Below are 121,896 nucleotides of genomic sequence, written 5' to 3'. Positions count from 1 at the left end.
GTTTCCCAATCACAGAATTGGGGAACTGGCATGAGGCTGGATAGGGGGTAGGAAGAAAGGCCATGTTTCCTGGCTGAGCTCTAGACCTCAAGGGTCCTTGGGCTACAGAGCTGGCCCCAGCCTCTGTCATTGGACTTGGTAATGGAGCCACATCTTTGGGACTGAGGTGCCACATCACTGCTGGGCATTTACTCAGTTCAACATCCAAAACTAAGTCTGTCTTATATACCAAGTGCACTGTGGGCCATGGGGCCAAATGAGTTGTGGTTCCTGCTATGAAGAACCCAGAGTTGAGTGGGGGCAATGGACATGCAAAGAGAAGGAAAGAAATGCAACACAGTGGGACAAAATGCCCAAGAGCTCTCCATGCGTGAAAGGGAGTGATTAATGAGAGCTGAAAGGATGTGCAAGACTTCCTGGAGGAGGTGCCTTTGAGCTGACCATTTGGGGTAGAAATGACAGGAAAAAAGCCAGTGGAGGAAAAGGGTGGACAAAGGCACCAAGGTTAAGGCAGTGTGGGAGCAGAGATGAGGGGTAAAGTAACAGGTAGGGTTGGTGCTCACAGGGCATGGAAGAGGCCCAACTCTAGACCGAAGATGACACAGCTCTTGCACAGGTCCGTGTTCCAGGACAGAGCACTGAACGAGGCTAGTCTGGTTCAAATCCTGGCCCTTCACATACTTACCTGTGACCTTGTTCTGTGTCTCAATTTTCTCATCTGTAAATGAGGATTCTAATACCTAACCTTCAGAGCTGTTGAGAACATTAAGTGAGATTACACCATGAGATTGCATTAAGTGAGATTACACCATGAGATTGCATTAAGTGAGATTACATGAGATTAGCACAGAGTAGGCAGTCTGGGAAATGGGGTTTCCTATCTCTCTTTGGCTTTTTGTTAATATGCAGATACTCCTGAGAAAAGCTATAGCGGGCATGTGTTAACCATTTATATAATTAGGGTGAATGAGATTATCAGAAAGTTTACTGAAAAAGTTATGAGAGGACAGGGAGGCAATGGAGGGAGAAATGCATGCCTTTAGGGACAGGAAAGGCAAGAGAGGAAACAAACTAGGGAGCCTGGGGCAAAAGATAAACTTCATCAACCTCTAAGTTTTGCCAGAAGACTGCCTTAAATTCAGTTTGTTTGTTTAAGGAAGGAGAAGAAAGAAATGGGTTCCCATCCTAGGGATGGTCATGGGTCACAGTCTTGGGCATAAGAGGGATAGGGGTGGGTGGGGGATAGAAGTGGACAGGGGTGCGTGTGGCCTGCTGTGGAGTCACCTCCTGGCCTCTGCTGCAATGGTGGTGAGAGGAGAAGGAGGGTGAGAGAGAATGTCACCATTCAAAGTGGTGAACCATGGTGACCCATGAGGTAGAATTCAGGAGCCTTAGGGTGGCCTCCCTGCCATATTTCACAGGTACCCGGAATGCCACCGTTAGTGTTGAAGCATTGTCCAAGTGGATATCAGAGTGACTCGTGTAACAAGTGACACACAAACCTTTAACATATAAACACTGAATACTTTAGTGTTGATCAGTTTATTAGTATTTTTCCAAACCTGAAGAATGGTGAAAGTTTGTGGTACAGTGTGGGGAAAACAGTAAGTGTGGCTTTGGGCAAGCCACTTCCCTTCTATGGCTCTCAGTTTTCCCATCTGCACAATGAGGGGGTTGGAGTGTGTGGTCTCTAAGGCACTGAATTTCAGTCTGTTCTCCATCCATCAGTGGATATGTGAGATGCAATGCAGGGGTGCTGGCCTGTCCCTGGTAATGAGTGAGGATATGAGCAAAGCAGTGAGTACAGCCTGGAATTCCAGCTACTCAGGAGGCTGAGGTACGAGAATCACTTGAACTTGGGAGGCTGAGGTTTCAGTGAGCTGAGATCTGGCCACTGCACTCCAGCCTGGGCGACAGAGTGAGACTCTGTCTCAAAAAAAGGATTCTACGACTATGATTCCAAGAGTGTAAAATTCCAAGATGTTCTTTAAAATTAGTAGAATGGTCAAGACTGGGGGCAGGGCCGGGTGCAGTGGCTCACACCTGTAATCCTAGCACTTTGGGAGGCTGAGGCGGGTGGATCAGTTGAGGTCAGGAGTTTGAGACCATCCTGACCAACATGGTGAAACCCTGTCTCTACTAAAAATACAAAATTAGCCAGGCCTGATGGCGCACGCCTGTAATCCCAGCTACTTGGAAGGCTGAGGCTGGAAGATCGCTTGAACCCAGGAGATGGAGGTTGCAGTGGGCCAAGATCGTGCCATTGCACTCCAGCATGGGCAACAAGAGCGAAACTCCCTCTCAAAAAAAAAAAAAAAAGGGGGGCAGGTGGCACCTCCTAATGGGTGGCGCCCTTAGTTTCCCCCAAGAAGAGGGAAATCAAGTGAAGGTTCTATTGATGAGCTCTAATTCAGAGCATTTGGGAGGCCTTTTGGGCCAAGCTGACCAAGAAGGAGGCCTACTAGAAAAGTAGCAGAGAGGCAGGAATGAGCCCTGAGCACAAGGCTTAGGCTAGGGCCCTGTCTCGTAACTCACTCGCGGTGCCACCTTGCCCTCTGCTTTAGCCAGGGCTTTTCTGGCTGCAGGAGCTGAGACCACACTCCAGTCAACTAAAGTAAACGGGGCTTTCTCATAAGGATAGAGTGTGGCCTACGGGAGTCCAAAGACAGGCACTCAGGCCTGAGGGATTGAGCGCCCGGACTAGAAAACTGCCACACTGAGGTAGCTGTCTTCTGTTTCTCTCAGAAGCCTCACAACCATCTTATTTTACCTGTATGTCTAGAAAATTCTGTCCCTTAATTGGCAGCTTCCCAGTGTTTTCTCACCTCTGCTCCCAGCCTCTTCTGCTCTCGGGAATCAGGCCTTCCAGTCTGGGTGGGCGTTTCAAACCGCCCGGGCGTCGCAACATCCCGATTCACAATTCCCGACCAAGAATCGAACTGGCTCCGCTCCCAGGTCAGCCTAAGGCAGGGAGTCCATCCGGACCTGGTCCCATCAGCTGGGCGGGGCCTGGGCGGGGTCCCAGGGAGCCTCCGGCCTGGGCACCTGAGCCCTAGAATGAGACAGCCCGGCGGTCCCGCGGCGCGCTGGCGCCCTCGCCCTCGCGCTCCATGGTCTCGAAGAGCAGCCGCACCAGCGCCGGCCGTCCCTGGGCCACCAGGGCCCGGGCCAGCCCCAACACCTCGTCCGTGTGCCCGCGCCACACGCGCTGCAGCTCCTGGCGCAGGCGCGCCGCGGGGTACTTGTCCTGGGCGCGGCGCAGCCAGGCGTCCACCTCGCGGCCCAGCTCCCCGTCGCTCAGCTGTGCCTGGCTCCACTGCGCCAGCAGCGCCTCGAGCAGGCAGCCGAAGCCGTCGGTGTGGCTGGAGCCCGCGTCGTCCAGCTCCACCGCGCGCTTGAAGCAGGCGGCCGCGTTGGCGTCCTCGCCCTTGATGCGCAGGCACTTGCCGCGCAGCAGCTGTAGCTCGGGCAGCGTGGCACCCAGCTCCGACTCGCCCGCCTTGGCCAGGAACACCAGCGCCTGGTTCAGCGCCGCCTCGTCCACCGCCAGCAGCTCCTGCACCGCGTCCACGCCCATATAGTAGTAGACCTGGGGTGGGGGACGCGGGGTGAGCCCTTCACCGCAGGCGCGGCTCCACGCTCATTCCCGCCCCACGCTTGCTTTAAAAAAAATTCCACTCCTTCACTCATTCCCACCCTCTCTCCATCGACAATTATTAATCACACGTTTTATTCCTGCTCCTCTAGAAAAGGAGTACCCCGATTCCAGTTCCAGCCCCTTCACACCTAGCTATATAACCTTGAGTGAGTCAATCTCTGGATCTCGGTTTTCTTGTACCTAAAATTATGATATTGTCACTTCTTGGTAAACATTCCCTGAACACAGATAAAGAATAGGTATCTTCTAGATAAAGAATAATGCCCACACTTCCTGAGTGCTTAGGAAGAGCCAGGCCTTATTCTAAATACTGTACACACGTCTTATTCAGTCCTCAACCATGGCTGGAGGAGATGGGTACTGTTATCAGGGAGTGCAACTTTTTCCTCTGCATCTTGGCCTAGCCCTTGGTCTAGCCTGGCAAGGAGTAAACAGATTCTTACTCAGCTATTGGCTAAGCCAAGAGACTGCCTTACCTGGCCGATGTCCAGGTACGCCTTGAAGCCTGGGCACACCCTGACCACTTCCTCGAGGTCAGCCTTGGCACAGGCCAGGTGGTTCCTGTCAGGCATGCCCCCAAGACCCATCTTGGCCCGCTCGAGGTCATGCAGGTAGGCTCTGATGTGGATCTGCCAACAGAGAGCCAGCTTAGGAAAGATGATCCAGGCAAGGGCCTCTGCCTTCCTCTCTGCTCTAAATGAACCCAGTCTTTTTTTCAACAGCAACCAGGGAGGTTATGTGTTGCAGTAGAAAGACCCTGAGGCCAGGACCCAGGAGTCCTAGGTCCTAGCCTTGGACCAACTTGGGTTAGCCATACCCTCTTTCTGGTCCTTAGTTTCCCTGTCTGTGCAATGAGTGAGTAGGATGAAGTAAGAGTCCGTTACTCATTCAGCAGATATGTATTGAGTGCCCACCATGTGCCAGTTCCTATGCTGGGTACAGGAGGTACCGTGGTAACAAGATAGATGAGGTCCCTGCTCTGGCAGAACTTAACATTCCAGTAGGGGAGGCAGTCAATAGTAAACAGTTCTATTTCAAGTGGTAAGTGCTATGACAAAATAAATATGGCAATGGGATAGAGGTGATTGGGGAGGATTATTTTAGGTAGGATGGCAGCACCGATTTTGTGAGAGTCTATGTCAACAAGCAGTTTGGGAAGAATGGCAGGTGGCCCCAGCTGACAAGCATCACATTACAAATGATCTCAGACCCTTGCTTTCCTGAATTCCTCCATTTTCCCCACACTTAGAGGATTTACAAAGTTTGGAGGTTTAGGAGGGGTGGGTTTGGGTTGGGTAGAAGGAAGCGAGGGAAAAGGGGTTATTGTTGTTGAAGGTATTAATGCTTTATAGTCATCAGAAGGGATTTGCTTATAAGACAGCATCATGGAGGCAGGGGGAGATGAATCTCTGGCTTTCGGGTCAGTTGGACTAGGGTTTGAATTCCAGTCCTTCCCTTAACCCCTAGCTATTAGCCATGTCATCTGGAGGGAGTTCCACAACTCAATGAACCTGAACCTCATTTCTATATCTGAAAACTTAGTACATGAATATCTTCCTTGGGGAATTACCATGATGTCTGAAAGAACATATTCTAGTCAGGAGCTAGCATATGGTAGGTGCTCAGTTCATTCATTCATTCAGCAAATATTCATTAAGAGCCTCCTCTGTGCCAGACACTGTTCCAGGCACTGAGAATACAGTAGACAACAAAACCACAAAAATCCCTGCCATTAAGTAGCTTATATGTTTTGGGGGAGAGAGAAAATAAACATGATACATATGTAAATAGTGTGTAAGGGAGTGATTAGTGCTAAGAAGAAAACTAAACCAGGAAAGGAAAACATAAAATGTTGGTGGAGGCTAGGTGTGGTGGCTCACACCTATAATCCTAGCACTTTGGGAGGCTGCAGCTGGAGGATTGCTTGAGCCCAGGAATTTGAAACCAGCCTGGGCAACATAGGCAGAACCCTGTATCTACAACAAATAATTTTTAAAAAATTAGCTGGGCGGGTGTTGTGGTGCACACCTGTGGTCCCAGCTACTTGGGAGGCTGAGGTGGGAGGATCACTTGATCCCAGGAGTTCAAGGCTGCAGTGGGCCATGATCATGCCACTCCACTCCAGCCTGGGTGACAGAGTGAGACCCTATCTCTAAAAGAATTTTAAAAATAAATTAATTAACAAATTAAATGTTGGCATGGCTTTGAGATTTTCAATTAGATGGCCACTAGAAGACCTGTAGGAAGTGTGGGAGGAAGCCAATCAGATATCTGGGAGAAGAGCATTCCAGGCAGAGGCCCAGGCCAGTAGGGTTGGAAGACTGAGAGAGGCATGAGCAGAGGGAGGTGGGGTAGACAGGTCATGAGGCCAGGGCCACGCTTATGGGCCGCAGCATGGACTGAGGCTTTTACACAGATAATGTGAGTTCCCTCCTCCTCCCATCTCTTCTCCACCATCCTGTGCTCCTCCAGTCATCTGAGTAGTAAGTGTGACCTTTGGCACCACAGAGAGGCCAGGATCATAAGACACCAGACGGTGATGGAGGGAGGAGAGTAAAGTTGGAGTTTCTGATTATTGAATGCAGTTCCTTGGGGAAGTTCCCTGCCTCCCTGGTTCTATGTGGCCTCATTTGTAGGATGGCACATGTCTGGCCTCTCTCAGAGGATTCTTGTGAGCATTAAATCAGACCACGAACTTGCAAGTGCTTGATGAAATGCAGAATTTTATAGAAATATTTTATTATTTACTATTATGGTTAATGTCATTATTATCTAGAATAATAACCACATCCACGACAGTGAAGGAATTTCACTCCTGCCTCGTACCTGCTGGCAAACTAATTAAACCACTGAGACCAAGACTGGGAGTAGATTTGCCACTAGGTCATGTGGATAGTAGTGGAGAAGATGAGGGGATGGGAGGACTCTTCGGCTTGCAGTGAAGTAAACTGGGAGCTCCGAGTCGGCTTCCTCAAGCACATGGGCTCTGTGTGGGCTCTAGGAGGCAGGTCTGGGACCAGTGCGGGAAGCTAGCAGGAGGCAGAACTCACCTAAGTGTGTAACTTGCAGAGCTGAATGACTATGCAGTGGTCTGCATCAAGAGACAGTGAGATAATTCAAAAATATGCCTAATATGAAATTAGTAGCAGTCAGTCTCTTATGAAATCTTACTGTGTGCTTGATGCTGAGTTTTACATACAAAATCTAATGTAATTCTCATAACAACTCCAGTCTACAGATAAAGAAATTGAGGCTCAGAATCTGGGCAAGAGTATTTTGCCAAAGGTCCCGTAGCACGTGGTGTTGTGGGATTTGAACCAAGGCTGTCTGTGTTCAGAGCCAGAGCTCTGATCCACTATATTAAATGACCTCTACTGGCTTTCAGAAAAGCACCCCCTATGTCCAAGGCACTGTGCTTTAGATGCTACCTCACTGTGTCTGTTGACAACATTTTAAGGAAAGTGTTGTTATTTATATCTTACAGATTTGGGAACTGAAGTTTGTGGGGGTAAGTGGCTTGCTGCAAGTTCCACAAGGCGGAGAAGCCAGATTTCAACTCTGGTCAGTCTGATTCCACCCGTGCCAATCCAGAAGAGGCTGGGGGCTCACTGACCAGGAATTGTAGAAGGGATTCCTGCAGTGAGTGGAGGCTCCTGCATTCTTTCACTCAAAAACCTTACAGGGCTGGGTGTAGTGGCTCACACCTGGAATTCCAGCACTTTGGGAGGTCGAGGTGGGAGGACTGCTTGAGCCCAGGAGTTTGAGACGAGTCTGGGCAACATAGTGAGACCTCGTCTCTACAAAACAAAACAAAAATTAGCCGGGTGTGGTGGTGTGCACCTGTAGTCCCAGCTATTTGGGAGGCTGAGGCGGGAGGATTGCTTGAGCTTAGGAGGTCTAGGCTGCAGTGAGCCATGGTGGCACCACCATACTCCAGTTGGGTGACAGAGCGAGACACTGTCTCAAAACAAACAAAAAACTTCATAGACCCCAACTGTGTTTTTTGATGGCTCCTAAGCTCCCTTCCACCAGGAGGACTCCCTGACCCTTGGGCCCTGGCAACAGGGTCTTGGCCTCTGGCCCTTGTTCTCTGATTCCCAATGGCAGGGTGTGGTGGGGCAGGAAGTTGACCCACCTTGGCCCTTGTGCAGTACGCCTGCCAGTTGAGCTCTGGATCTCGTAGGACATCCAGGGCCATGTTGCAGGTTCCAATGGCCATATCCTGCTTTCCCAGGAAGTAGAAGATTTTTGCCAGGCGATTCAGGATGGGAGGTTGGTTCTTGGCAATCTCAATGGCCTAGGTAAGGGAGGAGTACAAAAACAAACCACTTGCTTGGTCATTAGCCAGAGCTGGCTAAATAGTGCTGAACCACAGGAACCCGATCTTTGGATACAGCCGTATCAACACGGTGCCCTTTACCCATATCCACCCTTATCCACCTGCCAGTAAGTTGTCATATCACGAAGCCCCAACACCTTGGGGCACAACCTATTGGCACTCAACTCCTGAGAGCCTGGCCCACAACCACATCACCGGTCACATCCAGTAAAGCCTTCCAGAGCCCAGTCAGACCCCTCCTTCCCAGTGTATGCTCTCCCATCTTCCTAGGGCAGGTGAGAGGAAGGGCCAGAGGCAACCCCCATCCCCCAACCTTACAAAGTACAGGGTTTCTACCTGGGTAATAACACTTACCCCCACTATTGTCATTGACTGCTTCCTGTTGTAAGTTACTTGCCTTAGGGTCACACAGCCTATGGGCAGGGCTGGCAAGGAGACACCAGCTAAACCCATCTTTCTATTGTGCCATTGGGGGTGGAGAGGTAGGGAACTCCTGGCAGAGGGAATACTGTGAATGAAGGCCTCAAGGGAAAAAGTCTAAGGGTCTATTTCAAGGCTGGAGAAATGGACTGGGGCCAGACTGGGTATGGGGAGGGTCTCTTTTGTTTTGAATGAAGAGAGGATGGAGAGCAAGGTCTGGAGTAAGTGTACTTCCTGGGTGGGTCACGCGGTGGGGGTTGATACCTAGAGAAGCCTGGGTTCTGGGTGGAGAGGCTGGGGTGCCAGGCTCCTTCTCAGTTTAGAGGGTGGGTGTGGCTGGGGGCACGTACCTTGCCGAAGCAGTCTAGAGGGTCGGTCCCTGAGTACCCGCAGTCATGGACGCCCATGGGGGTCGTGGAGAAGGTGTCCTTCCGCTCCAGCAGCATCCCGAGGTAGCACCAGGCCAGGGCTGGGGGTGAAGGGTGGGAGAGGGTCTCTAGGAAGCAGCAGGGTGGAGAGAGGGAAGGGGCCATCCCCATCCTAGGTGTCACTCATGAAGACAAAGCAAGGGATAGTAGAGTGAGATCACTAAGGGCAACCCAGGGACAGAGAGAAGCAAGGGTGGAGAGAGGGGCCGTGTGAGGGGTTAGTGAACCCATTTTAGTGCTTATTCTGTGCTCAATGTGTCATCGGGGGACCTCATTTCAGGTACGTAGGTCTCTTCTGACTTCAGTTCTCACCAGCTCTGGTGGTTCTAGTCCCTGCTCTTGCTGTCTGGCCCTGCAAAAAAATGACTCGACTCCTCTCCAACAGAGGCTTCAATCTTCTGACCATAAATAGGTGGAAATAGGGGAAACTACCTCTCACCCTCCAGGTCATGAGCTGCAGACGGGCAAGCCTGCAGTCGCAGTGACTTGTAGTTGGCATGTTCACTTGGGCAAGGTATGTGGGCTCCCTGAGGTGCACAGATGAGTGTAGGGAACAGAGCGAAGGAGGAAGAAACAGGAGCCAAGAAGGGGAGGTAATGCCAGAGGTGGATGCAATGCCAGCAGGCTGTTGGCAGGGGGCAGAGGCTGCTGTCCCACCCATCCCCCGGGTCCCCACCTCGGTGGCGGGGGTCCTCAGACTTCAGCACTTGCCGGAGTAGGGCCAACGTGCGGTTGAAGGCAGGCAGTCTCTTCTGCTCCTCACTGCCCAGCTCCAGGAAGATGCCATCTAGCCTGTGGCCGAGAAGGAGATGTGGTTGGGTGGCACCCCTCCTGGCTGTCCTGTGTGCTGCCAGCCCTGCCCAGGCCCGTGGTGGTGGGGGGTGGCGGTTTGGGGAGCCCTTTCCAGTAGGAAGGGCCCAGCCACCTCTGCCCTTACCCTGCTGGCTGGGTGCCAGGCCACACCTCTCCCTCCTCCATCCCGTACCCCCACCACCCTCTTGCCTGACCTGATGTAGAGTGTTGCCATGGTGAAATACCAGCCCCTTTTCTCCTCCATCGGGATCTAGGGAAACAGAGAACAGCCCACACTGCCATTACTGAGGTACTCTGGCCATTGTTCATAAACTCCCACACTCACTGAACCCCAAGAGGCAACAGGCACAGTGGGAAGGGCTTTGACCTTAAACACCTTTGATTACAGTCCTGGTTCTGCCCCTGACTGGCTGGGTGGCCTTGGGCAAGTCACTTCACTTCTCTGACTACAGAGACTTTGTGAGGCCCCCCAGTGAGGTGCCTATCCTAGAGCAGGCATGGCGAGCATTTCCTCCCCGCCCCCCGCCACAGGCCCCCCAACCCCAGGGCGCACACCCCACTGCCCACCCTCTCCTCCACGCCCACCGGCCTCCCCGTTTGGTGCCATCCCTGCAGTCTTCACCTTCCTGAGAAAGCCCCTTTGGGCATGTTAAGTGAGCCCAGCTCAGCTGAAGCCCAAGAACCCCCCTGAACTGTTTTGCCATTATTATTCCTGCCAACCTTGCTGTGCGACTTGGGCACCAGATAAAATATTTATGCTGTTATTTATGGTAGTAGCTGCTCTAGCTTCGGGAAGGAATTTTAATGAAAACCAATAAAACCCCCAGTGCATATCAGCAGCTCTCCCTCAGGCTCCAGCCCCTCCCTCCACATTCATCTCCCATCCCTGATCTGGAGGCTTCACTCTGTACTCGCCACCCCGACTGTGGCCTCCTCAGCTGTGAGGGAGGGGGACCCATCATCTCTCTACCCCCGTCCCCAGCAGCTGGGGTGAATGCATTTGTGAGCACCTATGGCATAAGGCCCTGTGCTGGGTGCTCTGGGAATGTGGCACTGAATGGGACCTGCACCCTGACCCAAACGCACTCACAACCTGGCAGGGGAAGCAGATCCAGGCTTCAGTAATAGGATGCTACTCAGTGCCTGCATGTGCCAGGATCCTGACACCCATTTTCTCCATCTCACAACAAACCTATCAAGTAGCTGTTATCCACATTTTATAGAGGAACATATTGAAGCTCAGAGAGATAAAGTGACTTGCCTGAGGTCACACAGCTTTTGAGGGTCAGAGCTGGGATCTGGTCCCCGTTTGTCAGCCTCCAAAGCCCATGCTTGCTTCCCCACACTGGGTTGCCAATAGCTGTGGTATGAAGCCAGGCCTGATAGAGGCCATGAGAGTGGTACAGAGGAAGTGTGGGGGATGGGCAGGCCACTCCCAGCTGGGGGATGTGGGCTTAAGGAGGGTCTTGGGTCATATTGGCACTTCAAAGGGTGGGCTCCAGATGGAGGGCTCCCGTGAGCAGAGGCCTGGAGACGTTGGGGATGGGCATCTGATGGGTGTGCAGCACACAGTGTGTGAATGGGGATCTGGGGGAGCCAATGCTAGCAGGTTAGGTGTGGCTGCTCCGGGGACACCTTGGATGAATTTGAAGGGAGGGGTCCTTGTGAGTCAGATCCCACCAACTGGTGTGACCACCCATCAGGACAGGGTCTGGAACCCAGGTCCAAGTCAGACCACCCAAAAGGGGCCCCACTAACTGCATTTCTCAGTCAGTATTCCCTGAGTATCTTCTCTGTGTGGCTCTCGGCTGGGCAATAAGGACAGGAGAGAAAAGGCAGGTCCCACATTTAGGGGCTCTGGGTCCTGCAAGAAAACCAGACCCAAAGACACAATAGAGTAGAAGGAACATGGGGGCAATGGGAGCCCAAGGAGGTATCCTATACAATCCAGGAACATCCCCATGGCTATCCAGAGGAGGAAGTACTAGGGCAGGGTCCTCAAGGACGAGTAGGAATCACCCAGGTGGATACGGTGAGAAAAGGCAATCTAGGAGCATGGGACATCAAGTGCAAAAGCTCAGAGAAGAGCAAGCAAGGCATGCTGGGGTCTGCATGCAGCCGGAGGGCTGGAACCCTGATGGTAAGGAGTGGAGGGAAGAGCCAGCAGGCGCATAATCAGGAGGGGCCCCTGAGTGCCAGGGTCAGGACTTGGAGCTCATCTGCAAGGTAGTGGGGAGCTATAGAAGGAGATAGAGCTGGAGGGTTGGGCGCAGTAGCTTATGCCTGTACTCCCAGCACTTTGGGAAGGTGAGGCAGGAGAATCTCTGAAGCCCAGCAGCAGTCCAAGACCAGCCTGTGCAACATAATGAGACCCTGTCTACTCAAAAATCAAAATCAAAATAGCCAGGCACAGTGGTGCAAGTCCATAGTCACAGCTGCTCTAAAGCCTGAGATGGGAGAATTGATTGAGCCCAGGAGTTTAAGGCTCCAGTGAACTATGATAGCACCACTGCCCTCCAGCCAGGGCAACAAAGTGAGACCGTGTTTCTTAAAAAAAAAGAGGCTAGAGCTCAGGAATGCCAAGATCTGACTGATGTGTGCTTTTACATTTGTATCACCTTGAAAGGTAATCCTGTTACTTAGGTGGGAATATGTATATTGGGACTTTAGCTGGGAATAGGACTGTCTGGAGGGGAGAAGGGATGGCCTCAAGGCTTAAAGGGCATCCCTGAGAAGTGGGGAACACTTCCCAAAGCAAAAGGCAGGGATAGGACTCTGGATACCCTTATCTGCTTTACTTACACTGGACCTGGGAAGGAAAAAGGAGACTGGGATTCATGGAGCACCTAGTGTGGGCCAAACTGGCAAGATGTGTCAAAGCCTGACCATGTAAAGGATCAGGGGCACATGGGGTGCCTCAGGCTTCCTGGCTGCTGCTGCTGCTGCTGCTTCTTCTTTCTTCTTCTTCTTCTTCCTTCTTCTCCTTCTTCTTTTTCCTTCTTCTTCCTTCTTCTCCGTCCTCCTCCTCCTCCTTCTTCTTCTTCCTCTTTTTTTGAGATGGAGTCTTGCTCTGTCACCTAGGCTGGAGTGCAGTGATGTGATCTCAGCTCACTGCAACATCTGCCTCCTGAGTTCGAGCTATTCTGCCTCAGCCTCCTGAGTAGCTGGGATTACAGGTGTCTGCCACCACACCCGACTAGTTTTTGTATTTTTAGTAGAGATGGGGTTTTGCTATGTTGGCCAGGCTGGTCTTGAATTCCTGACCTCAAGTGATCTGCCCACCTTGGCCTCCCAAAGTGCTGGGATTGCAGGTGTGAGCCACCGCGTCCGGCCCCCTGGCTGCTTCTATGTGAGTGATCCCATGACCTCTGGTCCCTCACCTGCTTTGAGGTTGGCTCAACTGAGTCATGGTGGGGAGAAAGAGAACCCACTCTGCCTTCCTTGCTCCTGGCAAGGGAGCCTAGCGTCCAGCAAGAACAGGTGTAGTAGACTTGAGGGGTGGGAAAGCGAAGAGCTGAGGCTCGTGTGCCTGGCAGGCCTGGCCATATGAGATGGGCGACCTTGGGGGATGTTACCCCTGGCAGGTTATGTCCTTATCTGCAAAGGAGGATAATCATATGGGCCTCTCAGGAGTTGTGAGGGCAGTGCCTGGCCCAGAATAGATGTCTGTTCCCTTTCTCCTGGTCTGGGTAGAGCTGAGTAGGGTTAGTGTTCCCTAGGAGGTTACTTTGTCCGCTGTGGCGTGTTTCAGTGCCCGATGAGGCAACATGGTCTTTGGCCCTGGAATCTGGAGCCATCCTGTGGCACCCTGCTGTCCTCTCCCCACTATGCTCCCAGGACCTCAGGACCTCCAGTCCCCTGTTGGGTCCCAGGCACCTTTCTTGCCTCCACAGGTCCCCAGTGTTGGAGACTAATGTGTTGTCCTCAGGGCTCTCCCAGCCACTCTCTTGTTTGGTATTCAAGTGGCAAGAAGTTAAATTATGTGTCCAAACCACAGTACATGATAGAGCTGGGGCTTAGATTCATGCCTCCATGATCCTATTCCCAAGCCTTGTCCACAACACTCAGTTATCCTGATCAATCTCCTTACTAGATATCCGAGGACACCGAGACAAGAGAGGCGAAGTGGCTTACCTAAGGTTCCACACTAGTTAGCATCAGAGCTTACAGTCCAGTGGTTTCACCACCACTCTGCGCACTGTTGACTATTACTGATTAATTCAAGAGCCTGGTTAAGGTTTTCACTAAGCAAGCAATACCACCACCTGGTGGCAGTATGCCTGAATTGCAGGGGCAACTCCTAAGCGTCAACTCTCCTCCCCTTCAACTTGATGACTAAAATTGATTTTCAAAAAAGTAGCTAATTGGGTGACATCTGTGTGACAAATCCCTAAAGCAGTCCCTCATCAGATCCCGCTTGAGAGCAGCATTTGCAGGAGGGCTTGTGGGGTTGCAGATGGGGTCAGTGGAAATGGAACAGAATTAATGGGATACACAGATCTAGTCAGAAGCCTCATTGTGCCTGGGCTTTATTCCTCTATCCCTGTGGTGAAGCTGGTGTTGGCTGTTCACTCTGTGGTGCAATTCTGGCTCCAAAATAGACTGTCTCTCTCTCTCTTTTTTTTTTTTAGACGGAGTTTCGCTCGTTGCCCAGACTGGAGTGCAATGGCGCGATCTTGGCTCAACGCAACCTCCGCCTCCGGGTTTAAGCAATTCTCCTGCCTCAGCCTCCCGAGTAGCTGGGATTACAGGCATGTGCCACCACGCGCAGCTAATTTTGTATTTTTAGTACAGACGGGGTTTCTCCATGTTGGTCAGGCCAGTCTCGAACTTCCGACCTCGGATGATCTGCCCGCCTCGGCCTCCCAAAGTGCTGGGATTACAGGCTTGAGCCACTGTGTTTGGCTCTGGACTGTCTCTTTAAAAATCCTTCTGGTTGTAACTGAAGCAGTAACTGAAGCAGCCGCTGAAGCTGTTACCAGGGGCAACCTGGCAAGCCATAGTGTGTTAAATTAAATTAAACAGGCTTGTGACTGCCCCCTCCCCTCCTGGAGAAGGGAGGGGGTATTCCCCCTCTATCCTGGAGAATAAAGTTGCTGTGAAACCTCTTATGGCTGCAAGGAATTCAGTTACAGAGTTTACGACTCCCAGAGGCAAGATGTTTGGAGGCAGCCTGGGAGGAGGCTCACAGGACTTCTGCCAGAAGAGGAGTATTTACAGTGAACCTGCCTGGGGTGGGTGGCCTCCGGTCAGGACACCCCCACCTTTTTCTCATTCGATCCTTATCACAATCCCGTGGGCTGGGGATTCCATAGTCTATGAGAGAGGCTGGCCAGCATGTGAGTCCAGGTTTATGCTAGAGGAGCTTACATTAGGCTGCTGTTCTGTGGCAGATTCATGGGAGGGAACTAGGCGAGGCCCATGTTGACCCTAAAATGAAATTTGTAGACCCTGGTACGAGCTGAAGGTGAGAATGAGAGACAGACCTCAGGTGAGGTGTTCTCAGCACACCTCCCAGCTCTTCTGAGGCCCTTGCTATTACTTTCCTCATATTAGGGATGGGGAAACTGAGGCTGACAGAAGCAGAGGCTTGCCTACTTAACCTGGTACTTCAGGCCAGGTCTCTCTGACTTCAGTGCTCTTCCCACAAGATCTAGCTGCAAGGAGCTAGTGTTTGTACAGTGTTTACCATTTACAAAGGGCTTTCACACAGATTCCATGTGATCCTCAGAACAGCCTCATGGAATGTAAATGGAGTATCATTACCCTCTTTGTACAGATGGGAAGACTGAGGCAAGATGCTATCTTCACAGTCACATGTCCAGTGTAACAGTCTCGACTGAAACCTGGAGATAATGCTCTTTTGCTATACTAATAATAGCAACTTTTGAACACTTACTATGCACCAGGCACTTCATTTACATGCGTTACCCCATTAGACTTTCTCAAGGGTTACCTATGGGGTAGGGATTGTTATTCTCCCAAGTTTACAGATGAGGCAACTGTGGCACAGAGTGGTTAGGGCATGCGCCCAGAGTGACACAGCTAGCAGGTAGTAGGGCTGAGAACTCTGCGAGTTAGCTCCAGAGTCTTTGCCTCCAACTACCCTAGACAAGCGGTTTTCAAAGTGTGGCCCCCAGACCAGCAAGATCAGCAGCAGCACCTGGGAATTTGATAGAAATGCAAATTCTTGACCCACTGAATCTAAAACTCTGGGGTGGGAGCCCAGCAACCTGTGTTTTAACAGGCCCCCTACTGCATGCTGAAGTTTGAGAACCATTGCACGAGGCTCTCACTGTACTACCCTAAGGTGGAGGAAAAATGGGCTAGAAGATTTGTCTCTTTTTTAGTGAGTAAAAGGATCAGAAATTGTGATCCTCAGGGAAGCCTGAAGATCGAAGCTCCTGTGGGCTGGGTGAGTAAGCAAAAAAGGTTAGTGACCTGACAGAAACTGCAGGAAATGGTAGGATTAGGATAAGCCATTACCAGAGTAGGTATGTCTTAACTCGGGTGGGGTACAAGGTTGGATCTCAGCATCCCATTTACTTCAAAAGATGGCCCCAAAAGAAGGAAATGTTGGGGAGCTTGGCTATTTTAAGTTATTCCAATAGAAGATCTTTCACTACACCAATGACTTACAATATATATGCATTTGAATAGGCTATACAGACACCTTGCTGGTTCTTAAGGAAAATATTTGCCTTGTATTTTGAACTTTGCCCCTGATGACAGGCTGTCCTCTAGATTCAGAGTCAGTTCCTGAAAGCTGACTAATTTTCTCTCTAGGGAGGAGGAATGACAAACAGGAAAGAGAATGAACATTTCTCCAGTGTCACTGGGCTCCTCAGTGCATCATGGCACTGGGTTCTCACAGCAGCCTCAGAAGGTATAATGCATCTTCCTCCTTTTACAGATCAGGAAACAGAGACTACAGAAAAAGCCACCGGCCCAGCCCCATAGCCCAGGGCAGAAGTGCCAGGATTCAAGTTCAGATCTGCCTCCCTCCAATGCCCCTGTTGTTTCCACCTCATCATGCTGACTCTGTGAAGGCTGACACTGCAGAAATAAAAGTCACAAGGTGGCAGGCCTGTGGATATGTCCTTCCTGCACAACTGGAATGTCCTCTGTGATGACACAGAGCAGCCTTTCTGCTCCTGCACACCGAGCCCCGCCCTACCTGGCCCCAGCCTGCCGCCTGTGGGCCATAGTACAAGACAGGCAGGGAAGGGGGTTGCTCTTCCCCACACCCAGCTGCGGGTGGTGATGCTCTTGTGCTCCTGCCTTGTCAGGTGTGGGGAGGAAACAGAAGATGAGATTGGAATCCCACCCCTGCCTCTCACTCCTCTAGGGGTCCTGGAGAGCCCACTGGCGTGGCTCAGCTTCTACATCTGCAAACAGGGGTGACCCCACGTGGCCTGCCTGCATCATAGGCATGTTGGCTGAGGTGGTATGCACACAGGTGGAGGGAATTTGGGACTTGGGTGTTAGGCCATGGAAACAAATATTTGGCCCTGTCTTGGGCTCCCCGGACAGTTCCCTGCAGATTTTAAGCTTTGAGCAGCTCCCTGCTGCCACCTCCTTTCTGGTCCTAGGTCTGTCGTGCAAACACAGGCCTTGTGAGTCAGCTTTGCTCTGTGCTGGGTCCCAGACTTGCTGGCCTGTGTTGAGCCACTTCTCTGTTTCATTGTCCCTAGTGAGAGGGCCATTCCCTGTCTGGTCCAGCGTCCAAATCCAACTCTAGCACCGGTAGTAGCTGAGTGGGTCTGCAGAAGTCTCTTACCCTCTGCAGTAACAACAGTGATGCCTGAATTTTCTCAGCTCCTCCCGTGGGTCTGTGCTGTGCTGCACTCTCACATACATCATCTTTTCTCCTGTAAAAGAGGTGGTTGGGCCGGATGATGCTAAAATCAGCTTTCTCTCTGGGCTTCTGTATCTATGAGGAGGAGGGTACCCAGCTCTCAAACTTTCCAGCTAAGTGGGGAGAGAAGCCAGTAGCAAACTTAGAGGCACTGATATGCAAAGGTGAGCACCCCAAGACCACATAAGGCTGGAGCCAGACCCTTAGGAAAGCTGTTTCTCCTCCTGGGCTTTGATGTCCCATAGACCTGAGTTCAGTTCCTGTCAGCCACACGTGCCCTTGGGCAAGACACAACGCCTCTCTGCGCCTTAGTTTGCTGTCTATAGAATGGGGTTAATGGATTTGCCAGCATTTCTGTGATGATCAAATGAGATAATCGATGAAAAGCACTTGTGTGCACAGTGCCTGGGATATCATCCAGCTTCATCTACCTCCTCTTGGAGCTGAACCAAATCAAACCACTCAGAATTGTGGAGTCGTGTGTGTGTGTGCGCGCGTGTGTGTGTGTCTGTGCGCGTGCGCACGTGTGGACACGCATGCATGCATACCAGGGATCCTGGGCTTGCTGACCTATGACACTCTCTTGGGCTTTCCTGCCAGGTCCCCATCCCGCTGGGCGCAGTGATGGATTGGAATGCCCACACCTTTGTTTGTGAGGCTGGCCACCTCCCTCCCCAGCCACCTCAGCTGGCTGGTGAAGTATGGACAGCCCCGTGTGCACTGGGCCTACCTGGGCAAGTCCCTTCCCCTCCCTGAGTCTGTTATGCCCGGGGGGCAAGGGGGAATCACAATACCTGGCGGTGTGTCTGTGAGGTTTGAATAAAAATTAAATGCGCGAAGGCAGGTAAGATCCTGAGCTCAGTGCCCGGTGCACAGACACCATTGTGGGTGTGGTTCCTGTCATTACTCAGGGCCTGCCCTGGTGTGTATGTGACTGCATGTGTGTGTTAAAGCACCAGTGTTTTGGGAAAAGGGGAAGAAAATAACATAACTGAGTTGGCTTGGGACAGGGATTTTTTTTTAATCTTAGACAATAAATAGGGATTTTATTTTTAAAAATAGGGATTTTTAAATTTTATTTTAAAAAATAGGGATTTTAAAGACAAAATCCAGTTATTCGACTAAATTAAACAATGGTTGCAAACTCCTCTTGGGTGTTCAGCTCTACATCAGACATTGAGGAAGGTGGATGGGGAAGAGAGAGAAAAGCCCAAGACAGAGTGCGCACACTCTAGGGGCAAGAAAGAAACCATGTGGGGGTAAGCCAGAGGTTGGGAAGGCTCTATTGAAGAGCAGTGGTGAAGTGCTGTGGGCCAGGGCAGGCAGGGAGAAGCCCCAGGCAGGACCTCATGTGACCTTGCCTGGTGCTTTTCATGTTTTCTCAATCCTCACAGGAATCATGTGAGGTTCATGTTAGAATCCCATTTTACAGAGGAGGAAACTGAGGCTCAGAGGAATAAAGACTTGCCTGTAGCCAGCTAGTGATGGAGGCAGAATTCTCACCTGGTCTAACTCCAAAGCTTATGCTCTTAATAGCTACTTAATCTAGAGATTTGCTACCAAGGGTCCATCTGTGAGTGTATATGTGTGTAAGAGATGGCGTGTGTATACACATGTGTGTATATTTAGAGGGTTGATGGGAGGAGGAGGGGAGTGATCAAAGCGATCTGCCTCCTCATATTTTTTGTAATTTAAGAAAGAGAAATGTGGCTGGGCGCAGTGGCTCAGCACTTTGGGAGGCCGAGGCAGGCGGATCACCTGAGGTCAGGAGTTCAAGACCAGCCTGGCCAACATGGTGAAACCCAGTCTCTACAAAAATACAAAAATTAGCCAGGCACGATGACAGGTGCCTGTAATCCCAGCTACTTGGGAGGCTGAAGTGAGAGAATTGCTTGAACCCGGGAGGCAGAGGTTGCAGTGAGCCGAGATCGTGCCTCAAAGAAAGAAAGAAAGAAAGAAAGAAAGAAATGGTAGGGAATGAAGAGCAAAGAAAGGAAGTTACAGAGACACACCCCCTCCCATACAAACACTGATTATATTTGGATTACGGGCTGAATGATTAACTTTTATAATGTTTTCTTTTATAATTTATTATTATTGTTATTATTTTGTAGTTTAAGTTAGCAGATGAGCAGCTGTTCACAGTTCTTCAGCAGCTCTTTGTCCTTTGAGCTCCAGAGGCTCTTCCCCACCTGGGAGAGTCCCAGCCCCACAAGGATGGAAAATCTCTCGCTGCAGGGGGTCCCTCCTCCTCCTCCTTTCCTGGCCTGACTCTGACTTCACCTTCTACCTCATCCTCCCCAGTCTCTGGACACATGGAAACCCACCCACCTCCTCTCTCTCCATACTCCTCTGCCTTAGATTTCCAGGAGTACGCCTGCGAGGGGTTTCCCCTCACCATTCTGCTCGCCATCTGCATTATACCCCATTTCTCTGAACTCTCCAGAAAGAGCAAAGGCTGTGCAGTCAACCAGGGTGGCATGGATTTAGCTGCCATTTACTAGCTCTGTGATCCTGGGCAAGCCTCATTCCTTGCCCCAGTTCAGCTGGCACTCAAGCCCCCGTGCTCTGCAGGCCCCACCATGGGGCCTTTGCACGCACCATGCCCCTGCTGGGTGTGTCCCCCCTCATTCCTGCCTGGGAACTCCTGCTGAAGGGGAGTGTTCCCTCTCTGACTCAGTCACTCCCACTTTATCCACAGGGCCCGGACTTTCCAGGTCACTGTTGATACCAACCTTTGGTCCCCATATCCCCAGAGTGTACTTTCATTGTCAGCCCCTGGGGCCCTGTTTTTGGTTCAGAAAGTGTGACCTCTGGGTGTACAGTACTTAGAGATGATTGCCAATGACACAGGCCTGTGATGAATGCCTGTGTCCTCAGCCAGTGGTAGACACGTCTCTGATTTGTCCCTTTGGCCCATTCCCAGAAGAGGGGCTCAGGTAAGCATAGTTAATGAAGAAGCAAATGTTTGCTTCTCCTTTTGTTCAAGGGCTTCTTGGAGGCAGGGACTTCTTAAAAACAGAGCCTGGCACAGAGTAGGTGTTCAATAAATGTTAAAATGCTCAGTAAATGCCTCTCAGACATGCCCAGAATTTTCCAGTTTATGGGCATTTTTACTCTCATCATTTGTTGCATAATCCCAATAAACCTGGAGCTGATCAATGTTTATGAAGCAGAAACTCAGGCAAGTCACAAGAGATGACAAGTGACTCGTCCACAGCCACACAGCAAAATAATAACAGAACTAGGTGCTCAGAACCAAACCTCTGACTCTAAAAGTGATGCAACCATCATTATTGTCATCCTGCCTGCAACTATTTCTTGAGCACCTACTTTGCCAGGTGCTTTAGAAGCATGATGTCATCTAATCCTCAGATGATAAATAGGGTCTCCAAATCCCAAACTCTCTCTGGAGGTTTGTGTAGGGGGCTGACCACAGCTGCTCTGTGCAGAACTGTGGAGCAGCTGCTGGGCCACGCCCCAGGACACAGCACAGGGTTGGCAGCCACACCCCCATGAAGCAATCGGCTCCCTCCCTGGAGTGCTGGGCACCCTGCTTAGCACTCTCTCATCTGGATGTTCACTCACTGGGGAATCCCCACTGTGGCCGTGTTCCCAGAGAGGGAAGAGCCAGCCTCTGATAGCTACCCCTGAATCACTGCTTTCCTGCTCACCTCCTCCAGGAAGGCTTCCCCCAGTGAACGGCCTCCTAAGAGCAGGAAAGTGCCTCAGAGACCATGTAGCCCCTGCTTCCTGCACCCCTTTCACAGATGAAGAAACCACAGCCCGGGGAGAAGAAGGCCCCACTGTGGGTAGTGTTGCAGCTTAGACAAGAACCTAGGCCTCCTGGCTCCTAGCCCAGGGCTCTTCAGGCCCCTCTCTGCTGCCATGACCTGCTGTCATGACCGCACTCAACACATCAATCTTGGTTGTGCCTTCCACTGAAGGTAGCCTGGCATTCAGGGCCACAGGCTCAGGACTGAAACAAGAGACCTGGGTTCTTGTTGACCTCATGCAATCAGTGGTCATGTCTACACCCAGCTTAGGAGCAGAGGAAGCTCTCCCAGCCGGGGAGAGGGAGGGGTCATCTGTGACCCTGCTCATCCCTGTGCAGGCTCTTTCTAGGTGCTTTACAAATATTAACTGTTAATTATGACATCAACCAAGTGAGGGATGTCCCTGTTTTACAGATGACAAAGCCTATGACATATGTAACATTACTATCTCCATCTTACAGGGAGGGGAAAGGAGCTTGGTGGTGCTAAGCACTGATTTGAAGTGAGTGAGCACGGGGGAGCTGGAATTTGGATCCAGACCATCTAACCCAGGGTCAGCTCTCTTAACCCCTACCCTGCATGCTGTCCTTAAGTCAGGTCCATGCCCTACTTTCAAGACCTGTACTTTCTGAGGTCTTGACTCTCACATCTTCTCTTACTGAAGCCATGAACATTCATGGAAAAGGCACTGAGGGGAGTGTGCGGAGCCTTTGTGAAGGGAGCTGTGCTTCCCTGTGCTCCCTTCACATGGAGGTGAGGGGGAGAGAAGAGGTGGGAATGTGCCTAAGTTTCTGGCAGGATGCCTGACTGTGCCTTTTACTTAGGTGGGTGTGCACAGGCGCAGGAACAGGCACTTGCTGGGAGGAGCAAGGTAAGAAGCATGAATTGTCCAGGTTGGGCTTGTGCTGTTTCCAAAAGAGAGGCTTGGGCAGGCAGTCCCACTAGGAAGCGGTTCCACTCCCAGGAGAGAGCTACAGGCCTGGCTGGGGCAGGCGGGGGATGCACATTGGAAAGGCATTTGGGAGGCCAAAAGACCATGGTTGAGGGAGAGTCAGGGGTACCGGGGCATCTCTGCAGACAGAAGGGACCATGGGAGGACCACAGTCCTCCCAGCGGGAGGTAGGGAGACCGGGGTCACCTACCTGCTGCCCGTAGCCTAGCGCCTTGTCGTAGAGCGCGATGCCTGCCGCCAGCCCCCGCGCACGCTCCTCTGGGCTGGCGCAGCCCACGTCGAAGCCATGCGCGTAGCCCTGCTCGGCCAGGCAGCGAGCGGCGCGGAGCTGGGGGTCCCCGGCGGCCTCGGGCTCCTCTGCCAGGTCCATGAGGTCGGCCAGCCGTGCGGCGCACGCCTCCTCCTCTTCTTCCTGGCCCAGCCGCCCGTACACGTGTGCCAGATTGGCCCAGGCGTTGAGGTTGCCCGGGTGCTCGTGGGCCACCTCGAGGAAGCACTCGCGGGCCTCGTCCAGCTCCTCCAGGTAGAATGCGAAAGCGCCCAGGAGGTGACGCACAGCGGGGCGCTGCGGGGCGGCCGCCAGCTGGAGCTCCTGCCGCAGACCCTCCCGCTGCAGCTTCAGGTCCCGGGCGCGCTGTGGGGCCGGCGAGCGCGGCTCGAAGTTCAACTGCATCTCCAGGTGAAAGTGGCCCGGGAGGTAGTCCAGGTCGTCGATGAGGGCGTCTAGATCGTCGGCCACAGCCTCCAGCTCCGCCATGACTGCTCCCTCTGCTCCCCTGGCCTCACCCTCGTCCCTGAGGCTGTGGAGGGCAGTGGATGGGGGCGTTCCCCGAGCGAGCTCCGTGCGGGAGGCGAGGGGCAGCCGGCAGAGGCCCCAGGCGCTGCGGCCTGTCGGTCTCAGGGCGCCTCCCGCAGGTGGGTGGGCCCGAGGAGTGCCCTGTAGGTGTTTCCGCTTTCGCTGCTCAGCGGCTTCTAGACGCTGACATTGCACAACCAGGTGTGCCAGAAAAACAGGCACATTGTCAAATACGGGGCGCGCAAACCTCGGTGCAAGGCAAAAGGCGTGTTTTTACGCTGCTAAGCAGAGGAGGAAACTGAGGCTCAGAGGAGGAAGAGAACTTGCCCAGGTCACAGAACTGGGGCGTACCCAAGTAGGTGGACCTGGAACCCCAGGTTGCTGAAGGCCGGGCCCTTCCTGCAGGGGCGCTGCTCCGCCCTGTCTGCTTGAGCTGAGTCAGGACTGGCCGTTCTAGCTGGGGCAGCCACCCTTACTCCTGCCGCTGTCCCATCCTCTCTGCAGGTCCTCAGTGCTTTTCCTCTGAATGGAGCCTGCCACCTCCCTCCTCTCTTTTTTGGCCATTATTTATGAGACTTCCTTCCTGGGATTTCTCTGCGCCCTCTCTGCTCAGCAGTGAGCTCCTGTGCAAAGACTATGGGCTGCATGTGCTGGTTCTAATCCTGCTTCTCCAACCCTAATAAAGTATGACCTGCCACACTTTCATCACCTGTGACATGAGGATGACAATCCTTCCGCATTTATCAGGTAAGCCTGATAAATGGCCACTCTGGATAAATGTCAGCTCCCACTCCTCCAGCTTGGTTCCCATCCCATCTTGCACTCCACCTGTGGTCCCAGTTTTCTTGCTTTGGCAAGTGTCCCTCCCAGGTCTAGAGTGGTCCCCTAACCTCTATCCTGGAGGCTGGGTGGCAGTGCTCCCTGCTGCAGGGGCCAGTTCCTCCCTCTCTTCTTTCCACCTGGGCCTGGCTCCTGCCATCCCTGTTGTTTCATCTTGACAGACAGATGAAATATATATCTAGATGAAATCTAGATAGAGTATCTATGAAGATATAGATGTAAATATTTATATTTCATATAGATGAAATAGCTATGTATTTCAAGATGAAGCAACACAGACCAGCATTTCAAAAGAGGAAATAAAGCCAATTAGTAAACTTGAAAAAATATTTGACATTAGCCAAAAAAAAAAAATAGTTAAATTAAAACAACATCTTGGTGCCATGTTTCACCTGTCAATTTTTAAATATAAAATTAATTTTAATAATTTTTAATTGAAAATTTTGCTATAAATTGCTGGTGATCCTGTGATAAAACTCGTTCTCTCACCTGCTTGAGAGTATCAGGGGTGGATTCACAGAGGGTTTGGCTTTGAAAAAAAAATTGCGGGCCAGGAGCGGTGGCTCACACCTGTAATCCCAGCACTTTGGGAGGTCGAGGTGGGAGGATCACCTGAGGTCAGGAATTTGAGACCAGCTTGACCAACATGGAGAAACCCCGTCTCTACTAAAAATACAAAATTTGCTGGGCATGGTGGCGTATGCCTGTAATCCCAGCTACTCGAGAGGCTGAGGCAGGAGAATCGCTTGAACCCGGGAGGCGGAGGTTGCGGTGAGCCGAGATCGTGCCACTGCACTCCAGCCTGGGCAACAAGAGCAAAAAACTCCATCTCAAAGAAAAAAAAATTGCAACAACGTATACTTAACAAAAAATTTACAGTGTTAACCATTTTCAAGTGTACAGTTCAGTGGCATTAAGTGCATGAATGCTCCTCTGGCCTCGTCCTTGTCCCTGAGGGCACTGCTGTACCACTGTTCCCACCTTCCATCTCCAGAACTTCATCTTCCCAAATGGAAGCTCCATACCCATTAAACAATAACTCCTCATTCTCTCCCCACCCAGCACCTGGTACCCACCATTCTATTTCTGTTTCAGTGAATTCAACTATTCTAGTTACCTTACATAAGTGGAATCATATAATATTTGTTCTTTTGCGACTGGCTTATTTCCCTTAGCATAATGTCTTCAAGATTCATCCATGTGGTAGCACGTGTTAGAATTTCCTTCCTTTTAAAGGCTGAATAATATTCCATTGTATGAATATATCACATTTTGTTTATCCATGTATCTGTCCATGCACACTTGTGTTGCTTCTACCTTTTGATTATTGTGAACAATGCTGCTATGAACGTGGGCACACAAATACATGTTTGAGTTCCTGCCTTTAATTCTTCTGGGTATATGCCCAGCAGTGAAATTGCTGGATCATATGGTAATTCTATGTTTAATTCTTTGAAAAACTGCCAGACTGTTTTCCACAGCAGCTGGACTATTTTACTTTCCCACCAGCAATGGCCAAAGTTTCCAATTTCTCTACAACCTCACCAACATATGTTATTTTCTTTTTTTTTTTTTTTTAAGATAATAGCCATCCTAATGGGTGGGTTTGGCTTTTGATTTGACTCTGAAAAAGATGAGTAAGAGAGTTGGGTGGGAAGGGTAGGTTGGTGGGGAGCGCATATCATCAGCAGCAAAGGTATGAAAAAGCTAGAGGTTCTCCAGGGGAAGGTGTGTCCTAGGGACAGAGCAGCCTTGTGGCTGGAGGTTACAGAGCATGGGGCAGAGATGGCAGGAGATGAGGACTGAAGGCAGGGGCCACAGCCCTATCACAGAGGCCCAAGTCCTGACTGAGAAGCTTGACTTGACTCCACTGACATAACAGTGGCTCTGGAGTCTGGACGGGTTAAACAGTCTTGCAGCCAGGGAGCTCTCCAATGTCCTTATGAGTCCCATATTCATGGTGTGACCCTATGCCTCACGAGATGTGACTGGGGCAAGTTATTCTCCCCATCTGAGCCTTAGTTTCCTCTTGTGTACAATGAGGGTGCAATGGTGCCTATAAAAGAAAATGGGTGAGATGCTAGACAAGGAAGCTGCTGTGATGGGAAACTTTGGGCTGACCAGGGCAGGCGGCCTTGCTGCAGAGCTGACTCATTTGGCCTGTTCTGGCTTTCCTGGCAGCCAGGACTCCCAGCCCAGTGGACCTTGGCTTATAGCCTTTGGTCACTCCTCCATGAGTCCTAGAGCCATGGGGCTCAGGCCAGAAGAGAAGCAGCAATATAGCTGCAGGCATGTCTGGGCCACCCTGAGAATACCCGAGCAGACCCAGGGCTGGCTGAAGTGCACAGGACTGGAGAGTGTGCACACCCACACCTTGTTGACACCTCAAAACAGCCTTTCCAGGAAGCCACAGCCATAGGTCCATGTCACAGAAGAGGAAATCAAAGTTGGCAAGGGTAACTTGCCCAAGGTCAGCACCCAGGAAGTGGCAGAGCCAGATTTAAATGTGTCTTTGAGGATTTATGTGTTATTGGGTAGTTTGACCAGATGCATGTATTCATTCCCTTGTCATTCAACAAATATTTCCTGAACATTTACTATGTGCTAGATGCTGCACCAGGAGGAAATGAGACAAGTGTCTGTCCTCAGGCCTCTGTAAAGGTCTCTAACCAAGGGCTGGGAATGACCTCCAATTGAGCTCCTGCTGTGTGCCAAGAGTATTACCTAAATCAGGTCATTTCATCCTCACAGCAGCCTGGGAGATAGAGATGATTACTTTCATTTTATAGAATGAAACTGATAATGCTGTGACTCAGAGAAAGAAGTGACTTGCTCAAGATCCCACGGCTGGGAAGGGCAGAGTCTGCTTAGATGACCCAGGCTTTCCGTTCTGTGCATGTTCCTGAGGCCTGCCACCTCTGACCGTCAGCTCAGTGGTGCAGTGCAGACGCGCTGCCAGCAGTGGCCCGCCAGACCTGGAGCCTAAGAGTCCAGCTCTCAGCTGTGCTGGGGAGCCACACTTCTTATCTAACTACTAGCTTGGGATGTCAGAAGGGCATTGGGTGGGTCGTGGCAGAAGACCCACTGTGCCTCTGGTCCAGCTTCACCATGGGCTGGAAGCAGGGCCTCTGGTACAACCTACACCTCTCTGGCTTCAATCCTGTCACCATGGAATGGGGTATGGATCTCTGCCCCACCTTTGCCTAAGACCCTTGGGAAGATCACAAGCCATCGTGAGAGAAATTAGACAATCTCAGAGCATGGCTGTGGAGCACTGGTTGGGGGGTAAAGAAGGAGGGAAGAGAGAGCAGACTATGCCCTGTGTGGGGTACATACCCTCAATTCCTTTCTTTACTTGGAAAGTCATCCGTATGCTTCAATGTTGAGTTTGGAATTCTCCTCCTCCAAGAAGTCTTCCCTGACCTACCTACCCACAGGCTGGGTCAGAGGCCTCCCTCTCTCATAGACCTGACCATAGTATGTGGTCATTGCTTCCCCCATTATTTTCAGGGCAGGGACCACATCTGGGTCCCAGGCATTCTGCACTGTGTCTGCCCAGAGTGGGTGCCAGGGACGTCTAGGGGTCGGTTGAGTCCTGACTACCCCTGCAGCTTTGCCCAGCCCTCCACCCTCTGGCTCTCCTTGCCCTTTCCCCCTTACTTCTGCTCCCCTGACTCCCAAAGTGGAGAAGGAGCTGGGATGTCATTTGCCCAAGGCGGCCCTCTCTGTGGGCCTCAGTTTCCCATCAGCACAAGGTGAACTTTAAAAGGTTCTTTCTGAGCCTAGGCAGGCTCCATGCAGGGCTCTGGGATAAAGCCAGAAATCAGAAACACTTCCTCAACAAATGACTGTAGGACCCCACCCAATGGCATCCATATTAAATACAAGAAGGGCCATTATATCTGCAGGGGCTAGGGAAGGACCCTGAAAATGTGCACGGACAAGTTAAAAATCAGCGGGCTACGTGCGCACGCCGGTGGGGGCGCCACGTGGGCGAGGGCGAGGCCCACAGCTCCGGGGCGCATCACAAGGCCCGGGTTGCCGTGGCAGCAGCGGAGGCGCGCAGGCCTGCCATGAGGGAAAGCCAGGATGCCGCCGGAGCTCATGGCTGGAACCGCGTCGGCTCCATGGCCACCAAGTGGTTCACCGGGGCGCCCTTCGGGGTGCAGAGCCACAGGTGGGGCCCGTTTGCGTCCTGGGCTCACACCCACAGTCCAAGGCAGCTGCTGCCCACCCCGAAGCCACGCTTGGCCTGGGGAGAGAGGGTGTCCACCTACACACAGGGCTGAGCCTGGCGGGGAGGGGAACCAGAGGAGTGGGGGCCGGCAGTGAGGAGGGGCTGGGCTTTCTCTCCCCCTCTTGCTTAGTGCTCTTCCCTGCCCAGGGTTCTTTCACCATCTAAGTGAGTTCTTTAAAACCATTTCAAGAGCACTTACTATGTGCCAGGTTTAGAGAGGTCACGTGGCCTGGTCCATAGTAGGCCACTCAGCTCAAAAGTAGTGGGTGGGATTTCAGCCCAGGTGTCTGTCTTCCATTCACTCATATTCCACTCTGTCTCTTTCTCTCTCTCACCTACTGTGTTCCAGGCACAGTTCTAGGATCTGGGGCTACAGCAGTGAACACAACAGCAAACCCCTGTACTCATGGAGTTTGCTCTCTTCTGTGGGGGGTGGGGGTGGGTAATAAACAAAAGTATGTACATCTGTAAAACGTTGGGTATTGGTAAGGACTGTGGAGAAAAATGAAGCTGGGAGGAGGAGCTGGCGGGTGGGGTGGGGTGGGAGCGGCCTGGAACATTCGAAGCCACTGCAACTCCACTACTTTTCTTTCATGAGCTTGCTCCAAAGTCACCTTCCCGGGCAGCCAACTCCCCCATGCTCCAGAACTGCCCGCACCAGGGCCAGGTGCCAGGCACAGGGCTCTCACTGGGCCACCGTCCCTCCCTAGGTTTGACATCTCTGCTGTTTATCCCAACTGGAAGAAGTTCAGCACCTTCACTGAGGCCCCATACTCCACGCGTTATTCTACCCAAGTGGTGAGTTTGCACAGCTTCCCTGACTCCTCCCACAGGGTCTGGCTGCTGCCCCTTCGAGCTGCCTGCTGTGGTGGATGAGCTGAGCTGTAGAAGGGGCGTACCTTCTACCTTCTTCCGGCACAGAGCTGGACCCACAGTGGGGGCTTCCAGTGTGTTTGATAAACGAGGGACTGCAGCACTCCCAGCTTGTGCACTGACTACCTCTGGGCTCTTGAAGGAGATGTTTATACCTTCCTGCAGTGTGAGGGGGCAGTGATAGAGGATGTCACGATTGCACCTTGAGTGCCAAGCCTGTTGGTGCCAGCCTTAGTGCTGAGGGTGGGAGCCACAGGGGGATTGCCTACTCCCTTCCTCCGGGTCAGGGTGGTGGCTTGGTGAGGGCCTGCTCTGTGGGTAGACTGGGCGGGCGTGGCTGTCACAGGTCTGACCACACTCTGACTCAGTCCCACATAGGCCCTGGGACTTACAGCTCCAAGGAGACCTGCTTCAGCAAGAAGAAGCTGATGAAGGAGGTGGACACAGGCTGGGCCAAGGCCCAGGAAGCCACGCGGCTGACCCAGCTACCCCACTTCCAGTACCAGGCCATCATGAAAGAGAAGCGGCTGAAGGTGAGGCCTCTGGGGCCAGGCCTCTCCCTCTCTGGTGCCAGGTCTTCCTGTCCATTGCAGCTGCTCTGTATGGCCTTCAGTGTCCTCCCAAGGCCAGATGGAGATTATCCTTTAAGGAACACCATCGTGCCTTGGGCTTCTTCCTGCGTGGATTTTCCCAAGTTTAAGGCTTTCATTTTCTCTCTTCTTTTGGCACAGGAGCAAAAGCTGGGGCCCGGCTCCTACAACCTCAAAGACTTCTTAGAACAGCTGCGGGAGAAACCATGTAGCACCCGGGGGCTGCTCAGCTCTGGGGAGGTTCGCTTCCGAGGACTCATCGGGGTAGGTGTTCTCATGTCTGGAGTCCCGAGCAGAGAGCCTGGCATACACTGGGTGCCCAACAAATTCATTCACTTACATATCCATCCATCCAGCCAGCCAGGAATAAGGATTAAGCACCTCCTAAGTGGCATACACTGTCCTAGACCTTGGGGATCTAGCAGTGACGAAGACAAGGTCCCTGCTCTCATGAAGTAGATGTCCTAGTGGTAGAAATAGTAGTACAAAGAAGGAAATATAATACATATATAAGCAGGGCTATGAACACAAATTAGACAGGCAAGGGACAGGCAGTGATGGTGGTGCAATTGATAGAGAGTAGTCAGGGCTCTGGGAGGAGGTGACATTTGAGGAAACCTACAGGTCGTGAGCAACGGAGACTTGCAGTGTCTGGTAGAGCATTCCAGGCACTGGAAGCAGCAGAGGCTAAGGCCTTGAGGTGGGAACATGCTTGTCAAATCAGACCGGCAGGCAGGAGGCCAGTGTGGCCAGAGGGCACTGGCCGAGGGTGAGAGGAGGCGAGCGAGAGGGCAGAGGGGTGAAGGGCTGGGTCATGAGGTCCCTGCAGCCAAGGTGGGGCCTTGGTGTTATTCCAGGTGCTGCCGGGGGGCAGTGGAGGGCTTTGACAGGAAGAGGACCTAACTTACCTTTTTAGAGGAAGACCTTGGAGAGGGCCAGGGTTGGGAGGAGGCGATGGTGCTGAGAGGTGGGGGTGGCAGCGCCAGGGGATGATGATCTCATCAGGAGGATGCTGAGTGAGGCTGACACTCAGTAAGGGCACGAGGGAGAAGGCAGGAGTCACCCCTACCAAGGGAGCCAGCGCAGCAGTTTGTTGGCCTGGACCTCTCTGTGCTGGATACTCTGTTATCCTCCCAGCCCCTCATATAGGCCATGCTCTTTCACATGGGGCTTTGCCCCTGCTGTTCCCTCTGCTAGGAATGCCCTTCCTCCCTTGGCAGCCTCTTCTTCTTGGGCGCGCCTACTCATCCTGCAGCTCTCAGCTTCCAGAAGCCTTCCTCAGCCCCGCTAGGTGGCGTCTCCCTTCCTAGGAGTCTCCACTGTGGTTGTGTGTTTAGCATCCCTCCTCCACTGGACAGCAGCCCCTGAGGGCAGACCACGTCTGCCTGGTTCCTTCACTGCAGCATTCTGAGGTTCTTGCAGTGCCTGGCACACATACCATACAATAAGTATTTGTGGACTGAATAAGTGCATGCATCCTAAGTATCAGGTGCTCCAAAACATTCTCTCTAATTCTTTGCAACCACTCCAGATGAGGCCCTGGAGGCTCAGAGCAGATAAGCAAGTTGCCCCAGAGTGCACAGCTGCTAAGTGGGCAAGCTGGGATGCAGACATGGGAATGTCCAACCCCAGAGCCAGGGTCTTTCTCCTACACCTCACCACTGGGAATGCTTCTATGAGGGCTGGAAAGTACTCCTGACAGGGTCTGGGGATGAGCAGATGCACCTTCAGGTGCAGAAGCTGTAACTGTACCTTAGGGAGAGGGGATACCTGGAGCATTTAAAAATGTCATTACCGTCCAATCTAAAGTAATAATAGTGGACATGTAGCATAGCACTTACTACGTACTAATTAATTTCATGTTCATGACAACCCTATGAAGCAGGCACTATCATTATGTCCATTCTACAGATGAGAAAAATGGAGTACAGAGTGAGTAACTTACTGCCCAAGGTCATGAAGCTACCGACTGGCAGAAGTAGGCTTTTGAATCCCAGGTGTCCAACATGTACCTTGCATTTCACCCACAGGTTTGGCCCCCATAGTTCTTGGACTTTGCTCCCTGAGTCTCTGTGGAGGCCAAGGCCTGGGTGTGGGAACTCAGCCAAGCTGATGGCAGGGGAGCTAGGGGGACAAGCCTGACTCTGTTTCCTTCCTGCCTTTGCTCTTTTTGACTGGGGGACCTTCCCACCTTCCCTCGTACCTGTCTTTGGGGATCCTTTTCAAAGTCCAGCCTGAAAAAAAAAACCAAAAACCAAAAGCTTAAAAGTGATGATTCATTCATTTCCACACTCCCCCTCTCCAATTAATCATTCCTGTTTGAGTCCCCAAAGCTCAGACAACATAACATTCTAGTTAAAACCATAGGCTTTCCCATCAGCCCAAGTGTGGTACTGAACCTCTGAACCTGAAGGTTTTAAGGAAGAAAATAGGATTATCCTGACAAAGTGCCCAGTGCTGGGCTTGCCTCTGGGCTCCAGGAGCAGGGCCATTCTCACCCTTGGTATAACCCTCATCTTCAAAGTCTCCCAGGTCCTGTGGTGCTCACTGCCAACCCACCCCGGTGCCTTCCACAGAGCCTGGCAAACAGTAGAGGCTCAGAAAGGTTATGGATTTTGGAGTTGAAACTCTCATGCTGTCTCTTTCTGGCGGTGGGACCTCAGACATGCAGTTTGCCTCTCTGAGACTCAGTTTCCCCATCTGTTAATTGTGGATGGTGCTGACTTGGTCTCCCCCAGTCACTGCCAGGACCAAGATGTTAAGGCTGGTGAAGCACCTAACACACCATGCAGGGATCCAGCTATCCTTGGGGGCTTTCTCCAGAATGTACGTGGGAACCCTGGAAGGAGACATGTAGTTCCATTCCTCTGGGAGCGAACAAATCTGATGCCCTTAGTGGCCTGACTCCCCATGCAGAGGTCCGTGCCCTCCCCGCCCCATCCTGCTTCCCCAGGGCTGGGTTCCAGGCTCAGAGGTAGGGCATGGCCGAGCCATCTATGGAGCAGCAGTGACCCCGCGTGGCTAAAAGGTGCAGAGCAGCAGAAAACATCCTGCCAGGTCTCTACCCAATGTGGACTGCACTTTTCACTCTGCCTACAAAATCACGCTTCTGACCCTGGCAGCCCAGGTCCCAGATGGTCATTCCAACCAGTTGCTAACCTTTCCTCCTGCCCCCCAAGGCATTCAGCCACCCCACCCTGACTTATCATGTGTCAGTGTCCACTCTGTGCCAGACACCGTTGCCTGTGAGCCTCCACTACTGCTCGCACCTTCACTTCCAAGTTCAGCCTCTTCTCCAGGGCCCTACTGGCCCGTCCATGCTCTGTCTCACTGCCTCTTCCCTGCATCCCACACTCTGACATGGTGGGCTCCTCGCTGCTCACCAAGCACATGCCATTCCGCCCAACCTCCTTCCCTTGCTTGCAGACATTATTTAACTTCATCGTCATTACCTGGAAGACAGTATTCCTATCCCATGGTACCAGTATGGACCATGAGACACAGAAGGCCTGAGGTCACTCAGCTAGGAGGCAGCAGAGCCAGGATCTGAACCCAGAACGGCAGTCCTTCCCTGTCACAGCACTGTTCATAGCACGTTGAGAAAGCCCTCATGTCACGCGGGGCCGTGGTGCAGGGGTGTAAAGGTTGGAATTGCCGAATCCACCAAAGCAGGCAACTGTCTCAGGTGGCAGCAGGAGGAAGGCTTCATTCCCAGGAGAGATGACATGTGAGCTGGCTTTGCAGGAGCAGTAGAATTGTCCGAGGCAAAGAGGGCAGGAAGGGCATTCCGGGTGGTGGTTACAGCATGAGCCAATGAGGGAAGAAGGTTGGGCAGAATGGCATGTGCTTGAGGAGCAGCAAGAAGCCCACTATGTTGGCCAAAGTGTGCAATGTAAGGAGGGGGCAGTGAGATATAACTTGCACAGGTCAATCCAAGTTCAGCTGGGGAAGAGGCTGAACTTGGAGATGAAGGTGTAAGCAGTGGTGGACGCTCACGGACAACAATGTTGTGTGTCAGAGGGCAGGTAGCAAGCGGACACCCTGAAAATCCCATTCCCTTCTTGGGGATGGCAATCTCAGGTGTCTGTTCCTCAGGCACACTCAGCACAAGGAGTCGTTCTGACGGCCTCCATGCCCCCACCCCCACCCCACAGAACTACTATCCAGGCCCTGGAAATTATGGGGAGAAGGGTAACCCATACACCAAGCTGGAGGAGAATGCCTGGAACCGGTCTCATTCCGAGGGCCTCATGTGCAGGATGAGCAACAAGCTGCACCCCCGGCCTCATCAGGTACCCCCTCGGCTGGCCAGGCCTTGCCTGCCTTCCTGTCCTGCAGGGGCACTCCCAGGGCAGAGGGGGAAGCTGAGCTCTCCTGCAGGCCTCATCACCTCTGCTGTGCTCTAGGGGAGTGGTCTGGGACCCGGCACCTACTTCTTCAAAAGCGACCTTGAGACATATGTGGCACGATCCGTCGGCACCCGCGGCCCCTATGACACTTTCTCTGGTGATCGGAGCAAGCCACTGCCTTATGGGCACTACTCCACGCAGGTGTGTACCCAGGGGTTGAAGGGTGTTAGTCCATGCCCCAGCAGGATGACAGGCCTCACTAGTCAGCACCAGGAACACCAGCCTGTGTGCCAGGCTCTGCACCGGGCCTTTCCCACACCCCCTCACTTCACCCTCACAGCCAGGGCTGGATCTGGTTTCCCGTGTTAGATAGGGAAAACTGAGGCTGGCCACATGGCTGGAAGGAGCAGAGCTGGGATTTGAACCCAAGGACGTCTGTCTGACTTCACTGCCAACTCTCTCCTCTGCACTGGCATGAAGTGCCCAGGAGGTGAAGATGGCCCGCAGTGCCAGGGGAGCTTGGCCATGAGGAACCTTGATGGCAGAAGGTGGGAGCATCCTCCTATTTTGGAAACAGCAGGCATTATAGACCAAGCTGGCTGGGTTAGGGCCAGCGCTGTTAACAAAGCAGAGAACAGGAGGTCCAGGAGGGGAACTTGAGGTAGAATTTTATCTTGATATCTCACAGCTTGCTGCGCTTTGCTTGCTTTGTGCTCATAGCCACTGGAATTAAGTTTTGTCTAATTGCCTGTTTATCTTGTCTCCATTATGCATTCTCGCAGTGGGTATGATTAAGCCAGGTAGTAGATGAGGTACAGGGGAAAGCAGCCCTTGCGGAACTTACATTCTAGTGGGGAAAGAAACTCAGTCATCAATGAATAAGAAAAAAATTATCGAGTGTGAGCAGGCAATGAGTGCTACGGCAGAGCTCAGGAGTGCTTAGGAGGGTGGTGGTTAACGTAGAAGGACCTCAGGACCAGCTGGCAGGTAGCCACTGAGCTAAGGCCTTCGACCTGGCTGCTCCCTGGAGCCCCCCAGACCTCCCCATGACCAGCTATGGCAGGGGTCAAGGGACCCTCCTCAGGCACTGTGGCCAGTGCCCATTCTGGCTGGCCAGCGCCCAGGCCATGCTGTTTGCTTTTGTTTGTAAGACTTTTTTTTTTTTTAGATCAGTTTCAGGTTCACAGCAAAATTGAGTGGAAAGTACAAGGAGTTCCCATATACCCACTGCCCTCTCCACACCATGCACAGCCTCCCCCACCACCAACATCCCACAGCAGCCTGGTCTGTTTGCTGCAGTTGAAGAACTGATACGTCATTATCACCACAAGTCTGTGGCGTACCTTAGGGTTCACTCAGGTGGTGTACATCCTGTGGGTTTGGCCAAATGCGTGACATGCAGCCACCATTTTAGTATCATACAGAATAGTTTCACTGCCCCCCAAATCCTCTGTGCTCCTCCAGTCACTCTGGTTTTAAATATTTAAGACATCGTTTCTGCTTAGAATAGTGCCAGACTCAATACATATCCAACAAATGAAAGAAAGAAGAAATGGATGAAAAGGAGCTGGGCAGTAGGGTGTGGCAGGTGCATGGTGCAAGAAACTAACCCCACCCCGACCCGCTGGTTGGGGAAAGACTGTCTGTTTCCACCAGCCCTGGTCAGGGGGACCTTGAGGCTGGCCCGGCCTCCGGGATGTCTGCACAGCAGGATAGTAAGTGATGCCGCATTGCTTTTCTCTGGTTTCGGGGGAGGGTTGAGAAAGGAGCTATTGATTTTCCTGGCATAGCAGATTCCTTTTTCTCTCTTTTTCTTAGAAAAAAAAGCCCAGGGAACTGATGAATTTCAAGAGCTTCATAGAAGAACTTAACTCACGTCACAATAAGAAGCATGGGGTTTTTTCTAAACTTCCCCGAAACCCGAAAACCCCTACAGAGAGGATTTACTGGGCCAACCTTAGCCAGTGCCCCCGCACACTGGTGAGTTCACTCCTATGGCCGGCCATCCTATCTCGGAGGGCAGCTCTCCTTCCGGGGCTGGGCATGGGGTAGGGTGGCTAATTTCATTGGGAATAGCTCAGTCTTGGGATCAGACTGACTTGGTTTCCAATCCTGGTCTTGAACATTGGGACACTTTAGGTGAGACTTTGTTTGGGCGTCGGTTTACACCCCTGTCCTATGAAGATGGTGAAGTGGTTGTGGGAATTAGATGAGGCCCTGTACTTGGAGCCTACAGCATGGTGCCTGGTACCCAGGAAGCGCCCAGCCAGTGCCGACCTTCCCCCTGCACCTCCCTCCTCTGGCCTCAGAGCGTTGGAGGATGGGCAGGGGAAACTGGAGCAGGGCAGAGTGCAGTCTACCCACTGGGGCCTGCCCACTTGCTCCGCCCAAGGGAGTGGTGCACTCGGCCCTAGTGTCAAAGCAGGCCCTCTGGGGGTCTGAGCAGGCCCCCAAAGCAGGGTCTGCCCCTGCTAGGCACTTTCCAGCCTTCCTGAGGTAGGGATTATCATCTGCATTTCACTAAAGGAAACTGAAGCCCAGATCTGGAAAGGGATTTACCAAGTTTCTCCAGCAAGGGTGAGAAGGGGCTGGGATTGGAACCCAGCTCATCTGGCTCCAAGTCTGGTGTGGTCTCCTTCCTCAGAAATGGGGTCTTCAGCTCTCTGGGCCCCACCAGACAATGAAAGCCCTTGGACACCTGAAAAGAGGCATCAGGCTGTGATGGGTGTTTGTTAGAGTGGGTGGCATGGGTCATGAGGGCCCCTTTGCTGGGAGGTAGCTGGGTACCTCCACCATCCTTGGCTCAAGACCCAGAGCTGCTGGATGGGTGAGTCAGCTGGCCAGAGCCCTCACCTGCCCTGGGCCCAGGCTGACACTGCCAGAGCCTCTCCAGATTTCAGCCTTCCTTCCTTACTCGTAGGCCACATCTGGCCCCAGTTTCTGGCTTCCACAAGAGAAGAAATGCAAACCCGTCAACCAGCCCCCATTCCTGTTGACCTCCAAGGGGTCAGGTGCAAAGGCCTGCCAGATGATTATGGGAAGCTGGGTAAGTGGGTCTGGGGTGAGGGATACATGGGAACTCTCTCCTGCCTCTACAGCCAACACCAAAGCCTCTTTGTCCCCAGGTAACCGATGCTTTGAGTGAGCCATATGCCTCCCCTTTCTTTTCCCCAAGGGACCTGAGGTCCACTCCCACTGTCTTATTTTCCTAAGGCATTGGTTCTCAAACTTGAACTGGTATTAGCATCACCTGCAGGACTTGTTAAAACACAGATGGCTGGGCCCCATGCCAGAGCTTCTGATACAGTAGGCCTGGGTTGGGACATGGGAATTTGCATTTCCAACAAGTTCAGGTGATGGCGATGATGCTATTCCAGGGACCACACTTTGAGAACCAATTAGCTAAGAAACATCACACCGCAGCCATGCCATTCTCTTATTTTCCCAGAGAAATGCTCCTTCCATTCTCTGTGTTTGTCTTGGGCCTCAGGGGCAGCTGGTGAAGCTGGTGCATTTCCCGTCCCTCACTGAGCAAGATCCCCTTCTGGCCCCTTCCCTTTCCCACTCTCTTCCTTCTCTCCAGAGGCAGCCATCCCCACGTGTGCGATGTATCTTTAGTTAGTGTTCTTGTAAACCAGCTAAATTCTTGGCCTTGGGCTTTGACCTCATTCTGTTTCTTACTCCACCCCTTTTCAGTTTGTAATGCACCTTTTATTGGAGTCTAATAATCATAGAGAAAGGCGCTGAGTCCTAAGTGCACAGCTCCATGAATTGTCACATAATGGCCGTAACTATCCCCCAGAGCATTTAACAGCTCTCATTTCCAGCTCCCCAAGAGCCCCTGCCATTCCCACCCCCACCCCAATTTGATAGCCTGTTCTCCTGACTTCAGTAGCACAGGTCAGCCGCCTCACCTCCTTACCTCCCCACACGGTGGCAAGGTCCTCAGCGTGCCCAGACCCCAGTGACTGATTCTTGTGAGGACCAGCTGGTTGTCCCCGAATCCTTCCTTTTTTTACCTCTAGCCTGCACCCCCTGCAGGGGAGAAAGTCTTTACCTGAGAGTCCCCAAATGAAATGTTTAGACCAGAGCCAGATGACCCTACTGCTACCACAGAGCCAGCCACTGTGAAGTGGGAAGGGCTGATGTGAGGTCTGGGTTCTGGTGGCTCAGCTGGCCGCACCCCACAGGGCGGGAGAGCCCCTCCGCTGGCACCCCCAAAACCTGGGCGCCTCATGAAACAGGCTTCTCCCTTGTGGGAGGCAACTTCTGTTTAGCATGGGACCAGCTTCTGGGTCCTAACATCTCCCCAGCCCACCCCTCAGGACTGCTTCTCTGCAGATGGCTGGGTTCTTGTCCTGCCTTTATTCTGCCCTTGCCGTGTTACCTTGGGCAAGTTGCATCTCCTTTCCCAACCTCTCTGTTGGTGCCTCTAGGATCTGTGACCCCGATATCTGGGTGGGATGCTGTATTCCCTTCCTAGGGCTGCCACAAACTAGGTGGCTTAAAGCAACAGAAATATTCTCTGACAGTTCTGGAGGCGAGAAGTCTGAAATCAAGGCGTCTGCAGGTCCGTGCTCCCTCTGAAACCTGTTGAGAAGAATCTGTCCTTGCCTCTTTGTAGCTTCTGGTGGTGGCCAGCAATCCTTGATGTTCCTTGGCTTGTAGTCGTCACTCCAGCCTGTCTCCTGGCATGGCTGTCTTCCCGTGTATCTCTTCTTAAAAGGACACCAGTCACATTGGAAGAAGGGCCCACCTTACTGCAGTATGACTTAATCTTAACTAATTATGTCTGTAGCAACCTTTTTTCCAAATAAGGTCACATTCTGAGGTACTGGGGTTGCTCGGGGTTGGGACCTCAACATATCTTTTTGGGAGACACAATTCAGTTCATAACAGATGGAGTAGGGAAGCGTCCAAGGGGAGGAGAGGAAGCCGAGACACAGTCTCCAAGCCAGGCTTGCTAATGTCCTGCCATCCTCTCCCTGTTGCAGAACCCAGTAGGTGTGGGCCGCTACCTCAACACCTGGCTGATGGAGACAAAGGACAGGCGGCAGCGATATCGATCCCTATTCCTGAGTGGATCTAAACGCTACCTCTCAGACCTGGCCCGGGACATGCTCATGCAGTGAGTGCAGCTGGAGCTGCAGGCGAAGGGGCGAGGGCGGTGGGGGGTCTTACTCTGGGGTGGGCTGGTGGTTCCCCATGTTTGGTTCCCATGGGAACACAGCTTCTGCCCCTAATGCCAGCCAAACAGCAGAGGCAGTGGAGGGACGTTCACGTTCAGATCCTGGCTCTGCCACTTACTGTACGTGTGAGGTGGGGCATGCTGCGTAACTTCGCTGAGCCTCATTTCCTTCAGCTGTCAAAAGAGCAGATGTTTGAGGAGACCCAAATGAAATGATCTGTTGAAAACCCTTGGTAAGGAAAAGGTACTCAATCAACCTTAAATCTGCCACCCAGAGCCCATATGGTCCAGTCTCGGCTCTCAGTGGCTTCACCACGTGGAATCTGTTTCTCGGTGTTCATAATGGGGTTGGTAAAACTCATTTCAGAAGGTTGCAAAGCCTAAGGAGGGAAAGGTACATTAAATACTGTGGCAAACTATACAACAGCTTGTAAATGTTAGCTGCTGCCATATTTTATTGACCTAAGAGGCCATCAATTGTAATATAGTAACAATTTCAGAAATGTTACAGTGTTGACAAACATGCACTTTATGATCCAGTATTTTTTTTTTGAAATTATGGTGAGGACATGAGGACCAGATTCTGAGGACCAGATTTCTCAGGAGAAATCAGCTTTTAAATGTAATTTTAAAGAATATTTTATTTTTTATCAAAGTAGTGCTGTGTCTTCCTCCTTCTCAACTTACCCCCTTGTTCTGGTGGGTTCCTGAGAAAGGGCTGAGGAAGGTAAGATTTTTGATAGAATGTATGCCTGAAGATGTTTCTTATTTTTCATTTCTGCACATCTGATCAATAGTTTGGTTGGAAATAAAATTCTAGGTTGGATATAATTTTCCCTCTGAATTTTGAAGGCCTTTCGTAGCCTCCTAGCTTCAAATATGGTTGTTGAGAAGTCTTATGCCTTTCTGGTTTTCTGTGCTGTGTATGTGACCTGCATTTCCTTCCTGGAAGCTTTCAGGATCTTCTCTTTGTACTTCCTGTTCTGATGCATCTTGGCATGGGTCTGTTTCATCCTTTGTGCTGGGTACTTAGTGGCTTCCCTCCATCTGGAGACTCAGCACCTTCTATTCTGAGAGAATCTTCTGAGTTTTGTCTTTGACGATTTCCTCTCCTCTGTGTTCTGTCTGCTGCCTTTCAGATATCTCTTTTAGATGAATGTTAGATGCCCTGGTTTGGCACTCTAGTTTTCTTTTTTTTTTTCTCTCTCTCTTCTTTCTTATTTTCCATCTTACCTTTCTGTTCTACTTTCTGGTAAAATTTTCTTGTCCTTATCTACCCTACTATTATTTAAAAAATTTTGGCTATCATATTTTTTAGTTTCCAAGAGTTCTTTTGTTGTGGATTGCTCTTTTCTTTCTTCTTTTAATAGCACCCAGTTCTGTGTCATGTATGCAGTGTGCAGTATGTTCTTTTTTTTTCTTTTAAGATGAGGTCTCACTCTGACGCCCAGCCTGGAGCACAGTGATGCAATCTTGGCTCACTGCAACCTCTGCCTCCCAGGCACAAGCGATCCTCCTGCCTCACCCTCCAAAGTAGCTGGGATTACAAGCATGCACCACCACACCTGGCTAATTTTTGTATTTTTTGTAGAGGCCAGGTTTTGTCATGTTGCCCAGGCTGGTCTTGAACTCTTGAGCTCAAGCAATCTGCCTGTCTCAGCCTCCCAAAGTGCTGGGATTACAGGTGGGAGCCACTGCGGCTGGCTGCAGTATATTCTTTTATCTAAAGATGTTAATTAAGTTTTCCTGAAGTTCTTTTGCCCCCTGTGTTGTCTCCAATTCTTCCAAGTTCCTTTTTTTCTTTTGCTTGTTTGTTCATACTGAAGAGGAAAGCACTAAATAATACTGTGAGTCTGGGTGGGGCCTGTCAGTCACTGTGAGTGATTGGCAGGGGATCTGGTCTTTCTGTTGAGACCCTCAAATGCCAGTGTCTCTAGGTGTTTTCTGTGGGACTATTCAGCTTCTCTAGAAAACAATCCTCTGTCCTGGGTGGGGGTAAATGTGGTTGTTGGCGATCAGAGGAAGGAGACTGGGCTGTCTCATTCAGCATATGGACTGCCTCCTACCCCCTCTCTTCTCACTGTGGGACCTGTCTGCCTACATTCCACTGTGCACCTCCTCCTAGCCCCCTGGAATCTATCCACAAACCAAACCTCCAGTCTACTGCTGGCTGGGTGAGGAGTCAGCAGGAGGTCATGTCTAGATGGGATCTCATTCTGTTACCCAGGTGGGAGTGTAGTGGCTCAATCATAGCTCACAGCAGCCTAGAACTCCTGAGCCAAAGCAATCCTCACCTTGGTCTCCCATGTAGCTGCAACTATAGGTGCGTGCCACCATGACTGGCTACTTTTTAATTTTTATTTTTGTAGAGACAGAGTCTCTCTATGTTGCCAAGGCTTGTCTTGAACTCTTGGGCTCAGGCTGTCCTACCACTGTGGCCTCCCAAAGTGCTGGGATTATAGACATGAGCCACTGTGCCCGGCCTCACCTGTTTTTGAAGATACCTGTGTGTCCCATTCCTAGAACTTTCTGAGGTTTTGTGGCAGGAGTTGGCAAGTGTCTCCTCAGCTTTCCCTACCCTCCCTCCCTCCCTTCCTTCCTTTTCTTCTCTTTTCTTCTTTTTCTTTTTCTTTCTTTCTCTTTCTTTCTTTCCTTCCTTCCTTTCTCTCTTTCTTCCTTTCTTCTTTCCCTTCCTTCCTTCTTTCCTTTCTTCCCTCCCTCCCCCCCATATTTCTTTTCTTTCTTTCTTTCCTTCTTTCTCTTTCTTCTTTCTTTCTCCCTCTCTTTTCCTTCTTTCCTTCTTTCCTTCCTTCCTTCATTCATTCCTTCCTTCCTTCTTCCCTCCCTCCCTATCTCCCTTCCTTCCCTCCTTCTTTCTTTCTTTCTCTCTCTTTCTTTCTTTCTTTCTTTCTTTCTTTCTTTCTTTCTTTCTTTCTTTCTTTCTTTCTTTCTTTCTGTCTCTCTCTCTTTCTCCCTTCCTTCCTTCCTTCTTTTCTTTTCTGCTTTCTTTCTCTCTCTTCTTTTCTTTTCCTGTTTTACATGCAGTGGTATGAACATGGCTCACTGCAGCCTCGACTTCTCAGGCTCAAGCGATTCCCCAACCTCACTCTCCCTAGTAGCTGGAACTGCAGGTGTGCACCAGCGCACCTGGCTAATTGAAAATTTTTTTTTTTTTTTTGTAGAGACAGGGTCTCACTATGTTGCTAGGGCTGGTCTCAAACTCCTGGCTTCAAGTGGTCCTCCCACCTCGGCCTCCCAAAGTGCTGGGATTACAGATGTGAGCCACTACGCCTGGCCTATTTTTAGTTTTTTAAAGAAACTTCCATACTGTTTTCCATAATGGCTGTTCTAATTTGCATTCCCACCAAAAGCATGTAAGAGCTCCCTTTTCTCCACATCCTTATCAGCATTTGTTACTTTTTGTCTTTTTGATAGTAGCCATCTTAACTGGGGTGAGATGATATCCCTCAATTGGGGTTTTGATTTGTATTTCCCTGATGATTTGTGATGTCAAGCATTTTTTCATTTATCTGTTGAGCATCTGTATGCTTTCTTTTGAGAAATGCCTACTCATGTCCTTTGCCCACTTTTTTTGTTTGTTTGTTTGAGATGGAGTTTCCCTCTGTCACCCAGGCTGAAGTGCAGTGGCGTGATCTTGGCTCACTGCAACCTCCACCTCCTGGGTTCAAGCGATTCTCTTGCCTCTGCCTCCTGAGTAGCTGGGATTACAGGTCTACACCACCACCCCCGGCTAATTTTTGTATTTTTAGTAGAGACGGGGTTTCACCATGTTGGCCAGGCTGGTCTTGAACTCCTGACCTCAGGTGATCCGCCCACCTTGGCCTCCCAAAGTGCTAAGATTATAGGCATGAGCCACTGCACCCAGCCTGCCCACTTTTTAAATGGGATTATTATTATTGCTGTTGAGTTCCTTGAATATTCTGGATATAAATTTCTTGTCTGATGAATAGTTTGCAAACATTTTCTCCTATTCTACACGTTGTCTCTTCATTCTATTGATTGTTTCTTTTGCTGTGCAAAAGCTTTTTAGTTTAATATAGTCCCATTTGTGTATTTTTGTTTTTGTGGCTTGTGCTTTTGAAGTTTTAGTCATAAAGTTGTTGCCTAGACCAGTGTCCTAAAGTTTTTCCCTTATGTTTTATTCTAGTAGTTTTACAATTTTGGGTCTGACATTTAAGTCTTTAATCAATTTTGAGTTGATTTTTATATATAGTGAGGGGTCTAGTTTCATTCTTATGGATATTCAGTTTTTCTAACACCATTTATTGAATGGTGTTAGAATAATACCATTCTATGTAAGGTCATTTTAACAATATTAATTCTTCCAGTTCATGAACATTGGATATCTTTCCATTTGTTTGTGTCCTCTTCAATTTCTTTCATCAGTGTTTTGCAGTTTCCATTATAGAGGTCTTTCACCTCCTTGGTAAATTTATTCCTAGGTATATTTTTTGGCAGCTATTGTAAATGGGATTGTTTTCTTGATTTCTTTTTCAGCTAGTTACTGGTGTATAGAAATGCTACTAATTATCGTATGTTAATTTTGTATTCTGACAACTTTACTGAATTCACTTCTCAGTTCTAAGAGTTTTGGTGGAGTCTTTAGGTTTTTATCTATATAAGATCATGTTGTCTGCAAGGAGGGACAATTTATAACTTCCTCATTTCTAATTTAGATGCCTCTTATTTCTTTCTTTTGTCTGACTGCTCTGGCTAGGACTTCCAGTACTGTGTTAAATAGGAGTGGTGATAGTGGGCATCCTTGTCTTGTTTCACTCTTATTTAACATAGTACTAGAAGTCCTAGATGTTTACTGATTTTATGTTTTCAAAAAACCAACCTTTCATTTTGCTGATCCTTTGTATTGGTTTTTTTTTTTTCAGTCTCTATTTTGTTTAGTTCTGCTCTAATCTTTATTTCTTTCCTTCAACTAATTTTGGGTTTGATTTGTTCTTGCTTTTCTAGTTCCCTGAGGTGCATTGTTACGTTGTTTATTTGAAATCTTTCTACTTTTTTGATGTAGGCATTTATTGCTATATTCTTCTTCCCTCTTAGCACTGCTTTTGCTATATGTTGTGTTTCCATGGCTCATGATTCTCCCACCTCAGCCTCCTGAGTAGCTGGAACTACAGGTGCACATCACCATGCCCAAGTAATTTTTTTGTATTTTTAGTAGAGACAGGATTTCATCATGTTTCCCAGGCTGATCTTGAACTCCTGGGCTCAAGTGATCCATCCACTTCAGCCTTTCAAAGTGCTGGGATTCCAGGCATGAGACACTATGCCTGGCCTCTTTCTTAATTTATTCCTTGACCAAGTGGTCTTTCAGGAACATGTTGTTTAATTCCCATTTATTCGTACAATTTCCAAAGTTCCTCTTGTTATTGATTTCTAGTTTTATTTTATTGTGGTCTGAGGAGATACTTGGTATGATTTTGATTTTTAAAAATTTGTTGTGACTTGTTTCATGGCCTAACATATGGTCTATCCTGGAGAATGTTCCATGTATTGATGAGAAGAATGTGTATTCTGTAGCTGTTGGATGAAATGTTCTGCAAATGCCTGTTAGGTCCATTTGGTCTATAGTGTAGATTAAGTCTCATTTTTTGGTTGATTTTCTGTTGGATAATCTTTCCAATGCTGAAAGTGGGGTCTTGTCTACAACTATTATTGTATTGAAGTCTATCTCTTTCTTTAGCTCTAATATTATTTGCCTTATGTATCTAAGTGCTCTGGTGTTGAGTACATATATATTTACTATTGTTATATTCTTTTGATAAATTGACCACTTTATCATTATCTAATGACCTTCTTTGTCTCTTTTTATGTTCTTTTTTTTTTTTACTTAAGGTCTGTTTTGCTTGATATAAGTATAGCTACTCCTGCACTATTTTGGTTTCCATTTTTGTGGAATATTTTTTTCCATCCCTCCACTTCCAATCTATGTGTGTCTTATCAGGTGAAGTGAATTTCTTGTAGGCAGCAGATAGTTGTCTTCTAGACAGCAGCCAGTCTATATCTTTTAATTGGGAAATTTAAAACACATTCAAAGTTGTTATTGATAGGTGAGAACTTACTCCTGTCATTTTGTTGTTTTCTGATTGTTTTATATATCTTTTGTTCCTTTCTTCCTCTTTTATTGTTTACTTTTACAATTTGGTGGGTTTTTGTAGGGATAACGTTAGACTACTTTCTCTTTCTCATTTGTGTATTTGCCCTACCAGGGAGCTTAATACTTTTGTATGTTTTCATGATTGTAGATGTCGTTCTTTCCCTTCTAGATGTGGGACTCTCTCAAGCATTTCTTGTAGGACTGGTCTAGTGGTGAATAATTCCCTGTTTTTGCTTATGCTGCAAATAATTTATTTCTTCTTCATTTTTGAATGATAGCTTTGCTGGGTGTAGTATTTGTGGTTGGCAGTTTTTTTGTTTGTTTGTTTTTTCCTTTCAGCACTTTGAATAATCATCCTATGCTCTCCTGGCTTGTAAGGTTTCTGCTGTTTTGGACTTTTTTTTTTTAAGACAAGTTCTCGCTCTGTCACTCAGGCTGGAGTGTAGTCATGCAATCATGGCTCAGTGCAGCCTCAACCTTCCAGGCTCAAGCAATCCTCCCACCTCAGCCTCCCAAGTAGCTGGGAGCATAGGCATGTGCCACTATGCCTAGATATATATTTTTTTACTTTTTATTTTTTGTAGAGATGGGGTCTGTGTTGCCTAGGCAGGTCTTGAACTTCTGAGCTTGAGCAGTCCTCCTGCCTCGGCCTCCCAAAGTGCTGCGATTACAGGTGTGAGCAACCATGCCTGACCTGTCTTTGACTTTTGACAGTTTGACTGTAATGTATCTTGGAGAAGGCCCTTTTAATTGTATCTATTTGGGGTTCTGTGAGCTTCCTGTATCTAGGTGTCTATATCTTTAGCAAGACTTGGGATGTTTTCAGCTATTATTTCATTAAATAGGTTTTCCAATCTCTTTTCCTTCTGGAACTCTCAAAATTATAATATTTTATTCCATTGTGGTGTTCTGTCACATATACTTTCTTAATCTTGTAAATTTTTTTCTTCTTTTTTCTGTCTGACTAGATTATTTCAAGATGCCTGTCTTCAAGTTCAAAAATTCTTTCTTCTGCTTGATGTAGTGTATTGTTGAAGTTCTTGATTGTATTTTTAATTTCCTATATTGAATTGTTCAGTTCTAGGATTTCTGTTTGGTTCCTTTTTAGTGATATCTTTTTGTTGAATCTCATTCAGATCATCAATTGTTTTCCTGACTTCTTTGTATTTTTTATCTGTTTTCTCTTATATCTCATTGATTTTCTTTAATATCATTATTTTGAATTATTTTTCAGGCATTTCATAGATTTCCTTTTGTTTGGGATCGGTTACTGGAGAAATATTGTATTCCTTGGAGGTATGATGTTTCCTTGCTTGTTCATGTTTCTTGTGTCCCTGTGTTCATATGTGTGCATCTAGTATAACAGTCACTTTTTCCAATTTTATGATTGTCTTTCATAGGGAATTACTTTTTTTTTTTTTTTTTGAGATGGAGTCTCGCTCTGTCACCCAGGCTGGAGTGCAGTGGCCCCGATCTTGGCTCACTGCAAGCTCCGCCTCCAGGGTTCACGCCATTCTCCTGCCTCAACCTCCCGAGTAGCTGAGACTACAGGCACCTGACACCACGCCCAGCTAATTTTTTCTATTTTTTAGTAGAGATGGGGTTTCACCATGTTAGCCAGGGTGGTCTTGATCTCCTGACCTCGTGATCCTCCCGCCTTGGCCTCCCAAAGTGCTGGGATTACAGGTGTGAGCCACCACGCCTGGTGGGAATTACTTTTACCTGTAGATGCATATATAGTGTTGGTTGGGTATGGTACTTTGGCTTTGATTCTGGGTGGATGCAGTAATGTAGTTTCTGTATGATTTCTTCAGCTATGATCAGCATCAGTGGTGTCTTTGGGTTTCTTAGTGGCTTAGGCTGTGGTTGTTAGGAGAGGCTATAGCAAGGCTTTGCTGGGGGTGGGGGTGCCAGGTGGGCTAGTCCTCAGGGACCAGTGGTGGCACAGTGGGCTGGGTATGTCAGTCCTTGGGCCCCTAGTTAACATATGTGAGTGCTGGCAGAGGCAGGTCTGGGCGGGCTGGTCCTCAGGCCTCCAGGTGATATGTTTGGGTGCTAGTGTTGGCAGTGGCGGGCTGAGCCAGTAGGTCCTTGGGCCCCTGGGTGATATGCATGGCATCGGTGGTGACAGTAGTGGCAATGGGCCAAACTTCTACTCTAGCCCCTGAGTAGTGCATGTGGGTGCCAGCAGTGGCAGTGGTGAGCAAGAGGGGCCAGTCCCAGGCTCCTGAGTGGTGTGTGAGTGGGTGCCAGCAGTGGTGATGGCAGGCTGAGTAGGCAGGTCCCTGGGCCCCTGGGAGATGCATGCATGGGCAGTGGGTAGGTGCACTAGTCTACCCCAAGGTCCCTGGACAACATGCACAAGCCCTGGTGGCAGTGGCTACAGGTAGCGTGGGCCTGTCTAAGGGCTCCCTGACAGTGTACATGGGCACTGGCAGTGGCAAGTGGGGCGGGTGGATTCTTAGGCCCCAAGATGGCACGTTTGGGCACCAGAGTTCAGGTAGGGTGGGCCTGTCCTCAGGCCCTGGAACAGTGTGCAGGTGTGCAGCAGCTCTGCCACTGGAAGAGGTAGTGTTGCTGTTAGTGGCAGTGGCTCCAGGCAGCTAGCTCTCAGGCTCTGGGGAGCACAAACTTCAGCTTTCTTTGCCCTAGGTCAGCTTATTTAGTACACTGCCCTGCCCATTCCCCAGGGTGTAGGACACTGCATGGGCTAGAATGCTAGGGACCTGGCCACACTGCTGGGTCCAGCTGGCATTGGAACACTGCAGCTGTCTGAGTGGACATGAGGGGATGTCAGCAGGGCTCCAGGGATTTGGAGACACAGGATCTGTAGGGCTCCAGGGCAAGATGTAGACTGGTGGGGACTGGGCTCTCAAAATGGTGCTGTGCTGCAGCTGCTTGGGTATCAGGGGATCGGTGGGACCCAGTGCAAACTCCCTCTTGGGAACAATGCTGTCACATGGACCCCCAGAAGTTCCCTGTATTAGTCTCAGGGCCTGCAAGGCCTGAGGGCTCTCCTGTGGGTAGGATTGCAGGAGCCTGTGCGGGGAATGTGGAACACAGGGAATCTCTTGCTCACCCTTTCTCCACACTGGGGACTTTTTCTTGGCTCTGAGCTGATCCTGGCCAGGCCAGCTGCTTCGCTTCCTTCTCCTTCCATGCCTCAGAAGTTCTATGCTGAATTCCAGTGTTCTCTCATTTGCTACATTCAACGTGTGGTTATCTACTCGCTGTTTTGGTCCTTCTGTGTGGAGGAGGCAAGTGCTTCGCACCTCTAGTCAGCCATCTTGAAGCCCCCCTCCTATTTGTCTGTTTTTAAAAAATTCCTTTATACTTTTAGTGGGTTGCAGGAGGAAGTAGAGATAAATGCATGTATTCACCTGCCTTGTTGAATGGTAAATCATATGAAATGAAACACTTTTTGGGTGCAAAAGCATTTTCTTCCCCTTTCTAGTCAAGGTAGTTAGCCTTATTTTAGGGATGTTAAAACCAGGACCAGAGAGAGGAAAAGAGGGGGACAACTTGCCTAAAGCCACACAGCTGGTGAGTGACAGAGCTGGCACTAGAATCTAGTCCTTCCCCTTCTTGGGCAATATCCTTTACACATATCAACACCCATGTGAGGTGAGGATTTGGGGGTGCTAGGGCAAGTAGCATGCCCAGACTCCTGCAGGGCCACTCCTCTCAGCTGCTCTTTTGCGAAGTCCAGTCTATATGCTGTTTGCTTAGCAAAAGACTCTAAGGAAGGGAAGGGTGCCCCATCCCCGCAGGACTCTCCCCCTGGACACCTGTGTTCTACCCCTGGACATCTGTCTTTCTCTTGTGTTCAGCATTCTCCTTCACCACTGTTAACACATCCAACACTCAGGCTGGTGAGAATTATAGGATTTCTAACCCCGGCTTAGAATTCCATGTCTGCCACTTAGCTGCGTGACCTGGGGCAAGTTGCTCAGAGAAGACTTCCCTCATCTGAAAAATGAGGGTAAACTAATAATCACCTTCAGAGTCCATTATGAGGACTGAATGAATGACACAGGTGAATGTACACTGCCCCTATCGATGCTGTTTTGGAGGCATGTTGCACACACTAGCTTCCTTTTCCCTTAGCAGCTGCTCCTGCCTTGGCAGAATTCTGTTTTACTTATTTATATAAGGAAAAATTTCTTTACAGAGGCTTAAAATGCATGACATCCAGAAAGAGAAACTACAATTACTTAAAACACCCTCTGTTGCCAAAGACCCAAGCAAAAGCCTCTAGTAAGATAGAGATTTTTATATAGAGACTGGGGGAGAAATAGCAGGTCCTTTGAGGCTTGAGGAGGATGAGGGCTTTGAAAGAGAAGGCCAAAAACATTGAGTAACTAGAGGTTTCTCAATGAAGTCAAGAACAAGATAGGGATGCTTGTGTCACTGGCATTATTTAACATTGTTTTGGAGGTTGTAGCAAAAGCAATAAGACAGGAAAAATAAATAAGAAATATAAAATATTGGTAAGGAAGAGCAACATTATTACAATTGATAATGATATGTGTGTTTACTAAAAAATTCCAAGAGAGTTAATTTTAAAACTGTAGAGCTAGGAAGGCAAAAACAGGCAACAAAGTGTATAAATGAATATTTTCGTCTTATACTGCAGCCATAACAAATGGAAAATTAATTGAGGCAAAAAAAGGATTCCATTTTTTTTTTTAGACAGGGTCTTGCTCTGCCATCCAGGGTGGGGGTGCCACCCAGGGCTGCAGTGGCATGATCATGGCTCATTGTAGCGTCCACCTCCCAGGCTCAATAGACCATCCTGTCTCAGCTTCCTGAGTAGCTGGGACTACAGGCATGTGCCACCACACCTGGCCAATTTTTCTTTTTTGGAGAGAGACGGGGTGCCACTGTGTTGCCCAGGCTGGTCTCAAACTCCTGGGCTCAAGTGATCCTCCTGCCTTGGCCTCCCAGAGTGTTGGGATTACAGGTGAGCCACTGCACCCAGCCAAGATCCCATTCTTTTCTTTATTTATTTATTTATTTATTTTATTTTCGGGGGCTCTTTTTACTAAGACCCCATTCTTATTAGCAACACAAATGATAAAATACATTTGGGATAAGCTTAATATGGTGTATTTAAGGCATAAATGAAGAAAAATAGAAATCTTTATTAATGGATGTTAAAGAATGCCTGAATAACTGGATGAAAAGACATGATATTGGAAAAATATTAAATCTTCCCAGTGATGTACACATCTTAAGTCAAATCCTAGAGAGGTTGGTGGGGCCAGAGGGGGCAACTGGATAAATTGATTATAAGCTTCATCTGAAAGAGTAAGACATATATAAATACATTTTAAGATAGAAGAATAATGATCCCACTTTAAAATGCATTGACATATGTGTAGAAAACATAATATGGAGGACTAAGCACCACACTGTTGGCCATGATTACATGCGGAGGGCAGGGTTACCAGATTCTTTCATATTCTACCTTGTTGAAATGTTTGAGTTTTTCAAAATAAGCATATATTGTTTTATAATCAGAAAAATAGTATAAATAGAGGACAAGAGCTCTTGAGATAAACTACACAGAATACGAGTTCCCCTTTTAGACCCATCTCCAACCAAGAGTTACCCTTTGTCTTCCAGACCTTAGTTTTCCCATCTGTAAAAATGGAAGAATTTATACCCTGGGGGACCTGGTGAGGCCTAACTAAGTCTTATGAATGCTGCCAAACTGAAGCCAACCAGCAGGTCCCTGTGGGTGTCAGACTGTTAGGCTGGGGCATGATTCTCTCAGAGGCTCAACTTCAGCATTGTCCATGAAGCCTTTGCCCTACTTGGGCTCCTGGCTCAGAATTATGATGCCAGGAGGCACAGAAGATCGATCACAGGTGTGAAGGATTTCTTTATGCACTCTTTCACTGACTGATTCATTTGAAAAACCTGCCCTGTGCTTGGTTCTGTCCTGAGTGCCTCTGAGCTGCTGATTGTTTTCAGGTGACCAGAAAAAGTCTGCCATTCCCTCACTGAAAATTTCATTTTTGCATTCATATTTTTTAAGTTTTTTAAGTTTTAAGAGTCATTTTTTGTCTTCTGAATGTTCCTTTGATAACAATATGCTCTGGTTTCATGAAGGCAGTGCTTTCTCATCTTTCGAAGATATTAAGACAAATATCTTCAAAAGATTAAAGATTAATATATTCTTTTTGAAGATATTAAGATTATTTGCTTGACATTGTCCCCATTTTTTTTTTTCAAATCTCATTTTTCTGTATGTTCATTTTGGCCTCAGTCTTCTGTATCAGAGGTTTTTCCTCGAATGTCTGGTGATGCTTGGCTCTGCATACCTGTCCAGCTCTAAATCCTTCTGAAGGCTCTGGGGCACTTGTTGATTACGGACTCCACCACACGATGATCAAGCTGGGTGTTTTCACTGGGTGAACTCCCAATGTCACTACTGTTAGAACTTTCCTCTCTGGGGGGTGTAAGCTTGGCTGTCCAAGCTCTAGGATCTAAATGGAAGGGAAAAGGCTACAGTTCTCAATATTTAGTGATTAAACTTCCATTTAATTCCCTCTTTTCTTTCTTTCTATTTATTTATTTATTGAGACAGAGTTTTGCTCTTGTTGCCCAGGATGGAGTGCAATGGCGCGATCTCAGCTCACCACAACCTTTGCCTCCTGGGCTCAAGTGATTCTCCTGCCTCAGCCTCCTGAGTAGCTGGGGTTACAGGCATGTGCCACCACACTCGGCTAATTTTGTATTTTTAGTAGAGACAAGGTTTCTCCATGTTGGTCAGGCTGGTCTCGAACTCCTGATCTCAGGTGATCTGCCCGCCTTGAACTCTCAAAGTGCTGGGATTACATGCATGAGCCACTGCACCTGGCCCCATTCCCTATTTTAAATATGGTACTCATGATTTCAGCTATGCCTGGTGCCATCCTGAACAGAGAATCTGTCTCCAGAGAATAAATCTCCAATCTTCTGCCAGGCTAAATGAAGGGCACTCATCTGGCTGCAGACAGTGGGGGAGAGAAACTGATATTATACAGATTATCAAACTGATATTATATAGACCAATCCCTGTTTTTGTTTTCATCTTCATTCCCACTTCCAGCGGTACCTAGTGCTGCCAATTCCTTAGTCTTTTGGAGTTGGGGGATTCTTAGTTTTACCCTTTACTGATTTGGAGTTTAGCTTTCTTAGGTCTACCAGGTTAGTCACCATTCTTCCATCTGCTTTTCAACTTCCAAAATATTTTTTCTTCCTGCTGCTTCTCCTGTTCTTTTTGCCCTTGTGGGTACATGCCTTAACATTTTTATTCCTTTACTTTGTTTTAGTGAGGTTTCAGGAGGGAGAGAGGTTAACATACCCATTCAATCCATGAAAAGTGTGGTGAAATTTCTGGGTTTCAAAGGTAAAATAAAAATCTTGCTAGTATTATATCTAAAATGACACTGAACCTGCAATCTAAATCAAAGACAATCAGGCATATTTCATACTTCTCTTCTGAAACATAAATGATAGAAAACACTGTTTATATAATTCTCAAGGAAAAGAATTGGGACCTTGTAGAGTCCTCTATGTAGTCAACCAGTCATTCATCTGCAAAGCAAAAGAGAGATGCACAAATATTGGGATATATATGAAATGCATATTTTTCTGAAAATATTACTGAAGGATATACTCCAGTCAAATGAAAAATGAATTAACATGGAGAGCTTAAGAAAGGGGAAGACATGGACACAATGGCTCATTCCTGCAATTGCAGCACTTTGGGAGGCTGAGGCAGGTGGATCACCTGAGGTCAGGAGTTTGAGACCAGCCTGGCCAAAATGGTGAAACCCCGTCTCTACTAAAAATGCAAAAATTAGCCAGGTGTGGTGGCGCACACCTGTAATCCCAGCTACTCAGGATGCTGAGGCAGGAGAATCACTTGAATCCGGGAGGCGGAGGGTGCAGTGAGCCAAGATTGCGCCATTGCACTCCAGCCTGGGTGACAACAGCGAAACTCCATCTCAAAAAAAAAGAAAGGGGAAGACATGCATGTAAAAATACATCTGGCTATGATATATCAGATAAATGTAACCAACAACGAAAAGGAAGAGTAGTAATACAAACACTAAGCAAAATAGAATTCAAGGCAAAAATGGTAAGTGGAACAAAGATGAGTATTTAATCATGGTAAACAATAAAAAAATCCATGAAGAAATTATAATAACCATGAACTTTTTTTTTGACACAGGGTTAGGCTAGAGGCTGGAGTGCAGTGGCACAATCACAGCTCGCTGCAGCCTTGACCTCCCAGCCTCGAGCAATCCTCCCACCTCAGCCTTCCAAGTAGCTGGGACTACAGGCATGTGCCACCACGCCCAGCTAATTGTATTTTTTGTAGATGGGGTTTCACCATGTTGCCCAGGCTGGTCTCAAACTCCTGGGCTCAAGTGATCCACCAACATTGGCCTTCCAAAGTGTTGGAATTACAGGCATGAACCACCATGCCCAGCCTAACTATGAACTTTTGCACACCCAAAATAACAGTAACAAAATCCCATAATAATAATGAGAATTCTTTTTTTTTTTCATTTTCTTTTTTTTTTTTTAATTGATCATTCTTGGGTGTTTCTCACAGAGGGGGATTTGGCAGGGTCATAGGACAATAGTGGAGGGAAGGTCAGCAGATAAACAAGTGAACAAAGGTCTCTGGTTTTCCTAGGCAGAGGACCCTGAGGCCTTCCGCAGTGTTTGTGTCCCTGGGTACTTGAGATTAGGGAGTGGTGATGACTTAACGAGCATGCTGCCTTCAAGCATCTGTTTAACAAAGCACATCTTGCACTGCCCTTAATCCATTTAACCCTGAGTGGACACAGCACATGTTTCAGAGAGCACAGGGTTGCAGGGTAAGGTCACAGATCAACAGGATCCCAAGGCAGAAGAATTTTTCTTAGTACAGAACAAAATGAAAAGTCTCCCATGTCTACTTCTTTCCACACAGACACGGCAACCATCCGATTTCTCAATCTTTTCCCCACCTTTCCCCGCTTTCTATTCCACAAAACCACCATTGTCATCATGGCCCGTTCTCAATGAGCTGTTGGGCACACCTCCCAGACGGGGTGGTGGCCGGGTAGAGGAGCTCCTCACTTCCCAGTAGGGGCGGCCGGGCAGAGGCGCCCCTCACCTCCTGGACAGGGCGGCTGGCTGGGTGGGGGGCTGACCCCCCCACCTCCCTCCCGGACGGGGCGGCTGGCCGGGCAGAGGGGCTCCTCACTTCCCAGTAGGGGCGGCCGGGCAGAGGCGCCCCTCACCTCCCGGAAGAGGCGGCTGGCCGGGCGGGGGGCTGACCCCCCTACCTCCCTCCCGGACGGGGCGGCTGGCCGGGCAGAGGGGCTCCTCACTTCCCAGTAGGGGTGTCCGGGCAGAGGCGCCCCTCACCCCCGGGATGAGGCGGCTGGCCGGGCGGGGGGCTGACCCCCCCACCTCCCTCCCGGACGGGGTGGCTGGCCGGGCAGAGGGGCTCCTCACTTCCCAGTAGGGGCGGCCGGGCAGAGGCGCCCCTCACCCCCGGGACGAGGCGGCTGGCTGGGCGGGGGGCTGACCCCCCCACCTCCCTCCCGGACGGGGCGGCATAATGAGAATTCTTAATAGACCTATCTGAAAATTTGACAGCTAAGGATATATAAATAATTATTTGGAGGATTTGAATAGATGTATTTTATTCCACATTATTTTCAGATACTTATAGAACATTTATAAAAATTGATCTCTAAGAAAATCTCATTTAAAATGTTAGTTAACACCCTACATAGGAATTTTTAGGTTACTTTTTGTAAACATAATACAACAAAACAAGAAGTTAACACAAAAGGATAACCCCAAAACCAAGTACTTGGAAAGTAGAAAGCACTCTTCTAAATAGCTCTTGGGTCTAAGGGAAAATCAAGTTTAGAGTTACAGACTATTTAGACATTAATTACAATGAAAACTATAGATCAAAACCTGTGTAATATGGTCAAAGCACCCATTAGAGGAAAATTCATGGCTTTAGTTGTTTTAATATCAAACAAAAAAGATTGAAACCAAAAGAAGCAATCATTCAACTCTGTAAGTTTAAACAAAAAAAATCAAAATAAATAAAAATAAAGCTGGAGTAAAGAATCAATAAAAATGGGCTGGATGCAGTGGCTTACACCTATAGTCCCAGAACTTTGGGAGGCTGAGGCAGGAGGATCACTTGAGGTCAGGAGTTAGAGACTAGCCTGGGCAACATAGGGAGACCTGTCTCTACAGAAAATTTAAAAATTAGCTGGGTGTGGTGATGTGCACCTGTAATCCCAGCTACTTGGGAGGCTGAGGTAGGAGGATTGCTTGAGCCTAGGAGGTTGAGGCTGCGGTGAGCCATGGTTGTGCCACCACACTCCAGCCTGTGAAACCTTGTCTCAAAAAAAAAATTAATAAAAATGAATGGAGACTGAATGGACAGAGGAGCTCCCATTGGATCCTCAGCTCTTTCATGTTAATGCCTTCTTCTCTAGAGTGGTGGTCAGGCAGGAGCCAGTCTGATTGCGGGTGTAAAATGTAGACATCTGCAGATGACAGAGGTGCTAAAGCAATGCGAAGGGTGACTTTCTGCCCTGTCATCCTCGTCTCATGTGTGAATAAATGATGCTTGGAGAGGTGGGGTGAAGGGGATTGCTGAGTCCCGCAGCTGAACAGAGGCGGTGCGGGGACCAGAAACACATGGCTCTGACTCCGACCCTGTGCTTCAGCCTCACCTCCTTGGCCAGGTTGGGCGGAGGTCCTTGGTGGCAAAACACAACACGTTCTCAACCAGTGCACTGCCTTTGATCCAGGCGAGGGAGTGCATGTGTGAGAGTTGTAAAGTCTCCTTCTGGAATGTGTGGCTACAGCTAATCTTTCTCACCCATCATCCCTAAGCTGCCTTCTTCCCTGCTTCTTCATGCAAACTGTAGGGTTCTGGGCTTCCAGCCTGGAAGCCTGGAATTTAACTCATGTGTGGGAAAGGCAGCCTTTTGTTTTCCATTCTGTAGAGCTGTGTATACAGTAGGTGCTTCATAAATGTGGTTGACTGATGAGTGGGCCAGGCTTTTCATCTAGCTAACTTTCTAGATCTTCTGGATCTTCCAGCAAGGTCTTTTTTACTCCGTCTGGTCTACCTCTGGCCATGTGGATATCAGAACTCTGCTCCAGGCCAGGCTCTGACCCACTCCCTTTGTCTTCCCCACATTGTGACATTGGCCACCCTATGATTTGTTTTTTTTTTTTATTTTTATTTCTTGAGATGGAGTCGCGCTCTTGTTGCCCAGGCTGGGATGCAATGGCTCACTGCAACCTCCACCTCCCAGGTTCAAGCAATTCTCCTGCTTCAGCCTCCAAAGGAGCTGGGATTACAGGCGTGCATCACCACAGCCGGCTAATTTTTGTATTTTTGGTAAAGATGGGGTTTCACCATGTTGGCCAGGCTGGTCTCAAACTCCTGACCTCAAGTGATCTGCCTGCCTCAGCCTCCCAAAGTGCTGGGATTACTGGGGTAAGCCACCATGCCTGGCCTATGATTTGTTCTTGAAACATCTTCCCCACAGTTTTTGTTTGGAAAACTCCTATTCACCCATCTATAGCGCTGCTTAAATAGGGAGTCTTCCCTGATTTTTTTCCAGGCAGCTTCAAAAGTTCATATAGCACTTTTCTACTTTCCAGCTCTGGTGTCTTGCTGGCAGGCATAGAAGGAACTCAGTGAATATTTGTTAAATGATGAGTCAGTACATTAATTAATAAAATGGGCCAGGATCTGATAACTCCATGAAAGGAACTCATGAGAAACTTCTTGTCTGATTTGGCAGAAGTTTATTTTTCCTTTTAAGTTTCTTTCCCTGGTATTTTATTACAAAAATTTCAAACATATAGCAAAGTTGAAAGAATTTTACAGTGTATACCTGTATACCCACTACTCAGATTATACAGGTTGAGTCTCTCTTGTCTGAAATGCTTAAGATTAGAATTGTCTTGGATTTGGGATTTTTTTTCAGACTTTGGAATATGTGGATATATATAATGAGGTATCTTAGGGATGGGACCCAAGTCTAAACATGAAATTCATTTATGTTTCATACATGCCATATACACACAGCCTAAAGGTAATTTTCTACAATATTTTAAATAATTTTGTGCATTAGCAAAGTTTTGACCGCCACCCATCACCTGAAGTGAGGTGTGGCATTTTCCACTTGTGGCATCATGTCGGTGCTCAAAAAGTTTTAGATTTTGGAGCATTTGGATTTTGGATTTTCAGATAAGGGAAGCTCAACCTGTACCACTAATGGTTTACTCTTCCTGCTTTATGACCTATCTTTCTACCTATCTGTCTATCCATCTGTTAATTATCTTCCATTTTTGATAAAGTTCAAAGGAAATGGCAGCCATGAGTATACCTTCTCCTAAATGCTCCAGCACGCATACTGCATTTTTAGTATTTGAAGCTAAAAGGCATATTCTTTGTCCAGAAATCTGAAATGGAAATCATAAATGTCTATCCTCTGTAACGACAGTAATAAATTATTATATTCTTGGAATATCTTTAAAATGGACAAAGTGATGGTTTTTTTGTTTGTTTGTTTTTTGTTTTTTTGAGACAGAGTCTTGCTCTGTCACCCGGGGTGGAGTGCAGTGGTGCGATGTTGGCTCACTGCAGCCTTGACCTCCTGGGCTCAAGCAATCCTCTCACCTCAGGCTTCCAAGTAGCTGGGACTACAGGTGTGTGCCACCACGCCCAGCTAATTTTTGTAATGTTTGTACAGGAGGTTTCACCATGTTGCCAGGCTGTTCTCAAACTCCTGGCCTCAAGTGATCTGCCCGCCTCAGCCTCCCAAAGTCCTGGGATTACAGGCATGAGCCACTGTGCCTGGCCGGACAAAGTGATTTTGTATGTACTTATTGTATGCAATAGCTTTAAAGGGTAGGGATTACGCTCAGTGCTTTTCAGTTGAGAGTATTGAAGTTTGAAGAGAAAAAGTGATTTTCCAAAGTCATTGTTAGTAAACGGCATTGATGCATATATTTCTCAAAAATTGATTGTGCACCTACTGTGTGCCAGGCACCTTGCTGGTTCCTAGGACACTGCAGAAGAGAACCAGACAGCAGTCTGGTCCAGAGTGGCTCCAGCTTCATGGGGAGGCACTCACCCACCTCCCCAGAGTTACAGGGCAGCCTGAGAAGAGGGATGAAGGCAGGTGGGGCCCAGGACTTCTCTCTCTCTGTCCAGAACACTTTGCCCACTCTTTCCCCCGAAGCTTTCTGGAAGATGAGAGCAGAAGGGAAGGCTCTTTGAACCCAGGAAGGCTGAGGCATAGTTGGCCTTCACCATGACCCATCTTCCTGCCCTTACCCCACGTGACCTTATTTGATCACTCTCCTTTTACCCTTTGTGCATGCTGTTTTGGTGAGATTTGGAAGTTTGGGTAGGAAAGAGGGACTCAGGAAGCTCAGCATGTGGAGTCCTCTCCTTCTCCCCTCAAACCCCTCTGCATGTTTACTCTGGGACACAGAAGTCAGGTGGTTGCCGTTGAGACTGTGTGGCACCAGGGGAAACTGGGCTTAACTCCAAGGGAAGGCAGTCAGGAGAGAAGGCCCTACTTTTTCATTTCTCCTTCCTTCCCTCTCTCCCTCCCTCCCCCCTCGCCCGCCCGCCTGCCTACCTGCCCGCCTGCCTGCCTGCCTTCCTTCTGTCCCCCTCTCCTTATTCCTCTCTGTATTTCTGGTGGGGGTGGATGGGGTAGAGACTTGAGCATATTTCTGGCTGATGGGCAGGGAAGGAGGGGGAGATTCTCTTGTGAGGTGGTGGAACATGCTCTTTGCTTGGGTTGGAGGGGTGATCACCCTGAGCACAGGGAGAAACGTTGACCTTGGATGGGGGTAGGGGGTGGGGGAGAAAAAAGCTGATGATTTAATTGAATTTAGTGGACATTTGCTAGGGGTCAGAACACAGAAGGTCTCAGGCAAACGGGGCAGAGAGGAAGGATTGATTTAGCATCAGGTACATGAAGGAGGGCTCAGCCAGGTGCCATAAGCGTGTGGGGCAGAAATGCCCATGTCTACCTGGAAAGGTGGCCTGGAGAGATGGAGGATATTCTGGGCTGGAATATCCTCAGCCTGGCCGTGAGGGCTAAACGAGCCTGGCCTGATCAGGGATGGCTGAGCAGCGGGAGGGTGGGGTGTGGCAGGGGATATGGAAGAACGAAGCCAGATGAATCAGGTGGGGTGGGATCGGCCGAGTCTTGATGGAGGAGTCTGGTCTCTGCTGATGAATACCTGCAAATCAAGCAGCCAGTAAGCGTTCTTCAAAGTGCAGTTGACATGGGAGGAAATCTTTGGAAAACGCCACTTGGAAGATGTAATGTTAGGATGGGGCTCGCCTTTGCCTCCTCATATCTGAATTACCAGTTGCTCAGGTAGGAAACCTTCAGGGGGTTATGAAATATTACAGTAGACCCTTAAAAAATGAGTCCTAGATTGAGGTAGGGGACTGTGGTTCTGTTGTTTATAAGCCATGTGCTATTGACAAGTCATGTGACCTTCCTGTTGCATATTTTGACGTCATAAAAATGACGTCAGCATTTATAGCCCATGTCCCCATAGGTAGCCTGGACTCTGCTCTGTGTTGTCTGCTTGATGGCCTTCAGATCAGCATGGACTTTTCACCCTGACATGGCCCGTTTGAGGCTCCAACAAGTTGGTGAACATCGGGAGAAGATGCAGGTTAAAGTCTCCACTTTGGCATCTCTTAGCTGTGTGGCCCAGGGCTATTAAGCACAACTCTCTTTTCTTAGCTGTAGAATGGGCACAATGAAGCCTGTCTCACAGGCCAGGGTCTACGTGTAAGACTTGCCATCCAACTCCTTCCCCCTAGCCCAGCACTGCACAGCAGGGTACTGCTGGCATGTGGGAGGGGTGAGGCGCCTCTTCTTCATGGTGCCAGATTCTCCTGCCCAGTGGTGGGACAGTTGGCATTCCAGGTGCCTGCCCACTGGTTGGGGAGTAGTGGCCCCCAGTCTTTGGGATGACCCCAAAACCCTCCTGCATGTGTTCATTGCCCCCAAGGGGGAAAATGCCACCCCCAATTTAGCTGATTCAATTCAGGATACATTTACTGAGCGCCAACAACGTGCAAGGAAGTCTGCTGGGATCACCCTTGAAGGGGGCTGTGTGTAATGGTTGGAAGGAGCAGAGGCCTGGGAGGCAGGAGAACAGACTTTCTGTCCCTAATCTATAGATCATTTCATCTTTTTCTGGCATTGAGTATATATCTGTACTGGCTACCTATGTTTAAGGCTATGGCTGTTTTTCCAAATTGCTTATAGTTGAGGATAGAGTGTATTGGAGGGGGAGAGAGGAAATACTATGGGAGTTCAGAGGAGGCAAATATTATATTGAATTTGGAGCCTTCCAAGCAGGGAGGGCTGCTTGGAAGAAGTGGCATTTGATCTGGTTCTCAAAAGCTGGATAAGAGTTGGGCTTGGAAAGGGGTAACAACTGTTAATCAAAGGTTGACTGTGCGCCAGGCACTGTACTCAGCTCTGTATAAACATCTTTCATCCGGGCATAGTAGTTCATGCCTGTAATCCCAGCACTTTGGGAGGCTGAGGCAGGCAGATCACCTGAGGTGAGGAATTCGAGACCATCTTGGCCAACATGGTGAAAGCACGTCTTTACTAAAAATACAAAAATTAGCCGGGTGCAGTGGTGGGTGCCTGTAGTCCCAACTACTCGGGAGGCTGAGGCAGGAGAATCGCTTGAATCCAGCGGTGGAGGTTGCAGTGAGCTGAGATCCCGCCACTGCACTCCAGCCTAGGCAATAGAATGAGACTCCATCTCAATTAAAAAAAAAAAAAATCATCTCTCATGGGCATCACAAAGCTCTGTGAGGTATGTAATAATTGCTTTTATTATATAGGTGAGGAAACTGAGTAACTTTCCCAGGGCCACAGCGAGTTACTCACTGTAGCAGTTAGCTATTGCTACATAACAAACCACCCAGAAACTCAGTGGCTTAAAACAATAGCCATTTGTTATTGTTCATGAGTCTATGGGTTGGCTGGGGGCTGGCTGGTCTGGGATGGTCTTGGATGGAACAACTAGACTCTTCCACACAGACTCCGGCCTTCAGTGGTGTAGCCCAGGCTTGCTCCTATGGAGGAGGCTGGGGTTTGAGAGAGGAAGTGTGCAAGGCCTTTTGCAGCCCAGCCTCAGAATGCCACACCATTATTTCTACCACATTCTGTTGGCCAAAGCAAGTTCCATGGCCAGCCCAGATTCGAGTGGGGCAGGGATTGGAGGGGAGTAGACTCTACCTCTTGATGGGAGAGGCTGCAAAGTCACATTGGAAAGGCCACCAATACAAGGAGCTATGGAGGCCTGGGCCATTTTTGCTCTCTGTCTAGTACAATCGCAAAATAGGATTGGATCTCTGGTCCATCTGGCTCCAAGCTGTGTTCTTTCCTCAAGGGTTTTCTTCTTCCAGGGAGGAGAAAAAAAATTAGGAGAGAGGGAAGAGCATGAGCGAAGGAAAGGAAGCAAAAAGTTCAGGACATATCTGGGCAATACTAAATGGCCCATTTTGAGTGATGTGTGGGGTGTGTAGAGGGGAATAGTGGAGAATAAGGCAGGAGAGATGGTTTGGTCAGTCCTTAGAGGGCTGGAATGCTATAGCTAAGCTGCTTGGACTTTATTCTGTATTTGAGAAGCCACAGAATTTTTTTAAAGTTGAATTTATTTATTTATTATTTTTTTCGAGACAGAGTTTTATTTTGCTCTGTTGCTCAGGCTGGAGTGCAATGGCGCGATCTTGGCTCACTCTAACCTCTGCCTCCTGGGTTCAAGCGATTCTCTTGCCTCAGCCTCCTGAGTAGCTGGGATTACAGGCACCTGCCACCATGCCCGGCTAATTTTTGTATTTGTAGTAGAGACAGGGTTTCGCCATGTTGGCCAGGCTGGTCTCAAACTCTTGACCTCAGGTGATCCACCTGCCTTGGCCTCCCAAAGTGCTAGGATTATAGGCATGAGCCACCGTGCCCAGCCTAAAGTTGAACTTATTATAGCATAACTCACATGCAGTAAAATTCATTCTCTTTAGGTATACAATTCTATGAGGTTTTGTTGTTGTTTTTTGAGATAGTATCAACACTCTGTCACCCAAGCTAGAGCACAGTGGCGTGAACATGGCTTATGGCAGCCTTGACCATCTGGGCTCAAGCAATCCTCCCACCTCAGGCTCCCAAGTACTGGGACTACAGGTGTGCACTACTACACCCAGCTAATTTTTAAATTTCTTGTAGAGACGTGCTTTTGCTATTCTGCCCAGGCTGTTCTTGAGCACCTGGGCTCAAGCAATCCACCCACCTCAGCCTCCCAGAGTGCTGGGACTACAGGCATGAGCCACCACGCCCAGCCCAATTCTATGAGTTTTGACAAATGCATGTAGTTGTCATACATATCACCTCAGGCAAGATATAGAATATTCCCATCCCCCTTGTGCTATCTGTAGTCAGTCTACTCCTCCCACTGCCAACCCTGGCAATTCTACCATCCCTGGAGTTTTGCCTTTTCCAGAATGTCATATAAGTGGAATCATCTGTATGTAGAATTTTGTATCTTTTTCTTTCATGTTACATGGTGCTCTTGAGATTCAGCCATGCTGTTGTTGTGTGTATCATAGTTTGTTCCTTTTCAGTGCTGAGTTGGATTGCATTGTATGGTTGTGACACAGTTTGTTTATCCATTCCTAAGTTGAGGGACATTTGGATTGTTTACAGTTTGGGGAATTTTTAATAAAGCTGCTATAAACAGTTAAATACAGGTCTTCATGTAGACGTATGTTTTTATTTCTCTCTGGTAAATAGCTAGGAGTAGGATTTCTAGGTCATTTGGTGTGTGTGTGTATAACTTTGTAAGAAGCTGCTGAACTATCTTGAAATGGCTGGTCCATTTTGCACTCCCACCAGCAACATATGAGGGGTCTAAAGGTTCTGCATCCTTGTTAGCACTTGGTATTGTCAGGGTTTTTCTTTTCTAATTTAAGCCATTCTAATAGTATATTTCATTATGGTTTGAATTTGCATTTCTCCAGTGACAAGATGTTGAGGATCTTTTCATAGGCATCCTCTGATGTCTTCTTTTGGTGAAGTGTTTTCAAATCTTTTGCACATTTTAAACAAATGGGCTGCTTAGTTCCTTAGATATTCTAAGCATAAGTCCTTTATCAGATACGTGTTTTGCAAATATTTTTTCCCAGATATCCAGAAGGATTTTAATGGAAAGTAATTCTTGTGTTTAATAAACATACTTAGGGCATTATGGACTGTTGCGGGGATAGAGACAGGGAGGCTGCCTCAATAGTAGAAATGAGAAATGAGGCATGGGGCTGGGCCAGGGGCCGTGGGCATGGTGAGGAATGGAGAGAGGAGGCGTGGAGACCCACTGGATGGTGGGAAAGACCTCTTTTACCCTAGTGAGTCCTCCCTCCTTTGACAAATATTTGTTAAGCATGGGTAATGATCTAGGCATAGGGGAAATACCAATGAAGAAGTGCAAGTACTGGGTTCATGGAGTTCACATCTTGTTGGGGAGGACAGACAACAAACAGATACATAAAGTGTGTAACGTAAGGGCTGGCGGATGCTGTTTGACACACACAGCAAGGGGTTCTTATGGAAGTGCCATCTTCCAAAGGGCTCACGGGATGGGAGGTTGAGTCCTCAGGGTTTCCACTCATGGGAAAGAATTGGAGCAGTGGAGGGAAAGTGGGACTGAGGTCAGGGCTTACATTCTGGCCCTGATGCTGGCCTTCAGGTGACCTCAGGTAAGTTCCCTCCTCTGTCTGGTCCTTGGTCTTCCTCTCAGGGTTGGGTTAGATAATTTTCCAGGGACTATGATTTTATACCTGAAGTTCTTACAAGCCAACTTGGGTGCTTTAATGAGCTGAACTGAGTGTGAATTGCTATAATCCCATCCTTAGAATCAGGCTGTTTTGTTGGAAAGGCCTAGAAGTCATCAATTTTGGCCTCTCACCAATGTAGGATCTCCTGTGAAGCAGAACCAACAGGTACCTGTTCATTCCCTATGGGTGTCCCTCCAGGGATGAGGAGCTCACTCCCTTCCAAGGGATCACTTCCTTTTTAAATTTTTTCTGTCTTTTTAAAGGGAAAGGATCACACCATTTACTAAGGGGAAGTGCCCTCCAACTGTGGATTATAATTCAGATCCTACTCCTTAAAGCCACATGTGAAGGACAGCCTGCAGTGACCGGAGAGCCCAAAGGCCTGAAGACAAATCTGGGGGTGACAGCATGGGCATGGGAGTGGGGTGTCTTAGAGAAAGGACACATGGGCCTGGGAGAGGGGAGAGATGTATGGGGATCACCTTTGCCAGAGCTGCATACCTGAAGGTCACAGTGTCTTCCGGGACAGCTGGGGACAGGTATCTTTTGTTGCACGAGATCAATTATCCTGAGAACTCAACTCAGCCAGTGACATGAACATGGGGGCCAGAGAGCAGATGGACTGAAGGGATGGGACGTAGTTGACACTTGTGGGACCCTTTCTATTCTAAAGCCAGAGTGCTTGGCTCCTCATTTATTAAAGTTCAGAAAGTGGTGGGAGAGTGTAGCATGTATTACACGGCAATTCTAGGACTCTGCAGGAACACCTCATTGCCATCCCAGGATGCTTCTGGAAGCTTAGCAGGGCCTCACTGATGAGGAAACTGCTGACCTCAGGCAATGTCCAGCCATGGGGAACATCGGCTTCACCCCTGAGTCAGCCCTTGTGGGCACCCTTCCCTCACTGTTTCATGTCAGTGAGAATGGGGGAGCAGGTTGTCCCTAGAGGAGACTGGGATACCACAGCTTCGTCCACAAAGCACAAATAATGATAAAAAATACTTGAAACACTTTCTTCCATGTGCGAGTGTCTTACAAAAAGCAGTTATTCTCCTGTGTCAAAACAAATGTTTTTGAAGAAGTAAAGCCATCTTTATTCACCTTGCCAACGTACTGCACATGACCAGGTGCCCATGCCCACTAGGTGATCCTCAGAACCTGGTTGCCGCAGGACTGCCTATGTTTGACACCCACTCATTGTCATGTTACTTGTGGTCCATGTTGCAAGGGGGTGCTGAAGGCATACTAAGAACCTGGACGTTAAGAGTGGGGAAAAACTGCTACCCTCCTGAGCAACCAGGGAGGTGATAGAACCTGATGTTACTTTTTTAAGACTTATGTGCTGGAGTGTTCAACCCAGTCACCCGCAGGACCACTTCTAGAAACTGAACTGGAATTCGGTGGTTATGAAACATTTATTCATTTATTTTTGGGGGCTGAGGAGCTCTTTTTTTTCTTTTTCCCCAAACAAAAGCTTTTAGGGAAAGTCCAATATAACAAACATGTAGCCACTTTGAATCAAGCTGGGTGAGGCCGGGAGACCAGCCCTCCTGGCCAGCCCCTGTGCCCTCCTTCCCCAGGGATTGTTAGGAACCAGGCCTCGCGGTAGGAGGTGAGCAGTGGGTGAGCTCCGCCTCCTGTCAGATCAGCGGCGGCATTAGATTCTCACAGGAGCCGAACCCTATTGTGAACTGCACATGTGAGGGATCTAGGTTGCATGCTCCTTATGAGAATATAACTAATGCCTGATGATCTGAGGTGGAACAGTTTCATCCTGAAACCATCCTCCCCTGCCACCCCGCCCTACTCTGGTCTGTGGAAGAATGGTCTTCCATGAAACCGGTTCCTGGTGCCAAAAAGACTGGGGACCGCTGTAATAAAGGACTTACATCCAGAATATATATGTGAGTTCATATATATCTCAATAAGAAACAACAAAATAAAAAATGTATAAAAGATGTAACAGACGCTTTACCAAGAAGATATATGGATGGCAAATAAGCACATGAAAATAAACTCAATGTCATTAGGCATTAAGGAAATGCAAATTAAAACCACAATGAGATACCACTACCCACCTATTAGGATGGCTAAAATTGAAAAGACTGACCATACCAAGTGTTGGTGAGAATGTGGAACTCTCGTATACTGCTGGTGGAAGTGTAAAATGGTACAACTATCTTAGTTCATGTAGAAGATGTTAACATCAGGCCAGGTGTGGTGGCTCAGGCCTGTAATCCCAGCACTTTGGGAGGCCAAAGCGGGCGGATCACCTGCGGTCAGGAGTTCGAGGTCAGCCTGGCCAACATGGTGAAACCCTGTCTCTACTAAAAATACAAAAAAATTAGCTGGGCGTGGTGATGGGCACCTATAGTCCCAGCTACCCGGGAGGCTGAGGCAGGAGAATCGCTTGAACCCGGGAGGCAGAGGTTGCAGTGAGCTGAGATCGTGCCATTGCACTCCAGCCTGGGCGACACAGCGAGACTCCATCTCAAAAAAAAAAAGATGTTAACATCAGGGGAAGGCAAGTGAGGGGGATTGCTGTACTACCATTGTGATGTTTCTGTAGAATTAATTACAAATAAAAATAAAAAGTAATAAAACGAGTTAAAATGTATGCAATAAAACTTTTTAAAGAGACTGTTTACCTTACAAAATAAGTATATTTGTTCAAATATCTCTATCAGCTATCATATTATAGACAGTCACTGTCACTGTAGAGAAGGTCAGCAAGGCCAGGTGCGGTGGCTCACGCCTGTAATCCCAGCATTTTGGGAGGCCAAGGTGGGCAGATTACCTGAGGTCAGGAGTTCGAGACCAGCCTGGCCAACATGGTGAAACCCCGTCTCTACTAAAAATACGAAAAAAAATTAGCCAGGCGTGGTGGAAGGCACTTGTAATCCCAGCTACTCGGGAGGCTGAAGTAGGAGAATTGCTTAAACCTGGGAAGTGGAGGTTGCAGTGAGCAGAGATCAAGCCACTGCACTCCAGCCTGGGCGACAGAGCAAGACTCTGTCTCAAAAAAACAAAAACAAAAACAAAAGAGAGGTCAGCAAATTTGTGATGCTTGCCTTTTTATAAGAGAAACCTGTGTAACAACTTCATTTATTTATTTATTGAGGCAGGGTCTTGCTGTGTCCAGCCCAGGCTGGAGTGCAGTGGTGTCATCATGGCTAACTACAGCCTCGACCTCCCGGGCTCAAGTGATGCTCACACCTCTCAGCCTGTCAAGTAGCTGGGACTATAGGCTGCACCACCACGCCTGGATAATGTTTTGTTTTTTCAGAGATAGGGTCTTGCTATGTTGCCCAGCTTGGTCTGGAACTCCTGGGCTCAAGCTGTCTTCCCACCTTGGCCTCCTAAAGTGCTGGGATTATAGGCATAAATCACTGAGCCTGGCCACAACTTTTTTTTTTTTTTTTTTTTTTGAGACAAAGTCTTGCTCTGTCGCCCAGGCTGGAGTGTAGTGGGGGGATCTCAGTTTACTGCAACCTCTGCCTCCTGGGTTCTAGCGATTCTCATGCCTCAGCCCCGCAAGTAGCTGGGACTACAGGCATGAGCCACCACGACTGGCTATGTTTGTATTTTTAGTAGAGATGGGGTTTTGGCTGGTCTCAAACTCCTGGCCTCAAGTGATCTACCAGCCTCGGCCTCCCAAAGTGCTGGGATTACAGGTGTGAGCTACCGTGTCTGGCCCCTGGCCACAACTTTAAATCAGGCAATTCTTTTAAATATTTTGCCATGAGATAAGAATGAGTTCATGTGTGTTACAAAAATAATGTGTGCTGGGGAGGGACATTCATCTATAATGGAGCAAAAGGCTCTCTGGCTGCCAGGGCCGGCTTTGCTGCCTATGGAGGGCTAGAAGTGCCAGGAACTCCACATCCCTCTGGAGCTACCCTCACTGAGGGTAGTTGGTGTATAAATACCAGCTCCCTTAGCCCTTGTGGGGTGTACCTTTGAAATGCATGTTTTACACTGGTTTCCAGTTTTCCCAGTGCAGTTACACTGTAGTGGCCCCCAGTGGTAACCTGCTTGAGAATGAACCCATTATTTGCTGTCATCCCTTCTCCACTCCCCTGCTAGTGTTTTCTTCACCTCCCAAATAAACTGCTTGCATTCAAATCTTTGTCTTAGGGTTGGCTTCTAGGGAAACCCAAACCAAGACAAACACTAACATTTTCTCAGGCATCCTGATGGATCATCCTGTTACACCCTGGGCTTGGGAACCTCATTTGGTGACCACTGCTCTGCTCTGCGACAATAACTCCATCTGTCTGTCCAGGCTCTCCTTGCACACCCTCAAGACAGCCCTTCCCAGTGCAGGGCAGCTATGATTGTAAAAGGGTCCTTTGGATGTTGAGCTAAAATCTGGCTTGTTGTGACCCTTGCCCTCCTGCCTGGGCAGGGCCATAGGAGGACATGGAGTTCTGCAGGTTGTTAACTGGACTCTGCTGGGGCCTCCAGCAGTCCCTGGAGAAGGAGGGCACAGGCCCAGACCATGAGGGCTGGACTCCTGGCCGCAACCAGCTTGACTCAAAGTAACTCCATGTTTGTTATATATTGGACTTTCCCTAAAAGCTTTTGTTTGGGGGAAAAAGCTCCACAGCCAAAAATGAAATGAATAAATATTTAATAACCACCAAATTCTAGTTCCATCTCTTGAAGTGGTCCTGCAGGTGACTGGGTTTAACCCTCCAGCACATACATCTTAAAAAAGCAACAGCAGGTTCTAGCACCTCCCTGGTTGCTCAGGAGGGTAGTGATCTCTCCCACTCCGGTGTGAGATGCTGCCAGGTTGTGGGAAGCCCTGAGCGGGCCAAAAATAGCCTTTTACAAGCCATGCCACCAGACTTAACATCCAGGTTCTTACTATGCCTTCAGCACCACCTTGCAACATGGACCACAGGTAACGTAACAATGAGTGGGCATCACACATAGGCAGTCCTGCTGCAACCAGGTTCTGAAGATCAGCTAGTGGGCATGGGCAGCTGGTCATCTGCAATGCCTTGGCAAGGTGAAGCATGGCTGGCATAGCTGCTCACTTTACAGGGAGAAACTGAGGCCCACAGGAGGAACAAGTTTACGTAGGTTGCACGGCGTGGTTGCTTTAGTAAACATTAATAGAATGGGACTTCATTTGCTGTGTTAGGTTCTTATCAATACCTAAGGGTGACGGTTCTGCCATCATGAACGCTGTACCGTGCTGTCTTTGGCTTTTTACCTTGAGTTCACAACATCCCTGGGCACACCAGCCAGGCCAGCTCTGGGAAGCTCCCTTTGTTAAAAGCTCAGGTCCTCCCATCCTCATTGCTGTGGGCTGCTTGATGCCTGTCCTGGGCCTGAGCAAGCCCAGGTCCCACTCCGGCCCTGCCATAGTCCTTTGGCCCTGAAGGCAGTTTCACCTTCGCCAACTTGACCCTTGGAGCTCCTCCTTCTCAGGAGCAGTTTACACCTGTTCCCAGGTTCAGTTGATCCACTCCCTCTTCCTGGACCTGCGGCGGCATTAGCCAGGGAATGGGGGTTCACCAATAATGAGAATGATTAACAAGGGAGTGGGAATGATCATAGAGATGCCTGAGGTTCAGAAGCCTGAGAGGCGAATGTACTGAGGCCAGAGCCAGGGTGCAGGAGCCACCTTTCCTGCTAAGCTTGGATTTGGAGGGCTCATTAAGAGAGGTCTCTGTTAAGTGGTGTGTGGTAAATGTTTGTCTCTCAAAACAAAACAAAGCCCTCCTGTGATAGTTAATTGTGTCAATTTCACAGCGCTACGGGGTGCCCAGACATGTGACCAAATATTACTTTGGGTGTGTCTGGGAGGGTGTTTCTGGATGAGATTAACATTGAATCAGACTGAGCAAAGCAGGTTGCCCTTCCTAAAGCAGGTGGGTCTCATTCAATCAACTGAAGACACGAACAGAACAAAAGGACTGCATGAGAGGAAACTCCTCCTGCCTGAGTGCTTAAGCTGGGACATCAGGGTTTTCCTGCCTTCAGACTTGAACTGAAAAATGGGCTCTTCTTGGGTCTTGAGCCTACCAGCTTTTGGACTGGAACTTACACCATTGGCTCTCCTGGTTCTCAGCCCTTTGGACTCAAACTGGAACTATATCATTGGCTTTCCTGGGTATCTAGCTTGCCTACTGTAGCTCTTGGGACTTCTTAGCCTCCATAATCACATGAACCAATACTTTGTAAGTCTCTGTTTCTCTGTCTCTGCATGTGTCTTGCCTTTCTATACAGTCATGTGATGCATAACATTTTGGTCAATGACAGACTGCATATACAATGGTGGACCCATAAGATTATAATGCCCTATTTTTACTGTACCTTTTCTATGTTTAGATATCCAAGTACTTAGCATTGGGTTATAATTGCTTATAGTATTCAGTACTGTACCATGTTGTACAGGTCTGTAGCCTAGGAGCAATAAGCTATCCCATATAGCTAGGTGTGTAGTAGGCTGTACCATTTAGGTTCGTGTAACTACACTGTGTGATATTCACACAATAATGAAATCACCTAATGATGCATTTCTCAGAACTTATCCTCATTAAGGGATGTGTGCCTGTGTGTGTGTGTGTTTGAGTGTATCTCCTATTGATTGTTTCTCTGGAGAACACTGATTAATACAACAGAACAAGCCCTGATTCGTAGTGCTGCTAATTTCTGTGGTGTAAATGCTCCCCCTGTGGGTGATTTCAGGCTGCCAATGTCACTGAACATGGAAGTGGAAGGAGGTGTGCATGATGGTCCTTGTAAGCTGGTACAAGCCATATCCAGCACACCACTGACCCCCTCCCACAAACACCTTTCTCACCCCTCCCCCAGAGGGATCAGACCTCAGGTCTGCCAGTGGGGTAACTAGAAGTTCCAAGGATATGCATGTAAATTCTCTTCTACTTTCAGCTTCCATTAGGTCAGGTAGTGAACAGATTGTTGACACCCTCCTGTAAGGAGGTTGGTAAACCAAGCCAAGGCCCCTACGTGGTCCTCTTGCTTCTTCTCATAGGTCTTGATGCCAGGTTCATGGCTTGAAGTTTGTAAGGCAGCTGCTGCTAAGATTCAGATTTGGAACTGGGAGCAGCAACATACAGATTGTCCAGTCTAGCGCCTAAGCTCAGCAAACCCAGTCCAGTCTAGCGCCTAAGCTCAGCAAACCAAGGAGCTCTGGGTTGGGCTCTCAGGCACCAGCCCAGGTAATGCCTTATTTATTGAGACAGGGTCTTGCTCTGTGTCACCCAGGCTGGAGTGCAGTAGCACGATCATAGCTCACTTCAGTCTCAAGTTTCTGGGCTGAAGCAATCCTCCTGCCTCAGCCTCCAGAGTAGCTGGGCCTACAGATACTTGCCACCATACTTAGCTAATTTTTAGATGGGGTCTCACTATGTTGCTCAGGCTTGGTCTTGCACTTCTGGCCACAAGCGCTTCTCCTGCAGTGACTCAGGAATCCAGGTTCCTTCTGACATAAGACTCTCCAACCACCTATGGCCTGGTTGTCATCTGCACTGAGTGAAGGGGAGAGCCAGGAGACCTCATATAGGTTTTTATGACTTCTGTTTACATTCCACTGGAAAGCTCTTAACACAAGGACACAACTGACTGTAAGGAAGGCTGGGAAAGGTAGTCTAGCTATGTGTCCAAAGAACGGAGGAAGGCATTTTAATGGACAGCTAGTGGGTCCACCAGTTTGTAGATGAGGACAACAGTCTCAACAGGATTAACTTGCTAAAATTAATTGGTCACAACCAAGTGACAAAGCCAGGCCTCCACCCTAACCAGAGCCACCATCGTCTCACCTGGACTGCAGTGGTGGCCTTCTCACTGGTCTGCTTGCCACCCTGCACACAGAGGGATCCTTTCAACACTTACTCCAATCACACTCCGACAGTGATAGAAATAAACTTGTCAGCTCCTGCATGTTCTTCTAGCCCTCGGCCATGGGCTCATGGGTTCAGTGAGAGCAACTGAGTTGGGGAATGGCACAGCCTGCACCCGAGCCCAGATCTGACTCCACATTTTGGTCCCCCAAGCAAGAAACGACAAACGCCAGCTTCCAGGCCACTTTTATTTAAACAGAAGCAGCGGCCCCACAGCCACGGGGACATGTCTTCCAGACAGCAGACACAGTGCCTGTGGCTGTAAGAGCCTGACAGGGAAGATTCATGCCTTTCTCCTTGGCCCCCATGACCAAAGAAGAAAATAAAAATCACACACCATACACTGCCACACCCATCTCCACCCCTCCCTTTCAGTAATATCCAATTATTCATCCTTCTGGCCAAAGAAACTGGCTACAATTCTGATTCTAAAGAAAACCTTCATGCAGCCAAGAAACTCGGGGCTCTGGAGGGGAGAGGCTTACTCTGATACTTTCCACATGCACTGCCCACTGGCATCAAGTTTAACTCCATCCAAAACCATCACATGGATGGCCAGGGACAGGACTGGCTACAAAAAAAAGCCATGAACTCAGCTCACCATGCTAAGAAGACTGCCTCTTTCCAGGCAAGATTTTACTGGAGCAACATAACCTGAGGGTGTGATTCCAAAATACCTTCCTTTCCAAGCCCCAGGTTGTGGATAAGGTCTGGATTTTGGTTATATGACTAAGGGCGACAGAGGCTGCTGGCATCTCTGGCCACAGTCCCAGTGGCTTAGGGTTGGAGGCTTCACTGGCAAAACAATGGCACTGTTTAACTAGCTCGTGTTAACCATTCATCTACAGCAAGTAGAATCATCAGTTTTGCACTGAGCAAGGAAGCACATGGGTCTCCTATGAGAGCTAATGCCAGAATTCACATGCTTTGTAAAATATAGGATGAGGTTTGTTTCTTTCTTCTGCCCCCTCCAGAGGCCAAATGGGTAGGGTGGTTCCTTTGCCTTCTGAGTGCCTGGATGCCCCCAGCCCTCACAAGACCCTGCTAAGACACTGGCAGTGTGCCAAGCCTTGGGTGGGATGGGTGAACACCCTTCAATGACTCTGAGAGGATTCTGGCACCTGGAATGACAAGACAGATGCTTCCCTGCAAGCCAGACATGAGCCTTTCTGAAAATGAGTTGGGAGCTGGCCTTGGGGTTGAAGGAAGTATCTTGAATGACAGATAATCCCCAAGTGTCCACTGGATCATTTTTCCTCTGACTTTCCACACAAATGAGGCTTTCCGTGGGTTTTGCAACCACAGTGTCTAAGACAATCAGAAGGGTTCCAGGGAGGTCTTGTCTGTAGCGATGTGACAGATGAGGAAACTGCAGCTCAGAGGACAATGACTTGCCCACGTTGCACAGCTCGCTGACAGTAGAGAGGGGCTGAAACCTAGGTCTCCTGACTTACACGCCACAACCATGACTGGCTCAGCTCCCTTAATTCCAGCTTCCCTTACATGACACAATTCCTTCTCAGATTCGGGTTTTCAGCTGAGGCTGGGCAGTTCTTAAGATAGAGTTGCATAAACAACCAAGCTTTGCGTTATAACAAGCCAGGGAAGGACCTAGGGAGGTTCCCTTCCCTCTGGAACGGAAATGGAACTTTCTCTGAGCTTAGGATTTGTAAGGCACTGAAATTAACTACAGCTGGGGTGGGGAGTAGTGGGAGAAAGAAAAAGAGGGATGAGTGGTTGGAGAAATCAAGTCGATGCTCTTTTCTTCCAGCCCCACGGTGAGAATCCTACAGAAACATGAGGGTGGACTCCACTTTCCCACCTGATGCTGTCCACTCCCCAGCCCCCATGCTGCAGAGCAGCACGGACCCACTCCCACCAAGACAAAGTGGGTTTTGGGAAAGATGAGGCCTGCAGGGTTGGTGAGCCAAGAAGAATGAGCCCAGGTCCCCTGGATCCAATTCAGAGCAGAGACCACTCTCTCCACCTAGGTGTCCCAGGCTGAAGCTGTGACAAGATTCAACCCTGGAATGCCTTCTCCAGGAACACAGGGCACTCCGAGTGGACTCAGTGGTGGTGGGGTGGGCCTGCAGGCCCAGGCATGAACGAGGAAGGGGCAGGACGCACCAAGGATGGCAGGGAGAACTTTGGCCTTGGACCTGGCTTTGGCACAGCGAATCTGGGGCCTCCCCACTCCGTGGCTGCCCTCCTGAGATCCCAGGGTGGGGAAGAGCTGTCCTTCTCCTGTGAGGACCTCGTCTGGCTGATGGAGGCGATGGCAGGGCAACTCCAGGGTATCCCCTTCATCATTCCAGCCATGGCTGTGCACAGGTGACCTAATGTGGAGCCTTTTCAGACTCCACTGCAGATGTGACGCTGAACGGGAAGCAACAAGAGCTACCACTTACCCAGCACCTTCAATGTGACCAGTGCTCAACTCAGATGACAACAACCTGCAAGTAGGTATTACTATCCCTTTCAACTGATGAAGAGACCCGGGCTCAGAGGGGTTAAGGGACTCACCCAGAGTCACACAGCTAATGAGTTCTAAACGGGGAACTGGACTCAGGCTTGTCTGACTCCAAATCCCACATTCTTTCCATTCCACTGGGCTGCCCCCTGGAAGCCAGGAGGAAGGTGGTGTTGGGCTGTCAGGGTGGGAGTTCTGGAGGGGTTTCTCTTTGAAAGTGTGGATCTAGGAAAGCAGCCAAGCTTGAGTGAAGGGAAGATGCCTGACCACTCACACGTGTCTGTCTCTCCAGGCGGGCTCCAGCTCAGTGCCTGGCGGCCTTGCAGATCTTGTCATACACCTCGGGGAAGGCGTCCTGGCAACCCAGCTTCTCTCGCAGCTTGTGGTACAAGGAGCCATCAAACATCTCCCAGAACTCCTCCCGGTTCATGTAGCAGTCGGCATACAGCATCTGGAAGCTGCAGAGGCAGGGAAGTGGGTGAGGACGCCAGGAGGCACATGGAGCGCGAGGCGTGAGAGAAACCCAACTGCTCATTCTGCAGCCCAGAAAAGGCTTTTGGAGGATTTCTCTTGTTTAACCCCCTTAACCTGGTGACGAAGATGGTGCTGGTATTCTTATCCCCCTTTTGCAGGTAGGGAATTGGGGCTTGGGGGTTAGGTAGCTTAGCAGTGGAGGCAGAGTCAGGAGGGGCTTCTGCCCCTCTGCCTGGCCAGAGGCAGGGCTGCCTTCCCTAATGGAGCAGTGGGGTTGTTTTCCTTTAATCTGTTATTGACTTTCAATAAACTAGACATAATTTAAAGTACACAATTGGATAAGCTTGACACATGCATGCAACCAAGGACTCCAATCACTGCAGTCCAGATCGTGGCTATAACCATCAGCCCCAAACTTTCCCCATGCCCCTTAGTTATCTGTTGCCCTCTGCCATCCCCAGGCAACTACTGATGCGCTATCAGTATGGATTCATGTGTGTTTTTGGGAATTTTATATGAAAGGAATCATATGGCATTGTTTTTTCCTGGCTTTGTCCATGTTCCACTCAATAGTTTATCCAGGTTGTTTTCTGAGCAATCCTCTGTCCTGGGCCTCTCCGTGGTTTTCATAGACAGGAATCCCTCTCTCCTTAGCTTTGGCCTTTCCATCTGGAGCAGTTGCCCCTGGACACAGCTAAGCCCACACCCATCATCTGTTCCTTGGGGAGGAGTGGGGTGACTCCCAGGTTTCTGGCTGGGGCTGCTGGGAGGGTGTGACGTGTTCACTGGAGGAGGGGGTGCAGGGAGAAGAGGGCAAGTAGTCCTGCAAGCCCACCCCCTGCCCATCTTTCACAGCTTACCTCCTGACCCAGAGGCTGCCACAGCTCCGGGGCCCTAAGGAACCAGCTGATAGGCCTGGGGCTCCTGGTTCTCCATAGAGCTGGCCTCATTCCCCTGAAGCAGTACCCTGGGGTTGTCAGCTAGAGGGACCATACTATACTCTGGGCCACTCACCCATGCACGCTGCGGACAAACTTCTCCAGCTGCCTCATGCAAGACCTGGCTTCAAAGTGTTTCACACGCGGCTCCCCATATGCTCCAATGTCGATGTAGAGCTCTGCCTCATTTCCCTTGGGGTGCACTAGGCCTGGCTGGCTGGGCAGGATGAACGGACACAGCCAGATGGGGTAGACCTGGGTAGACCAGGGAGGTGGGTATTGGTGCTTTTTCTCCAACAGGTGACAGGCTCATGGCTGGCCCGCTCATACCCACCCAAATGAAGGCTTTGCAGCATTCTCAAGACCCCCTCAGGTGCTCTCAGCTTCACTGCCCCGCCCCCCAGCCCTGGCTGAGAACGCCCTGACTCCACCACCTTGGAGGACACAATCGGAGCAGGTCATGGGAGTGCTCGATGCCAGACCCTACGACTCCTCTCCCAGGGGGGCCATCACTGAGTGGGTTGAGGCCTCAGCAGACACAGGGACAAGGACCTCATCTTAAAGTTGGGAAAACACCCAAAGGGCAGGTGTGCCCAAGGTCGGTCACACGGTTCAGGGTAGGAGACCATGGATTCCAAGGGAATGCACCTGGTGCGCCCTCCCTGCCCTGCCCCACTCACATGGATGTCGTTTTGGAAGGTGTGCAGGGCCTGCTGCAGGCACTTCATGGGCACCAGCATGTCCTGCACCACGTGGTGCTGCTCGTACAGCTTGCGCAGGGTCTCACCCTGGGTCAGCTTCAGGAGGGAGATCTTGGGAGGCACCATCCAGCCAAAGAGGTAGCGGAAGATGGGGTTGTTGCCAAAGGGGATGATGTCCTGGAAAACAAAGATTAGGGTTGGAGAGAAAAAAACCAACAAGGGTTGAATGTCTCCAAGTGCAAGGGGCCAGGGGCCAGGTCCCATTCTGTGCTTGACAGAAGCACGCCTGAGTCCAATTCCCCTCTTTGGAGGGGGTGTGATGGGACCTAGGACTTTACCAGTCCAATCTAGGTTTGCTTCTCAGCTCTGGCATTCGCCAGCAGTGATGACCCCGGGCTAGTTACTTAACTTCTTTGAGCTCAGTTTCCTTATCTGTAAAATGGGCCTTGTGAGGATAATGAGATATTAATACCAAGTGGAAGGCACTCAACCCCATGCCTGGAGTGCAATAATGAGGTAGCTATCATTCCTGATCTAGCTGTTGAGATCTGGCTGGAATAGAGCTAGCATTCCATAAATGTTTGAGAAACGAATGCTGTTGAATGAGCATAGTGATTCTCAGAGAACTTAAGCAGTCTCCCTAGGGGCACACAGCCAGAGACAGCGCTCATGGGGTGGGTGCAGTCTGGCTCAGGTTCAACAAGGAGCCCACTGGTTTGCAGCATCCCTTGCTCACAGCCTGACCACCCGCCTGGCTCCCCCAATTCGGTCTCCCTGGAAACCCTCCTGCGCAGAAGCTGTTCTCTTTCACGCCTCAGACTGCCACGAGGCGGGAGCTTCCTCACTCAGCACTGCTGCCTCCTGATGATGGCCCCCTCTTCCCTCCAGCTCTGCCCACCTCCAACAGAGAAGACTTTGGCCCCTGGGTCACAATCCTCCTCCCTGCTTGAGTCCTACCATGTTCCTGAGGGTCCCCAGTGTCTACTGATGCCCGATTCTCACAGCTCCGGGAGCCCTTGAAGCCAAGGCTGCTCCTCCATTCATTAAACAGTTCTGGCCGGGCGCGGTGGCTCACGCCTGTAATCCCAGCACTTTGGGAGGCCGAGGCAAATGGATCATGAGGTCAGGAGATCGAGACCATCCTGGCTAACATGGTGAAACCCCGTTTCTACTAAAAATACAAAAAATTAGCCGGGCATGGTGGCGGGTGCCTGTAGTCCCAGCTACTCGGAAGGCTGAGGCAGGAGAATGGCGTGAACCCGGAAGGTGGAGCTTGCAGTGAGCCGAGATTGCGCCACTGCACTCCAGTGTGGGCGACAGAGTGAGACTCCGTCTCCAAAAAAAAAAAAAAAAAAAAAATGCAGTTCCAAGGGGCCTCCGAGGTCAGGAACCAGGTTCTATGCTGGGTGCTGGGGAACCAAGATAACTGAGACATGGTCTCTGTCCTTAAGACACCCACTCCCGCAGGTGTGGAAGACACAGGCCACTGGATGAGTGTGGGAAGAGTGGGGACAAACAGAGGCTGGGGCAGCTCATGAAAGGGTCCACATCAGACTAGGGGGCACGGTGACTCCCCAAAGCAGCCATGTGTGTAAGCACTGAAGGCTGAGTGACCCTTTCCCTCACTCCTCTGGAGCTGCCGGACCACTCCCATGAAGTCAGGGACCTGCCTGTTTTCTTCTGTTAGATCCTGCGCCTTTGCCAATGTCTGGCATGCAACAGGATCTCAATAAATAGCATGGCTTTTATTGTTTCCTTGGTTACCTTTGGAAGACCTACACATGCCCACAGCAGAAATCCCCATAGTACAAAAGTTAAGCCTCCCTGCGCATTCCTGACCCTGTTTCCCTCCCAGCAATGACCTGACCTCGCTCCCGACCCACCCCTCAACTCCCCTCCCCCTCCCTAATGGCAAGCATTGGTATGAATGATTTGCCTACCCTTCGGGAGACATCTGATACAGAGCAGAGGAGCTTTGAAAAAACAGAAAGCAAAAAAACCTCATAAATGGTGGCATCTTAGCGCCACCGGCTCATCACTGTATCCTGTATCAATACAGAGGGCACTACTGCCTTCAGTTGTGGGTGTCTAATGTGTGCTGCAGGGGTCCACAAATTCGGCCCGCCCTCTGGTTGTGTGTTCCTTTACAAATTGTCCATGGCTGCCTCCAGGCTACAAGGCAGAGGAGCAGTTACTAGAGAGGCCTTATGGTCCGAAAAACCTAGACTGTATACTATCTGGCCCATTGTATAAAATGCTTATTGGATCGGGTGCGGTGGCTCATGCCTGTAATCCCAGCGCTTTGGGAGGCCGAGCGGGCAGATCACTTGAGGTCAGTAGTTCAAGACTAGCCTGGCCAACATGGCAAAACCCTGTCTCTACTAAAAACACCAAAAAAAAAATTAGCCGGGCGTGGTGGCAGGTGCGTGTAATCCCAGCTACTCAGGAGGCGGAGGCAAGGAGAATCGTTTGAAGCGGAGAGGCGGAGGTTGCAGTGAGCCAAGATTGCGCCATTGCACTCCAGCCTGGATGACTCAGGGAGACTCCGTCTCAAAAAAAAAACAAAGGTTATTGACCCCTGCTCGATTACAGCAGATGTGTCATAATTTATTTAATCACTTCTATACTGGCAGACATTTAGATTATTTCCAGATTATTCCAACTAATATACTTCGTATATGTTATCTTTGCCCATTTATATATGTGTCAGAAAGATAAATTCCTAGAAGTGGAAGATTTTGGCTTAAACAGTGTGTGCAATTTTCATGGATACCATTTCAGAGCTTGTACCATTTTATACTCTCCCAGACAACGTAGAACACTGTTTCCCTTCTCCCTTGCCAGCACGATGTGACATCAAACTTCTAGATCGCTGTCATTCATTCTGATAGGTGAAAAATGAGACTCCTGGAGTTCTGTTTTGCCTGTCTCTAATTCTGAGTTAGACTGTATCACACTGTGATGTTTAAAAGCCATTTGTGTTTTTTTCCTAAAAATAGTCAACTGGTATCCAAATATATCAGCTGAAACCATTCCTTTTCCAGTCTTAGCCTCAGAAAGTTTAAGTTTTAAACATGTGCCCTGCCCTTCTCCTTTCCCGCTTCTGTCCACCCATTACTTATCCTGTGTGGCTTAGTGACCTGGGATGTCAGGGTCCTAAGCTGCCCCCTTGCTGAGGCCAGTCATTGCAGAGAATCTCACTGCAGCCCTTGTTCTCTGGCCATCCTTGCTCACTGGCTGTAGGGCCCCATGGCAAATCCAAGGGGCTCAGCCTGAGCCAGGAACCCCAGTCCCAGCAGGAAGTCCTGGGGCAATGGCCTTCTATGAACACAAGGACCCTATCTTATCCTTTCTTACTGGTGTTAACTCCCTGTGTTAGCCAACCGCTTATACTAAAATGATGACATGAAAAGGAATGACAAGACAGAGCTGCCCAGCTTGGCTCCTTTTCTTTCAGTCCTTCCTTACTCACCGTAAGTCAAAGGTAGTGTTGGTAGAATGTGCATGTAACAAAGAGAAGTAAAAAGAGTTTATGCAGCATTCTTAATGAAACCAAGAAATACATATACATGAGGAGTTAAATGTAACATTTAAACAATGAACAGTAAAATTCATACTAATAATTTAAATTTTTCTTCACTTAGAATGGCATTAAGTTGCAAATATTTATGACGAGAGAGACCATGGAGAAAGAAAAAAGCTTTATATTTAGTACCTTTAATGGCACTTTTGGCCTGCTTTTTGCACCCAGCCCTGCAAATTATGCAGCTAACCCTGACCCCGCGTGTTGCTGATTGACCAAGCTGGGGGAAGGGAAGTGACTGGACCAGCCAGGCCTGGCACAGGTGTGACCAGAATGGACTAATCACCCAGAATGCAGCTTGTTAAGGGGCTTAGCACGCAGGCCTGGTCACACTTGGTTCATTCCAGGGCCTTACTCATTAGGGAGGAACCTGGGGGAAAGGCCGCCAATGGGAGGAGAAGAGTTATCCCAGCAGAGGGGGGGAAAAGGCATGCATTTGAAATTGTTTATTCCTCCCCTCTAGAAATGTCTTGGCTTCTGCATTTCTACTGTAGAGGATGCTGCGTGCAGATACCCGCTCCAGGGAGGCACCCATTCCCCCAGCTGCACAGGGTGCTGACTGCTGACACTCAGGGAGAACTGCCCTTGGCAGAAGGGAGCTGCCTCATCCAAGGTCAGTCTGCACAATGACTGGTTGATGGGGCAGCATTTGGTATAAAGTCCTAGCCCACTGGCCTAAAGGTGACACAACTCTGGAGGGCCATCTTACCCCAGGGCTGCCTGTGGGTCAGCTGAGGTCTTCCTTGTGACTGCACCACAGCTTGACTTCTCCCTCTTCCCAGTCCCGCTTCCCTACTACCGCACAATGACAGATCACAAGAGGTCTGAACGTTCACTTCCTGCATGCGAATGCAGGCTGAACACACCTATTCTTCCAGATTCTTCTTTTACCTGAAGGCAGTGTGGGCCAGTATTTACTTAACAGAACAAATATGTAAGACAAACCTAGCTCTGTGTAGCCGTTTTATTTTTATTTTTATTTATTTATTTATTTATTTGAGATGGAGTTTCACTCTTATTGCCCAGGCTGGAGTGCAATGGCGTGATCTCAGCTCACCAAAACCTCCGCTTCCGGGTTCAAGTGATTCTCCTGCCACAGCCTCCTGAGTAGCTGAGATTACAGGCATGCACCACCACGTCTGGCTAATTTTGTATTTTTAGTAGAGATGGGGTTTCTCCATGTTGGTCAGGCTGGTCTCAAACTCCCGACCTCAGGTGATCCGCCCACCTCCGCCTCCCAAAGTGCTGGGATTGCAGGTGTAAGCCACTGCGCCCGGCCTTCTGTAGCGGTTTTAACATATGCCCCTAGATTCTTTGCTAGTCCTTTCTCATGAAGTGGAGCTCAGTGCCCCTCCCCTGAGTATGGGCTGGATTAGTGACTCTGATCTAATAAGGAGAATATGGTGGAAGTGAGAGGTGTGACCTACGACTGGGTCATAAAAGGCACTGCAGACTCTTCCTTGGTCTCTCTCTTGGATCACTTGCTCTGGGGGAAGCCAGCTGCTTTGTCATGAGGTCACTGGAGGAACCCATGTGGCAAGGAGCTAAGGTCTCTGGTCAATATCCATGTGAGCTGGAAGCAGATCTTCCAGCCCCAGTCAAGCCTCCAGATGACTGCTGCCATAGCCCACAGCATGAGAGTCCCTGAGCCAGGACCACCCAGATCAGCCACTCCCAAATCCTTGACCTTCAGAAACTATGATATAATAAATGTTTGCTGCTTTAATCTCTAACTTTTGGTTTTGTTCATTATGCAGTAATAGATCACTAATACACTCATTCTCTGAGTTGTGTTATTTACTTTGTCTCCAACAGTTCCTTTTTTTTTTCTTATTTTTGAGACAGAGTCTTGCTGTTGCCCAGGCTTGAGTACACTGGCGTGATCTTGGCTCACTGCAACCTCCACTTCCTGGGTTCTCCTGCCTCAGCCTCCCTTGTAGCTGGGATTACAGGCATGCCCCAACCCACCTGGTTCCTTTTTGTATTTTTAGTAGAGACAGGGTTTTGCCATGTTGACCAAGCTGGTAGTTACTTTGGATAACCTAATCCTCAGTATTCTCATCTATGGAATGGAAATAACACTAATATTTACTCTCAGAGGGTTGTTGGGAAGATGAAGATAATGCGTGGAAAGTGTTCAGCATTAACATCCACCCACATTGGGAGTGGCTAATGTTAACCACTGCTGTTATCTTTCTGATCCTCTTTCACTAGTTCCTCTCCTTTCTCTTAACAAAACCACACTCCACAACCTTAACACTGCTCTTGGCAGGGATCAAGAAGGACTCATAGTGGCTTCTGCTTTTGGCAAAATTGCCCACCACCTGCTGTGGGCCTTGACATTGCCCAAGATTAAGACTAATGGGTGTGGGGGAGACCCCATAGCCCCTCCAGGCCATGATGAGACCCTCACCCCTACACTCCTCCACCCCTACCACCGCCCAATCACATTCTGCTTAATATACCTGCCCAATGTCAGAACTGACCAATCACCCTCTCCTAGGAGCCCACCAGGTATAATTCCGTCATGCCTTACATTCTGTTGTCCTTAGTCACCATGGCCTGCCAGATGCCTTGTTACTGTGATCTTAGCCTACTACAGCAATGCAGCATCTCTTAATCTGACTTCACTTGCCACTGCCCCACCGCCTTTCCTCTCAAGCCCTGCTCTCATGGTCTGACCTTAATAAAACCCTCTCCATTCTCAGTCGCTTCTCTGAACATTCCTCTCCCCTCCTTGTTAACTAGAACCCTGAAGCCCTCTTTAAGTGGTATCATTTTCTCCCCTACAACCCTCCTGCCACTGGGATAGATGGAGGTGAGGTAGGGTCCTCCTGGCCCCTCATTACTGCTTCCAGATCTCTGTTCCTCCCCCATGCCCAGAAACCAACCTCAGAAACTTGGAAACGTGCCCAATACCTCCTCTGATAACCATGGCTCCCCTCACTAGAGTGTGGATCACTGAATTCCCCGAATCCCAACATCCTTGGTTCCTTTCACCAGATCCTGGAAAACCGTCACTTTCTTCAACATTAACTTTTGGTGAGGCCAGGCGCGGTGGCTCACGCCTGTAATCCCAGCACTTTGGGAGGCCGAGGCGGGCGGATCACGAGGTCAGGAGATTGAGACCATCCTGGCTAACATGGTGAAACCCCGTCTCTACTAAAAATACAAAAAAAAATTAGCCAGGTGCAGTGGCAGGCGCCTGTAGTCCCAGCTACTCGGGGGGCTGAGGCAGGAGAATGGCATGAACCCGGGAGGCGGCACTTGCAGTGAGCCGAGATCCAGCCACTGCACCCCAGCCTGGGCGACAGAGCGAGACTTCATCTCAAAAAAGAAAAAAAAAAAAAAAACTTTTGGTAATTTAAAACCCACAGAGAAGGTCCTGACCACGCCTGGCCTCTCTGCCCTTGGCCTTCTTTCTTTACATTCCAGTGATCTTATCTTCCACATGTCCTTGGCCACTGGCTCTCACAACATACCCTGGAGGAGGGGACAGAAATTACTACCCGTGGGGATCCAGTGTGGGAGCGGAAGTGAGCATGTGGCCTAGTGACTGTTTTTGTAAATTTGGTTTTACTGGGGCCAGTCATCCCTATTCATTTATGTACCATCCCTGGCTGTTTCCATGTGGCAGATCTGAGGAGCTGTGATAGATTCTGTAGCTTGGAATGCCTAAAATATTTGTTGTTTGGCCTTTTAGGAAAGTTTGCTGACCCCTAGGCTCTGTCACCCTGCCCTACATTCACAGTCTCCATAGCTTCCATTGCAAGTGTTTGCTGTCAGCCATCACCGCCTCTCTTCCTAGCTTATGCCCTCTAGTCCCCTGACTTCAATGCTCCACTCCACCCAGGGCATCCTGTCCACCATATCAGTCCCTTGTCAGTCCCTGGGGGCCTCTCACATCCGGCCTCCCCTCCATAGCTGGCTTAGATTTCATCATAACACACCCTTGGGTCCTCACTCTTGCCTACACATCACACTCCCTGCAAAACCTCAGCCATGGTTAAATATAACTCTCTGCCTACTCTGTACCCCAGCAACACAGATTCCTGGGTGAAAACCCACAACCACAGGGCTGGTCTCACTGTAAATTCATGAGTGTGAATCCCTGGTAGGCCCAGTGCTGCCTGGCAATGCCACAGTGTTTCCCCGGTTAATTCATTTCCCACTCTCCGAGGGACAGCTTCACATCTCTTCTCTCCTCAAACCATCAAAATCCTCTCGCCTTTCATCTCAGCTGAAATCCTTATTTCATTGAGAAAACAGAAGCAATCAGAAGAGAACTCCCACACCCTCCCACCACCCTATGGTCCTCCCATTAGTAGCAACTGTAGCCATTAGTACTGCTTCCCTCCTGACAACTGGATGAACTTTCCACGTGCCCATCAAAAGGCAGCCTCTCCACCTGAGCTCAGGAGCCACTCCACTCCCCTACTCAAGACTTCACCCTATCAATATACCCTCTCTTCTGCATTGTCATTTTCCCCTCCACTGGATCACCGTCATGACTGCCATCTCTCCCATCTTAAAGCAATCACACAGACAAAGTACCTTCACCTGGCCCCACACCCGCCTCCAGCCATCACCCTGTTTCTCTGCCTCTCTTGATAGTGAGCCTCAGGTTTGTTTTCACTGTGTCCACCGCCTTGTCTCCAGTTCTCTCTCAAACCCACTGGTCAAGGATTCACCCCTATTGCTTAAAGTCAATGATGACATTCCTATGGCCAAATCCAGAGGTCGAGTCTGTCTTCATCTCCTTCAGCAGCATGTGGCACAGTTGCTGGTCTTCCTCCTGAAACAGTCTTCCCTTAGCTTCTGGGATGCCACATCCTCCTGGTTTTGTTCCCCTGCCCTGGTTGACAGCACTTTCTCCTGCCCTTGGCTAGTTCCTCCTCCCCTAACCTGCAGGGTGTCCCAGGGTCTTCTCTATCCACCCTCACTCATCTCCCTCCATGGCTTTAGAAAACATTTCTCTGTGGCTGAGAAATGTGTATATAGGGCTCCAACCTCCACTGAACTCCTGAAGTCCCGACACACGTCACTGGCTCCTGCTGTCATCCCACCTGGACATCTGAATGGCTTCTGATTACCCTTTCCAGTCCCCTCCCCCATGTTTCAAATGGCAGTCAACCAGGCCGGGTGCGGTGGCTCACGCCTGTGATACCAGCACTTTGGGAGGCCGAGGCGGGCGGATCACGAGGTCAGGAGATCGAGACCATCCTGGCTAACATGGTGAAACCCTGTCTCTACTAAAAATACAAAAAATTAGCTGAGCGTAGTGGTGGGCGCCTGTAGTCCCAGCTACTTGGGAGGCTGAGGCAGGAGAATGGCATGAACCCGGGAAGCGGAGCATGCAGTGGGCGAGATCGCGCCACTGCATTCCAGCCTGGGTGACAGAGCAAGACTCTGCCTCAAAAAAAAAAAAAAAAAAAAAAAAAAAGGCAGTCAACCTTGGCCCTGAACCTTTGAATCACATCCATGGCCAATCTGTCTGGAAATCCTGCTGGTTGGTTCAGCCTGCACTGCATCTCCCAGATTTGACACTTCTCCTCTGCTGCTGCCCAGACAACAGTATCTTCTTTCCTCTACTCTTCCACTCTTGTCCACTCCCGTCCCCATCCACTCTATCCAGCTGTCACAGTTATTCTTTTAAAACAAAAATCAGGCCATGCCACTTTCCTGTTCAAAGCCCTCATTGGCTTCCTATTATACTTAGAATAAAATATAAAGTCCTTCCTAACCTACAAGGAGCCATATGATCTAGCCTCTGGCGCCTGTCTGACCTCATTCCTCACCATAGCTCAGCGTGGGCATGCTGGCTCCGAAGGCTTCTTGCTGTTTTTCAAACACATGCAGCCTTGCTGGGACACCTGGATAGCTATAAGCAAAAGAATGGAGCCTGGACTCCTACCCCACTCAACAACCTAAATATTAGAGCTGCAACTATAAAGGTCTTTGAAGAAAACAAAGGGGCTTGGACTTGACAATAAATTCTTATATATGGCACTAAAAGCACAAACAAAAGGGAAAATAGATAAATTGGAATTCATCTAAATTAAAAACTTCTGTGCATCAAAGGACGTTACCAAGACAATGAAAAGAAACCTACAGAATTGGAGAAAATGTTTGCAGATCATATATCTGATGAGGGTCTAGTATCCAGAATATACAAAGAACTCTTACATCTCAACAACAAAGACAAATGACCAAATTTTAAAAGGTGGCAAAGGATTCAAATAGACTTTTCACCAAAGAAGATATACAAAACGGTTAACATGCATATAAAAAGATGCTCAACATCATTAATTTCAAGGAAAATGCAAGTCAATACCATAAACCCACCAGAATGGCTATAATAATAATAATAATAATAATTTAAAAACCAGAAAATAACAAGTGTTGGTGAGAATGTTGAAAAAATAGAGCGCTCATACATTGCTGGTGGGAATGAAAAATGGCACAGCCTCAGTGGAACAGAGTTTGGTTGTTGCTCAGAAAGTTAGACACAGAATTAGCATATGACCCAGCAATTCCACTCCTAGTTCTATATCCCAAAGAACTGAAAACAAGTATTCAAACAAATACATGCACATGAAGGTTTGTAGCAGCACTGTTCACAGTAGCCAAAAGGTTGAAACAACCCACATGTCCATCAACAGATGAGTGACAAAACAAAATGTGGTCTCTTATATAATGAACTACTATCCCGCCATAAAAAGAAATGAAATATTGATACATGAAAACATTATGCTATGTAAAAGAAGCCAGTCACAAAAGGCACATACTGAATGATTCCATATATGTGAAATATCCAGAATAAGTAAATCTGCAGAGACAGAAGATGAATTGGTGGTTGCCACAGGCTGGGGAAAGGGGAGAGAATAGGGAGTGGCTGCTTAATGGGTATAGGGTTTCCTTTTCAGAGATGAAAATGTTTGGAACTACACAGAGGTAGTGGTTGCACAACACTGTGAATGTACTAAACTACCCTGAACTGTCCATTTTATAATGGTTAATTTCCTGTTAGCCCAGCTCAAGCCCTGGGCTCTGGCTGTCCCTCTGCCTGTGAACAGAGTTCCAGAGTCCTCCCCAGAGTTGTTCCTGGCCTGCCTTCCCTATGTTCAGGTCCCTGCTCACAAAGTCATCTCCTGAGGGGTTCTTCCTGACCTTCCCCCACTTAAAGTGTCACTGCTCCTCATCCACCCACCCATCTACACATGCAACAGCAAATTCTCACTCACCTTTCACAGCCAGGCTTGGCTGTTACCTCGAGCCCTAGGCAGAACTAGCCACTTCCTACTAATGTTCCTGCGGCCCTTTACAGTGCAGGGATCTGTCTGCTCACCGTGGCTAGAGGCTAACCCTTCCTCAAGGGCGGAACAGGTCTGTGTTCCCCAAAGTACTGGCCCAGGGGCTTACTCCCCAGCACCAAGCAGATGCTTGCTAAGAGCCTGCTGCTTGAACTGAAGGTAGTCGGTTCCTTCAGAAGGAAACGACTGTGTTGCTGCTTAAGAAGGCATTGCAGTTCCTTAGGACAAAGCCACTCTTTACCCTGAAGGGGAGAGAGTATGGCTACAGTGTTAACTGTCCGGGCTCCCTGCCCAGCTGGCCTGGAGGAGCCAGGGCTACAGAAACCCAAGCCTCACCTGGAGCTCCCAGAAGATGCTGCGCGTGTGGCGGTGGTAGTAGTGTCTCAAGGGAATGTACTCCAGGCCCTCTCGGTTTGTCTTCAGATAGTTCTCCACATGCTTAAAGAACCACGGCTTGTAGTAATTGCCAATGCTATTCAGCTGAAATGACAGAGGGCATTGTGATCAGCCTGCAGACAAGCGCCCAGCGCCATCGGGGTGTAACAGCGACACCCGGCTTCTGTTCAGCACTCCTGGCCTTTTCAAAGCTCTTTCATGTCTATTACTGCCTTTGAGACTCTTGAAAGCTGGTGAGGTTAGGCACAGTGGGTATCCTCTAGCAGAAAGAGCAGGAGCTCAAAGAGGTTAAGTGGTGTGTGCCCAGGGCCAAACAGTGAGTCCCCGACAGTCTAGAGAACTCAGCGACCCCAGCCTAGCCTGGTGCAAGTGTTTAACAGAGTTAAACATTTAACTGCCCTGATGCAGTGCCCCATGCAGGGGAATTCCCTCCCTCCCTCCCTTCCCACCTTCCCCGAGGCCAGGGAAGCACGAACTCTGGGAATGGGTCAGCCCCTCAGTGCAACCCAGGGCTCGTGGCACCAACTGGTCATGGCACTTTCCCTGCTGTCCCTGGACCAAGCTCCACAGTCCTCCGGGTACAGCACTCCCCAGGCAGCCACCATCGTCTGGAGGATGCTCACATGAATAAGGCTCATACCTCCCTGGCCCTGGGGGCTCCCACACCCAAATCTTCTATTGAGCTGATGTCTCCTGCAGCCCTAAATGGTCATGACTCAAATGTGCTGTGTGCCTTGGGATGGCTGAGCTTCTCTTGGCCTCAGCTTCCTCATCCGTAAATGAATTCTGGCAGATGCTCTCGGGGAGAGGCAGGGGGGATCCTGGAAAAGCACAAGCTTTAGGGTGGGCAGCTGGGGACACACCCAGGCAGGTCATCTCTGAGCCTGTTTCTTCACATGTAACATGACAATAAAAATACATACTTTGTGGGAGTTATTTGTCTATTAGAAATTACATACATATGCCCACTGTTTTTAAAAAATAGGACCATCTTTTTTTTTTTTTTTGAGACAGAGTCTCACTCTGTCGCCCAGGCTGGAGTTCAGTGGCGCGATCTTGGCTCACTGCAAGCTCCACCTCCCTGGTTCACGCCATTCTCCTGCCTCAGCCTCCTGAAAAATGGGACCATCTTACACGTACTGTTTGCCAATTTGCTTTTTCCATTTACAACACACTTAGCAGAGCCTAGGCAGGTTACTTAGCATTTCTGGAAGACTAAAAGAGATGATGTAGAAAGTGCCAAGCACGGTGCCTGGTCCACAGGTGGCTGAAGTATCAGTCCCCACCCATTCCCTTGCTGACCTGCTCTACCCTAGAGCCAGGCAACCCTTTGCCCTGGATCTCTGGCCTCCAGCACTTGCAGCTTATCTGTGTGCCACCCGCTTGTGCAGGCCCACCCTGCTGGTAAGGCCACCCTGCTGGTGAGGCCACTCTGCAGGGAGGAAACTGGGGCTAAAGAGCCTCTTTGCCCAAATTAGTTTTGGTGTGGACGGTATGGGGCAGGGCAAAAAACACTCACGCTGGCCTCTGCCTGCTAATGTGAACAGGGGAACCCAGCAGGAAACAGAGCAACCTGATCTAACCCCAGGTGAGGTGTGTCACATACCTGGCAGTGGCAGCAGCTGCATAATGAAAGTGAGACTTAGGGCCACCTGGATACAGGCGCTCCTGGTGCTCACTGATGCATCAGGAGCCATGCAGAGAAGCCCAGGACATGGGAAAGAACCCAGATAGTCTGTCTCTTCCAGGCACACACCAGCTGAGGAGGCCAGGTGGCTGCATGAGCTCCAGTCCACCCTAGCCCTTGACTGCAAGCCACTTCCTATCTCTGGGCCTCCTCTGTGAAATGGGGGTAGGCTGCTTCTCACAGGATTGCAGCAAGCTTTACACGGGGCAGTGCCTGCAGAGGGCCCATCACAGGGCCTGGCACACAGGGACAAATTCCTGAATGCTTAGAAACAGAAATGTTTGGAAGCAATGCTTCTAAAATGAAATGCCCAGATGTCTAATGGCATCCACCACTCTGCCCCAGCCCTGTTCCCTCGGGTATCAGGGTCTTGCTCACTGGGGCACTTGGCAAATATCCCTCTGCTGCTGATTCTGGAAGGGCCTTTGGGTAAGGCTCTCTGTGCCTCACAGTCTTCTCCTTGGGAAATAAGGGAATCAGATCAGGTCTCCAAATATTTCAAAAGCTAGGCAAACCCCTCTGCCAAATCATAATCTTAGGGGGCATCTAATACATCAAATGGATGACAGCAGAGCCACTTTGGGTACAGTGGGGGTGGTGACTCCCCTTGGTCCCATCCCTCCTCAGCTTTCCTACCCCTGAGAGCCTCAAGGGAACACCTCAGAGCAGCTGGAAAGCTCTGGTCTAGATGTCCTTGCTAGGTGACTTGGTGCTAGGTGACACACACTGTCTGGGCTTTGGCCTCAGGCAGATCCAGGGGCCCAGGAGGGCCAGAGCACTTCAGCTCAATGTCCGGTATTGCCACCGCTGTTCCAGGACCTCCAGCACTTACCGCAGTGTCCCACAGGGAGCAATGTTTGCATAGTGCTAAAGTCTGCAGGCTGATATGTCAGGGAACTGACACTGAACCAGGAGTCAGAAGCTGGAATTTAAATCTGTTCTGTGCTAGCTGTGTGTCTTCAGAGAAGTCTCTTTCCCTTTCTGGGACTCATTTCCTTATTTGTAGAGACGATTGTACCGGATGATTTTATAGCCCTTCACAACTTTAAAATGTTTTAAGTATGTATATAGGTATAGATTAAGAGTCTTAAGGGATGCCTATCCTTTGATCTGCGATTTTGTGTTAAGATATTACTCAAATTGGCCGGGCGCGGTGGCTCACGCCTGTAATCCCAACACTTTGGGAGGCCGAGGTGGGTGGATCACGAGGTCAGGAGATCGAGACAATCCTGGCTAACACAGTGAAACCCCGTCTCTACTAAAAATACAAAAAATTAGCCGGGTGTGGTGGTGGGCGCCTGTAGTCCCAGCTACTTGGGAGGCTGAGGCAGGAGAATGGCGTGAACCTGGGAGGTGGAGCTTGCAGTAAGCCGAGATCCCGCCACTGCACTCCAGCCTGGGTGACAGAGCGAGACTCTATCTCAAACAAAAAAAACAAAAAAAACAAAAAAAACAAAAGATATTACTCAAATTACAGACAAAAGATGTTCATTGCTCCATTAATTAAAATAATAAAAAAATGGAAGCAACTTAAATTTCCAACTATGGGCAGCAATACGGCATTCATTTCCTCAATGCAAGGTGCAATGCAAGGTTGGCCATTCTAATTGGGATTCTTTAGTTCTAATAAGAATGGACATTAACAGTGATGGTTATGAAGGCAATGTAATAGTTCTAATAAAAGATGGATATTAACAATGACGGTTATGAAGGCAATGTAACAACAGGGGGGAAATGCTTATCACAATAAACAAGAAAAAGGCTGGGTGCAGTGGGTCGCGCCTGTAATCCCAGCATTTTGGGAGGCCGAGGCAGGCGATCACCTGAGCTCAGAAGTTCAAGACCAACCTGGGCAACATGGCGAAACCCCGTCTCTACTAAAAATACCAAAATTAGCCAGGTGCAGTGGCATGCGCCTGTATTCCCAGCTACTCGGGAGGCTGAGACAGGAGAATTGCTTGAGTCTGGGAGGTGGAGGTTGCAGTGAGCCAAGATTGCACCATTGCACTCCAGTCTGGGTGACAGAGTGAGACCTTGTCTCAAAACAAAAAACAATAAACAAGAAAAGACAAATGTGAACAAGTGATCACAGCTGAAGACAAACAAACTGCAAAATGCTGCAAAGAGAGGCTCACCCTCACAAGTGATCCAAGAACTGCAAAATAAAACGAGATACTATTTTTAACCCTATCAGATTGGCAAAAATGAAAGAGTGATCCTATTTAGTGTTGGCAAGAATGTAGGGAAAAAGGTGTTCTCACAGACCATTACTACAAGTAGGCATAAACACAGCTCTTCTCGAGGGCTGTTTGGTCATATCTATTAATATTTAATGTGCTCAAACCTTTGTGTAACAAAGTCCATTTTTCTGACTCAATCCTACACAAATATTTGTACAGAAGGACAGGATAAATGTGAGCCTTAAATCTTCAATGCAATCTTATTTGTAAGAGCAAAACAGTTTATGCAACATAAATGTCAGTAAGGGCTAAATTAGGCCAATTATTTACATGCAAAAATGGGATATTACAGAATGAAATGAAGACATGCACACATACATATACACACACACACATACAGAGAAATAGGTCTCGGCTGGGTGTGGTGGCTCACACCTGTAATCCCAGTACTTTGGGAGGCTGAGGTGGGAAGACTGCTTGAGGCCAGGAGTTCAAGACTAGCCTTGGCAACATAGCAAGACCCCATCCCTACAAAAAAATTTTAAAAATTAAAAAATTAACCAGGCCGGGCACAGTGGCTCGCACCTGTAATCCCAGCACTTGGCTTGGGAGGCCAAGGCAGGCAGATCACCTGAGGTCAGGAGTTCGAGACCAGCCTGGCCAACACAGTGAACTCCATTTCTACTAAAAATACAAAAATTAGGCAGGCATGGTGGCGTATGCCTGTAATCCCAGCTACTTAGGAGGCTGAGGCATGAGAATCGTGTGAACCTGGGAGACAGAGGTTGCAGTGAGCTGAGATCACGCACTGCACTCCAGCCTGAGTGACAGAGTGAGACTCCATCTCAAAAAAAAAAAAAAAAATTTTAACTGGACGTGGTGGCACATGCCTGTAGTCCCAGCTACTTAGGAGGCTAAGGCAGGAGGATTGCTTGAGCCCTGGAGTTCAAGGCTACAGTAAGCTGTGATCGTACCACTGTACTCCAGTCTGGGCTACAGAGACCCTGTCTCAAAAAAAAAAAACAATAAGAAAATAAATAAATAAAAATAAATAGGTCTCGAAGAATGCACACAAAACTGTTATACATAAGTGGTTACACCCTGGTGTAAAGAGATGCACTTTAACTTTTTCTTTATATATTTCAGCATTGTTACATTACTTTTATAATTTAAAAACTTTCAAAAAAATCCATACAGAGAAAGAGGAAATAAATACAGTTGTCTCTCAGTATCCATGGGGGATTTGTTCCAGGATCCCCCAAAATCCATGAATGCTCAAGTCCCTTACATAAAATGATTTAGTATTTGCATATAACCCTATGCACATCCTCCTGTATACTTTAAATCATCTCTAGATTTCTTACAATACTTAATACAATGTAAATGCTATGTAACAGTTAAGGAATAATGACAAGAAAAAAAGTCTGTCCATGTTCATTTCAGATGAAACCATCCATTTTTTGGCCCCTGAACGCTTTCAATCTGCAGTTGGTTGAATCCACTGTTGTGGAACCCACAGATACAAGGGGCCAACTGTATACCAAACACATTAGCAACACTGGCTTTGGGTCATATTTACAGGTGGAGTCTTTTCTTTCCTTTTTACTTGTTTGTACCTTCCAAGTCTCTTACAATAAGCACAATCCTTTCTAAATGGAGAAAAAACTGCTAATAAAAATTGCATGGTATATGTGGAAGGAATGTCAATCTAGATTCCAAGGCATCAAATCGATTACTCGAATCTTGTGGAAGTTTACATTACCTCTTTTAAGTGTTGGGATTACAGGTGTGAGCCACTGTGCCCAGCCTACATTACCTCTTGAAGACTCAGTTTCCTCATCTATAAAATGGGTTTGCTATAAGGACCAAAGATTACATTCACTAAGAGACAAGCACATCCCAGGCAGGTGGTAGGGGCAGAGTAGATGAAAGCTTCCATCACTGTCTAATACATTTCTGACGATAGATCCTGTTGCCTGTACCCCGGGTGGGTTGACCCAGGCAGCAGCCTTGAAGACGTGGCTGCCAGGGTCAGGATAGGGGAACCGGCTCAGTCCCAGCACAATCATTCCTCCCCAGTCTTGGTCAGCAGCAGCTGACACCCTGGCTTACCTTGCTGGGCTCTGCCTCATCTGTCATGACCCCTGTCATAATGACGGCCTCATCCAGGGAGTAGAGCAGCCCTTCCACGAAGTGGTTCTCCTGCCGCTGGGACTCGTGGGTGAACTTGGCACAGATAGCCTCCAGGCCCCGCACTGGCTCGAAACGCAGCTTGACGTACTTCTTGGCAGGGATGATGCGGATCTCAGCGGCCACCAGGAAACCCAGCGTCCCACAGGACCAGGGTACGGCATAGAACAGGTCTGAGTTTTCGGACTGTGAGACACAATTGATGTGTTGTGAGCTGAAACCTTGGGCCCCACATTGTGGCATGCAGTCAGTGGGGGAGCAAAGCCTGGGAGAGTCCCTATTCTCTCACTCTCTTGTATGAACCCAAACAATGAGCTTTACAAACTGTGCTTGCTGGGCTTTAGTTTCCTCCCTGCAGCTTCGACATGACATGGAACCTAATACTGCCCTGTCTCAGGGACCCTCACTGACAGAGCATCCTCCTTCTCCCATCTAGGCACAGCCCCTGACCCAGAGGCTATTCAGGAAAAAGCTGGGACTGGCACTGCTGCCCAACGACCCACAATGGCAGGGGCATTGCACAAGGGCAGGAGTCCAAGGCCAGGCCTTGACACCCTTAGTGGGTGTCAGGCAGTGTAGCTGGGGAACATTAAAATGCCTCCCTTCTGAACCATTACTAAAATTTACAAGGCCTTTCCCAGTCCATCGGCTTGTGGGATCCACCCCCGACAGAGCCCAGGGAGAGCGCTAGCACCCCCTTATGACAAGTAAAGAAACTGAGTCTCTGAGAGCTGCCATGACTCACCAAAGTCTTCCCAGAAAAGTCAGCTGCAGCAATGCCAGGGCTCAGGCAAGACCACCTAATTCCCCGGCCAGCGTTTTTCCTACAACACCTCATCTGCTTCCATAAATCAATGTCCAACCTCATCATTTTATTGTTTTGACATTTGTCTTGGACACAGACAACTGACTTTTCCTTGGCCATTCTGATTGGGATTCTTCAGTTCTAGTAAAGCTCTTTTGAAGAAGTCCAGCCATGTCTTGCCTTTACTAAGAGGACAGCCCTGTGCAGTCTCCACAAAACCTGAATGCTCTTGGTGGTGGGCACAGTGAATGCAGCAGGGCAGGAGAGCTGGAGCAAGGAGGCTCTGCAGCAGGCTGGCAGAAACCTCAGGAACAGCAGCACTTGGCTCACCAACTCCCCCTTGGGCCCACAGCTAATCACATTCTCCTGGCCATGGCAGTGAAGATGACACACTTGCTGCATGCTGAGCTCTATGCAAGGAGCTTCCCATACAGGACCTACTTATTCCTCTCAACCACATATTTGTCAGTGAGGAACCTGGGCCTCAGAGAAGGGAAAGAATTCACAAATGTCAGTCTCCTTTCTCCGCCGATAATAAATAGGTCAAAAGACAGGGCCCCGCAAGCGTTCAGGAAAGCAGGATGAATTGATGTGAATCTTGCTAGGGCTATCTCTCATCCAAGACCAGTGCTGCCAAGCTGGGAGTCTTTCCCTGGGCCCTCTTCTGTGAAGTGAAGGAGTCGGGTGGCTCCCTGAAATACCCACTTCAACAGGACCAACTGTCCCTCCCATCCCAAGGGTCCCTCACACCTGCCAGGACAGATCCAAGGTTATTTAAAGTGTCACTCCTATCCCACCCCTTAGGTAAAACGCTTTAAATGTTTGAATCCCAGTTTGGGTGGTAGAAGTGTTTCTTATTTTTCTAAAACATCCTCTCTAATCACTTTTACTTACATGATCACGTGCTACATGAAGACGTTTCAGTCAACAATGGGCCACAGATAAAATGGTGGTCTCATAAGATTATAATGGAGCTGAAAAAGTCCTGTTGCCTAGTGGTATCACTGCTATCACAGCTGTCCTAATGTCATACTCATGTGTTTATGGTAACACTGATGTAAGCAAACCTACTGTACTGCCAGTTGTATAAAAGTATAGCACATATAATTATGTACACTACATAATACTTGATAATGGTAAATGACTCTGTCATTGGTTTATGTATTCACTACACTACACTTTTAATTGTTATTTTAGAGTGTACTCTTTCTGCTTATTAAAAAAAAGTTAACTGTAAACAGCATCAGGCAGGTCCTTCAGGAGGTATTCCAGAAGGCATTGTTGTCAGAGATGACAGCTCCATGTGTGTTATTGCCCCTGAAGACTTTCCAGTGGGACAAGATGCGGAAGTGGAAGCGTTATTGATGATCTTGACTCTGTGTAGGCCTAAACTAACATGTGTTTATGTCTTGACCTTTTTTGTTTGAGACAGGGTCTCGCTCTGTCACCCAGGCTAGAGTGCAGTGGCGTAATCACGGCTCACTGCAATCTCTGCCTCCCAGGCTCAAGTGATCCTCCTGCTTCAGGCTCCACAGTAGCTGGAAATACAGGAACACACCACCATGCCCAGCTAATTTTTGTATTGTTTGTAGACCATGTTGTAGGCCATGTTGCCCAGGCTGGTCTCAAACTGCTAAGCTCAAGCAGTCCACCTGCCTTGGCCTCCCAAAGTGCTGGTATTACAGGAGTGAGCCACTGCACCCAGCCTTGTGTCTAAGTTTTTAACAAAAAAACTTTAACAAGTTAAAAAAAAAGTTTAAATAGAAACAAGCTTATAGAATAAGGATATAAAGAAGGAAACTATTTCTGTACACCTGTACAATGTGTTTGCATTTTAAGCTAAGTGTTATTACAAGAGTCAAAAGTTTTTAAAAAGTTTGTAAAGTAAAAATGTTATAGTAAGCTAACAGTATTTATTATTGAAGAAAGAAAATTTCAAAAAATAAATTTAGTGTAGCCTAAGTGTACAGTGTTTATAAAGTCTACAGTGGTGTACAGTGTCCCAGGACTTCACATTCACTCACCACTCACTCACTGACTCACCCAGAGCAACTTCCAGTCCTGCAAGCTCCATGCATGGTAAGTACGCTACATAGGTGTACCATTCATCTTTTATACTGTATTTTTACTGTACCTTTTCCAAGTATAGGTATGTTTAGATACATAAATACCATTGTGTTACAGCTGCCTACAGTATTGAGTACAGTACCATGCTGTATAGGTCTGTAGTCAAGGAGTAGTAGGCTATCCAAATAGCCTACGTGTGAAGTAGGCTATCTCATCTAGGTTTATGTAATTACACTCTTATGATGTTTGCACAATGACAAAATTGCCTACAACTTGTTTCTTATAACATATCCCTACTGTTCTGTGACACACGACTGTACCTCACAGTGTTAAGACACACAGCTTTGATGCCAAGGCCTGACTTCCTCTCCAGAGAGGCAGGATGGCATAATGAACGGCTAAGGGACCTGGGAGCCTGATTACTGGGGTGTGAGTCCCAGCTGTGTGACCTATGGCAAATAATCTCTCTGAGCTTTAGTTTCCTATCTATAAAATAGGGATAATAATCTTTCTATTATTTAATAATAATCTATAAAATAGGGATAATAAACCTCCCTCATTAGGTTGTTGAAAGATAACATGCATGCCTTAATATATACAATGGATTTACAACATTGCCTAAGCTCATATAAGGGGCTACACAAATTTTTGTTTACGGATATAGACCCAGACTGAACAGGTATTGGGAATGAAGCACACCTAGAGGAGCCACCTCCCTGACCTCAGGATCCTTAATGCCCAGAGCAGGCTGGCATGGACATCTCCCATTGCTGAACTCACCGGAGTGCATCGCACAAAGCTGCCATCAGCCAGGACCAGCTCGTAGGCAGTGCAGATGTGTTGGAACAGGCCGTACTTGTGGGATGATGACTCGATGCCCGTGCCCATGATCAAGCCCCCTGCAGAGACATCACACACAGTGTCAGCAGGGAGAGCTGTGGGTACAGGGTTGGGGGTGGGTTGGAGCTGGGGGGCCTCCTAGCATGAGGGAGGTATGGCAGGCTAGCAGAAATGGGGCTGTTGACTTAGGGGAGATTTCCCACCTGTCAATCTAGAGAGCAGGAGAGGGAAGGAGGGGCTCAGATGGGAGCATGAGGGCGTCCTTAGAGGAAGGGAGTGGCGAGCAGACCTTGTCAAGTGTACTCACACCTCACCTCTGGCCAGACTCAACCTAGAAATCTGTGTGCATTCATCTTGAGAGGGACTTTAATGAAAAGGGGGGTTGAAGGGGTGACAGGAAGCCCTGTCCCATGGGAATAGTTAAAAGAACTGAAGGTGTTTTCCCTAAAGAAGAAGAGGCTTTGGGGGCTATGAATCCTATGGGAGGAGAAGAGAGACTATACTTATTCTGTGTGTTCCATGGGGTGGAATTGGAGCAATGGGAACAAGTCACAGGGAAGCACATTCAAACCAGAAATTAAAAGTGCCTTCTGATAACTTGAGCTGCTCAGAAATGGAACAGCAGGCAGTGAACACCCTGTCATTGGAGCAGGCAAGTAAGAGACTGAATGACTTCTGTCACAGATGGAATAGCGGCAATTCCAGGACTAGATGGAGGGTGGCCAAGGCCCATCAGCTCCGGTCCTAGGACCGTGTGTCTCTTCTTGCCCGTTAATATAGGGTCCTCACCCACTGTGAGGTCATCAAGCTCAGGCAACACGGGGAGAGTCCAGCCAATGGAGGTCAGCAGGGCAGTCACCTGGCCCATGGTCACCAAGGGCTCCACACGGACAATCTGTTGACACAAGAGACCCTGGGTCAAAAGGAGGCTGCCAGGCCCAAGGGGAGCTCCTGCACACAGAAGGTGTCATCTCAAACCTTCCCAAACACTCACTGCAGGAATTCCTATATAGCCTTTACAGGCTCTTTCTAGAACATTGCCTTTAATTACAGGGAATGTGATTTCTGGCTCTCGGTTAGCTAGTGTTCAACCTCGCCCTTCAAGTATCTTTATACTAAATATTTGACTTACCCTTTTCTAAATTACAGGAGAAATACTCATTCACTTAGAAGATACAGCAAAAGTGAAGAAGAAAACAAAAATCACCCATCCTGGCTGGGCGTGGTGACTCATGTCTGTAATCCCAGCACTTTGGGAGGCCAAGGCGGGTGAATCATCTGAGTTCAGGAGTTTGAGACCAGCCTGGCCTACTTGGTGAAACCCTGTTTCTACTAAAAATACAAAAATTAGCCAAGCATGGTGGCGGGCACCTGTAGTCCCAGCTGCTTGGGAGGCTGAGGCAGGAGAATCACTTGAACCCGGGAGGCGGAGGTTGCAGTGAGCCGAGATCGTGCCACTGCACTCCAGCCTAGGCAACAGAGTGAGACTCCGTCTCAAAAAAAAAAAAAAAAAAAAATTCACCCTTCCTAGTTCTTCAGAATTACTAATGTTAATAACAGAGTGTATTTACTTTGGTTTTTTTTTTTTTTCCCACACATACTATATTGGTACTGTGAACCCCAAATATCAGAGACAGGTCTCAGTTAATCCAGAAAGTTTATTTTGCCAAGGTTGAGGATGTGCACCCCGACACAGCCTCAGTACGTCCTGACAACATGTGCCCAAGGAGGCTGGTGCACAGCTTGATCTTACACATTTTAGGGAGACAGAACACATCAATCAATATATGTAAGAAGTATAGTGGTTCTGTCCAGGAAGGCAGGGACAACTTGAAGCAGGGAGAGGGCTTGCGGTCACAGGTAGATAAGAGACAAATGGCTGCATTCTTTTCAGTTTCTGATAAGCCTTTCCAAAGGCGCTAATCAGAATATGCATCTATCTCAGTGAGCAGAGGGATGACTTTGAATAGAATGCGGAAGCAGGTTTGTCCTGAGCAGTTCCCAGCTTGACTTTTCCCTTAGTTTAGTAATTTGGGGGCCCCAAGATTTTCCTTTCACACTATTTTGTATGTTTTAACACAACACACACAAACCAAAAGCATATCTCATTTTCTGTTTTGCCTTTTAAAAATTTAACACTATACTATGACCATCATCTCTTATCATTACACATTCTTGGAACACATGATTTTTAATGTATACATCCCTTGGACTTCTACTTCTAGCCGAAGTGGAATAACAGGAACCACATTTACCCTGCTGCCTGAAAAAAAAACCTGACAAAATATATGAAATAAGAGTTTTCAATGCAGTGGACATAAACAATGAAAGTTAGTGATCCCTCAGAGACAGGAAACAAGGTGAGCTCTGATGCAGGAGGATTGCTTGAGGCCAGGGGTTCGAGACCAGCCAGGACAACATAGCAAGACCTAAAAATAAAAAAATAAAAAATTATTTTAAAAAAAGGTGAGCTCTAGGGATGGCCCATTTAACTGCCTGGAGTTAGGCAGTGCAGGGAGGGAAACCCAGGTGGAGTCCAGTGGACTTTCTACGAGTTAAAAAGATGGAGGTGAGGCTGGGCATGGTGGCTCATGCCTGTAATCTCAGCACTTTGGGAGACCGAGGTGGGTGGATCACCTGAGGTCAGGAGTTCAAGACCAGCCTGACAACATGGCAAAAACCTGCCTCTGCTAAAAATACAAAAAATTAGCTGGGTGTGGTGGCAGGTGCCTGTAATCCCAGTTACTCAGGAGGCTGAGGCAAGAGAATCACTTGAACCCATGGAGGTTGCAGTGAGCCAAGACTGTACCACTGCACTCCAGCCTGGATGACAGGACGAGACTCTGTCTCAAAAAAAAAAAAAAAAAGAGGTGAGAGTTCCAGAAGACCAAGGTGAATACAGTGTGCAGGATAGAGTACTGGAGAGGAAAGAGTTGCACAGAGAAAAAACTGAAGAAATGCAAAAGGCGTCCTTGGGAATTCAACTGAGTACTAATCAGTAAATACGCATGAGGCTATTACCTGAGGCTGAAGCCAGGGAAAAAACTGCCAGAAAAGACAACAGGTAATAGGCTAGGCATGGTGGCTCATGCCTATAATCCCAGCTCTTTGGGAGGCCAAGGCAGGTGGACCACCTGAGGTCAGGAGTTTGAGACCAGCCTGGCCAACATGGTGAAACCCCGCCTCTGCTAAAAAAAAAAATACAAAAGATTAGTTGGGCGTGGTGGTGGGTGCCTGTAATCCCAGTTACTCAGGAAGCTGAGGCAGGAGAATCGCTTGAATCTGGGAGGCGGAGGTTGCAGTGAGCCGAGATTGCGCCACTGCACTCCAGCCTGGGCAACAAGAGTGAAACTCTGTCTCAAAAAAAAAAAGATAACAGGTAATAGTACCAGGGACTCACACAGGGCAGGAGATAGTGTCTGTTCCCACAAGCCAGACTGGAAAACCTGATGATTCACAGGGCACTGTGTAGAGTACTCAAAATGATCTTGCCTCATAATTAACTCGAGATTAAATACTTCCCTGGCCCCATCTAAAAAATTGAGACCCAGTGGGATCAAACTATTTCCAAGTAACTTAGCTGCCTCCTAGAGCAAAACTCAAAATTTATAGGAACATAAAAATACCCAGCTCCCCAAAAGGTAAAATGTCAGAGTATCACAATGTCAGAATCCAGTAGAATTTTACCAGGCATACAGAGGCAGAAAAATTCAACCCATAATGAGAAAAATCAATCAATCAAACAGACCCAGAACTGACATAGATATTAGAATTAGTGAACTGGGACATCAAAACATTTATAATAACTATATTCTCTATATTCAAAAATTTAACTAGAGACATTAAGAATATATTAAAAAGATCCGGCCAGGTGCAGTGCCTCACACCTGTAATCCCAGTGCTTTGGGAGGCCAAGGCAGGCGGATCACCTGAGATCAGGAGTTGAAACCAGCCTAGCCAACATGGCGAAACTCCGTCTCTACTAAAAATACAAAAAAATTAGCCAGGCGCGGTGGTGCGCATCTGTAATCCCAGCTACTTGGGAGGCTGTGACAGGAGAATCGCTGGAACCCAGGAGGTGGAGGTTGCAGTGAGCCGAAATCACGCCACTGCACCCAGTCCAGCCTGGAGGACAGAGCAAGACTCCGTCTCAAAAAAAAAAAAAAAAAAAATCCAAATCAAACTTCTGGAAATGAAAACCACAATGTCTGAAATGAAAGATACAATGGATGGCACTAACAGCAAATTAGAAATTTCAGAAGAAAAGATTAGTTAACTTAAATACACAGCAACAGAAACCATCCAAAATGAAAGAGAGGAAAAAAAATTTTTTTTAAAAGAACAGTGCCTCAATGACCTGAGCTGTAGAACAACTTGAATGGCCTAATATATAGGCCTAGCTGTCTCTAAACTAGATGAGAAAAAGGAGGGGACAGAAAAATAGATGAAGAAATAATGGCCCCCAAATTTCCTGATTTGATGAAAAATTACGCCAAATTCCAAACAAGAATTATGAATAAAACTATACCAAAGCACATCATAATAAAATTGCTCAAAACTAGTGATAAAAAAAATCAACATACTTCTAAATAATCCATGGGTCAAAGCAGACATCAAAAGGAAAATCAAAGTATTTTGAACTGAAATAAAAAGAAAACATATAGAAATTTGTGAGCTGCCTCTAAAACAGTACTTAGGGGAAAATTTATAGCACTAAACATTTATATTAGAAAAAAAGGTCTAAGTCAATGACTTAAACTTTAACCTTAAAAAATTAGAAAAAGAGTAAAATTAAACCCAATGTAAGAAAAGAAATGAAATAATAAAGACCAAAGCAGAAATCAATGAAATTGAAAACAACACACACACACAAAGGGAAAAATCAGTGATATCAAAGCTAGCTTTTGAGAAGATCAATAAAATTCAATAGCCTTAAGCCAGACTGTTCAGGAAAAAAAGAGCAGAAACAAAATACCAGTATCAAGAATGAAAGACTTGACATAGCTACAGATATCTACAGGAAGTATTGTGAACAACTTTATGTCAATAAATTATACAACTTAGTGAAATGGACAAATACCTTTGAGACACAAACTACCAAAGCTAACCCAAGAAGAAATAAATAAACTGAAGAGCCCAGTACCTATTAAAGAAATTGAATTTGTGCTTAAAAACTTTCTTACAAAGAAAACTCCAGGCCCAGAGAGCTTCACTTTAAGGTTTCTATAAAAATTCTACAATAAAATATAGGAGAAAGCCTTTCTGACATTGGATAGGCAAAGATTTCCTAAATAAAATATCAAAACGCAAAGTAGGCCAAGCGCGGTGGCTCACACCTGTAATCCCAGCACTTTGGGAGGCCAAGGTAGGTGGATCATTTGAGGCCAGGAGTTCGAAACCAGCCTGACCAATGTGGTGAAACCCCCTCTCTATTAAAAATACAAAAATTAACCAGGTGTAGTGGTGTGCACCTGTAATCTCAGCTACTTGGGAGGCTGAGGCACAAGAATTGCTTGAAACCGGGAGATGGAGGTTGCTGAGAGCTGAGATAGCACCACTGCACTCCAGCCGGGGCCAAAGAGCAAGACTCTGTCTCAAAAAACAAAAATATAAACAAACAAACAAACAAAACCCCCACAATGCATAAAAGAAGAAATTAACAAATTGGGAAAAATTAAAACTTCTGATTTGGCCAGGCGTGGTGGCTCACGCCTGTAATCCTAGCACTTTGGGAGGCCAAGGCAGGCAGATCACCTGAGGTCAAGAGTTTGAGACCAGCCTGGCCAACATGGTGAAACCCCGTCTCTACTAAAAATACAAAAAATTAGCTGGGTGTGGTGGCACATGCCTGTACTCCCAGCTACCCAGGAGGCTGAGGCAGGAGAATCACTGGAACCTGGGAGGCGGAGGCTGCAGTGAACCAAGATCATGCCACTGCACTCTAGCCAGGGCGACAGAGTGAAACTCTGTCTCAAAAAGAAAAACTAAATAAAGCTTCTGGTTTTCAAAAGAGAAGCCACAGACTGTGAGAAAATATTTGCAAATCATGAATCTAATAAAGGGTGTTGTTTCAGGGTCTAATATCCAGCATCAATAAGGAACTTAAACAAACTTACAAGAACAAAACAACCCCCATTAAAAAGTGAACATAAAAAGGACATGAACAGACACTTTTCAAAAGACAAGCATGTGGCCAAGAAGCATATGAAAAAAAGCTCAACATTACTGATAATTAAAGAAATGCAAATCAAAACCACAATGAAATACCATCTGACACAGTCAGAATGGCTATTATTAAAAAGTCAAAAAATAACAGAAATAACAGATGGTGGTGAAGTTGCAGAGAAAAAGGAACATTTATACACTGTTGGTGGGAGTGTAAATTAGTTCAACCATGTGGGAGACAGTGTGGTGATTCCTTAAAGACCAAAAAACAGAAGCAGCATTTGACCCAGCAATCTCATTACTGGGTATATATACCCAAAGGAATATAAACCATTGTATCATAAAGACACATGCATGTGTATGTTTACTGCAGCACAACTCACAATAGCAAAGACATGGAATCAACTTAAATGCCCATCAGTGGTAGACTGGATAAAGAAAATGTGGTACGTATACACCATGGAATACTATGCAGCCATGTTCCTTTGCAAGAACATGGATGCAGCTGGAAGCCATTATCCTTAGCAAACTAATGCAGGAACAGGAAACCAAATACCGCATGTTCTCACTTATAAGTGGGAGCAAAATGATGAGAACACATGGACACATACAGGGGAACAACAGACACTGGGTCCTATCAGAGGGTGGAAGGAGGGAGAAGGGAGAGGATCAGGAAAAATAACTAATAGGTACTAGGCTTAATACCTGGGTGATGAAATAATATGTACAACAAACCCCATGACACACGTTTACCTATATAACAAACCTGTACAGGTACCACTTAATTTAAAAGTTAAAAAAAAAAAAAAGATGTTTCCAGAATATATGAGAAAACCACCTGAATTTTTTTAAATTGGCAAAAGATTTGATCAGGCCTCACCAAAGAAGATATACAAATAGCAAACATGCACATGAAAAGGTCATTAGTCACTAGGGAAATGTGAATTAAAATTACAATGAAAAACTACTACACATCTATTAGAATGGCTAAAATTAAGACTAACCATATCAAGTTTATTACAATGTGGAACAAGAACAACACTCACGCTGCTGGTGGAAATGTAAAATGCTACAATCACTTTGAAAAAAAATTTGGCACTTCCTTAAAAAGTTAAATGTACACCCACCTTATGATCTAGCCATTCCATTCCTAGATATTTGCCCAAGAGAAAGGAAGGCATATGCCCATACAAAGACTGTTCACAAATGTTCCATCTTATTTGTAATTGCCCCAAACTGGAGCCAGCCAAAATGTCCATCAGTAGGTGAATGGATAAACCAGCTGTGATACATCCACACAATATGTGTGGGAATATGACTCAGCAGTGAAAGAGAATGAACTATTGACACACCTTTCAACATGGATGAATCTCCACATAAAGATGTTGAGTGAAAGAGGCTAGACAAACAAAAAGTACTGTATGATTCCATTTATATAAACTCTAGAATCAAACTAATTTATAGTGGCAGAAAGGTCACTGTTTGCCTAAGGCTGTAGGGGGCGGGTAGGGGAAGAGGCAGGGCTAGGGGCTAGAGGAAGGGATTACCAAGGAGCATGAGGAGATTTTGGGGTGTGATGGGTATGTTTGTTGTCTTGATTGTGGTAAGAGTTTTACCACACTTTAAATACGTCAATAAAGCTATTAAAAGAAATGGCACAGAGAGATTAAGTAACTTGGCCAAGGTCTCACAATAATAACAAAATGCCATCAAGTAGACATAGCATATTTAATGACTCCCCTATTATTGGATATTGTGTTGTTGTCAATTTGAAATAAAGCTGTGATATAATCACTCTGTGTTGGGTATCTTTATACTGAAGCCTATTTCCTTTTTCCTTAAGCCAGGTTTCGAGAAGTAAAATTACTAGACGGGCCAAAAAGTATGTACATTTCGAAGGCTATTAAACAAGAGGGTTTCCAGGAAGCTTATAACAAGACCCATGCCTCTCAGTCACTTCTGTAGCCCATTTTTTACCAGCACACTTCCTTATCAGGAAGGGGTAAGTAGATTCCTTTTTGCCTCTCATTTTTGCTCATGAATTCCCCATTCCTGACTTCCTGTGGAAACGCAAAGGGTTCCCCTGAGCTATTATGACCCATCTCTCCCCTGGTGGCTGTGAGGCTTGAGGACAGCAATGGCAGGGAGTATCTTCTATGACTGTGGGCATTGGTCCTGTCCACTCTGCAATGCCCTTGGCTAAAATCATCTCCCTATGAGTCACTTGCACCAGGGGCAGTGCCCCACCTGCTCCCAGAGCCCGGAAAAGTGCTACTCTCACCTGTTTCTTGGTGTCCACTTCCAGAATGTCCATCAGGTTGATCATGATGTTTTTGTGTGTCTTCTTGTACTTCCCGACACGTAGTGAGACAGTGAGCCAGCCAGGGCGCCCCGTGCACATGAAGGTCTTGCTGCCCTGCTCCTTCCATTCCCGCACCTGCAACCACAGGACAGAGGGTGAGCTGGCCCCACTGGGAATCCCCAGAGCAGCCTGCAGCCCTGCTTTCTTCAAGGGCGAGCTGGGAATGATGCCTCCATCAGGCACTGGAGAAACAGAACAATGAAAAGGCCTGCTGGCCCTACCCTCTGGCACCTCCCTGGCCAGCAAGGCTGACAGAAAAGCCAACATATTGCTACACCACAAGGCAGAATGATCAAAGAGCTAGAAGAGAGGATCGAAGTGTTCTGAAAACATTAACTCTAGCTGGGAAGTTCAGAAAAGGTTTTGTAATGGTGATAATAGCAAGTATAAAAATGAGGACCATTTACTGGGTATTCCCAACACACTAGGCATCTACTGCACACTGTCTTGTGTAATTCCTACCACAGTCCCAGGAAGTTAGGATGACACCCTTTTTTTGAGGATAAGGAAACTCAAAAGCAAAATAACTTGTCCAAAGTCACACAATTGGTAAATGGCAGAGCTGAGATTCATAGCCAGGACTGTTTGACTTCAGGACAGGAAAGATAGATGGAGTTGTGGTAACAGTTCACAGGGTAATAGCTAACACGTATGGAGGCTTATCACATGCCAAGGCCTGTTTAAACATTTGTATATGTTAACTCATGCATCACTTTGAGGGGAAGAGGAGGAGCAGGGAAGGACCACCAAGCCAATGGAAGGAAGAGGTTTTACAAAACCTCTAAGGTAAGTGACCAGAGCACAAAACACAGAACAAATGGCCCACAGATGACAAGCCCATCAGAAATGCAGGAGGAAGTGTTTCTTTTCTGCTGAGATAGACAAGTGCAGGGGAGGTGGATATTTGTCGTTTTGACCTGTGACCATCCATTTCCTCTTCATCCACTTCTAACAATCCCCATCTTCCTTTGGTCCAAGTGAGACTGATTCTACTCCCCTACCCCAGGAGGTGGGTACATGACTGAGGTCTGATTCTATACTTCTGGCCAGAGACAGGTTAAGGACATCTCATTAAGTCAAGCCAATGAGACCAGTTCCAGGACAGCCACTCTCTCTTTACTGGGGTCGCTAAGCTGGTTGGATATGAGCCAGAAACTGTTGGGGCCTCTGCAGGGGGAGAGGCTCCAGAGAATGAAGTCAACCTAGAAAAGCAGGGCCAACAGATGGCAGAGGGATGGACAGATGGAGATGGGGGACAGAGGATCCTGGATCCAGCCATGCCTGATCCAGTTGTACTCCCAGACTTTTCAGGACCTGAGCCAATAAAATCCCTTTTTGCTCAAGTCAGTTTGAATTGAGCTTCTTTCACTTGCAACCAAAAGTCTGGTCAAATACTGGTCAGGTCTCCTGGAGAAGGCTGCACTGTAGCTGGCTAGGCAAACAGCTCAACACGGGGAAGGACTTTTCTTTGATCAGAGGCCAGGGAGCCAGTAGGGGGCAGGTATTAAGGAAGAGATTCCTGTGATTTGGGGGAAAAGGGATGATAGGTGGGATTCCATGACCAACCAGGTCTCGTCCCTGCCTGAATCTGCAGCCACGGAGTTTGATACAAGCCCAGAGATGGGAGGGAGTGATTAGGGGTGCTGCATTGAAGCTGGAGGCCAAAGAGAGAGCCCAGAAAAAAGGGCAACTATGTCAGACAGCTATTACAAGCCAGGTGTGAGGCAACTGAACCAGACCTGTAGGGGGGAAGGGAAAGCCTGGGAAAGAAGAAATGTCAGAGTTCAGGCTCTGAAATCAAGCTAACCTAGGTTCCAGCCCCATTTACTGACTAGTCTTCCTGAGCACATGACTCACACTCTGAAACCCAATTTTCCCTGTTTGTAAAATAGGCACAAGATCTACCAGGGTTGCTATGAGGATGGCAATGGCACTTGGCAGGTCTGGGGTAGAGGCTAGTCCAGCTGGGCCCCTGTTTTCCTGCTCATAGTGAATCTTGTGGCTTAGCCGAGATTAATAGGCACTCGCTAGGCTGTTTTGAGCCAGGCCCTATGGGCCACAGGCGAGTCACATAACAGTCCCTGCATTCTAGGAGCTCACAGTCTGACAGGGGAGAGACAAGCAGGTAAATGGAGAATTTGAACTCGAGAAAAGAGCTAGGAAACAGGGTGCAGGTGGGGAGGGAGGACAGGCAGAGGCTCTGGAGCCATGACTGTGACCAGCAAAATCCAGAGCTACAGGGCAAAGCACTTCCAGACACTGCGTTCTCCCACCAGGCCCCAGGTCTTATGCCTCATGGGAACGTCTCTCCGCATCCATCTTCATGCTCTTGCCTGAAGCACCCAGCGCGGAGCAAGCAGAATATGGAGGCTGCTATACCTACGGAAGGGTGGCAGCAGGAAACAGAAGCTCTCTGCAACCTGATGCCAACAAGAGAGGAGCACAGAGAGAAGCAGAGGGAGTCAAGAAACTGCCCAGGTCCTTGGATGCAGAGGAGGCTCCACTGTGAGCCACAGCAGGTCACAGGCTCCATGGGTGCCTGAGGAACTGAGAGATGGACCGACTGCCTTTGTCAAGGAGTGAGCCCTCCGTCACCAGAGGCTGTGAGGTTCTTCCCTCCCGCTTCTGGGCTGGGTTCTACCTTCTTGCTTTAGTCTTCTATCCTAAACCCAATCAAAAGCGTCTTGCTGTACAAAATAAAGTCCAAACTCGGCCTTGGCATCAAGTCCCCTCTCCAGCCTAGCACCAAACGGACTTTTCCGACGTTCTCCCGCCCCTGCCCTGCACTTGTCGGCTTCCCAGCATTTGCTCACACCAGTCCCTCCACCCACACACCTTCCCCCAATCATTTCCCATACTTCCCAATCTCTAGACCCAGCTCCACCTCCCGGAAGCCTTTCCTTCTCTGAAATGCTTGGGCCGGGTGAGAGTTACCTGAGTGCTGCGCACCTCCCCCTCTTCCCCTTCTTCATCTCCCTCCAGGTACCCGCATATGCCCTGCACACAGTGGGCACTTTGCCTGTTCTGTTCCCCCGCCCCCATCACATTTGTTTCGTTCCAACCCCTCTCCAACGCCAGCTCCCCACCCCCCCGGGAAGTCCTGGCCGCCCCCGCACCGCAGCTCCCGTCGCCACCTCGCGTCCCGCTATCCCCGCGCACGCCGCCCCCGGCCCTGAGTCCCGGCCGCACCCGGCGCCGCTCACCTGCTTCTGGATGTCCCGCACGCGCTGCTCGTGCAGGCGCGGAGCGCTGCTGAGCTTGAACACCACCCAGGCGCGCACGTAGTAGTAGATATCGAAGATAAGCGAGAGCGGCAGGAGGAAGAGGCACACGAACACCCAGCGCTGGTGGATGAGCACGAACTCCAGCCCCTTCACGCGCACCCACAGCAGGAAGAGCAGCGCGCACACAGCCAGCGACACGGCGGGCTCCATGGTGCGGCGCCGCGCGGTAAGGGCTGCGGGTTCGCGCCTCCTGTCACCGCCGCCAGCTCCGCGCCTGGCCCGCTCTGCGCCTGTAGCCCGCAGCTAGGGGAGCCCGGGATCGCCCGCCGCCTCGCGATTGGCTCGGGTCGCCGAGGTTCGGTGGGCCGAGACCCGGGCGGCGACCAATGGCGAGCCGCGCCGGGGATCGGACCAGGAACCCGCAGCTTTCATTGGCTGCGGGAGTCGGACCGCTCCACCCTTTTCTCCCCGCCGCCGCGCGAGGCGGGGGTGCCAGGGACTGGGTGCCGGTGGGGTCCGCTGCGAATACCGGGGGCGGGCAGCTGGGACTCAGGGCCCCAGGCCCTCGGGACTGCGGGGCCGCCTCCTCCAAACGCGCCTTAAGCGGTTTTGCAGTGGCTTTCCGCCGGAGGGCTGGGAGGCGCCCCGGCCCTGAGTCAGTCACCCTTTGGCCGGACAGGCGGTTCCCGGGCGCGGAGGATGGAAACCTGGCGGTAACCTCTGCAGGTCGTGCCACTCGGTGTGCGCAAGGTCCCCAGAGGCATCTTTTCATTTTTAGGGGGCACTTTCCACGAATTCATTTGAGCTACACAGCAGTCCTGGGCAGTGGGGAGTGGTGAGCTCCATTGTGTACACTTGGAAGCAGCCCAGAAAGGTGAAGACCTGTTCGTGAACTCCAGAGGCCATTGGAAGCGTGGAAGGCTATGGCTGGCACTCTTCCTCTTTTTCCAGTTCACTGAGGCAGATGGGAAGCCCAGAGGAGAAAGAATGAAGGATGGCATTTCAGCCCGAGTAAACTCCCCAGGCCCGCTCTGTGCCAGGCAGTGTTGCAAGCCTCGGGTAGGGTGGTGAGCAAAGCAGATGGCCCTGCCCTCACTCAGCAACCAGTGTAGGGGAGCTGCCACGGTTACCAGCAAAAGCTGAAATCCAGCGCCATTTGCATTTCATATGGAATTTTAGGAAGTTTTCGAGATGTTTTAGTTTAGAAGCTAAACATGACATACCAGGTTCTTCTCTGTCTGGCCTTGCATACCTATCCAGTTCCCTCTCCATTCATCTCTGCCCTGACATGCACTCAGGAGGCTCCCTAGGCCTCAGCATTACTCATTTGCGCGCCTCTGGTCAAGCTAGTACCTCTGAATGCCCTTTCCCATCCCCTTCTCAGAGTTCATGTCACACATTCCGAAGCCAGCTCAGGGCCACCTCTGAAACATTTAGAGCACTCCCCTGCCCATCCAGATGTTCATTAAATAGTGTGCATCTCTGTCACCGTTCTTTCATGTTATTTTATAATTGTCTCTTTATGTGTCTCTCACCCCCACAGACTGAGCCTTAGGGCAAACAATGTCTTGTTCACTTTTGTCCTTCCAGCTTCTAGCACAGTGCTTTGTGCACAGTAAACACTCCAGCGGCTGTTGACCAATGAATGAATGAAGATTGTAGGCTCAAATATTCAAGTTATCAAAGTGCAAAGAATGAGGGGTTGTTTGCACTGGACTTCAAAAATAAATAGCCTGGACCTGTACTGTCTTACACAACAGCTATAAGCTACTGGTATGTGGCTAGTCCAAACTGAAATGCCCTTTAAGAGTAAAACACACACTGGATTTCAAAGACTTAGTACAAAGAAAAAATGCAAAATAGCTCATTAGTAATTTTTATGTTAATGACATGTTGAAATAACATTTTGATATATTGAGTTAAGTAAAATATAGTATTAGAATTAATTTCACCTGTTTTATTTACTTTTTTAAGGTGGCTACTAGAAAATTTAAAATTACAGATTTGTCTTGTATTACATCTCTAGAAGCTCCAACCAACAGGGGGACACTGAAGTAAGAAGAGGAAAGCCAATGTGAAAAATGCCTCTCCCCAATTCTGTCTGACTCTGTTAGAGAGGGCTTTGCTTTAGAAGCTTAACCATTCTGATTATTTTGGGGGTGTGAGGTAATCTGGAAAGTAAAATTTACCTAAAAATTAACTGAAGAGTGTTGTGTAGGAGAAACAGTGGAAATTACTGGTTAATCAGAATAGTTTTATACTTGGGAAGAGAAGGATGGAGTCCCAGAAAGTAGGTAAAACTGATCTTTAGGAAACAACTCCCAAAAAAGGAAAGGAATAAAAAAGTACTCAGGCTGGGTGTGGTGGTTCATGCCTGTAATCTCAGCACTTTGAGAGGCCAAGAGGGGCAGATTGCTTGAGCCCAAGAATTCAAGACAAGCCTGGGCAACATAGCAAGACCCTGTCTCTAAAAAAAAAAAAACAAAAACAAAGAATAAAAAAAAAAAAGGTGGGCATAGTGGCATGCACTTGTAGTCTCAGCTACTCAGGAGGTTGAGGTGGGAGGATCGATCACTTGAGCCTGGGAGGTCAAGGCTGCAGTGAGCCATGATCACGCCATTGCATACCAGTGTTAGCAACAGGCTGTCTCAACAACAAAAAAAAAGTGAAAAAGTACTCAGAACAATTGTTTGTTCAGTGTGCACGTTTCTCATTCTCTCTTCCTGCCTACCCTCCTCATATTTCTGATTCTTCTTTTCTCTCTCCACAAACTCTAATCCTTTGGGTTGCTTTTATCCAGGTAAGGAAAGCAGTCACTTGAGTTGAGCCAATCAATTAATTAATTTTTTAAGTTAACATATAGTAAAACTGCTTAATCTTTGTACAGCTGATGAATTTTAGCATGAGGATTCCTGTAACTACTAACACAATGAGGATACAGAATAGTTCCACCACCCCAAAAAACTCCCTCTGCTGCCCCTTTGTAGTCATACTCTCCCCCACCTCCTAGCCCCTGGCAATCATTGCCCTGTTCTGTCACTATAGTTTTGTTTTTTTCCAGAAGGTCATATGAATGGAATCATATGATATATAACCTTGGACCTACTAATTTTTGCTGGAGTCAAAGCAGCTTCCTTTGTCAGGGAATCTATTCATATTATACATTACTTACAGAGTTGATGGAGCATGCAGACAGTCAGAATGCTTAGGAATAGGATGTTCTGGGCAACAATTTTTCAGGTAAACCCCTTTATAGTTTGACCACGTAGCAATCTTTCTACAATGTGAGCCTCTATTTCTTTCTTAATAAATAGAGTGTAAAGAACAGTTTTCTTCAGTAAAGGAGCATGATAAATACCAGAGTCCTAACAAATTGCATTTTCTTACGTTTGTACAGTGCAGCTACTGAGATCATTTAATCTTTGCAACCAGTCTCAGGAGTGGCAATGCAGGGAATTAATATGTATTTTTTTTAAATAAATGGGGACTTTTAGACTCAGGTTAAGTGACTTACCTGATCAATGTCTTATTCTGGTGAATAGAGAATTCTAATGCAGTTGGTCTGCAAACTACACTTCACACAATAATCAAGGGAGCAGATTCAAATGATGGAAAGATCTAGAAGATGGGAGCCATTCATGTGGTTCCGTTCCATAGATATGAAGTTTTAGAACAGGGTTTGTTGAAGTGTGGTTTGCAGACCAACTACATCAGAATGCTTGCTAAAATGCAGAGTCCTAGACTCTACCATATCCCACTGAAGCTAAATCTCCAGAAGTGGGGCCAGAAATCTACTTTTTAAGAAGTCAGCTACGTTATTCTTATGCATGCTAAAATTTAGGAGATTGGACTTAAAGAAGTTCCTGGAACTTCTTTAAGAATATTACCTTTGTTTGGCCAGGTGTGGTGGCTCACGCCTGTAATCCCAACACTTTGGGAGGCCGAGGCGGGAAGATCACAAGGTCAGGAGATCAAGACCATCCTGGCTAACATGGTGAAACCCCATCTCTACTAAAAATACAAAAAATTAGCTGGGCGTGGTGGCAGGCGCCTGTAGTCCCAGCTACTCGGGAGGCTGAGACAGGAGAATGGCGTGAACCCAGGAGGCAGAGCTTGCAATGAGCTGAGATCATGCCACTGCACTCCAGCCTGGGCAGCAGAGCAAGACTCTGTCTCAAAAAAGAAAAAAAAAAAAAAAAATATATATATATATAGTATTACCTTTGTTTTCTTTGTTTTAAAGTAAAGCCCTAACAGGCCAAGGTTGGTGGCTCATGCCTGTAATCCCAGCACTTTGGGAGGCCTGGGGGAGGTGGGTCACTTGAGGTCAGGAGTTCGAGACCAGCCTGGCCAACATGGTGAAACCCCGTCTCTACTGAAAATACAAAAATTAGCCTGGCATGGTGGTGCACACCTATAATCCCAGCTACTTGGGAGGCTGAGGCAGGAGAATCGTTTGAATCCGGAAGGTTGAGGCTGCAGTGATCTATGGATAGCACCGCTATACTCCAGCCTGGGTGATAGACTGACCCTGTCCAAAACAAAAAAGAAGTCCGAATGCAGATTGACCAAGAGTTGGTTAATTCATTGGTTCAGTGACAATTTGAAAGACCTAGTTCTTTTTATCTTTTGCCTACTCTGTCTTCTCAGGTTAACTCCCCTGATGATGGCAGAGCAGCCATGTTCCAGGTGCTACATCAGATACAGCAACATCTGGCAAAATAAGGGGAACCAATTTCAGATGGAAATTAACCGTTTCTGCAGCACATTCATTCAATGATTTTAAATGTGTGGGAATTGTGCAAAATGCTGGGGACACAGTAGTGAATTAGACACAATTCTTTTCCTGACAGATCATGTGTGGATCTAGGCAATCAACAAATAATTATAAATCAACATCATAAGTACTATGATAAGGGTACTATGGAAGCACATGAAGATATCTATCTATCAATCAATCCATTGATAGGTAGATAGATATATGCAGTCCCAAAGGGCTTCTGAGAGGACGTGATGACTAAGCAGAGATACCACGGGATAAGTGGAAGTTAGCCAGGTGAAGTATTGGGTCTAAGGAATAAGAGCATTCCAGAAGAGGGATGCCATGCCCAAAAAGCTCAGAAGCAGGTGAGTGGATGTGATATTTAGGGGAACTGAAAGTTTATCCTGTACAGTACAAACAATAGAGAACTACTGGGAGATTTTTGAAGAGAGAGTGCCACCATTCTCACAATATTTAGGATAATTGCTCTGACTGCAGGAAGGGAGACAAATCAGTGGTGAGCAGGAGTGAGGCCAGGTAGGATGCCAACAAAAATGCAGGGGAGAAGTGATGAGGTTACAAAGCTAAGGCAGTATCAGTAGAAATGGAAAGTAGATGAATAGTTGGAGACAGATTGAAGGAGAAGGTAGGAAAAAAGAAAAGGAGTCAAAGATGATTTCCGGGCATTTTGCCTGGATGACAAGGATGTTTACCAGCATGGCAGAGAATATAGGTTTAGAATCAGTCTTGGGGTTAGAGTGGGAGGGAAGATGAATTAGAGGTCATCTGGTCTGGTGAAAAGAAATGATAGCTGGACATCTTCAGGGTGTGCATAGCAAAGCCACAGAGTACGTCTCTTGTATCCTTTCCCTTTGGGTTGCTGATGTCTTCTTCCCAAGATGTCAATGAATCAATCTGACAAATTAGCCCTTATTAGCATGGCTGTCTTTGAAGCAATAATATTTTCTTGAAAGGAGATTAATAACAGCTATAACATTATATTTTATGTAAAAATCATTGTATTGCTTCTGTAAACATGGCATATGCTTTTCTAAACAATTCAAACTATACAGGGAAGTACAGAGAGGAAACTAAAAATTGACTCATTCCATCATGCAGATGACTGAAGTTCACATTTTCATGACATTCCTTTTAGACATATCTCTAGGCCCATATACACGTATGTATAGTATTTAATAAAATAAGAGCAACTCTGCAGGAGCTTTACAATTTGTTTTTAGAAAACTTGACAATATACGATAGACATATGGTTTCTTTGTATTCCAATGTGTGTATTCAGGTGTATGTGTTTAGGTGTGTGCACACCTATATGTGTGTAGCTTAATTTATTCAAAAAGTCTATTATTGAAAGACATTTAAGTGTTTTTAAACTTTTGTTATGATGAGCAAAGTTTCAGTGAATTTCCCTTATTATTCACATTTTCAAACTGTCAACCTAAATAACAACGAGAGGCTCTCTAACAGAAATATATTTGGGAATAAAACATTGTGATGGGAATACATGTGCCATACTAAGCTATGTGCATTTTCAGGGAGGTAAAGGAAGACAAAGATTTTTAAAGGAAAAAATAAGGAGGATTACACAATTGTTTTGAAATAATTATCCTTGGCTGCAAAGATAAGTAACAAGGGTTATGCCTTACCGAGAGTACACAGGAAGTTTCTGGGCAGATGTCCTTGCAGAAGCATTTTTTATGTAAGCTTGTGATGGCCTTTAGTCCAAGGTTGTGGTTTTCGTAGTCTTTTTCTGTTGTCAGGCATACACGATAACCCTCTTTTCACGGCCTTCCCAGCTCTATTTATCAGGGTTTTCTTGACATTAGTGACTCCATTTTGATGCTGACAACTGTTACAAAACTTATAAAATTTTCTTAAAATAAATTTATATTTTAAAACCTAAGCCAGGCATGATGGCTCACACCTATAATCCCAGCATTTTGGGAGGCTGAGGTAGGAGGATAGCTTGAGCTCATGTTTTGAGACCAGCCTGGGCAATATAGCAAGACCCCATCTCTACAAAAAAACAAACAACACAACCTATTGCAAAATCACTCTCTAAACATGCTACCCACAGGATATAAGAATAACAATGTCTCCACCTTTTTTTTTTTTTTTTTTGAGATGGAGTCTCGCTCTGTTGCCCACGCTGGAGTGCAGTGGCTCGATCTCGGCTCACTGCAAGCTCCGCCTCCCGGGTTTAAGCCATTCTCCTGCCTCAGCCTCCTGAGTAGCTGGGACTGCAGGCACCCGCCACCACACCCAGCTAATTTTTTTGTATTTTTAGTAGAGACAGGGTTTCACCATGTTAGCCAGGATGGTCTTGATCTCCTGACCTCATAATCCACCCACCTCGGCCTCCCAAAGTGCTGGGATTACAGGCGTGAGCCACCACGCCCGGCCCCCAATGTCTCCACCTTTATATCACCATGATAAATCAACAGACAATTATAAATGAATTATAAAACAATGATCTCTTTGTTGTTTAAATGGTAGGAATTTCAGATACTTAGCTGGTTGCTCCATCTGGCCTTTCAGTATCTCCCATATCACACATAAAAGGAGTTTGCTTAAGACCAGCCCACCATGGAGGAAATTCATCCACCAGTCTCCTTTTCCAGGCTGCCAAAATGTTTAGTTCTCAGGGCTTTCTAGATAAGAGAAACAAGTGAATGTCCCAGACTGACCAGTCATAGTGATCCAAAGGCAGTCAGCAGAAATCAGTGTCATTACCATTTCTATCCTTGGTGCTGTGGCAGGCCAGAGTGTTTTCACCCTTTATGATCATTCTCAAGAGCAGTTCTTGCTGTTCCTTTGTGACTACAACCTTCTTTGTGGTCAGGTCAGTGACAAACTTTCTGACCAATGTTCTTGAGTCAACACTCATTCATTTAAGAAAGCAATCAGTAAATCATTGAGTATTAAACATCTTCAGAGTAGTCATAATGTTCCTTCATATTAGCTTGTATCCCCTGTTATTTATTGGTTTTAATTTTCTTCTGGGTGGAACTTTATGATATCAGGGGTTTATTTCATAACTTCCAGCTGCCATCATGGATGGAAAGGTATAGAACATGGAAATTTTTACAATTGGGATGGAGAATGGAGGACAGCATGCTTAGGGACCTGTGGCTATGCTTTACTATAAGCTAGGCATGCTGCCAGACACTGGACATAAAACAGAAAATGAGATGTTCTTTTTTTTTTTTTTTTTTTTTTGAGACAGAGTCTTGCTCTGTTGCCAGGCCGGATCTCTGCCTCCCAGGTTCAAGCCATTCTTCTGCCTCAGCCTCCTGAGTAGCTGGGATTACAGGTGCACACCACCACACCCAGCTAATTTTTGTATTTTTTTTAGTAGAGACTGGGTTTCACCATGTTGGCCAGGATGGTCTTGATCTCCTGACCTCGTGATCTGCCCGCCTCGGCCTCCCAAAGTGCTGGGATTACAGGCATGAGCCTCCGCACCTGGCCGAAATCAGATATTCTATGCCCAACCCTCATGAAGCAAGGCTTGTCAACCTCAATATTATTGACATTTTTGGTCAGATAATTATTTGCTGTGGGGATGTCTTAGGTATTGCAGATTGTTGTCTAAGATGTGCAGATGTCTTAGGTATTGCAGATGCCACTAGCACCCTCCACCGAGTTGTGACAACCAGAAATGCCTCCAGACATTGCCACATGTTCCCTAGGAGGTAAACTCTTCCCTGGTTGAGAACCACTGGTGTAAGGGGAAGACAGACAGAACAAGAAATCACCAGTGAAATCCTTCTCAAGTTACACAGTAGAGAAACATAGACTGGTAAAGCAAGGACTTCATGAAGTCCAGGGCCTGACTGCTCAGAATGTGATCCTTGGACAGGCACTCCAGTCTGGATGACAGAGTGAGACTCCATCTCAAAAAAAAAAAAAGTGAAGGCCCGGTCACAGTGGCTCATGCCTGTAATCCCAGCACTTTGGGAGGCCGAGGCAGGTGGATCATGAGGTCAGGAGATCGAGACCATCCTGGCTAACACCGTGAAACCCTGTCTCTACTAAAAAGTACAAAAAATTAGCCGGGCGTGGTGGTGGGCACCTGCAGTCCCAGCTACTTGGGAGGTCGAGGCAGAAGAATGGCGTGAACCCAGGAGGCGGAGCTTGCAGTGAGCCGAGATTGAGCCACTGCACTCCAGCCTGGGAGACAGAGTGAGACTCCATCTCAAAAAAAAAAAAAAAAAAAAAAGTGAATTAAATCACACATATCACAAAATCTAGTAAAATAATGTTATATTTTAATTAAACTGCCAGATACACTTCTCTAATACTTTTCCCCACTACATTTTGGGGCTACATTCTCTTTTATCATTTCTTCATGTGACAACAATTTTTTTGCATTTTATATAGCGAGAATAAAATGATAATCCAGACCTTCCAACATGGTTGATTAAAACTTATTTTTTTATTATTGATAGTTTGGAACAGTTTTAGGTATATAAACAGCTATTGTTAATACTATAATACAATTTGATTGTTGTCAAATTTGGTAAAGGCTCTGAAAGGAGCCGGGCACATTCCTCAGCCCCGGGCTCAAAACAAACAAGCCTAGTACAAACACATCCTATCCTCCTATCCTACCACATATCGCCATATATCTCTCAAACTTCCTGAGCCCAGTACAAACACCACCAGGAAAGTCTCCGATAAGGGGACAGCCGTTCAAAGTTTTACTGAAAGAGCGGGAACTAAAAGAATTCCTTTGTTCCCCTGTAACTTTCAGGCTATAAAAAGCAAACACTCGCATTGTTCAGGGCCCTCTTGTATGCTGTGGAATGGAGGGACCAGGTTCGAACTTGTAGTAAAGATCCTTGCCGCTTGGCTTTGACTCTGGACTCTGGTGGCCTTCTTTGAGGAACTAACGGTCTGGGCATAACATCTGGGGGCCCGTCCGGGATTCCTCAAGCCCACCAGACCCCTGGTCAACGGATCTGCTAGGCTCGATCTACTGATAGGTGAGCTGGCTCGTCTCTGTTTGTCTGTCTGTGTCTGTTCTGAATCCGAATCTGTGACTCGCGAGGTCTGAAACTGGAGCTGGCACAGTCCTGGCGGACGTGCTATAGGACGGCCAGCGGAGACCAGTGGGAGACGTCCCCTGGCTCTCATCTGATCTATATTGCAGTCTGAGCTGCCCCGGTTTAGCGGGCAGCAGCTGTCTCTGATCTGAGCTGCCCCGGTTGGGCGGGCAGCAGCTGTCTCTGATCTGAGCTGCCCCAGTTTGGCGGGCAACAGCCGTCTCTGATCTGGGCTGCCCCAGCGCGATCGCAATCCAGGCAGCTAACTCTGATCCGGGCTTCCGGTGCGCGCTTGCGATCTGAACTGCCCCGGTTTGGCGGGCAGCAGCTGTCTCTGATCTGGGCTGCCCCAGCGCGACCGCGATCCAGGCAGCTAACTCTGACCTGGGCTTCCGGTGCGCGCTTGCGATCTGAACTGCCCCGGTTTGGCGGGCAGCCGGTGCGCGCTTGCGATCTGAACTGCCCCGGTTTGGCGGGCAGCCGGTGCGCACTTGCGATCTGAACTGCCCCGGTTTGGCGGGCAGCAGCTGTCTCTGATCTGGGCTGCCCCAGCGTGACCGCGATCCAGGCAGCTAACTCTGACCAGGGCTGTCAAAGTGCGCCTGCGATTAGATGTCATTAATAAGTCAGATCAGATTTCCTTTACAGGGATTCAAACCCACATTCCTTTACAGGAAGAGACTACAAATTATTACAGGATGGGTAATACCCAGAGCACTCCTCTATCTCTCCTTATGAGTAATTTCAAAGAAGTTAGAGCAAGGGGCCATGATCTTGGTATAGAAATCAGGAAAGGAAAGCTAATTACTCTGTGTCGCTCCGAATGGCCTGCCTTTGATGTGGGGTGGCCGCCCGAAAGGACCTTCCGACTTGCTGTCATCACTAAGGTAAAGTCCAAGATTTTCCTACCTGGGCGTGCAGGCCACTTAGATCAAATCCCATATATCCTCATATGGCAGGACCTTGTTGAGAACCCGCCTCCTTGGCTGTCCCCTTTCCAATTAGCCTCTGAACCCTGTAAGGCACTGGTTGCTCGACCACTAAAATCCAAGCAACCAACTGCCCCCCCCATCCTGTTCTACCTGACAGCGGGGACCCACTGTTCACAGAACCCCCTCTGTACCCCTCCAGGCCCCAGGCCCCAGCCCCCCTGGCTGAGCTGCGGGAGGGAGCAGGCGGACGGGAGGCGGCCGGCACACATGGGCCCGCTGAAAGGGAAAGTAACTTTGAAGGGCCGGCGGGGAGGACGCGAGGGCGCACTTCACGGACTAGCCCCCCTCAGCCGCCTGACTCCACGGTGGCTTTACCCCTTCGGGAAATAGGACCCCCAGATGACACAGGAATCCCCAGGCTCCAGTACTGGCCATTCTCCACCAGTGATCTGTATAACTGGAAAACTCAGAGTGCTCGGTTTTCAGACTACCCCAAAGATTTACTGGCTTTACTGGATAGTGTCATGTTCACCCACCAGCCCACTTGGGATGATTGTCAGCAGCTCCTCCGAATCTTGTTCACCACGGAAGAGCGAGAGAGAATACAGATAGAAGCTAGAAAGCTGGTCCCGGGGGACGACGGTCAACTGACTGCCAACCCCGACCTCATAAACGCAACCTTTCCTCTGACCAGGCCGGCGTGGGACTACAACACGGCAGAAGGTAGGGGACGGCTACACCTTTATCGCCAGACTCTAATGGCAGGTCTCCGGGCAGCTGCTCGCAAGCCCACTAATTTGGCTAAAGTATATTCTATTCTGCAGGGGAAGACAGAGAGCCCAGCTACCTACTTAGAAAGATTAATGGAAGCTTTTAGACAGTACACCCCCATAGATCCAGAGGCTCCAGGAAGTCAGGCAGCTGTTGTAATGTCTTTTGTAAATCAGGCAGCCCCAGATATTAAGAGAAAACTCCAGAAATTAGAAGACTTGGAAGGAAAGCGGATTCAGGACCTCCTTCAGATAGCCCAGCGGGTTTACAATAACAAAGATACTCCAGAGGAAAAGCAATTTAAGGCCACTGAAAAAATGACCAAGGTCCTGGCAGCAGTGGTACAGAAAGAGCATCTACAGCCAGAGTACACCCAACCTAGGCGGCCCCCCCGGCATGATAATCTGAGCAAAGACCAATGTGCCTACTGTAAGGGGGCTGGCCACTGGGTAAGAGACTGCCCCACTCCATGACTGCACCAAGATACTAGCTCAGGTGCACGGAGTTCGAGAAGACCTGCAGGACCGCCCACTTCCTGACGCCGACCTCGTCTGGTTCACTGATAGGAGCAGCTTCATGCATCAAGGCCAGAGGTACGCTGGAGCGGCAGTAACTTCAGAGACTGAGGTAATCTGGGCGGAACCCCTGCCCCCGGGGACATCGGCCCAGAAGGCCAAACTGATAGCGCTCACCCAAGCTCTTACCTTAGGGGCGGGGAAAAAGCTGACAGTATATACAGATAGCCGATATGCTTTTGCAAGGGCGCATATACATGGGGCCATTTACAGGGAGCGAGGGTTACTGACGGCTGAAAGAAAAGAGATAAAAAACAAGCAAGAGATCCTAGCCCTGCTAACAGCCCTATGGAGGCCAGAAAAATTAGCCATTGTACATTGCCCAAGGCATCAG

General features: G+C 48.3%; 3 protein-coding genes across 5 annotated transcripts; 1 reads left to right on the top strand and 2 right to left on the bottom strand.

Moving 5' to 3' along the window:
- Positions 1–1,526: 1,526 nt before the first annotated feature.
- Positions 1,527–27,861, bottom strand: TTC22 (tetratricopeptide repeat domain 22). 2 transcript variants are annotated; one of them, XM_003814989.7, is made up of 7 exons: positions 22,435–27,861; positions 9,853–9,908; positions 9,522–9,637; positions 8,768–8,886; positions 7,794–7,955; positions 4,135–4,287; positions 1,527–3,589 (listed from the first exon to the last, which is right to left on the bottom strand). In XM_003814989.7, the coding sequence occupies exons 1-7, from the start codon at positions 22,999–23,001 to the stop codon at positions 3,053–3,055; spliced, it is 1,710 nt and encodes a 569-aa protein (XP_003815037.1). In that variant the 5' UTR covers positions 23,002–27,861; the 3' UTR covers positions 1,527–3,052. The 2 variants fall into 2 exon arrangements, with proteins under 2 accessions (XP_003815037.1, XP_008966103.1); XM_008967855.5 differs by lacking the exons at positions 1,527–3,589; positions 4,135–4,287 and adding an exon at positions 6,362–7,455.
- Positions 27,862–27,896: 35 nt separating this feature from the next.
- Positions 27,897–73,970, top strand: CIMAP2 (ciliary microtubule associated protein 2). 2 transcript variants are annotated; one of them, XM_003814987.4, is made up of 10 exons: positions 27,897–28,057; positions 28,828–28,915; positions 29,359–29,523; positions 29,722–29,844; positions 33,735–33,872; positions 33,987–34,130; positions 35,748–35,909; positions 36,850–36,975; positions 38,924–39,057; positions 64,445–73,970. In XM_003814987.4, the coding sequence occupies exons 1-10, from the start codon at positions 27,954–27,956 to the stop codon at positions 64,515–64,517; spliced, it is 1,257 nt and encodes a 418-aa protein (XP_003815035.3). In that variant the 5' UTR covers positions 27,897–27,953; the 3' UTR covers positions 64,518–73,970. The 2 variants fall into 2 exon arrangements, with proteins under 2 accessions (XP_003815035.3, XP_054948217.2); XM_055092242.2 differs by lacking the exon at positions 64,445–73,970 and adding an exon at positions 64,260–64,320 and having other exon boundaries at positions 27,938–28,057.
- Positions 72,231–111,920, bottom strand: DHCR24 (24-dehydrocholesterol reductase). The gene is made up of 9 exons (XM_008967854.4): positions 109,436–111,920; positions 106,152–106,307; positions 98,495–98,600; positions 97,646–97,764; positions 93,916–94,179; positions 87,877–88,020; positions 76,624–76,821; positions 76,020–76,198; positions 72,231–74,989 (listed from the first exon to the last, which is right to left on the bottom strand). The coding sequence occupies exons 1-9, from the start codon at positions 109,664–109,666 to the stop codon at positions 74,836–74,838; spliced, it is 1,551 nt and encodes a 516-aa protein (XP_008966102.2). The 5' UTR covers positions 109,667–111,920; the 3' UTR covers positions 72,231–74,835.
- Between the last annotated feature and the right edge of the window lie 9,976 nt (positions 111,921–121,896).

The sequence above is a fragment of the Pan paniscus genome, chromosome 1, assembly GCF_029289425.2.
Source record: "Pan paniscus chromosome 1, NHGRI_mPanPan1-v2.0_pri, whole genome shotgun sequence".
Classification (NCBI taxonomy): Eukaryota; Metazoa; Chordata; class Mammalia; order Primates; family Hominidae; genus Pan; species Pan paniscus.
Note: the sequence above shows the minus strand (reverse complement) of the source record. Positions and strands in the feature narration are given on the sequence as shown.

Coding starts and splice junctions, on each gene's coding strand:
- TTC22 (XM_003814989.7), bottom strand. CDS start 23,001: ATGGCGGAGCTGGAGGCTGTGGCCGACGATCTAGACGCCCTCATCGAC. Junction 7,956..8,767: donor CTCTAGACTGCTTCGGCAAG/GTACGTGCCCCC, acceptor TCCCTTACCTAG/GCCATTGAGATTGCCAAGAA. Junction 3,590..4,134: donor CGTACCTGGACATCGGCCAG/GTAAGGCAGTCT, acceptor CCCCCACCCCAG/GTCTACTACTATATGGGCGT.
- CIMAP2 (XM_003814987.4), top strand. CDS start 27,954: ATGAGGGAAAGCCAGGATGCCGCCGGAGCTCATGGCTGGAACCGCGTC. Junction 28,916..29,358: donor CGCGTTATTCTACCCAAGTG/GTGAGTTTGCAC, acceptor ACTCTGACTCAG/TCCCACATAGGCCCTGGGAC. Junction 34,131..35,747: donor ATGGGCACTACTCCACGCAG/GTGTGTACCCAG, acceptor TCTTTTTCTTAG/AAAAAAAAGCCCAGGGAACT.
- DHCR24 (XM_008967854.4), bottom strand. CDS start 109,666: ATGGAGCCCGCCGTGTCGCTGGCTGTGTGCGCGCTGCTCTTCCTGCTG. Junction 98,601..106,151: donor AAGTGGACACCAAGAAACAG/GTGAGAGTAGCA, acceptor TTGTGTCAACAG/ATTGTCCGTGTGGAGCCCTT. Junction 74,990..76,019: donor TTTGTCCGCAGCGTGCATGG/GTGAGTGGCCCA, acceptor CTGCCTCTGCAG/CTTCCAGATGCTGTATGCCG.